Below are 122,656 nucleotides of genomic sequence, written 5' to 3' on the forward strand. Positions count from 1 at the left end.
TTTTAGCTATGGTTCAAACAAACATTTGTAATGGACCTATATACTTTAATAGTTCTCCAAATTTCTCTGTGGACTTAACTGATCCCATGATTCTAGAATCTCTTGTTCTAGACATTCAAATACAAGGTTGAATTTCATAACTGCAAAAATTTTGCTATTATGTTTAGAGTCTACCTTAGGCTTATGTCTTCAAACTTAAATCCAAAATTCAGCAAGAATCCTTTTACTAAAGGAGAAACTATTCTCTTACAAGTTGATGCTGAACAATACACAGCTTACACCCCTAAACGTCTCAAATGGGATGAAATTACTATCCCAAGTCAATTCATCATAAAAGAACCGCAAATTCCTAGGAACATTGAAAAAACAGAACCATCCCAAATTATTGAGGAACTTGATGGTACTGTAATTATCAAATTTGACAAGTCAATTCATCATAATAGGAGTTTTAATTATGAAAGTAGTAGAGCCTCCTGCTCTGACATACCAAGTACCTCACAAAGAAATTGGACTTTCAAAACCCCTATACCACAATCAAACCCTGTTATAGAAGAAAATGTACCTGATTGGGATTATTTAAATGAAGAATTAAACAATCCTGTTTACAAAGAAAAAGAAAAATGGTTTAATAAATTAGATTCAGAAATTAAAACCAAAATCAAAGATGAATGGATGAAAGAAATGGAAAGAATAAAATCAAATTTTCTTTTCTATGACTTTATTTCAATATTTCTCTCTTCAGAAGGATGGTTTGATTGTTTCAAGAAACCAACCATTGAAGTTAATACTAGCCTTATCAAAAAATGGTATTCTTCAAAAAATAATGAAATTTTTTCAGCAGTTCACCCTCTTCTTCAATCTTTAATAATTCAAACCTATAAAGGAGAAATTATTGCTGATCCTTTTAAACGTACTAATAAAACTGATGAAAAAACCCCTGTGGAAAAAGGAGACTTACGTGGTCTTATTCAGCAAAATAATTATTCAAATCAAATCCTTTTTACTATTGCAAATCAGTTAGATACTATTTTTCCAAAAGATACTCCACCTATAAAACCAAGTATTTTGTATGATACTTCTAAACCCTTTTTCAAAAGTAATGAGACTATAGAAAGTAAAAACTTTACCTTTAATACAAAAACTGATAAACTACTTTAAAAAATTGTTAAAAATTTAGGTGAATCAAGTAATTCAAAAACTAATGTTATTCATGAAAATCATACTTCCAGCACTGAACAATCGAGTGATTCTTCCTCTGAAAAAGAAGATAATTTCGTTGAAAAAGTTGAAGAAGTCTTTAAGGAATCAGAGTCTTCCCCTTTAAAGATAAACAAAATTTTCAAAGGGAAAAGATTTAATAGTAATAAACCTTATTATAATAGACCTTCACCAGCAGATATGTTTTTTGAAGAAAGAGGACAATTTCATAAATCCAGTTATGATGGAACCTCAATTACAGAATGGAATATTGATGGAAAACCGGAGTATGAAATTCTTAATACTCTTCTAGAAATGGGAATGGCAAAAATGGCATATAGATATGCTGGAATTTCTGAAAAAGAAGCTTGTGTCCTTCTTGTTAATGGCTTTACGGGCCAACTTAAAAATTGGTGGGATAATGCTTTGAGTCTAGAAAGCAAAGAAGAAATACTTAATCATATCATTAATATTGAGGATCAGGATGGAGAAATACAAGAAGCGAGCGATGCTTGTGATTTTCTTATTGTCACCATTTCAATGTATTTTGTGGGAAACCCTAGAGAAGAATACAATAGTACTTCTATTGTTCTAACAAATCTTAGATGTCCTTCCTTATCTGATTACAGATGGTATAAGGATGTTTTCATAACTCATGTTCTTAAAAGAAATGATTGTAATCAAGCTTTCTGGAAAGAAAGATTCATTGCAGGATTACCCAAACTTTTTGGTGAAAGAATAATTCAAAATCACAAAGATGATATTAATTCTGAAAATATCACCTTTGAAAATATAACTTTCGGGCAGTTATTTGCTTTTGTCAAAAAAGAAGGGCTAGCCCTCTGTATGGAAATAAAAATACAAAATAAATATAGAAAAAAACAAACAAAAAGTGAAAAATGAATTAGGATGTTTTTGTGAAATGTTTGGAATTGAAAAAATTGAAGCCCCTTCTTCAAAAATCAAAAGGAAGTACAGAAAATTCAAAAAAGATTCACAAAGGCAGAATAATCATAAGCCTTACCGAAATAGAGATAATTTTAGAAAAACAAAACCCATAAGAAAATTTAAACCAAATAATGATAGGAATGAAATAAAATGTGGTTATTGCAAGAAAACAGGTCATACTGAAGATCAATGTTGGAAGAAAAAGAAAAGAAACATTAGATCTATTTCTAAGCAAATTAATAACCTCTTAAGAGAAAAAAATAATTCATCTAATTCAGAAAGTGAGTCAGAGATTGAAGAAATTCAAAATACCTCGGAAAGTAGTAATTATCATAGTAGTGTTGAAAATGAAAAAGATATTTGTAAAACTTGTATCAATGTCATTTCTAAAGAAAAGAAAGAGGCTATTCTTGATCTAGTCCAACAAATTCCGGAAAGTGAAGTTAGAGATGAATATCTTAATAAGTTAAAAGATTTAATCCTTGATGAACCTTCTACTTCTAAAAAGGTTAATATCAAAAAACAATTCAGTCTTAATAAACTTTGGGATAAATATCCCTATCAAAGTATATCAAAACAAATAACTACTAGAGATCTACAGAGTGAAATTAATAATCTTAAGAAACAAATTAATAAAGAATTTTTTGAATTAAAAGAAAAGAATTTTGAATTAAAAACAAGGCTTTCTGTCATGGAACATAATACAGAAGTTAATAATTGGGAAAATCCTGACCAAAATTCTGAACCAGGAAATAATTCGGTAGGGGTTATCCAAGAAATTAATTATCAAAAATGGCATATTAACATAACACTTGCTGTTAACAACTTCAAAACCAATATGATGGCTCTAGTTGACTCAGGAGCTGACCATAATATTATTAGAGAAGGTGTTGTGCCTACCAAATATTGTGATAAAACCAAAGAAAAGCTTTTTACAGCCAATAATAACCCTTTAAGAATCAGATTCAAACTCTCCAAGGCACATATTTGTAATAACGGATATTGTTTCAGAAATATCTTCACAATTGTTGAAGATATTACTTATAACATGATATTCGGAACACCTTTCCTAACTCAAATTTATCCCTTATCTGTTAGTGATAATGGCATTATCACTAAGATTCAAGAAAAAGAAATTTTATTCAAATTTATTTCCCCTATTAAGAAGCAAGAAATTCTTAATCTTCAAAGAAATTCGATTTTTAGACAAATTAATAATATTACCCAAAAACAAAAACAAATGGGATTCCTGAAAGAAGAATTACCTTTCCAAAGAAATGAAGATCAACTCAAAACTCCTAAATATATTTCTAAAATTAAAGAGGTAGAAAATAATTTTGTCAAAAAATTCTGCAATGATGTTCCTAATGCCTTTTGGGGAAGAAAACATCATGTTATTGAATTACCCTATGAAGAGGATTTTTGTGAAAATAAAATCCCTACGAAATCAAGACCCATTCAAATGAACCAAGAACTTCTAGAAGTCTGTAAAAAAGAAATTAAAGACTTATTAGAAAAAAAACTAATAAGACCTTCACATTCTCCCTGAAGCTGCTCAGCTTTTTATGTTATGAAACAAGCTGAATTTGAAAGAGGAACTCCTAGACTTGTCATTAATTATAAACCTCTCAATAAGGTTTTACAATGGATTAGGCATCCTATTCCAAATAAGAGAGATCTTATTAATAGACTTTATGGTGCTAAAATATTTTCTAAGTTTGACCTCAAATCAGGCTTTTGGCAGATTCAAATAGCCGAAAAAGATAGGTACAAAACTGCCTTTACTGTCCCCTTTGGACATTACGAATGGAATGTAATGCCCTTTGGACTCAAAAATGCTCCTTCAGAATTTCAAAAGATCATGAATGATATTCTAAATCCTTATAGTCAATTTAGCATTGTCTACATAGATGATGTTTTGATCTTTTCCCAAGATCTTGACCAGCATGAGAAGCATTTGGAAATTTTCTTAAAAACCATTGAGAAAAATGGATTAGTTATCTTTACTCCAAAAATGAAACTCTTCCAAACTAATATTAGGTTCTTAGGTCATGAGATTGACAAGGGAACTTTTAGACCCATCAGTAGGTCTATATCCTTCACAGACAAATTTCCTGATGAAATTAAAGAAAAAAATCAATTACAAAGATTTTTAGGATGCTTGAATTAGATCTCATATTTCTTTCCTAACCTTAGAGAAACCTGTAAGCCTCTCTATCAAAGACTTAGGAAAAATCCTTCAAACTGGACAGAAGATCATACTAATATTGTCAAAACAATAAAACAACATGTCAAAACCCTACCTTGCCTAGGTATTCCAAATCCAAAAGCTTTCATGATTATTGAAACTGATGCCTCTAACATAGGCTATGGAGGTATATTAAAACAAAAATTGGATTCAAAGGAACAATTAATAAGATACCATTCTGGTATTTGGAATAATGCACAAATAAATTATTCCGTTATTAAAAAGAAAATCTTATCCATTGTCTTATGCATTCAAAAGTTCCAAGATGACCTTTATAATAAAAATTTTTTAATTAGGATTGATTGCAAATCTACAAAAGAAGTTCTTACCAAAGATGTGCAAAACATCGTTTCAAAACAGATATTTGCCAGATGGCAAGCTATCTTATCCGTATTTGATTTTGAAATTGAGTTTATTAAAGGTGAAAACAATTCTCTACCAGATTTTCTAACTAGAGAATTTTTACAAGGTCGTAATGACGGACTCTAGGACCTCCAAGAAACAAAGTGTCAAAGACTATGAAGTCTTCCCTTCAAATATGAAATCAAAAGCCCTGGTTTCATCCTCAGCTCCTATCACTCCTCAAAAATCCCAAAAACACAATCAAAGACACCTTTCCAATCAAATTTCCCTTAATAGATTCTCTCCAGTTCAAAATATCCCAGAAATTCCTTATAACACTGTTTTCACTTCAAATATTCCAAAACCCACTAATATTCAAATCCCAAACACCCCTGAAGAATGTACGTATTTTCCCAAGGACTTGCATGAAGATTGCGGGACAACCCCTTTTCGGATTTTCTAGCAAAACCCTCTCAAATCGATTTCATAAGAAACCGTTTTCCTGTTCCTTCCCAACTCTGGGAATCTGATGATAAATCAAAAGATCAAAAGTATTATGAGTTTATTCTTATTGACTCTGACTCAGTGGAAATAACTCATAATTACAATAGATCTAAGGAGATTGAATTTTCATAATGTATCATCAAAAGAGTCCATACTACATCCACTTTTGGAGGACTCAATGAATTCAAAACTTTTAACCACCCAGCTAAGGGGTACAATTATATCGATTATAAGAATGCTTGGTTCAGAGCTTTCTTATTCAGATATTATAACCACTCATGGTTTATTTCCTTCCACCAGAGTTGTGAAAAACAATTCCCAGTCTGGTTTCCAAATTGGTGGAGAAAATTGGGATCAACAATTCAAATCCTTCCTTCGGAAGTTCAAAAAGGTTTCCATGACTTTGCAGAATACTCTACCATCAAAAACTTTCAAAAATTCATTATGTTCCATGCGGAATTCAAAGTCCCTTGGATCCTTGCTTGGGATTTCAATTTTGAAAAACTGTATTCAGATCCTACCCCTTACTCTTTGAATAGGGTCTACAAAGTCAAATGGTGGGCTAAGTTCCAAAATCATATCGGAGCTGAACCTGCAGTCAAACAATTCTTTACCACTGGTGAAAAAGTGGTTTTTCAAAGAGAAAAGAAAGAAAAGAACAAGGCAGAAAATTTAAAGAAAGCCAGCAATTCAGAACCAAGATCTGATAGCTTTTTCGACAATCTTCCAGAACATTTCAAAAAAGATTTCTTTGAGTTCATGGCTCAAAAATCTGTTTCTTCAAAATCAAGGTCTGAGGAATCTGTTTCTTCTGATCCTATTGGGGGTCAAGACCCCTTCGACTTTTGATGTCAGGATTCTTTAGGAAAAAGGTGACGAAAGAATATGTCAAGAACCTTACTGAAGAAATCAAAAGAGTCACAGATGAAGCTGACTATTATCTTAATGAGGCAAAAGAAATTCTTAATATTCCGGGAGAGATAGATTATCATTATCTCAGCTGGGTCATTAATAGACTTCACAGTCGAAATCAAAGCCTCAAAAATTTGAAGAGAACTCTCAATATCATTCTCATAATTACTGCAGCTTGAAGATGAAGCCTCTTTGTATGTTAGAATATGCTAAAAAAGCTAGATGGTTACAAGAAGCAGTCAGAAGGGAAAAAGAAAGCCTCCAGATCATGTATGAACTCAGAGGCCAGAGAAGTCGGTACTCTGATTATTATTATGATGATGAGGAATATAGGCACTGCCAATATATCAAAAGATGTGAGAGAAAACTCAGAATTCTCAGCATCGTTCTTGCAGCATGATGTAGCTTTTCAAAAGAATTTTTCAAAGGTCAAGAATGACGGCCACTTTTCTGCTTCCAATATAGGCACTTCTTGAAGAGTATTAAGAATTTCATACTCCGGTTTTCCATCAATATTTCATTCTATAATTGAGGTTCCATCATAACTGGATTTATGAAATTGTCCTCTTTCTTCAAACAACATATCTGCTGGTGAAGGTCTATTATAATAAGGTTTATTACTATTAAATCTTTTCCCTTTGAAAATTTTGTTTATCTTTAAAGGGGAAGACTCTGATTCCTTAAAGACTTCTTCAACTTTTTCAACGAAATTATCTTCTTTTTCAGAGGAAGAATCACTCGATTGTTCAGTGCTGGAAGTATGATTTTCATGAATAACATTAGTTTTTGAATTACTTAATTCACCTAAATTTTTAACAATTTTTGAAAGTAGTTTATCAGTTTTTGTATTAAAGGTAAAGTTTTTACTTTGTATAGTCTCATTACTTTTGAAAAAGGGTTTAGAAGTATCATACAAAATACTTTGTTTTATAGGTGGAGTATCTTTTGCAAAAATAGTATCTAACTGATTTGCAATAGTAAAAAGGATTTGATTTGAATAATTATTTTGCTGAATAAGACCACGTAAGTCTCCTTTTTCCACAGGGGTTTTTTCATCAGTTTTATTAGTATGTTTAAAAGGATCAGCAATAATTTCTCCTTTATAGGTTTGAATTATTAAAGATTGAAGAGGAGGGTGAACTGCTGAAAAAATTTCATTATTTTTTGAAGAATACCATTTTTTGATAAGGCTAGTATTAACTTCAATGGTTTCTTGAAACAATCAAACCATCCTTCTGAAGAGAGAACTATTGAAATAAAGTCATAGAAAAGAAAATTTGATTTTATTCTTTCCATTTCTTTCATCCATTCATCTTTGATTTTGGTTTTAATTTCTGAATCTAATTTATTAAACCATTTTTCTTTTTCTTTGTAAACAGGATTGTTTAATTCTTCATTTAAATAATCCCAATCAGGTTTAAATTCTTTATCGAGAGTAATAACCATAGTACTTCTAGTTGGTGAGTATGGGTCACCTACATTTTCTTCTACAACAGGGTTTGATTGTGGTATAGGGGTTTTGAAAGTCCAATTCCTTTGTGAGGTACTTGGTATGTCAGAGCAGGAGGCTCTACTACTTTCATAATTAAAACTCCTATTATTTCTGAGATTTGAGAAAGAATTTATCTTGTCAAATTTGATAATTACAGTACCATCAGGTTCCTCAATAATTTGGGATGGTTCTGTTTTTTCAATGTTCCTAGGAATTTGCGGTTCTTTTATGATGAATTGACTTGGGATAGTAATTTCATCCCATTTGAGATGTTTAGGGGTGTAAGCTGTGTATTGTTCAGCATCAACTTGTAAGAGAATAGTTTCTCCTTTAGTAAAAGGATTCTTGCTGAATTTTGGATTTAAGTTTGAAGACATAAGCCTAAGGTAGACTCTAAACATAATAGCAAAATTTTTGCAGTTATGAAATTCATCTCCTTGTATTTGAATGTCTAGAACAAGAGATTCTAGAATCATGGGATCAGTTAAGTCCACAGAGAAATTTGGAGAACTATTAAAGTATATAGGTCCATTACAAATGTTTGTTTGAACCATAGCTAAAATAGAAGGCTGATACCTTTTGAGTCTTTTGTCTCTTAGTGCAATGAAGATAGGAGTATCGACTCCTATATGAACTAAGGGTTTGACAGCAACTTGGGCAAGACCGAAGTGGGCATACTTATGGCCTTGTTTTATATATTTTTTTATTGATTCTCTATTAAGCAGAGAAAAGCTCTCAGATTCATCAAGAATGCTTCTAGTTTCTTCATGGGTTCTAATTGAAAAAGCAGTCTTAAAATCCATAAGACCTATATTGTAATAATTTTCAATCTTTTCTTTAGGAATACTCCAATTTGAATAATCAATCTCCGCATAAGTCTCATTACTTAGCACAATATTCTTGTCCATTTTATTTTTGGTTTTGGATCCTAAAAGATTTCTAAACTTACTGGCCATATTCAAAAGAGGGATAAGGATTGAGTTTAGGAGTTGGTTAAGATCTAAGAAACTGGTTGCAGGGGAACACTATGAGTGGAACACCTAGACATAAGGCTTACCAACCGTCTTACAAGCTTACCAAACCTGAATTCCAACGTTCCTTTGATTAAGTTTAATCCTAAGGATAATCTCATCATCTCAGTTTTGAATATTAAGACAGTCAAATTCATCAATCTTACAACATCCATTACCGCCAACAAAATGGCTCTGATACCATCTTGACCCAGGTTGTATTTTGATATGATTGAAACCTTGTTGTTAGAACACGTATTGGCCAAAGCCGTGTTGTGTAATAACGTACGAGGGAGGAATTCAAGTAGACAAAGCGAAAATGGATGTGATCTCAAAGTTACCTTACCCTACAAATCAGAGGGAAGTAAGAGGGTTCTTGCCACGCTAGTTTTTACCGGAGGTTTATCCGATATTTCGCGAAGATTGCACAACAGTTCACTCGTCTCTTGCAGAATGATGTAGATTTCTTCTTCGATGAAGCATGTCAAGGGGCTTTCCAACTTTTGAAAGAAAAGCTTGTATCGGCCCAGATTATCAGGGCTCCAGAGTGATTTCGCGGTTGGGGTAGTGTTAGGATTGGTATATTGAAAAGCATATTTCGAGCATGTTGCACGGATAGAATTGCTTGTATACAATAAACCCTACAATCCACTTTTAACCCAAGGCGGGAAGAATTAATTTTATCGCATTGGTGTTTGCTTATGCATTTATAAGACGTTTCTCAAACATTTAAATGTATAAGAAGCAAATAAGTCTAATTCTTCTGCATAGTAGAGTGGTCGTGAACGACGTTTACAGAAGGTGATGCAGTCGGTCCTTTGTAGAAGAGAAATATAATTTCACAACCTAGATAGGCTTTGGCTACCTCTCGTGAAAGGTTGCAGTGTCAGTCCGCACGTTTCCATACCTTTGGAAATAAACGACACTGGTGTGGTATAGCACTGAAGGATCTAACAGTTGAGATAAGTCTTTCTTGCTATTTACTGAAAGACGAGGTCTCGATGATTGTTATTTCTTAATCATTGTTGACATAACATTGAGCATATGATATTGATTATGCACTACTTTGATTTATCAAATGGTGTGATTTTTTCGCAATCCGAGAATCCTGGTATCTTGGGTAGTGGTGATTAATGTCTAGAGGTGCTAGTATTGTTATTGCAATGAATCGTGTGCTGGGTGAGTCCAGTTTGATAATATCCTAAAGAGGTATTCGAAAAAGGTTTTATTATTCAGAAACCCGGCCGGTTGGAATTTATTCCAGAATAATAAATAAAGATTTTGAACTAGACAACTCTTGGAAAAAGATATTAATTAATTAAAGTCAAATAGCAGGCTTAAATTAATTAATGGATATTTATATCTTAAACACGAGAAATAATAAATTAAAGAGGTTAAGCCCGGATTACTCATAATTTGGGATTGGACGGGCAATCAATATTATTATACTATAGTGGATGATAATAATATTCTATTGGACTTGTATTAAATTGGGGCACAATTTAATTAGTAAAAGTCCAACAGGTTTGGCCCAAGTCCAACCTCCATGGATCCCTAATCTGGCCCATCATAACTCTTTATAAAAGGAGATTAGAAAGGAGATTAAATAAGATTTTTATCATTAATTTTCGTGCTCCCATGTGGGAGTGGATGAAAAATCAGTTTTTGAGAAAACTGATATTCTGTCTTCTTTCTAATCAAGCCCTTTTCGATTCTGACAAGCTTTGCCCACCCAAAGGTCATTATCTGAGTTCGGGATACAGATTAGAAGATTCTTGGTTGAGTACGAAGAACATCACGTGGAGAAGGCGCAAGCAATCGTCGATTCTTTGGAGAATCAGATCGGTAATTCTAAACCGTAGGAATTCATGTTTTAGGTTTTAATTCCTTTTACATGAATTATGTGCGTTCTTGAGTGCAATTCTGTGTTCACCATGTAGTTAATTAATCCCATAATCGCTCAAATAGATCCGTAGATCTGATTTATTTGTGAATGCATGACTTCCGCTGTGCAAGGGGCTCTGAACCCCAGCAATTGGTATCAGAGCCAATTTTTGGCTCTGATTACGTGGATTAATTTCATATTATATGAATTGCTTGAACACATGTGTTTCTTTGTTGGTTCGTATTTTATTGGTTATATAATTGTTCGAATACGAATAACAAAGAACAGTATAAGCGACGAAGGGCTGACGAATTTTTTTATCAATTTGATCGATGGAATCCAATTCCAATCTATAATGATTACATGGTGTTAATTGAATTGTTCATGTTTTTTGACGTGATTTACATATTGTAATCATTACTTTTCAAATTGTGATTACGTGAATATGTTTGTTTTCAATTAACTATGTTTGTCAAATCGGTGCATTAACTGTACGTGAATTGGAAATTGGAGTTTTCCACGTCGTTGCTGTTACATGAATTGCGGGATATACCCAATGAATTCGATTCGAAATCGTGGCTGTCTACTTGGGATATGCGGGGATAACCGCAGGAGATCAGGCAGGTGTAGGACAAAGTCAGCGTTGAAATAGACTGCCCAGGTGGTCCGATCAGTGGCTCATAGACAGCAATGGGTGGAGACGAGCAGCAGCGGCTGCAGGCTCAGTGGGAGTGCAGCGATGCTGAATTAGGGTAATTTTCCCTATGCGCGACGCTCGCACGGGTGGAACCCGCACGACATCGCATTGGCTCGTCTCGTGACTTCGCGTTCCAAACTTTGATTAGGGTTTCCAAATCCTTGGATTCATTTTTGGAAATAATTCAAGATATAATTTAGAATAAGTTTTGAATATATCAATTTAATTGGATGGTCTAAAATTTAATTTTTTAATTAAATGATGGATTAGTTAGATATTTATCCTTATTTTATGGATTTGGATATATTTAATTATATCTAGATAAAACCTAGATAAATTTGGATAATATTAATTTATTTTCTTTTGTCTTATGGATTTATATAAATTAATTTTATGAAAATGAAGCCTAGATAGACTAGATAAATAATTAATTAAATTTGGATTTTATCCTTATTTTATGGATTTAGATATATTTAATTATATCTAGAGAAATCCTAGATAAATTTGGATGAATAATTAAATTTATTTCTGTCATATGGATTTAGATAGATTTTATTCTATCTTGTTGAATCCTTGATTGACTAAGATAAATATTAATTAACTTTATCCATATCTTGTAGATATTGATAGATCTATATCTATCTAGAATATATCTTAGTAGATTTGGATAATTAAAATCCATGTTTATCTTTATCTTGTGGATATTTATAGAATTAATTCTATTTAGAAAATATCCTAATAGATTTAGATAATTAAATGTATCTCTATCTTATAGATATTGATAGATTATATCTATCTAGAATATATCTTAGAAGATTTAGATAATTGTTAATCCAGAATTGTAATTATCTTTTGGAGTTAAGATAGATTTAGTTCAATCTAGTTAAATCCTAGTCGAATTAATTAATATTAATTCTAGTTTATCCTAATTTTATGGATATAAATAGATTTATTTCTATTTAGAAAATATCCTAGATAAATTTGGATAAAGATAATACAAGATAATCCTAATCTAATTGGATTTTGATAAAGTTAATTTTATCTAGAATAAATCCTAATAGATATGATATATTCTTGTTTCTTATTCTAAATAATTTAAGATTTTCTTAAATCTTAGAGTGATTGGATTTTATCTTATGGATTTGGATAGATTTGTTTCTATCCTGAAATATCCTAGTACGATTTTGATAATGATAATCCAAGATCAGTCTTATCTTGAATTTAAGGATTTGATTTTATTCTTATAAAATCTAGAATAATCCCAAAAAGGATTTAGATAGATTCAACTCTATCTAGATAAATCCTAAATTAATTTGGATAACCATTATCCAAATAAATCATATCAAATCCGAAATTCCTATTTTGGATAAGATAAGGAATTAATTAATTAATTAAATCTCCCTAGATTTATTAAATAATTTCAATAATTATCCAGTAAGATTAATTATCATATTATTAAATGGATTTATCTGTTTATTTGGTGATTATCTGTTTTAAGTGGATTGTCTGTCTCATCTACTTATGTGATAATTATGCAAAAACCATGTTTAAAATGACTAAGCGATAATTACAACAGTGCGTTGTATATGGTCTCCATAAATTGGTCTATATATATGAAGTAGTTTCTAATATTATCGCGACCCACCTTAGTGGGAGCAATAATCCTACGAAATAGCAAGTTCATTAGATTAGACTTCTTTATAGTAGGTTGCTTAAACTAGAAGCTTGTTTCTAATATTATCGCGACCCACCCTAGCGGGAGCCATAATCCTATGAAATTGCAAGTTCGTATGTTTAAGCATATTTATAAGATAGCTATGGAATTTTGTTAGTGGCGTACGACCTTCCCTAGAGGGAGTATCAAAACAGAAATGAAATTCCTAGATGCAAATATTTATGGTAAATGCTTAGGCAATATTTGGCGGCCATGCCACCTTAGTGGTCTCTGGACTATCCGTCGGTATTGTGACCAGGAAATTGTTGGAATCCGAATTTGTATGACCTCCCTAGAGGCGTACTTATTTTGGTTTTCATGGTTGCGAGATACATAAATTGTTTTGTGGTTGTTTGCGATTATGTATTAAGCATAGTATGTGATAAATAGTTTTATTTCTTCTCAGCCAAATTCTTAATAATGTCTGCGAACCTTAAAGAAATCAAACTCGAAGGCCAAAATTATGTAGACTGGAAATGTAAATGGATAAGATTCTCATTGCTGAAAACTTAAAGTTTGTACTCACCAATTCATGTCCTCCATTTCCTCGACAAAATTCCACAAAGAAAGTTTGAGAATGTATTTTATGCATGTAATTGACAAGTTCTTTGAGGAAGAAGATCAAACTACTTTATTTTAAGTAGTGAGACAAGTCTTGGTTTTTATTGATGATAAAGAGATATCCAATAAGGACGTTGTCCGGATTCTTATTCAGTTACTCCAATATTTTCTACACTCAGTTCATCGTCAAATGTAATAGGAAGTAACTATATGAAGGTTGTTACTGAAAAATTGGAACCCTTAAGCATTATATTCACTTTATTACTATTGGAGGAAGATAACATGATACTTGACGAATTCATCTTTCCTATGTCTTAGTTCAATCGAACAGAAGACTAGCAATGGAAAGAGGGAAGAGCTGAATTGTCATCAATGCCTGCTGAAAGCAAGAAAGACAAGAAAAATTTGGTGAAAAGGCAAAGAGAAGATGCATTGTAAGTCGGATTGACCTCTTATATAGAAGGACAATGGCTTAGATAACAATGCAACTTCTAAAGGAGAGATCTACATCCAGTTGGGCAGTTGTTGCACTGGGAGCTATTTATTTATGCTCATTTTATTGTTTTGTTTTGATGTTAGAGATTTTGTTTTATTGGTACAGTCTTGTTTAAAATGAATTTATATTCAGTTTCTAAACTCATTTATGATTCTACAATGTTCAATTTCATTTTATAATGCTTGCATTATTGAGAAATGTGGATTGAATATCAATCATGGTACCATAGAAAAACAAATTATACATCATAGTATCTAAACAATATAATTGCAAAAAGATTGAGTTTAACACGACAGTTCAACTTCTTAAACAATGAATGATAAAGTATTTATGGTACTTAAACATAAGGCCAAGAAAATACTTAGTAATTGTTCAAACTGATTTGGTCAAACTCAAGTGACTATCGAGATTTTAACAGCTTACTTGTTAAATAGCTTGAAAGTCAGGTAAGTCTGGTTGATGCACAAAAAGTTAGAATCTTTTGGTGGTTCAAGGGATTCAGAATACTTATAGAGGTGCGACATAGAGAGACTAGCAAGTCTTAGTGGTTTATACCATAGAAGACGAGCAATGAGTTAAGATCAGTAGTGGGAGTTAAATCCTAGTTGACTACTCCAAGCATTCTTCTAAAGAATGGGATAGTCATATAAGAAGATATCGAAGTCTCTTGAAGACAAGTTCGATAAGTGAACAGTTTTACTCAATAACACCTTATCATTAATGGGATATACGTTAGAAACAACGAGTTATACCTTAAAGAAACTACCATAACATCACTACCTTCTACAACACACGAGTTGTGGACTGGAGGCAAGTCTAGTCCAGCACATCTCAAGGTGTGGAGTTATTCCAACACATGTTTTGGAAAAGGTATCCAAGTAATTGGAGTTGTGTACTGAGGTACGTTTTAAGGTTGTCCCAAATGATAGAAAAGGTACATGTTCTATAATCTTCACGGCAAGATATGTGTTTGTTTACACGAATACTAGATTCTTTGATGAAGATTATGAGGAGAACTACAAGCCTAACAAACATGATAATTCTCAAGATAATGAGAATATCTATTTTCCATCTTAACCAAGAAGTCTTACCATTAGAAACTTATGCACTAAGAAAATCAACGTTTGTACCTAAGATTGTAAGAGTCGTGTCGTAGTGGGAGCGTTCTTTGCGAACATAATAAGTTCATGGATCTAAAAGTGTCTTAAGACTTAGTCTTAGATCAACTTGAACATAATCCCTGTAACTACAAGGACACAATGACTTATTCAAATAATCATTCTTGATAAGATGATAGATTATGAATAACAATCTTAAATAGACCAGAATGTTTGCAAGACTTGCGATACTACCCATAGACTATTTCAGTCAGTGAGAGCTAGTGGACCTGCAAGTGTAAGCATGGATCTCAAAAGGCTAGAATAATGGCAAAGGGTTATACCCAGAGAGAATTATATTCTCGTCTGCCATTTTTGCCTGAGTCGATCTGTATATTGTCTATTGTAGCCTACACAAATTAGGATGTATGTACTATGATTGTCAAGATAGTTTTTTTTAAGTAGATGTCTTGAGGAGATCATATGCATGGAACATCTTAATGGTTATGTAATATAGGGCAAGAAAGTTGAAAGTGCACTATATTTGGTATTTTTGGTACTCTACGATGATGACATCTATAAAAGTTGATAAACAACTAAGAGGGTTATCTAGCGTAGGAAACTGCTCGTCTACCCAGTTTAAGGATGATGGATTTAAGATAATCTAGTTATATTCTAAGCATCTATGCCATCAGATTGCTAGAAAAAGAATGTTATGTTTCTTAAAGGATCTTACATCTACACAATACTTAGACACTTTAGCATTGAAAATTCCAAGAAAAGGTTTTACTTTTCTAGATGAAATTATCTTATCTCTAGTAAGTGTTTTACAACACTGAATGAGATCAAGAGGAATGAGACAAGTTCCGTAATTGGAAGTCCTAATTATGCTATGATGTGTATTAAGTTAGATATTTGCTTTGCCTTTGGCATAGAAGCTTGATATCATATTAACCATGGCCAAGGACATTGGATTGGTAAAGAATATACTATAGTACTTGAAAAAGACTAAACGGTATGCTCTAGTTTATCAGACATCCATGTTATGTCCTTTAGGTTACATCGACTTGATTTTATAATTGATCGGTGATCGAGTCATCCTCTGACTATGTGTTCACTTTAGGAGTTGAATACTGAGACATGAAGGAGTGTTGATCAAATCATAGACTCCATCATGAAAATTACAAGTGTGGTTTCATCGGAAACTACTAAGGTAGTTGTTCATCTCAGTAACTTCCTAATAGCTTTGACCGTGATTCTGAGTATGTGTATGAGTATTATATTTTGTTATAATTACTCTAGTCATATGTCTAACTCGAGGGAAACACGATCTGATAAAGCTAAGCAATCACATAGAGATGAAGTATGAAATTAATTAAGGATTAAGTGCGCAGCAAGACGTTATGGTTTCCAAGATATCATTAGAGAACAACCTGGCAGAAGTTTTCACAAAATGCCTATATGGCAACATGTTTTACATATGAGGTGAAAAGTACGGTAGTTCGATGTATCATGGCCCGAGACCTGCTTAGAGTATAAGTGGGAGAGTTTTGGTAGTGGGTATACTCGAAAGCATGATTTTGAGTATAAGTGGGAGATTGTTAGGATTGGTATACTGAAAAGCATATTACGAGCATGTTGCACGGATAGAATTGCTTGTATACAATAAACTCTACAATCCACTTTTAACCCAAGGCGAGAAGAATTAATTTTATCGCATTGGTGTTTGCTTATGCATTTATAAGACGTTTCTCAAACATTTAAATGTATAAGAAGCAAATAAGTCTAATTCTTCTGCATAGTAGACTGGTCGTGAACGACGTTCACAGAAAGTGACGCATTCGGTCCTTTGTAGAAGAGAAATAGAATTTCACAACCTAGATAGGCTTTGGCTACCTATCGTGAAAGGTTGCAGTGTCAGTCCGCACGTTTCCATACCTTTGGAAATAAACGACACTGGTGTGGTATAGCACTGAAGGATCTAACAGTTGAGATAAGTCTTTCTTGCTATTTACTAAAAGACGAGGTCTCGGTGATTGTTATTTCTTAATCACTGTTGACATAACATTGAGCATACGATATTGATTATGCACTACTTTGATTTATCAAATGCTGCGGATTTTTTGCAATCCAAGAATCCTGGTATCTTGGGTAGTGGTGATCAATGTCTAGAGGTGCTAGTATTGTTATTGCAATGAATCGTGTGCTGGGTGAGTCCAGTTTCATAATATCCTCAAGAGGTGTTCGAAAAAGGTTTTATTATTCAGAAACCCGGCCGGTTGGAATTTATTCCAGAATAATAAATAAAGATTTTGAACTAGACAACTCTTGGAAAAAGATATTAATTAATTAAAGTCAAATAGCAGGCTTAAATTAATTAATGGATATTTATATCTTAAACACGAGAAATAATAAATTAAAGAGGTTAAGCCCGGATTACTCATAATTTGGGATTGGACGGGCAGTCAATATTATTATACTATAGTGGATGATAATAATATTCTATTGGACTTGTATTAAATTGGGGCACAATTTAATTAGTAAAAGTCCAACAGGTTTGGCCCAAGTCCAACCTCCATGGATCCCTAATCTGGCCCATCATAACTCTTTATAAAAGGAGATTAGAAAGGAGATTAAATAAGATTTTTATCATTAATTTTCGTGCTCCCATGTGGGAGTGGATGAAAAATCAGTTTTTGAGAAAACTGATATTCTGTCTTCTTTCTAATCAAGCCATTTTCGATTCTGACAAGCTTTGCCCACCCAAAGGTCATTATCTGGGTTCGGGATACAGATTAGAAGATTCTTGGTTGAGTACGAAGAACATCACGTGGAGAAGGTGCAAGCAATTGGAGAATCAGATCGGTAATTCTAAACCGTAGGAATTCATGTTTTAGGTTTTAATTCATTTTACATGAATTATGTGCGTTCTTGAATGCAATTCTGTGTTTAACATGTAGTTAATTAATCCCATAATTGGTCAAATAGATCCGTAGATCTGATTTATTTGTGAATGCATGACTTCCGCTGTGCAAGGGGCTCCGAACCCCAGCAGGTAGTGCTTGGTCAAAGCATTGACAGGAAGAGCTATGTGATCTTTTATGCCTTGAAGACCCTCAACCATGCCCAGAAGAATTACGACACTACAGAGAAAGAAATGTTGGTTGTTGTGTACTCATTCGAGAAGTTCCGACCATATCTGTTATGGTCGATGGTGATTGTATTCACATAGCTATTAAATATCTGTTAGTCAGAAAGGAGTCTAAGCCGAGACTGATTCCCTGGGTCCTGTTGCTTCAAGAGTTCGATTGGGAGGTCAGAGACAAGAAAGGTACAGAGAAGGTGGTTGATCACCTAAGCAGGATACTTCAAGGAGAAAATGAAGAAGTTATACCGGATGCATTCCCAGAGGAACATTAATATTATGTGATGGAATCACCTAGACCTATTAGTTGGGTGGCAGTGTTAGCGTTAACCGGCCCAAGAGATTTGGATAAAGGGAAGTGTAAGCTGAATGAAGAACCTTGGTTTGCAGACCTGGCAAACTACTTGGTCACGGGAGAGTTGCCGAGTACTCCATAAATTTCCCGGGCCCAGAGGATGAAACTTAAGAGTGAAGCCATGTAATATTTTTAGAACGACCCTTACCTCTGGAGGATGGGGTCCGATAAAGTGATTAGAAGATACATCCCCGAGTGGGAACAAAAGGATGTCTTGAATCATTGCCACGCATTGACATGTGCTTGTCATTTTGGGCCAAGAAAGACAGCGCAGAAGTTTTTAGACAGCGGGTTTTGATGCCAACAGACCAGGGGGATTTCTGCGAGGGATGAAATGCCGCTGTTTCCAATTATTCTTTGTGAGATTTTCGATGTGTGGGGAATGTACTTCATGGGTCCCTTTCTATCGTCATATGGGAACCCCTACATACTGGTTGTGGTGGACTATGTTTCCGAATGGATAGAGGCCAAGGCTACAAGTTCTTGCGAATCGAAGGAAGTAGCGAGGTTTCTGAAGGCCAATATATTCAACCGGTATGGTGTGCCCTGAGAAATCATCTCAGACCAAGGGACTCATTTCTACAACAGGACGATAGAAGCTTTAATGAGGAAATATGGTGTTCACCATCGTTTATCCACTCCTTACCACCCCCAGGCAAATGGTCAGGCAAAAATCTCGAACAGAGAAATCAGAGCAATTTTGGAGAAGACAATGAATCCATCGAAGAAGGATTGGAGTAAAAGACTTGACGATGATTTATGGGCATACCGAACTGTGTTCAAAACTCCCATTGGAATGTTGCCTTACAGGCTCGTATTAAGCAAAATGTGCCACCTCCCTGTCGAGGTTGAGCACAAAGCTTATTGGGCAATCAAAGAGATAAACATGAAGCCTCAGGCCTGTGAGGAGGAGAGAACGCTTCAACTGCAAGAGCTGGAGGAATTAAGGCTTGAGTCGTATGATGCCGCTATGTGGTACAAGGAGAAAACAATATTGTGGCACGACAACAACCTTCGGGTCAAGTAACTGCTAGTTGGTCAGAAAGTGCTCCTATTCCAATCAAGGCTTAAAATGATGCCTCGGAAACTAAAATCCAAGTGGATTGGACCCTACACTGGCCTTCGAGTGAATGGAGCCGTGCAAATTCAGGGAGTCTCTCCTAACTCTATTCCTTTTCTTGTTAATGGTCATAGGGTCATGGAATTTAGGGATAGTTCAGAGATGTGCGTGGTGGAAGAAAATTTCGCTACGTATACTCTCTACTATTGCCTAACTGGTCAGGGTGCTAGGTAATCTTCGGGAATCTGCTGGATCTGGTAGATTGTTAGGAAATTTTTAACTGTAAAACTGACCCAACATAGCCCTGAGATTAGCTCCGCAAAATTTGTAAGTATTGTAAATATGTATTATTTCATATATTTAAAAATCCAAACAAAGAAAAAAAATGAATTTTCCAAAAATATTTTTGAAACATTTTAGTTGACCTTTCTCGGTAAAAAAAATGAATTTTCCAAAAATGAAATTTGAAATATTTTGTTTGGATTCGCATTCCCTTGACGAGGTTGCTCAGATGTCTTACCTTTTAGTTGACCTTTCTAAGTTTGGGTATGAGAGAGTTAAACGAATTTCTGAAGAAGATATGAGGTGGAGAAATTTTCGGTTAAAAAGAAGGGGGGGGGGGGGAGAAGTTTTGAAAAAAAATTCAAAAATTAAATTTCAAATTTTTGGATGAGATAGGAAAGCGTACTGTTTCTGACTCTTGCATCAGCAAGCAACCGCCTCTCTCATTTTCTTTTCCTTTAATTTTATTTCCTTGTTTCGTTTTCTTTTCCTTGTGATTTTATGTACTTGTTTCCTATTCTCTTCTTTCTATTAGTTTCTTAAATAACTTCCCCTATTCTTCATAACCTCCCTCCTCACATAATATCTCTCTCATAATTCACAAATGTTTATACCCTTACCTCACCTTTTCCATTCTTCATTGTGACAGTTCCGACGAAACCGCCATCAACCACCACCAATTTCTGAACCAACACCATGGAAAACCAACCACAACGACACAAAGCCCGACATAAGAACTCTCAATCGGTCAAATCTACGGCCGGCGAGCAATCACAACCGCCAAAGAATCTGCCAACCAAGAAGCCACCGTCCGCTCCTCAGACAGGGACGGTGGCAACTTCGTCGTCTAAAGCCACCACTAAGAAACCAGTTACAGGAGAGACGACAACCACAATCTCCGCTATCCCGCCTACTCCCTCAACCACAGTTCCACCACCGGGCAACGAATCTGATCCGGAAGAAATAATGAGAGAGTTTCTAAAGAAATACGGAAAAAGCGAAAAGGCTAGCGATTTATTCGCTCGTCTAGCAGAAGAACTCAGGAAGGAGGAGGCCGCTCCAAGTGTAGCCCCGATTAACATCCCTCCACGACCTAGAACCCTAATAGAAACTCCAACATCCAAGTCCTTCTTACTCCAAACGGAACCCCCAAAATCTCCATCCGAAACCGTAATTTCAGATATTACACCGGTAATACCATCCACCCAACCCAAATTTCAATTTGTCAATTCTACAGTCGTACCCACTAGTACAAGGGAGAGGGATGAACGTGAGAAAGAAAAGGGTGATGTTGAGGCGGAAGGGGACTAGGGAGTAAAAGGTGCAGGGAATGTGAATACGGGAGACGGAGAATCTAACAAGGGTAGTGGTGATAGGACTGATGAGGGTAGTGGTTATAGGATTGGTGATGGTATTGTTGGAGAACCGAGAGAAGAGGTTGAAGGAGAAATACCCAATGATGAGGATGTAGAGGGAGAAGTCCCTACTGGTAGTATTATTGAAACTACAAAAGGAAAGAGGGGTGTAGAAGAACAAATCCCGGAGGAACTGGAAGCCGAAGAAAGAGAAGAGTAGATCATCGATGAAGACGGTGATGAGAATGATAGGACCGAGAAGGTTGACATGGATGTAGACGGGTATGAACTGTCCGATAGGCTCGACGTTATTCAGGGGACCAAATTCATGGTTGTACCGGACGAGGGGCTAGAGTCGAAGGATACACCGGCCACTGCAAGGACAAATTGACGGAATAACTGTTGTGACAAGAAACTGGAGGAGACACGGGCGTCTACAAGGGCCAGACGTTTGCACCTGATAGATTTGGAAAGCGAAGAGGAGGTAGGGGATGATATCCCCGAGACCCAGGAGATGCGAGAGGAAACAGGGGATGGGATCCCCCAAGCCCAGGAGAACCAGTCAAAACAGAGAAGTTCTCTTCTGAGGCCGAGAAGAAACACTATGCACAGGAGCGGAAATGAAAGGGTAAGCAAGAGGCTACACCCTTATAGAAGAAGCAAAGGCAAGCCTCCTCCACCCTGAAGATTAGTGAAGCCTTCTCGAAACCAATTAGTGTCCCGTTTCCCGAACCAACAGAAAAGAATGAAGATGAAGAAGATGTGGAAATAAACCAGGTGGTGGGGCCGGCGTACGAACCAATGGAAGTATTGCTGACAAAGAGGCTACTTGAGGCCATGGTCCACTTTGATGACTCAAAGCTGGCAGAGACTTGCAGTGGGCGCGCTTCAAAGGGGAAGCACGCAAAGGCCAGGAAGATGTACGACCCCCCATCCCTCCAGGAGATAAAATCGGAGGAATAATTTCTATTGTATATCCGTGCCATCGGTTTCGATTGGCTGCTGGATCACTGCACGGCAGAGGTGCCCATCGCACTGGCCAAGGAATTCTTCACCTCATATAAGTTTAAGTCCACCATGGACCCTGACGCCGATTCTATTAGCTTCCGCCTCTTCGGTTAAGACATGGAAATGAGCATCCGAGAGTGGTCCTTGCGAATGGGGCTGTTTACGCGGGAAGAAGATGATGAAGGCATATGGAATGAGAGGTAGATTGGGCCCCGAAGAAGACTCCAGGCTTTGATATGCAGATGGCATGGGACCTGATTACTACCAACCACGGAGGAAATTTTAAGATGAGTTTTTCGAAGGGATTCCACATTGCCAAGCCGATACTCCGATTCGCGCACGTTTTTTTGGGGTATAATCTGCTAAGTCAGACTGGAGCCACCCTCATAACTCCGGAGCTCTATTTTACATGGTGCATACTAAAGGGAGTAAAGGTCCACCTGGGTTATTGGATGGCCTACGCATGCAACTTTATGACTAGCCACACAGTACGCCATCTCTACACATGCCATCTCCTTGGTTCTTATCTGCAAAGGAAGTTAGCATGAAGTTGGCAAAGTCAGTGCCTGGCCTGCAAGTCTGTGATGCCCTGGAGCCATTCAATGTGGCTTTCTTCTTCAACAAGGGACTCCTACATATGAAAAAGGTGAGATTGTGTTCTTTGATATGGGCAAGCCTGATGTGGTAACCGTGATGAGGGAGTTGGAAGAGTCGAAAGGTCCATCTAATGCTGAGCGTGAGGAATGGAGGCGCGAGATGGGAGAGCTCTGAAATGATGTGAGCGTGCTGAGCAAAAATATCGCAAGGCTCACGGGGAGCATGGAGGTGCAGAATGGACAGATGGCCGAAGCCATCAATGTTATAATGAAGATGATTGCCTCAATGGAGAGGAGATTCCCCCTGGCCCAGCAAATGATGCCTCCCCGACCTAGCAGCTAGTATAAGCAACTAGGCCCAGGGACCTCATCTCTCAAGAAAGCCCCTAGTACTCCAGCAAGTCCCCCGACCCAGAAGAGAAAGGAAGTAGTGACCAATCCCACCACCACGACTGTTAAGAAGACTGTACCAAAGCAAGCAGCGAAGGAGAAGGAGGAACCAGCCCCATCGATTCCTAAGAAAGCAAAGGCTGACCACCATAAGAAGGTAGCCCAGAAGTCTGGCTCCCATGGGGGACCAGACACATAATTAAACCCCCCCAGTAACAAGTAATTTTACTTTTAGTAATTTTCTTTTCAGTTTTTTTAGCATGTTTTTCTACTTTTCTTGCATATTTTAGGTGTCTATTTGTATTTGTGCTATGTGTTTTCTCCCACTTAGCCCAATTCTTGGTCTAAGTAGCCCAATTATTGGTCTAAGTATGAGAAGTTTTTGCTGTTATAGCATGCTTTTGTTCCCGTAATCGTGTTTTGGTTATTTCAGTGATTGTTTCTTCTCCCACTTAGTCCATTGCTTGGCCTAACCGTGAGAAGTTTGTTTTCATGCATTTGTTTGTTGGTTGTTGTTCTATTACTTCTCCCACTTGGCTATTACTTCTCCCACTTGGCCTAAGTGTGAGAAGTTTGTATTTCTTTTCTTACTGAAGGATTTGTTGGTGTGTGAACTCTAACGGCCCTGTTCTCCACTTCACTGAAATGCTTGGGGACAAGCAGGATTGAAGTTGGAGGGGGAGGAGTTAGTGCAGTCACTCGTGCATGCATATAGGTTGTTAGTTTTGAGTCAGTAGAGTTTTAGTTTTTTAGGATTCTGTGTTTAAGTATAAACTAGCAAAATTAAAGCAAGATTCCCTTAGTTAGAGTGATCAAAGAGAGGATGCATGCCAATTTTGAGACCTCTTGCTTTAATAAATCAAAATCTGTTTAGACGAAGTGAGAACGATAGAAAATGCAGATGGCATGGGACCTGATTACCAGCAACCACGGAGGGAAATTTAAGACGAGTTTTTCGAAGGGATTCCACATTGCCAAGCCGATACTCCGATTCACGCACGTTTTTTTGGGGTACAATCTGCTAAGTCAGACTGGCGCCGCCCTCATAACTCCGGAGCTCTATTTTACATGGTGCATGCTAAAGGGAGTAAAGGTCCACCTGGGTTATTGGATGGCCTACGCATGCAACTTTATGACTAGCCACACAGTACGCCATCTCTACACATGCCATCTCCTTGGTTCTTATCTACAAAGGAAGTTAGCATGAAGTTGGCAAAGTCAGTGCCTAGCCTGCTAGTCTGTGATGCCCCAGAGCCATTCAATGTGGCTTTTTTCTTCAACAAGGGACTCTTACATATGAAAAAGGTGAGATTGTGTTCTTTGATATGGGCAAGCCTGATGTGGTAACCGTGAAGAAGGAGTTGGAAGAGTCGAAAGGTCCATCTAATACTGAGCGTGAGGAATGGAGGCGCTAGATGGGAGAGCTCTGAAATGATGTGAGCGTGCTGAGCAAAAATATCGCAAGGCTCACGGGGAGCATGGAGGTGCAGAATGGACAGATGGCCGAAGCCATCAATGTTATAATGAAGATGATTGGTTCAATGGATAGGAGATTCCCCTTGGCCCAGCAAATGATGCCTCCCCGACCTAGCAGCTAGTATAAGCAACTAGGCCCAGGGACCTCATCTCTCAAGAAAGCCCCTAGTACACCAGCAAGTCCTCCGACCCAGAAGAGAAAGGAAGAAGTGACCAATCCCACCACCACGACTGTTAAGAAGACTATACCAAAGCAAGTAGCGAAGGAGAAGGAGGAACCAGCCCCATCGATTCCTAAGAAAGCAAAGGCTGACCACCATAAGAAGGTAGCCCAGAAGTCAGGCTCCCATGGGGGACCAGACACAGTAACAAGTAATTTTACTTTTAGTAATTTTCTTTTCAGTTTTTTTAGCATGTTTTTCTACTTTTCTTGCATATTTTAGGTGTCTATTTGTATTTGTACTATGTGTTTTCTCCTACTTAGCCCAATTCTTGGTCTAAGTATGAGTAGTTTTTGCTGTTATAGCATGCTTTTGTTCCTGTAATCGTGTTTTGGTTATTTCTGTGATTGTTTCTTCTCCCACTTAGTCCATTGTTTGGCCTAACCGTGAGAAGTTTTTTTTCATGCATTTGTTTGTTGGTTGTTGTTCTATTACTTCTCCCACTTGGCTATTACTTCTCCCACTTGGCCTAAGTGTGAGAAGTTTGTATTTCTTTTCTTACTGGAGGATTTGTTGGTGTGTGAACTCTAACTGCCCTGTTTGGACGAAGAAAATGCCTTGTTTTGATCTAGTTGTGAAGCCTTCTTAAAGTGAGTTAAAAGCCTAGAGTAGAACACTTTCTACTATTAGAATAGGAAAGATAGGGTGCCACTTGATGCTTAGGGGAAAATGACATAGGGGAGTGAGGACTAAAGGCAATAGGAGAACCTAATTGAGCTTAAAAAAATTTCGAATCTATTGAACCCGCCTCATTGTAAGGGCACCCATTAGTTAACCAAGTTGTCCCTTTCTATAAAATGGCCAGGAACTTCTGTAAAAATTATCCCTTCCTTTGACACCTCAACCTTCATTTAATGTGAACAAGGGGGCGGAGTGGAGTCAACTCACCATTCGGATAGGAAGTTAGGTTGAGAAACAGGGGAAAGTAAGTAGAAAGTTAGAAAATAAAACGGTCAGGAGCTTCTATAACCTGACCCGGTAGAAATAATAGTTAGAAAATGGGCAGGGAAACAATTGTGCAACCTGACCCAAGAAACATACGAAAAAAGAAGAGAGAAAAGAATATATATGCTTAGAAAATGGGCAGGAAAGTGAATAGCCAGACCCAAGAAAAAAATCAAAAAGAAAGTTAGAAAGTGAATAGCCTGACCCAGTAGAAGGAAGTTAGGCAATAAGGCCGAAATGGCCAGGGAACAACTCCAAAATTTGGGAAGTCAGAATTGTAAATAAGGAGGTTATTTCCATCTTTTGTCCCTAAATTCACATGTCCTTCGCTTATCTGCACTCGTACTTTTTGAACTTAGACCCCTAGGATTCTCACCTACATACATTACAATCCCTTGGCCCCGATATAACCAAATGAAAGACCTTAAGGAACTTTTCCTGTGTCAATAGAACCAAGGCATTAGGGGTATGGCAAAAGCATAAATGAGTGAATGGTCCTAACATTTCTGGTGAGGAATGAGTGACCGAGTGAATCCAACAATTAGAGAAAATAGAGGTTATCTTGACGAACTAACAAACTGACTAGGTAGACGAAGGGAGGGGGATGAATACGAGACTGTAGACGATTGGAGAGACCTTAAGCTTGTGGGGAAATTTGCTAAAACTTGAACCAATTTATACATCTGTGCTTATCTCTATTCTTTTTGTTTCTGATTGATTTCTCTCGTGTGTTTGCGTCTGTTGTCTAAGTCTAGGAGTTTATGTTTGTTCTTTTTCTTTAAGCCATTTAAATAATAAACACGCACGAAATTTGCCTTATTCCTTTATTTTGTCTTTCATACCTGAGGGCAAGTATGGTTTAAGTGTGATCAGTTTGATAAGGCCAATTTTATGCATCAGTTATGGGGTTAAATTCTATGATTTCTGTGAACTAATACACGTTTTAAGTTTAGGTGCGTAGATAATCTGGCAGGTCAAGGAAACGGAAGGAAAAATCTACAGGCAGAGTAAACTGAAGGAAAAGAGGAGTGAAGACGTCAGTTTGCAACCTGACCTAGGAGATCGAGGAAACAGCTGTGAGTGGAAAAGTATCTTTTTGAAGGGCTTTCTAGGAGGGCAAAATCGACAATTCAGCAGAGAAACTACCCTAGAAGTTCGAGCCTCAACTATAAATAGAGACAACATGAAGAGAGATGCATCACCAATCATCATTCACATTTTCGTTCTTAGCTCATCACTTCACACACATTTCTCTGTGCACTTAAGCACTTATGGGGTAAAATTCTGGGAGTTCGTGGTAGCCTAGCTCAGTTTCTATGGTGTAACACCGTCCTTGTGAAGGGAGAAGATACAATTTACTGTTTTCTGTTGTTTTCCGTCATTTTAAGCTAAGACTTCACCGTTTTAGAAGCTCGGCGTTTATCGTTTCAGTGTTGAACCTTAAATAACGTAGCTATGGAAGTCTATGTTCTATGTTTAGCTAATTATGATATTTGATTGTTGGTATTTACTGTTTTGGATACTTTTCGCAATTGATGTTTGATTTTGAGTAGAGATCGGTTTGATCGAAGTTAATTTGTCGTTGAATCAGTTGAATCGAAGTTGAGGAGTATGGATTTGACGTATTGGAGTTGGTTTTTGGTTGATCTGAGTTGAATTGTTAAACGGAGTTTTGGATCTGTGTCGGGATGTTCTGAATTTTGCATGGTTATGGATGTTTACTGTTTTTTGTTTGTTTGCTCGGCCTAGTAGTTTAGATCTAGTCATTTTGTGTTTGATCATAACGTTTGAAGTCGATTTTTATTGCTTTATTTTCATATGTTGATGCTCTGTTTTCGTTTATGTTATCTTAACATTAGAAGTTAATTAGAAGTCGTATCTGTCATCTTCATCTGTGTTGTTTACTTTTTGCAACTTTTCTGTCGTTCTAGTTAATTCGGGAAAATGGTCCCCACCGCATGTTTACGTTCTGCTTAGCACTTTTAGGAAACCCGTTTACTTGGTCAAGTAGTTTGGTATTAAATTCTGTAGTTAAACCTTCATTTTTGTTATCCATGCATGCGTACATTCTCTTTCTATTCCCTAGGTCTAGCAGATAGGATAGTCACCTTTAATTTCTCTCCCAAGTCTAGTAGTTAATCAAGTCTTAACCCATCAGCTGCGTGGCAGAAGCCGACCCCTTCCAAGTCCTCTGAACAGTTGCTTACCCCGTCTGTCTCTGTAGGATCGATCCTTACTCCCGATACTAAGAACTGTGCTAGGGTATTTTTAGTTGGAATTTGTATAACCATAACTGTGAACTCAAATCTCTGGAATTCCCTTATCTATATACTTTTATCTCCGTGATCTATTTGCAATTAGTCGTTTATTGCTTTCAAATTCTTCGTTGTTTTCAAAATTCCCAAATCTTTCAGTTTTTCCAAATAGTAATTGAGTTTTAGTAGAGGATAAACAGTCTGTGTTTGTTTTCCCCGTGATCGATATCCGGTACTAACCTTTAGCTATACTAATCCTACTCTGTATACTTACAGGTATTTATAGTGCTAACAAAAAGTGCATCAAGCTCTTTGGCACCTGCTTGGTCTAAGTGTGAGAAGTTTGTTTCTCTGTTTTGACACTAACAACCATGTATTCCACTTCATCAAGTCACTTGAGGACAAGCTGTAATGAAGTGGGAGAGGGGAACAGTTGGTGTAGTTAGTGTCAAAGTTATGTGTTGATTAGCTAGGAATCTTCTGTTAGTTGTTTGATTTTATTTGTTTTTAGATAAGAACTGGTTAAGAAAATAAAGGCAAGATTCCCTTAGTAAGAGTGATTGAAGAGAGTATGCATGTTGATTTGGTAGTTTGAATTGGAGTTTGATGGGGTGATATACCTGTGATAAATTGTTGAGTGGGATTTGTTGGAATTAATCATTGCTAAGTATCTTTGTTGGGTGTACTTGAATTAGCTTCTTTTTGGGGATGGAATTTGAATACCCCCTTTGACTTGATTGTTGATACGCATAGTTCGTGTTCATAGCATTGTGAGGCTATTTTATCGGGCATGACTTGTGTATGTTTTTGAGCTCATATTGTTTTGCATGATCATGGTCTATTGTTGAAAATTCTTGCAAATTATTAGGGGATAAAGATAATGATGGGGATGATTTTTTAATTAAGGTAGATTAATTGGTCTTGCATGAGATAATTTTCACACCTTGATTTGGTTCAAGTTTGGGGGATTGCCAAATATTATATGTTATATCCTACTGCAATTTTCTTCATTCTATGCTCACATTGTGAATTTGTAGGTACAAAGGCATCCCAAAGGAATTCCCAAGATGGGGGATAACTCATGAGCTTCAAAGAACGTTAAGCTAAAGACGAAAAACAAGCGCTTGTTGGGAGGCAACCCCAACATTTTACACTTTTATGTTTCTTTAAGTAGTTTTGGTGTTTAATTTTCATTTTTGTGTTATTGAAATTTTCGCAGGTTTTGGACTCTCCCCATCGACCGCTGTAGCGCGCGTAGCGGCCCGCTGGACACTCGCTAGAAACGTTCTGACTCGTCACCAGCAACCGCTAGAGGGCCCCCAGCGACCTCTGCCCAAATACAGTTTTCCAGCCGCAATTTTTTGAATTTTTCGAATTTTTGCCCTGTCCAGCCACTACGCGAAAAATTCAAGGTATGTTTTCTTTTTAGTAGTTTACTTATGTCCCTACCGACTCTACAAACTTACTTTACACTTTGTTGTAAATAAATTTGGGGCGATGAAGTGGTGGACCGTGAGTTTAGGTTTTTGCGTTAGTTTTTAGGTTTTTAGTTTAAGTTTTTGTTTTAAAAACCCGAAGGTGAATCCATGTCATAAACATAGCATGGAGAACTTAGAAATACGCATGTTTAGGGACACATTAGATCGAGTTTCCAATGATATAAAGACTTTTCATCTTTGATTAAGTATGGCTTGATGTTTTTATTTGATGGTTTGGTGAAAAGGTGCATAATTAGTGAATTGCTTGTTTGCCTTGAATCATACTTATATCTTGTGAGATTTGAGCCTAAATTATTTCTTGTGTGATTTATCTGCATGCATGTATATGTTTCTAAAACTTGCTCTTAATCTACCTAAGTTTACATAGTATTTAATTTGATGAAGGAGGATGTTAGGCCATCTTTTCTTAGATAGTTTTATTCCCAAATTTTCGACCCTCTCAAAAATTTTCCCTTTGCAGCCAACTTTTGAGCCTTTAAGCGTATTCTTTGAAAGCCAAATAAATGGGGACAATTCCTTGGGTTAGTATAGTTTTTATTAACTTTTGTTAAAGAATTGGAGAGATAAGGAGGAAAAATATAAAAAGTAGTGTGCTTAATTGTAAAAGTGTGCAAGTTGTGAAACAGAAAATTGCAAAAATGTGTGCTTGATCTAGAAATGATGCTTATGAAAAAAAAAGGCTGTGAAGAAAAGATAGAAAAATCAAAGGTTTGGAAAGTAAGTTGAAGCAGAAAAATTAGTATTAAAAGTGTCTAGGAGTTTTAGAAGAGTGGATATTTTTTGTTTTTAAAGTCACTTTTTAGCTAAATATTCATCACCTACCAAAGAGTCTACATTACAATAAAAAATAAAGACCTTTCGGACTTTTGATGCTTATTCACATCTAGTAGAGGAGGAATTAGACTTTGAGCAAGCCTATGGTAAATTTTACATGATGCATGATTTGAGTGCTTATACACATTGCCGTATACACTTTGAGAGTGAGAGATAAATACACTTCCCATCTTTGGAAGTTTACCACATGTGAGTGCATGAATTTAAGGTGTTCCACTAGTTAGTAATGAAAGTGCACTAATAAGCCTTGCTTGATTTGATTGTGTTAATTCATGCTTAATCTATCTTTTCCATAATTTGAGGCAATTATGACGTCTATTTATGTTTCTTTCTTATTTTGTTTGAGGACAAACAAATATTCAAGTTTGGGGGTATGATACGGTCGGATTTTGCACTATTTTAAGGCCACTTTGTGGTCCGTTTTGAGTGTCAAAATTGGATTACATGTCCATTATTTGATAATTTTATCTGTTTTGGTATTTTGACGTGTTTTGTGAGAAATGTGCAAAATAGAACTAAAAAAGAGCATAAAAACGTCAAAGTTCGGAAGCTAGAGCAGAAGGCAACCCAGCAGACCGCTGGAGCTGAAAATCACTCCAGAACGTTCTGACTCTCTCCAGCACCCGCTGGACCCTTGCCAGCGCCAACTGGGCATGTTCGCACACGACAACCTCTGTTCAAACTCAATTTTCTAGCGATTCTGAAGCCCGATCAGACCGTTGTACATACCATTGTCTTCGTCTTTGAAAGAGCTTCGAGTTGGTACCTTGATTATCTCAATAGAAGTTCTGTGGAGAAAGTTATGTCAATTCTACCAAACTCACACAAAGCTGTCACGTGCAGAATTTAAGGCGGAATATCAAGGAAGGAAAGAAGACGTTACCTTGTGAAGCCAAATCGTTTCCTTAACCTATGGGGCAAGAAAATTCCATATTTTCTATTGCTAGGAAACTTTTTACCAAGTTTAATCATTTTCAAGCCTATATATACCTCATAACCTAATTCAAAATATTCACCAATTCATAGCCCCCAAAAGGGTAGCCTTCATGACTGCTCCTCCAACCCTAATTCTTCATCTAGATCTTCTTTTTCCTGAATAATTCCAGAGCTTAAATTTGAGAGTACTTCATAGTGCAAGGGGTTGATGAAGGAATCAAGAGAAGCTCAAGGCTACAAGGATTTAACCTTTGGCTTTTATTTGCTTTATGACTTCCCTACAATCTATGTTTTTAGCTTATTCTATCATGTGTAACTAAACTCGTAGGATTCTAGGAATGTGTTAGTAACGACTTTGGTTATACAATTCTGTTTTGCTATTTAATATCCGTTTTGTTTTTACTTTGTTTCTTCCCTAATTTGTAGGATAATGTTTCACGTTTGAGTGACACATTCTATTATGAATTAATATAACTTGATACATAATCGTGAGAGGAGGTTGGCAAGTTAGGTCCACTTAGTAGACACTACAATTAACTTAACTTAAAACGACACTGTTAATTGAGAGTGTGGACTTTTCAAGGGTCTTAAGAACTTTTATGAGTTACGGATCTAGGATTGAGAACCCTAGTGTTAGTAATCTACGCTTATGTCGTATGGTCAAAACTTAGGTGACTCGTACTACTGAAGTATTGTGCTAGGGTGTTGTAGTTGGAATTTGTATAACCATAACTGTGAATGCACATCCCTGGAATTCCCTTATCTCTCATTTATTTATCTTTGTGATTTATTTGCAATTAGTTGTTTATTTGCCTAATTTTCTTGCTTAATTTATTTGTTTTAATTATTTAAACCCAAAACTCTTGGATCTCTATATAGTATATGATTCTTAGTACATGTTAGCTAGTTGCAATTATATTCCCCGTGTTCTATATTCCGGTACTGACCTTTAGCTATACTAGATCTACCATATATACTTGCAGGTATTTTTAGTGCTAATAAAAAGTGCATTAAGTACCTTGAAACTATAATATGTTTTTACTTACTTGCAATAGGTTTTGAAATAATTCAACACATGCTTCATTCGAATTCATTGAGCTGGATTTTTACTTACTTCTATTAGTTTCAACTAAGTCTTGTGGCATTTATATTTAATAGGTATTTGGGTTGGACTATACTAGTTATGAGTTGGGCTGAAGTTTTGATTAAGTTTGGGCCTGCAAATTGAATAATAAACTTGGTCCGGATTAAATCTTGAAAAATTGATTTTTATCATGTAAATCAAGTTTAAATTAAGTTTAATCGTGTAATATTGGGTTCAGGTCATCGCGTGTCGTGTCAACCCATATTATATCGTATCGTTAACGGGTTTGGGTCGTATTCTGATTTGAAGGTAGCAGGTCGAGTTAGAGAAGATATCAACAGACGTACATAAGGTAAAGAAATTCCGCCCCTCCAGAAAACTTTTCTCGATCTGTGACTAAATTTAAGGATCGAATTGGAGTATTGTAACAACTATTACAACTAGACAGAAATATATACCATCTATTTAATATGCGGTTCAACTCTTCTTTCGCGATCCGGGAAAGAACCAACAAAGAAAACCCGGAAATGAGCTTATCTATCACATTTATTTGAAGCATCAGAAGCTTCTGAAAGTTTTGATTAAATTCAAATTTATGATAGAATATTAAGACGTGTGTATGTATGTATGTATTAAATTAAAATTTCACTTCAATCTTGCTTCTCCTTGGGAATTGCTACCTCAATATCTAGTGCTAGGGCTAGCGCTTCCGCGTAGGGGAGTCTCCCACGGCTCGCCAATGACATCCTTATCTCGTGCCTTAGTCCCTCACGGAACTTGTCAGAAGCTTCTCGTCAGTGTCGACTTGATCAGGTGTGTACCGGGTCATGCTGTTGAGTGCACGGTCATACTCCGTCACGGTCATACGTCCTTGGGTTAGATTGTAGAATTCAGACGCCATCGCCTTCCGGTAGCTCTTCGGCACGTACTTGCTATACATTTCCGCCTTGAAGCCTTCCCAATTCATTCCTTCTGCTTGATCTCGGGGCATTGTCTTCATCCTGGTGTGTCCCACCAGTGTGCGTATCCATGATTCGGCCTTGGCCGGTTCTCCCATTCCATCGAAGACGGGCGGTTTCTGCTCTAGAAAAAGCTTTACTATTTTTCCGATCAACCGGGGGTGGGGGAGGCGGTAGCGGCAGTATTGGTTGTGTCACACTTTCCTCATTTGTTGGCTGAGGTGTCGGTTCTCGGTTATTGCATCTTGGCGGCATTCTGATTTATCATCACACGGGTTATTCTCAAAATCTAGCAATAGTCATGTGGTATAGTAGATAAACAAGGTTCATGGGACAATCGTATCGAAATCAATGGTGGAATGCTCTCGCAACACAGGATATCAAAAGGTCGTCACATAGAAGGATAGCAAGAGAGCAGTGTCGAAGTATTATCATATCAAGAATCGGTTGCGCCATAGGATAGCAAAAGGACCATCGCTCATTAGCAAAAAGGCAATTGTACATTAATGTCACAAGACAGTTGTACCTCAAAGTAGCAAAGTATAAGGCGCAATAAGGTATCGAAAGACAATGGTACCATAAGATGGCATAATATGATGGTGTATTAAGATAGCCAAAGATAATTTGCACGATGGTAAGGAAAACAAAATGAGAGATCACTGCATCATAATGTGGTAAAAAGATGAAAAATTTCCCATGGCATATCAAATCAAAACGTTGCCTCAAGGAGGTCTTAGTATCAAACGCAATAAGGTAAAAGAGTGGCAAAATATGAGAGATAAAAAGTCAAGCAAAACAATCAAAACATGGGGGAAGCAAAACAATGTATTCCACGACGATCATTCCTGGTTATTTTCGTTCTCATCTTCTTCCGGATCCTCGGAATCTCTGACACTTTCCATATCCAAGTCTCGTCCTTCATTGAATGGTCCCACTCGCTCCAAGGGGTCTGTAGGTTGTGGATAAGTCTCGAGATTCCCGCATGATGGGTAGCTCCTCCATACGCGTATGCATCCATCCAATGGTCGTAGAAGTCGGTGACGTAGGTCAGGAGAAAAGACTTTCCATCCCACTCAAATTCTCGGTAGCTCTCGATAGGGAAATCCTTGTTCTTAGCGTAACGATTACGCATCGGGGCATAATACCGTTGGACCATCCACACAAAAAGAGATCTCAGCATCAGCACACGGGTTGAAAGAATCAATAGTGTATGAGGTTTCAAATGATGCTGAGAATATGATGGATATATATATGTATGTCGATCGATGGAGGTGTGAAGGTAGTATCATATCGAGAATAAACAGAATTTTATTTCCGAGGAAAAAGGTTCATGTGTTTTTCGTGTTTCGTTGATTCGACACATGTTCCCATAAACCGCTTGTCTTGTGTTAGGTGTTTCGTGCCTCCACGTTCAATATCATTACAAAATTTTCATTCACAACACGATTTACAACTATGTATAGCAGCATGCTCAAGTTCAATCCCATAGATGTTGTCTCATAATGCAATCGAGTAATCACAATCATATAGAATTTCATTCATCCAACTCATAGACGTCTATCACATATTCGTCGATTTTCCTTGTCGAATAAAATACAAGTTCACTTGCATAACAACATTAATCATTTTTGGCATAGTCGCATTTAACAATTTCATATCCATGTATATTCATTATTTCATTCTCCAAGCAAAATTTCAAAAACGTCACATTAACTTCTATTCCATTGCAATTTCCAACATTTCACACTTCAAATCAATATTCATCAAGATACTTGTTACCTCATTCTTCGTGGTTGGGCGGAGACGAGTCGTGGTGTTGAGCCTTCGACGATTATCAATTAGTCAAATTACACATGAATAGACTTTAACTGAACAAGACTCTTGGGTCCAGAGTGGAAAGAACCTCGCTCTGATACCAAACTGTCATGACTTCTAGGGTATAATAAATGCGACGATCGTGACTTAAACGGACTTAAATGCAACGAAGAAAATAGGCTAGGGTTTCATTTAAAGGGTGTGCCCAACATATTTAATGAATAATTAAGTAAGAGAAGAGTAACGCTTTAGCAATGAAATCAAATGGAGAATGACTATCATAATTTATGTTCAAAATGACAAGGGCTTAATATAATCCAAACGTAATATGTCTCAATATTCTAGACAAGAATCCAATAGTTTCAAAATCAACCCAACGATAAGAGTAATCATGTTTTAGCGGAAGCATCCAAGAGAAGAGTGAAATCATGTGTGAAGACACGACGACACTCGGAGTTAGGTGAGACTCGGAATGACAGATCGGATTAATCAAGGTTATATGGAAGATAACCGAACCCAGTGGATCAGTTAGCAAATTGTCGTTGCCACTTGATCAAGTCAATCCTCAAACCAACTCACGCAAAGAAAATATTTATAACTCCCAAAGACTCGCACTACTTTAACAGTAAAGCAGCAAGAATCGGGGTCGATCCCACATAGAAAAATGTGCTGCGAGTGTGTGTTTAGTGAACAGGGGGTTTGGCTGCGGCCACGCTTTAACTTGGGAGTTCGTTTTAACTACTGGATTTATGCCAAGCAGAATTTAAACTAACTACTTGATTAAACCATGGAACAGTAAATCATTTTAACATTCATTATAACTAGGCACTTGGAACAATATTTAAAAGCGAGAAATTAAACTGCGACAGTGAACTTGAAGATTCGAAAACAAAAGAACTTTGATTCCAGAATAGATCTCGTCCAAAACGAAATACAAAACGAAAACTAGCTACGAAATTGAAAGAACATAAAGCGAGTAAAGGCCGAGCGATTCTCGGTCGGAAACTAGAAATAGCACCGGATAGAACTGAAGCCTCTGTCACACTGAATCACTTACGCTTCACTAACTGAAATTTTAAACTAAGCTAGCTAAGAATTGGAACGAAAGTTAACTAAACAAAGCTAAAACTAAGAACTAACTAGAAAGCGGATAAAGGATTCTCTATTGTGGTGTCGCAGCCTCTATTTATAGGCACGCCGCAGCGATCCTCCAGCAGGGATAACAACCTTGTCGGCGAATATTCGCTTTCTGCCAGGACCGCGCGTCTCTTTGGTGGACACGTATTCCTCCTTCTAGAAGACAATGGTCCCTTCATAGCAGGATGGTGTCCTTTGTATCGGCACGTGTCCTCTTCTCTTTGCCAATGGTCCCCGCCTAACAGCTTGATCACTCCCCTTGATCAATCTCCCTGATTTCTTGGCCTTTTGCATCCTTTGTGCCGACTTGATCCGTTTAGCCTCGATGCCTTGGTCAAGCTACATTCCTGCACTTTTAACACTTGTTTTGCGCAATAAACAGATCAAGTGGCGTACTTTTTACCCTTTAAACCGATACATGAAATGAGCCTTATCAAACTGCTCACACTTAAAACATACTTGTCCTCAAGTTTAAAAGACAAGAAAAGAAAAAGATAAGGCAAGTTTCAGGCACGGATTACTCATCTCAAGAAAGAAAAAGGAAGGGAAAAGAAAGGAAAAAAGAAAGACTTAAAAACACATATTTACAAAGATGTATTAGACCGAATAAACTTACAAAAATCATACTCGAGGTCGAGGTCAATCTATTTGTCAGCAGCTTATGTTTCTTCTCTCCGCATGTACTTGATCAAGTCGTCAGTTTGTCAAGATTGCTCAATTCAAAAACCAACTGTTGGATTCACTCAGTCACTCATTTCTCACCAGAGATGTTAGGACTGTTCACTCAGATAGTTAATACCTCGAATCGGATTGCACAAGATAGTTCCTTAAGGTCTTTGTTTTTGTTGTAATGGGGCTTAGGGGAGTAACGTGTTTTGGTAGTGCCCTAGGGGTTCTATGTTTAAAATAAAAATTTAAACTGAGAAAAGAAAAACACACGGGTCAAGAAACTGAGATCTGAACCATTAAAACTGGATCTAGCTGGCGTTTTAAGATTGCCACTTGATTAATTTGCGACCTTTAGCCTTTAACTTTCAGCTTTTGTTCTCCTAACCTTCAATTGGTGGGGTCAGGTTACAACATTTCCTACCCTTTGTTTACTTCTTCTTTTTCACTTTTTTTTCCGACTTGACTTGTGACTTGATCGATCAACTTGATCAATCTTGGCTACTTTTTGGATTTTTTTCTATTGCTATCCCTTTTTCTTTGGAATTTTTCGTCTCTCGAGCCCTAAGTCCCGTGTGTGTAAAGCAAAAAAAGTGTATAAGAGATTGGGTTTTGGGTTTCAAAGGAACGGGTTAAGTGTATAAGGTTAAATGGGGTTTTTCTAGGGGGTGCCTTTCTTGATGAGGCAGGTGCGTGGTCCGAATGAAATAAGGCTCAAATGGTTAAGTCCTACTGCCTTTAGTCATTACTACTTGTGCAATTTTCATCTCAGTATTAAAGAGCGGCTGCCTCTCGTAATTTTTTTCTTCTTTTGAAAAATAGTAGAAAGTGTTCTACTTTAGCTTTATAATTCACATACAAAGAGGCTTCACAGATGGTTTTAAAAACTGAGCATTTCCGTCATACTTACTTCATTCGAACTGATCAAGCTTTAGCAATCAAGTTTTAACATGTAAGCATACTGGGGCCTTTATAAAGCTTTAACATGTAAGCATATTGGGGCCTTTTTCTTACTCTTCCCCAAAGCAATCAAATCTTTCATTTATTCGGTTTCATGCATCATGTCCGAATTCTAACTATCTGATATTTTGTATTTTTCAAACACTTTTGACACGTAAAATTTGGAACTAACCCTTCCCCCTCCCCGCTGCATATGAACTCGTCCTCGAGGGACTAGATGCAGTGGAAAAAAGGGTTAGGCAACGGCATAAATTTCAAGGAAAACTTCTCACACTTAGACCAAGCATGGGGCTAAGTGTGAGATAATGCCAGATTTCAAAACATGTCGATAAACACAGAAAAAACCGAATACAGACAGGAAAACATTCATAAACTTCTCACACTTAGTTCAAGCAGTGAACTAAGTGTGAAAAACATAATCTAACCATCAATATATACAAACCAAAGATAAAGAAACTAAAATTAAAATTGTTTGGAAAGAACAAGTTCGAGATGAGGGGTGATACTATTTCTTGGGAAGTTGATCTGGAGATGCCGAGGGTGGCCTGGTTGGTGATGGGCGTCGGAGGGTGAGGAGGATGTATTGGGAGTGAGCGATTCTATTTCGATTGTAATGGGAGGGGGCGATTTCTGCAAAGGGAGTGAATTTTCGAGAGGTTTTGAAATTTTGGGGAATTGTGGAGGCGAACAAGGTGTACTGAAGGTAGTTGGCGAAAAGTGGAGTACGAGTCAGAGAGCCTCCTTTTATGCGAAAATCCCGTCGGTTGAGATCTCTGCGACTCTTCACTTACAGGCGTGCCTTTTCAGGGTGCCAGCTGGCCTAGCTTCTCCGATACGCTACTCCTCTCCGGTACATCTTCTCTAATGCAACGGTTCGCATTTTCACAACTTGTCAATGAGTGCACGTCCCTTCATCACCTGTCTTGATCAATTCAATCACCGCACTATTAAATTCAAATTACAACTGATCAAGCGGACCCGTAATTTCAGATGAATACTCAGGTGATTACAGCTTGATCAGTTTCACCTTCTTTTCAAAAACACAATATTTTTAATATTTCAATAATCATTTTAAAACCAAAAATTAAATAACAAGATAAAATATTTACACTAAACTACCAGGGGTATGACTGGTTTCTCTAGGATGTCATTTGATCAGACTATTGATTTATGATTGAGTTGCTTGATCAAGCAGACTGCCCAAGAATACGCAGTCGTCCCCTATACCTACTTACAGGAGAACGTTAGGCATGATTAGTGGAATTTTTTCCACCATGCCCACTTTGGCTTCCTATCACGATATGGCTTCCTCTCATGTCCGTTCATCGTAGAGAATGGCGGGCAAGGATCGTCCCATTCTGATTTTTGCTTCTTGGTCATCAGACTGACTTGACGTTTGAAGAGTAAGTTTTTCTGCCCCACCGTGAGCTCTTCTCTCCTCAGAGTGGGGTCAAGTCTGCCTTGTTGAACAGAGTAGGGTGTCGCTTCTTCTCCTGACTTGGGGGAATGCACGCATGGACTTGGGTCGATCCATATCGATTCTAATATTTTCCTTTTAATTGCTTCTTGACTCGGCCCCAGCTCATCTAGCAGTTGTCTCTTTTGCCCTTGTAGGTCCGGTTCGCATGGTTCTTTAAGCATCTGGGTGGTCAGGGCCCTAAGGATGCCTGGTAATGCTGGTGGTGATAGTATTTGGCTCGCAGGCGTGGTACCTCCCTTAAGCTTACTTTCCATTGGGCCCCCTTGATCAGGTGGCTTCTCGTCCCCTTCTAGTTGAACTATCCTTGTTGACCCGACTGGCTGTGGAGGTTTACAGAAATCCATAATTGCCTTTTCAATGTCTTCCTCATTAGGACCCCCAGTTAGCCTTGCATCGAACCATTCAGCCGCCTCTTTCTTCAGATGTCCATTTGCACTGAAATCAGTGGGTGTTTCTTTGAAGAGATCCCTTTCCAGACACTTCTGCACTCGGGGTTTGGTAATTATTGCCGAATGTAAGCTCTTACTGTCCTGTGGTTGCTTCCCATTCTTATCAACGCCAAATGTCAGTCGCTCCCCTTTAAAATTCAGATGCAACGTTCCATTGCGGACGTCGATGACTGCGCTTGTTGTAGATAGGAATGGTCTTCCTAAAAGGATCCCAACGGACTCCCCTGCTGCTGGCTCTGTCTTTTCCATGACAAAAAAGTTGGCTGGATACACGAACTTGTTCAACTTGACGATTTCGTCTTTCAGGATTCCCTTTGGATGAATGCAAGACCCGTTTGCTAGTTGTAACGTCATCTTAGTCTTGACAAGCTCGGGTTCTCCTAACTTCTCGTACACCGAATATGGCATGATATTGACGGAAGCTCCTAGGTCACATATCGCATGCTTCACCTGAATGTTTCTGATGGAGATTGGGAGTGTGAACGCCCCCGGGTCGGCTTCCTTTGATGTGAGATCACCCTTCTGGATTTCCACAGGTACATTTCTTGCCTTGACCTTCCTCTTTTCCTCGGCAACCTGTTCAAGGATATCAGCCTCTTTTTTTTCAACTTGATCAAGGGCTCTGAATCCAGCACCTTCTCAGGAGTCGCTCCTGTTATAGGTGCCGGAGAACTTGCAGAGGGGCTTTGATCAATCTCTTCTGATTTTAGAGAAAGTGCGTTGACATTCTCTCGCCCAGCAGGCTGCTGTACTGTAGCTGGAATCTTCCCTTCATTACCCCTCAGTTTGCCTAGTGATGTGGCAACTTGAGATAGCTGCTTTGTGAGCATTTCTAGTGCAGCCCTCTGCTCCCTCTGGGCTTCCTGGACTTCCCGCATGAGGGTACTCATTTTTTACGTTGGGAAGAAACGATCCAAAAATATCATTCATAATTCCGCCAAGGTTCTGATTGAGTTTTCTGGAAGTCTTTACAGCCACACTACAACATCTCCCTTCAAGACGAAGGGAATAGCCTTCAGCCTATAATCTTCCGACGTGGATCCAGTCGGAACGGGTTGGATATCACAATATCGACAGAATTCCTACATGAAGGCTACGGACATTCCTTCGGGAGGCCGTAAAAGTGGGACAAGACGGCCAGCACTCCTGATTTGATCGCTATAGAACGCATCGCAGGAGTAAAAGCGATGGCATGGGTGGGCTCCCTCTCGTCATGGGCGTGCAGAGATCTAATTCCAGAATCGTTGTCGATGTGGACCATCTCCTCTTCTGCTTGCTTAAGTGGTGGCTTTGGTGGTGTATTCTGCTCTCCTTCTTCTCCGCCGATTTGTTGCTCAGCGGCTGCTGCTAAGGCGACTCTGTAACGGGTTGTTACAACTCCGTCCTCCTGAACTCTCCACTAAGCGTTCGTGTTTTTGAGCGTGAACGGGTTGGTCCAGTGTTTACCACGATAGTACCTGTTCATAAACGGAAGGAGAAACCAATTAAAAAGAAACAAAACTATTTACACCTATACGCTAAACACATCTGTGAAACAACACCATTTTTCCCCGGCAACGGCGCCATTTTTGTTGAGACTCAGAACGAAGGATCGGATTAATCAAGGTTATATGGAAGATAACCGAACCCAGTGGATCAATTAGCAAATTGTCGTTGCCACTTGATCAAGTCAATCCATAAACCGACTCACGCAAAGAAAATATTTATAACTCCCAAAGACTCGCACTACTTTAACAGTAAAGTGGCAAGAATCGGGGTCGATCCCACATAGAAAAATATGTTACGAGTGTGTGTTTAGTGAACAGGGGGTTTGGCTGCGGCCACGCTTTAACTTGGGAGTTTGTTTTAACTACTGGATTTATGCTAGGCAGAATTTAAACTAACTACTTGATTAAACCACGGAACAGTAAATCATTTTAACATTCATTATAACTAGGCACATGGAACAATATTTAAAAGCGAGAAATTAAACTGCAACAGTGAACTTGAAGATCCGAAAACAAAAGAACTTTGATCCCATAATAGATCTCGTCCAAAACGAAAACTAGCTACGAAATTGAAAGAACATAAAGCGAGTAAAGGCCGAGCGATTCTCGGTTGGAAACTGGAAACAGCGCCGGACAGAACTGAAGCCTCTGTCACACTGAATCACTTACGCTTCACTAACAGAAATTCTAAACTAAGCTAGCTAAGTACTAACTAGAAAGCGGATAAAGGATTCTCTATTGTGGTGTTGCAGCCTCTATTTATAGGCACGCCGCAGCGATCGTCCAGTAGGGATAACAACCTTGTCGGCGAATATTCGCTTTCTGCCAGGACCGCGCGTCTCTTTGGTCGACACGTATTCCTCCTTCTAGAAGACAGTGGTCCCTTGATAGCAGTATGGTGTCCTTTGTATCGGCACGTGTCCTCTTCTCTTTGCCAATGGTCCCCGCCTAACTGCTTGATCACTCCCCTTGATCAATCTCCCTGATTTCTTGGCCTTTTGCGTCCTTTGTGCCGACTTGATCAGTTTAGCCATAATGCCTTGGTCAAGCTGCATTCCTGCACTTACCACTTGTTTTGCGCAATAAACAGATCAAGTGGCGTACTTTTTACCCTTTAAACCGATGCATGAAATGAGCCTTATCAGAGTTTCAAGACAATCACAACATTTTAATTAATTTGCTCAACACCGCCAACCACTGGTCGCCGCTCAACCTGCACATAGGGAAAACACATACAAGGCTGAGTTAGTACTCAGTGGACTTATGCCGAAAACAGTTTATCAAAGTATTATTTATCATTCCATTTTCAAGTGTCAATCGGGGTTTTATCTTTAGAAAGGGCCGAAACACCAAAATATTTCCTTCGTTCAAAAGTCACGGTCGCGCAACCATTTTTCTCATCGACGTTTACCATATCCTCATTCTACATGACAAGGAATGCGGCCGCAAACCAGGTCACTAGACCGGCCAACCCTTACGCTGACACACGGTCTAACATTGGTGTACACTAATCCAAGTAGGGTGCAAGAATATATTACCATAATTAATTAAATAAAGATTTGGGAAGATATGGGAGAGAGAAAGTGGCGTTAATTCTGCTAGAGAAATAAGGGATTTCGAATTCTACGTTGTTTAATCAACATATGAATTAGTTTGGAATTTACTTGGAATATCACAAAGTAGAATAAAATATCACGGAGCAGAATAAAAATAAAAATTTCCACTATTAAAATAGGGAAGTAGGCGATTTTTATTCCTCTCCCACAAGGAATTAAATTCAAATCCTAATTTAAATAGGATATGGCAAGATCTCCTTAGATATGGTAAGATTTGCTAGGATATTTATATTTATTCATGCAAGGGAATAAATAAGGGATCAAATAATATAATAAAATAATTCCTTCTCCCATAAATAGGAGATTTTCAAAATCTCCATAGTATAAGCATAGGGGTCAAAAGTTTCATGGAGGAAATGGAGAATAATCGGACTTTGGATTTAATTTGGATGAATATCCCAAGCAAATAATTAAATCCAAGAAAATAGAATTCCTTTCCCATAAATCATAGTGGTCGAAAATTCCAAGAAAAATATGTATGATGTTTATTGATGAACGAATTTAATCTCACTCGCCCTTAGGAAATAATTCACCACAATATATTTCACCCCGCATCATAATTCACACGGTCACGTCACATATTCAACGATATTGACCATACAACGGCCACGTCATTTCTTCAATAGTATTGACTATTCAACTGCCACGTCATATACTCAACGGATTTGACTATTCAAACCAAATCTCAACTCCAAATCGCAATTAGGTCACAAAGAATTCATGCAATTAATTCACTCATCATTTAATCCACATACTTCACGGCATTAAAAGCATTTAATGCAAAAATTTTATGGTTCGAAAATTAGGGTTCAGAGAGTGGGGCGTTACAAGATCTCACTTGCATATGTTCCGACGACGTTCGGATGATGAAATTTGATGATTTTTGTTTCAGTTTTCGTATATGTTGATAAGCATATTTTTTATCAACAAATACATAAAAAATCTCAATATAATGCAAATAAAATATCAATATATTGCATGTAAAATTTCAATATAATACATGTGAAATCTCAATAAAACTGTGTTGATATTTTGTCTGCTATTTATTGAGAATCGTAAGATTTAATCTCATCCACTCATTTTAAAATCTAAGGGTGGAGATTTGGTCTTGATTTTGGATTATGATGCTATAAGCAATAGAAGAGGACCCCATCCCTATAATAAATATATGTATGTATGTGAATGTAAATACAAAATATGGGGTGTTACAACAATTGATCTATGTCAGTAGGTGAAATAATTCTGCGACACGTTCTACCATCACACTAATAAAAATATGAAACATCTATGTCAAAAAAATTCCGTTGGTGGATAACTTCGACCTGAGCTCGATTAGGATGGTTCTGTCTGGGGCGGTGCCGCTGGGGAAGAAGCTGGAAGTCGCAGACGGTTTTGGACAGGTGAAAAGTGAAAAATAACTTATATTCCTCACTTCATTTTTCATGTCCTTTAAATGATCATTTAATACCGGAAACACTAAATTCAATTTAATTAGTCCCTATATTTGTGTAGAGATTATAAGAATTATACTACTAATTGATTTACTTTATTTTACTCTAAATTCAGTGTTAGGAAAATTAGTTGGGTAGGTGGAGGAATGTGAAGTTAAGTCGGATTAACTTGTCATTACTCCCTATTGATGTATTGCGTATATAACTAATCGATTTGAATCCTTATTATGGTACCACTTGCATCTAATACTTTGTCAATTTTGATTTATAATATAACTAAATGCACAGTTCGTAGAGAGAGATATTGCACCGAATTTTCAACAAATTCAACATTTATTTATTGAACAATAGAATGGCATACTTAATTTGATTTCATTTTATTTAACCCTTTTTTTTATAGTGATGCTCCCATCTTAGTCTGATAATTTCAATAAATTGTTTAATTAATTATAGAATGGCTGCCAATATCTGCAGTTGCTACCACGTAACATGCATGTTAAAAATTTGTACAAGAAGTTATGTACTTAGCCATGTATGATAATAATAATAATATTATCATAATTTATATCTTTTTTTATTCTAGGTGGGTTAGATAGACCACGCAGAATTCAAAGATATTGGACAAAAATAATAAATTCATGGGCCGACTAATAAACATAAATTTCCTAGCCCGTTTGTCCATTATTCTAGGTGGGTTAGGTAGACCACAAGGAATTCATGATATTGGACATAAATAATAAATTCATGGGCTGACTAATAAACATAAATTTCCTAGCCTGTTTGTCCATACAATATTTTTTCGTAAGTTAATTTAGTTATATTATAATTCAAAATTGTCAAAGTATTAGATGCAAGTGGTACCATGATAAAGATTCGAATCGATTAGATATATATACATCACATCAATGAGGAGTAATGACAAATTAATCCGACCTAACTTCGCATTCCTCCACCTACCCGACTAATTTTTCTAACACTGAATTTAGAGTAAAACAAAGTAAATCAATTAGTAGTACAATTCTTATAATCTCAACACAAATATAGGGAGTAATTGAATTGAATTTAGTGTTTCTGGTATTAAATGATCATTTGAAGGACATGAAAAATGTAGTTAGGTATATCAGTTATTTTTCACTTTTCACCTGTACAAAAACCGCATGCGACACGTGGCTCATCATAGCCGCTTCCAGCTCCTTCCCCAGCGGCGCCGCCCCCGGCATAACCATCCTATTCGAGCTCAGGTCGAAGTTATGCACCAGATTATTAGTGACATAGATGTTTCATATTTTTATTAGTGTGATGGTTGAATTTGTCGCATAATTATTTCACCTATGAAAATATATCAATTATGTCTTGAACTAGTCTTTTCAAGTGATGTTTAAAAGCTAATAAAGATGATTTTTATATTTCTACGGCCGAGGGCTATATTTGTAAATTCTATGTAATTTAAGATTGAAATAGTGTTGCACATATTATTATCACTGAATTTTTCATGTTAATAAAACAGTCATTTTCAGCCTTAATTCAACGGGCCCTTGCCCATTATACGAGTCACATAGAAAATTTAACCAACAAATCAAACACTATATCGGGCCGTTAAATGCACTATGAATGCCCCTATTTACCAATTCAACCACGCCCTTATTTTATAAATAATAACCCTCTCAATCTCAACTCCTCTTCGTAGTGCATAGACATCACATCCGCCGCAACCGGAAATTGAAGATGTACGGAACAATGTCCGTTGAGATGACGGTTGATGTACCGGCAACTGAAGCGTGGAAGCTCTACGGCACTCTACAGCTCCCCAAAGTGGCGGAGGAAGCCAACTCCGACTTTATCAGCCGGGTCGACATCGTCCAAGGGGACGGCGGCGGCGGAACCATTCTCGAGGTGGTTTTCCGTCCAGGTACCATCCACATTCAGTTTAATCAACTTCCGCTATATTTATGTAATTATCCTAATTAATTTAATTGATTAATTGAGCGGGGATGGGAGGGGGAATGAAGTCGTTCAAGGAGAAATTCATGGTGGTGGATAACGAGAAGCGTGTGAAGGAGGCAGAGGTTGTGGAAGGTGGATTTCTGGATCTAGGGTTCACGCTGTATCGTATGAGATTCAATGTGATAAAGGTGGAGGGAAACGAGAAGCAGTGTATAACTCGATCTACGATCGAGTACGAGCTCAAAGAAGAAGCTGCAGCTAATGTTGAAATCGCTTCCATTAAACCATTCACTGGCCTCATGCTACTTTGTGCTAAGTATTTGCTCCGCAACAATGACAATTGATCAACTATAGCCGCAACAATGACAATTGATCTACTATTAACTTTGGACTGCGTGTTTTACTTTCATGTTTGCTAAAATAAATTTCTATCCTCCTACTACATATCTCTGTATTTCATTTTCTCTTTTTCCATGCTTTTAATAACAACAATCAATATGAATCTACATATTTTATCAACTCATAACTATGAAATCTTGAAAAAGCTGCCACAAGAAAATCCTGCTCCCTACGTTAGCTATTAAAGTCACACTTTATCCGCCACGAATTTTAATAAATGTTAATAGAAAGTGAATTGAAAATATTAATGAAATGGGAGTCACACTCTTTGATACGCTCGGTTTTTGCACTATTTTAGGGCCTTTATTTGGTCAATTTTGAGTATCAATGTTGCATTACATGTCCAATAATTACATATTTTTATTTATTTTGGTATTTTGACGTGTTTTGTGAGAAATGTGCAAATTTGAGCCTAAAAAGATAGCTAAAACTCGAAGATGAAAATCTGGAGCATTCGACCCGCCCAGCGGACCGCTGGCGGCCAACGATTGTTGAACAAATAGCAGTCCGCTTCGAAAAAGTTGTGCTGAAAAGACTAGTTCAAGACATAATTGTAACACACCAAATCAGGGTTTAGTTGGAAAATTCCTTTCTACACAAATTTGTCAATTTAGGCAAAAATTCTTATAATTTGTGCACAACACTGAATGTTATTTTATATAGAATTGGGGTTACACAAGTATCACGTCAATAAGATTGAGCAAGAAAATAGAATTAAATCAGAAATTATATAGCGTATACAATAAAAGGGAGAAATGGACATTTTGCATAAAAGATGCTATGTATATTTTTATCGCCAAAACTCTTCGAGAGGCACGATTTTTTTAGGTTTGTAAAATTTTTTTTACTACAATCAAGACAATTATACATGGAATCATCTAGAAAGAATATGCATGATCAAAATAGTGCCATTTGTCATTTACTATTCATAATTAATTAAATAATGTGGCTCTTGCTATAAAATCAAATATAGCTACTAGCCTACTATTCACCCCACTTTGGAGAATCAACCGATTAGTAATCAAAGGAGGAAGAAGAAGTTGCAATCTATGAAAGTTTCACTTAATTTGTGTTGACGCTTTGAACCAGTCGAACCAACGTATGGTTATCAAGGTATGGCTCTCTTATATCCTATTTTTCTTTTATTTGAAACTTATGATAGGTTATGAGGTAAAACTTTTCCGACCTCGTTGGATGTCAAATAAGGTGTGTGTTACGTTTTGAGTTTATCTATCAATCCTTGTCCGTAGACGTCGGAAACATAAGTTTTTCCATTGAACTAAATTGAGTTGAACCTATGTATGATTTTGGGTATGAACTGACTATCTTAGTGCATTAATCCATGAATCTTAATTTGTCAAATTGTTGTTGAAAATGAATAATATATCTTATTTAGTGACTAAAATAAATTTATTAGAATTTATAATGGTCATTTGATATATTTTGGAAAATTGATTGGAATATTGAATTGAAAGATCATTTTTTGAGTAAGAAATTGAATATGGTAATGACTAATAACTAAGTGTGATTATGTGAGTGGATTAACCATAGAAATGAGACTAGAATTGATGATTGAAGCATATTCTAACGATTGTAAATAATTGAGATTAAAGAAATTTAGTTGATAAGGTTAATGAGTTTTATTTATAAGATTTGGTAAAAGAAATATGATTTAGAATGACTATGGATGTTAAACTAAATTTGAGGATTTACTAAGTAAGATTAGTAATTACGGAGTATAAAGTACCTAGTGGAAATAGTAACTTAGAATTTGATTAAGGGAATAAAAGACATGAAACAAACATGGAATGGATAGATAAAATGAGTAGTATATGGAATGCATTTAATTGATCTTGAAATTTATCTGTGATTATTAATATTTTTAAATTAGTATTAAGTTGACGAACATAAAACTGTGAATAGTAATAGAATATTTGGTTAATTTTTTTTATTGGAGGATTTAATTAGGAGTAATTACTGCAATATATATATATATATATATATATATATATATATATATATATATATATATATTGTTAGGGTTTGTATGCTAGAAATCACCTTTCGAGTGATTGAATACTGTAAAACTCTAATTATTCTTTTTCAAGTATTGCAACAGATTATTTTTGTCATAATGTTGTTATGTTTTACATTTAATGTATGTTTATTGCATATTTAAATGTATAAGTTAACATAATAAAGTCTAAGTCTTTGTTTTAGTAGACCGGTTGTGGGCTGCGCTCAATTTAAGGTACGCGGTCAGTTCTGAACAAAGAAAAATAATAATTTCACAACCTAGATAGGGCTAGACTACCTATCGTGAAAGGTTGCAATGTCGGTCCGATTATTTCTAAGCCTTATTGAAATAAGATGACGTTGGTGTGGTATATCACTGAATGGATCTAACAGCAAGACGAGTCTTTATGCTATCTACTGAAAGACGAGGTCTTGATAAATAATTTCTTAATCAATGTACATTGGCATTGAGCATACGATATTGAGTATCTACTACTTTGACTTACCAAAGGTGCGGGTTTTTCGTCACCCAACGATCCAGGTATATTGGGTAGTGGTGATCATTATCTAACGGTGCTAGGATTGCTATTATGTTGAATCATGCGTGAGGAGAGTCTCGTTTGATAACATCCACAGAGGAGCTCGAAACGAGGTTTTATTATTCGGAACCTAGCTAGTTGGAGTTTAATTACTCTATGAATAATAAATAAGAGTTTCTTGCTAAGTCCACTCTTGGAGATTAAAAATATGTTAATTAATTAATCCCAAAGCAGACATTAATTAATTAATGGATGTTTCTCTTTTTAAGCGCGGGAAATGAATTAAACAAATTAAAGGAAACCCGAAATACTTGTAATTTCGAATTTGGAAAGGCAGTGCAATATTACTTCTGTAGTGGCTGCTCGTAATATTCCAATATAAGCTTGTTTTAAATTGTGGGTTCAATTTAATTAGTAAAAAGCTAATTGGATGAGGCCATGTCCAAATTCTTCCTTAGATCCCTGACTGGGCCCAATATGCGACTTAATATAAATAGGAGAATAAAGGAGACAGAAGACAACTTTTTCATTATTGTTTTTAGTCAAATTTTCGTCCCCCCTTATCCTATAGGGAGTCAAAATTTTGCTCTACTTCCATGAGCAGAATTCTGTCTGTCTTCTTTATTTAAGTCCTAGTATTCTGGTGAGGTTTGCCCACACAAATATCAGTTTACAGTCCGGGACACCAGTCAGAAGATCCGAGGTCGAGTACTCAAGATCTTTACGTGGAGAAGACGCAAGCCATCTTCAACTCTCAAGAGAATCAACGAGGTAATTTGGCTAACTCCGTAGTAAGCATGTTTTAGGAATTATTTGTGCTAAAGCATGTTTAAATTCAAGTTATGAGCATGATACATGTGATAATTACGCGAATAGAATTTATCTAAATAATCTGCTAAATAGGTCACTTTATGTGATCCGTTACAAGCGCAACGCTTCCGCTGCCAACCCCTTCAATTGGTATCAGAGCCAGTCTTTGGCTCTAATTATTTGGATTTAAATTTCGCGAAATTCATGTATGCATGTATTAATTGATTGCGAAGCATGCTCTTGGTGACCGAGACCGCAAACCCTAGGCGGCTCTCGCCCGAAGCTTCGACGAGGCGCTGGTGCGGTGCGGCGGTTCGACCGAGAACTTGCCGAGACGCCGAGCCCCAACCCTAGGCGGAAGGTCCGGCGCCACCCGACGGAAAGCCTGGCCGAGAGCGTCGCGCTTGTGCGCAAGACGCTGGATCGGGCAGAGGGAGGAGCTGGAGTGAGATGGACCGAGACGAGCGGTCAGAGCTGGCCGAGAGCAGGTGCGCCACCGCGCGCGCTGCTGGCCGAGAGCTCGCGCCGCCCGACGGATCATCAGACCGAGACGGGCGCTCGCTGCAGGCCGAGAGGAGCCGCGCCACCACGCAAGCTCCTGGCCGAGATGCCTGCGACACCCGACGAGCCGTTGGCCGAGACGCTGGCGGGCCACCTGCGCGCCGGTGGCTGTGACGCCGCGTGTGTCGTGGTCCGATGAAGAACTCGTCGGATCTTCGTCGTTCATCGTTCATGCACATCTTGATCGATGAGATAACGATGAAAGATTATTTTAATGATTATTTAATTCATTAATTAAAAGATATCATTAAAATATTATTATTTAATGGAAATAAAATCTTTTTGGAAGATTTACCTAGATTTTAGGAATATTTTTATTATTATCTATATCTATGGAAATAAATAATATTATTTTATTCCTAGATGATATGGATGAGAATAATTTAATAGTTTCCTAATATTTTCCTAATATTTATATATCTAGAATCCTAATTAGGATAGATATGTATGAATACATTAAATAATATAATTTCTCTTCCTAATCTTGAACATGGAAATAATTTGTATTTAATATTTCATGTCTAATTAAGAATTAAATACTTTGTTTATTTTAGATATATGTTATAGAAGACATGAACAAGAATTAAATTCTAGAATAACTAGAATGTGGTTTCCAATATTATCGCCACCTGCTTTGTGAGGACAATAATCCTAAGAAACTACGAGATTCAGAAGTTCACACAGAATTTATGAGATAGCTTGATCTTGTTAGCAGCACATAAGCATTGTTATGTGAGTGTGTTGTAGGAATGAGATTCTGTAATGCTAAATTCGGTGGTCTTGTTTAGGCAACATTAGGCGGCCATGCCACTCTATGTCTCTGGACTATTCGTCGATGATTGTGATCAGTAAAATTGTAAGATTTTAATGCGTATTGACCTCCTCTGGAGGGTACAAAATTTTAATTTTGCAGTTGTAAGATTTTGAAAAGTTTTATGGTTAATCTAATCAAACTTCTTACATAAGTTTATGACAAATAAGTTAAAACTCTGTTTTGCAATGCAAATCAAATCGTCAAAATGTCATTCTATCCTCTTTCTGCAATTCTTAAAGAAAGTAAACTCGAGGGCCAAAATTACATAGAATGGAAACAAAATTTGGACATCGTTCTTATAGCTGAAGAGTACAACTTTGTGCTCACAACCCCGCGACCTCCAGTGCCGGCGGCTAACGCTGCGGCAGGAGTCAGAGATGCACACAAACGGTGGCATAAGGCGAATGAGATGGCTAAGTGCTACATGTTCGCTTCTATGTCTTCAGTACTCAAGCATCCGCATTCTGCCATAGAAACTGCCGCCGAGATCATGCAGAATCTCAAGAATCTTTTTGGTACTCAGAATCGAACGGCCAAGTCTCAAGCCTTTCGGAGTATCATGTCGAAAACAATGAAGGAAGGCTCCTCTGTGAGGGACCATGTCCTCGAGATGATGGGAAACCTCAACCAAATTGAGGTTTTGGGAGGGGCGATCGATCCCTAGTCCCAGGTAACAATTATCCTTCAAAGTCTTCCCCCTAGCTTCCAGCAGTTCAAATTTTTGTGACTTTATTTTCATATGGATGGCGAATAAAATTTCCTTTTATGAAATTAATTGTTTCTATGTGATTAAGTTGATTATATGAAATAATTGTCATGAGTGATGTGGAATGAAGTATTGTCTAATTGTTATATGTTCCAATGTGAGGAAATTAATTTAGTGAGATCATGCATTTTACTCTAGCCAATTTAATGGGATATTTTCGGCCTCTTCAAAATTATTGGAATTAATATTCTCTTCTTGGATTTAATTAATTGTTTTGGCATATTTATCCAAATTAAATCCAAACCAAATTATCCCTAAATTATGCTACATGAAATTTGAACTCTAGCTATTTTTTTTGGGAGTTTCGAAAAATCCCCTATTTAATAGGAGGATGAATTATTTTCTTTGATTTAATTGGTGCCTTATTGATTCCCTTCTTTTATTTCAAATCCAATTAAATCATGCCACATTTTATTTCCTCACTCTAATTGAATTGATATTTGAAATATTTCCTTGTGGCAATTAAAACCAAATTTTCGCCCCTTCCCTATTTGTGGAGAAATTGTTTTTGTTTCCTATTGTTGTGGAATCACTTTTTATTCAAATAAATACCTATGTCTAATTAATTGGGGATGTGAATATTTTTCTTCTACTTTTCTTCCATATCACACGCCCCCTATGCAATATTTTCCTTGTGGGAATTTAATTAATTGTTGCCTATTTTATGGGAGCCTTTTTCCTATAAATAAATTACCTAATTTAAATCCTATTCTTTTAATTGGGGATTTAAATAATTTCCTTGTGCAATTACCCAAGAATTTTTGCCCCCCCCCTCCTTTATTTCCTACTTGGAGATTCAATTTAATTGTTCCCTTGTATTCATTATTTTTATTTCCTAAGTTATGAATATAATCTCCAAGTAAATACCAAATAAATTCTTTGTTGTGCACTACATGGAATTTTCGAAAATTCCACTCTCCCACATGCCTATTTTATTCTTTTAATTGTGGGATTTTTATTCATTAGCCTATATTTTAAATCCCCCACAATTTATTTATTTAATTTACCCATGGATTCAACCTAGCAAATAAATAGCAAAAAATCAAACCCTAGCCCCCGTTCACCTCAAAAATTTCGCCCCCCCTCTTCTCTCCCTCTCCCACACGTTTTTCATCTTCCACTCTCCCATCTCCAAAAATCCTCCATCCAACTCTTGTTCTTGCAATCTGTTGTAGTTATTTTCGAGAGTCTCCGACGAATCGCTTTGTTCATCGTTTCTACCGATTCGTTTTGTGTAAAGAAGGTATGTTGCTCACTTTCTATCATCCTACCCGTTTTGACCATGTTCTTGAGTCCTACATGCATGTAGAGGGTGTAGGTTTGATAGATCGCAAGTTTTAACGGGAGGGAAAGTGTGTTTCGTAAGAACTTGTTTGATTTTGCGCTGTTGATTGAAATCATGTGTGTTGGATTGAAATATTTGGTGAATAATATGAGTTTATGTGCAAATATGTGTATGAGGAACGTGTAAGCATGATTATGTGTTTTCGAGCATGAAAAAAATCGGTGTTTGTGTTGTGGAAGTTTTAAAAACCCTATTTTCGAACTTGAACCAGAAATCTGTGATGCACGACCAGTGACTTATGATCTGTATTTGACCCATTAAACGAACGAATTTTGCTATAACATTTTTACTGAGTAAACTTCAAGGTGTCTTCTGTGTCTCGTGTGAATTTCAGCCCGTTTTATCGAAAAATGAAGTTTTAATAAATTTTTGAAGTTTACTGCGCAAATCTGCCAGAAACGTGAGTTCTCGCCATGAATGTTTCGTTTTCTGTTTGACTGACCAAATGACCTCCGATCGATGTGATTCTTGAACTATATAAATATTTGAAGTGTATTCTGTGATGTGTTAAATCTTCAGCCTTTTTGGGCATCGTATAAATTTATGGTGAATTTTTCAAATGAACTGCGCGATACTGTCAGAAATTGTATGTTCCGACCAGAGAGTTCAATATGTTATATGACTGACTAAATGGAGTGATTTTGATATGAAAATTTTCATGGATGAACTTGAATGTGTCCTCTGTATTCTGACCAAAATTTAGCATCTTTTGAGGTCGGGTGAATTTATAGTGATTTTTACAAAACGGTCGCGCAATTCTGCCAGTTTTCTGCCTTATTAAAATGACACCTAGTTTCAAGATTAAAAGTGTTATATGATGCATGTATGTCCAAGAAACGTGTTAAATGTTGAAATCACTTGTGATCAGTTGAAATGTGTTACGTGTGTCTTACACCTTTGTGACGTATGTTGGGTTGGGAAATTGAGGAAAACGATGAGAGAGAAACGATAAGACATGCATAGTAATATGATGTTGTGTGAGACTGACTTGTGTCGTCATTTACAAGGGTGTTGTGTACTCGTGAACTCGAGGATCGAGAGTTGCTAAGTTGGGTTGTGAATTGCTAAGAGAACGAGGTGGGCTTTCTTTTCAAACCTCTTTACTTTTCCGAAAAATATTATGTGGAGATACAAGGGTGGTTTAACTGTTATGCCATGCCATGTTGTTTTTATTATGAGATTGTGTGCCTGATGCCTAGTTCGTATGAGTTTACTCCGTTAGGCTATATGGCTGTATTGTGAAACGAATTCGGGTCCGAGTAGGGCCTTAAACACTATCGGGCTGTGTACACTGGTGGGATCGTGAGCCGTCCTTGCAAGTCGGCCGGTCTCGTGGGCGAATAGTGTGGCCACACTTTCGTCGCACTGTGATTGTGATTGTTGGATTGATGTGAAAAGTGGGGAGTTTATTTGTCTGGCCAGTCTATGAAACATTTTTGTGTTCTCGTGATATTTTCTTACTACATAAAACTCGAGATCACTGGTATGGATGATATAACTTATTAAAATGTTTTCGGCATGAGCCCATTGAGTACAACAAGTACTCAGCCCTGCATATTTATTTTCTTATGTGCAGGTTGAACGGGATGTTGCGGGGGATGTTGAGCTGGCTAAAGACCTTAGGATACGTTGTGTCGTCATACATAGGCGTGATACTTGACTCTCCTTGAACCTTATTTATCCGCTGCTATGTTTTAAATTATGTCTTAAGACCTTAAGCTTTTCGTGTTGTGTTTGAACATGTATGGTGGTGTTAGGTTTAAACGAGTGTTTACGTTGTCTTTCTGAAAATGGTGTTTTCCGAGATTTAAGTTAAATGTTCGTTTTACTTTAGTTTTTTTTATATAGTTGTATCTCTTATGTCAAATTTTCCGGCACCCTTTCTAAAAGTATTTTACTTTATGTCTTTTCAAAAAAAATATATATGACCTTAAACTTCTTTAAACTAAGTTGTTTTCTTTCTTTAAGTCTTAAGTTGTTCTTTTAAACTGTTGTCCATGCATGTCGGTCACTATCGCCGCGTTTGTGGTACCCCTAGTATGGGCGGTCATGACAGAGTGGTATCAGAGCTTTGTTCTTTCGCTCTGGTCCGAGAGTCTTCTTTCACTTTAAGTCTAGGTTAGTGAATCCTTGTTGACTAGAAGTGTCACGATGGCTCAACATCCACAGCATCACGCTCAACCAATGAAAGTGAGATATGTTTTATTTGTTGGAGGCATGTGAGATAGATGCATGAAATGGATGATGATATGATATGATGATTGACAAGTTTATACGTGTGAATGAACGATATGCATGAGGATGAGTTATAATGGGATGACTATGTGAGCATGATTGCTATGATAGCTTGAGCATGTGTTATGTGCGTAAATGTGATGTTGAGATGACATGATTTCGTGGAATACGAGTATGACTGGCATGATAATTTAAGACATGTGTTGTATATACGAAAGTGATATTGGTATAGTATGATTGCGTGTGAGCATGAACTTTGTGATGTTTTGAATGTGTAACAAATGCGAAAATACTACAATGATAGCATGTAAAGATATGAAACGTTAAGACAACAACAAACTTTCAAACTACGCGACAAACTAAGGAACCATCACAAACAAGCAATGTTATAAAATGTGTTTTGAAAAGAAACTTTCGTCTTCACGTAGATGGTACGAACGAAACAAACCGCGCTTAAGAGCAGTCAGTACAGTGCCAAACAACGACAAGCAATATACGATTACGATCACTTTGAGAGGGAAGAAGGAAGAGCTTTGAGAGAGGTTGTCGCCCGTTTTGAGACCTTATGTCGAGACGCCAGCAGGTACCATGTGTCGGCCTATGGTGGCATAAGAAGACTAATCGAGTTGATGCCCGACAATTGGAAGTCTTGGCTAGAAGCAACAGCCAATCGGTTCACGTCGTACGAACCAAAGCACCAGATGATGGTCGGCGACATAAATGGTTTTCTAAAGTTCCTAACATGTGCCTTGAGGTTAAACAATTTGGGAAGACAAGGATGTGATCGAGGTTAAACCAACGGCAGTAAGAGAAGTCGTACCACAAGAAGGCATGGTCCCGGGTTTCGAGGGTGACTATGTGGATGATGGTATGGATGTTGAAGAAGCTCTCCGTAGGGTTGACGATTATCACGTAGAAGAGGACCCGGAAGAGGAAGAAGACCCGGAAGAGGATTTTACCACTAGATAGATGAGTGATGTTGTTTCTTTTTCCTTAAGTTGTTAAGACGATGGAAGTAGTACCTTTTTGTTTTCCGAACGAATGCTTTTGTTTTTCCACGTTATCTATGGAAGTTTCCTTTTTCACGTACCTTTAATACTTGTGTTTTTATCGTATCGTACGCGAGCATGAAAGCAATGGTGTTTTTAATAACGATGTACTCACAACGGTGCTAACCTGTGTTTAGATCAACATGCCCCCAAGACGTAGACGTGGTCCGCGTGTGGAGAACAATGTGGGGGAACAGACAGAAGGAAGTGTCGGGAATCCACCCCCGCCTCCACCACCACCTCTACCCCAACCAAACGAAAGGGAGTACATCATGGCCTTTCGGAAAGAGAACCCACCCAAGTTCGATGGATTGGGAGAGCCCCCGAAGGCGGAGGCTTGGGTACGTGACATTGAGCGTGTCTTTGAGTTTATGGGATGCGCGGATAGGGAACGCCTGGCCTGCGTGACGTATCAGCTGACAGGACCCGCTGACTTTTGGTGGGAGACGAAGAAGAGAACCACGGACCCCGCTCGCCGTGAGGCGCTTACTTGGGAAGAGTTTAAGGAAGAAGTTTACAATAAGTATGTTCCCATGAGTTATCGGCGGGTGAAGGTAGTGGAGTTCCACACTTTAAAACAAGGAAGTATGACGGTCACGGAGTACGACCGCGCCCTATGTGAGATGACTCGTTATGCGCCAGAATTGGTGGATACAGACGAGAAGATGGCTGCGAAGTTCCGCTCCGGCCTTAGGCCCGAGATAAGGGTAGCCGTGGCTAGTCGCAGGGGAATCCCTTATTCCGAGGTATTGGGTTGTGCCTTAGATGCGGAGGAAGCACTGCCCAAGAATGAGAGGACAACAAACCCTACCCCATCTGCACCCCCGGCGAACTTTAGAGACAAAAGGAAGTGGGAAGGAAACCGAGCTCCTTTTGACAATAAGAGGCGTTCTCCACTTTTCGGCAACCGCAGAATCATGGGCGCCAAATGGTGCCACAGCAGAGGGGAAACCGGCAGAGGACACCCTACTGTAATCGGTGCTCCAAGCATCATGTTGGGGAGTGCCGAGTTGGAGGCATTCGGTGTTACGCCTGCGGTGGAAACGGGCACATGTCTCGAGAGTGCCCAAACGACAACAAAGGTGGAGTGAAGAATGGGCAAGGACAGAGACCACCACAAAAGCCTCAACCAATCCGACAAGTGGCCCCACAGCAAGCAAGGGCATACGCACTCAAAGGGAATCAAGGGCAGGAACCCCAAGCCAGCAAGGGCAAGGAGAATTTGGCAGGTATGGGGAAGCTCCAACAACTGCCTATTATTGTGCTGTTTGATATGGGTGCTTCGCATTCTTTTATTTCCGTGTCATGTGTGAATGCCTTAGAACTTCCTACTGCTAAGATTGAATCGAATTTGAATGTGTCTTCACCGGTTGGAGGATTGATTGACATTGTGAGAACTTGCTCGAACCTAGAGTTTGTGTTAGGAGAACTAGGAGTAGTGGCCCAACTTTTGCACGTTATGCCTTTGGAGAATGTAGATATAATCTTGGGAATGGATTGGTTTACCGAGAACCACGTAACGATTCACTGTAAAGAGAGACAGATTTCTTTTCAAGCCCCGGGCGAAGAACCGACTATCTTGTACGGGATCTCCATGAATCGACGAACCTCCATAATTTCCGCTTTGCAAGTGATGCGAAGCATATTTCCTATTCATTACCTCGGTTTTTATGTTAATTGTAACTCACCAAGTCGTGCTTTGAGTGTAGTTTCGGGTGTTAGAAGCTGGAAGTTCATCGGAAATGCATAGCTGAGATTCCAGAGAGTTCGCCAGGTCGGGCGTTTTGAAGTTGCTAAACGCCCGGTCGGGCGTTTCCATTTGTGCATGCGGAGTCCAGAAAGTTCGCCCGGTCGGGCGTTCTGATTTCAACTAAACGCCCGGTCGAGCGTTTCCCGCGAAGCCATGCAGCAGCCTTTCGCCTGGTCGGGCGATTCCCTCGTATAATTTCGCCCGGTCGGGCGTTTTGGAGCAGAACTGCTAATCGGCAGTTGGATGATTAAAAAGGGGATTGGAGAGAGAGAGAAGGACACACGAGATTAGAGAGAAAAACAGAGAGAAAGGAGGAGAGGAAGAAGAGAAAGAAGGCATTCCGGCCATTAGTCCAACCATCTATTCCCGAATCCCGACTCCACTCGACGAGAGCAACACACCTATGGTTTTGTTTCTACATTCTACCATGTGTATAGGCTAGACTCTCTTTGTTGCTCCAAGTTGTAATCTAGGCTTGTATATTTGTTTTAACACCTAGAATCGTACGTTTGATACCAAAAATGTGTTTGATAATTAAAATGCTACGTTTTTGGCTAATGATGTAGTGTTGTTAAATCTTAACTATCGTCTCTTTAACATAGCTTAGGATTGATCGTTTGTTGGTATACTATCGAATTAGAACTGTTCAGGGGATAAATTGATAGTGGATTAGGTAAGTAATTATAGTAGACGACGTTTGTTCCCGCGCATCCGCAAGAATTAAATGTCGTTGAAAGTTGGTTCATGGAACAAGTGTTCAGCTGACTGTGAACTATACGTCGTAGACATGTTCAGTGCACGCGATTAGGTTGATAATTATAATCCCTTCGTATGTTTCGTTGTAAATGGTGTAAAACAACGCAAGCTTAGAGAGCAACTTGGAGTGACTTGTCGTTCTCGTGTTAAAAATCTCATTTCAGTAGCTTAAGTTAGTTAACCATCTCAAAATCAAAACAAAATCTTTATTTGCTTTGTGTAGTCATATTAAGTGTAAGCAATCTCGCCTCCCTGTGGATCGACACTTGAAATACTACTACGATACTGTATTCTTGCAGTAGTGTAGTATTATTAGAGTTAAAATAATTGAACTTGATAATCTTTATACTTTGATTAAGAACTCTAAAATAGCGCATCAAGTTTTGGCGCTGTTGCCGGGGAGGCAATAGATTGTTTATATTTAATTGTTTAGTTTTTGTTTTATTTTTTTTTATCTTTCTTTTATTTTTGTAGGTACTCATTTCGTGTTCCTGGAGGTGTTAGCCATCTACCACGTCTGGACTTGAAGACGAAGGAGTATATTTTCTAGGTTACATCTTTCTATCTTTTAGTTTAGGTAGTCTAGTTTCTCACTAAAGCACACACGTTTTATAGTACTTACCCCGAAGTTGTCGAGAGGTCTCGCTTTCGGTAATAGGAATTATTTTGTGTCTGTGCTTGGTGTATTTTCTGTTGTGTAGGTTGAATTAATAAAAAAAAATTTTAAAAAAAGAGGAAGTCGTGAATGCACACGAGGTCTCAGGGTACACCACCTTTCGGATTACTCTGTTATCAAAGAAGGAAAGGGTCAGGAAGTTCAGCCGGGTTTGAAATTCAACAGGATTCGCCGAGTCCAATCAGAGATAACCCATTATTTGAGAGTAGTGACAGTGATCTAGAAGCTGAATCAATGGCTGAGAACAATGAGATTCCACCACCCGCGGTGAGGTTTGGCGACACTCTGAGATCGGGAATTGAGTACCCAGGGGAGTGTGCCTACGCAAATGACAACGTCAACATTCCACCTCACTACATCAGTTTGGTGAATGTAGGAAATCTTTTTCATGGACGGGATGATGAAGATCCGGTGAGCCATTTGAATGCCTTCTACGAGCTGACCAATTCTCATAGACCTCCAAACGTGGAGCACCATCGGATTAAGAGGGCATTATTTCCATTCTCATTGAGGGAGAATGCAAGAGCGTGGTATGACTCGTTACCTGGCTACAACGTTGCAACATTCCAAGAGTTGAAGTCATTGTTCCTCTTGGAATACAACTCTCCGATGAAGATTGAGAAATTGAGAGAGGAGATCACCTCATTCCGACAAAAATATGATGAATCTTTTGCGGAGGCGTGGAAGAGATTCACGGAGATGATAAGAAAATGCCCAAGTCATGGACTAGCTCCGGGGCATGAGCTCCTCAAGTTCTACAAAGGTCTGAATAATGAAGGAACGGGGTTGGTGACTGCAGGGTCGAACGGGAACCTAGATGATCTAACTCACGATGAGGTGAGGGCTTTGTTTCAAAGGCTGGCCAACAATCAAAGGAATTGGCACAATCCGAGGCGAGGAGCTGATAGAGCAGGAGATACATTTGGTGCTACAAAGGATGCGGAAAGAGTGACCGCAATTGAGGCTCAACTGGCGGATATTAGCACCCAGATGTCTTCAATGACGAAAGCAGTGAAATCTCTTCAACTGGATCCTCAACCTCAAGCAATGACTGTGATGAAGTGTGGATTGTGCCAAGGTGGACATCATACGGATCAATGTCCAAGTCTTCAGGGTCAGCCAATGGAGGACGTGAACTACGTTGGCAACAATCGTCAAGGGTTCAACCAAACCAATCAGTACGGTAATCAACAGAACTGGAGGCCTCAACAAGCGAACTGGAATCAATCGGGTACTAGTAATCCTTCGGGTTTTCAATGGCGTAATAATACCCAACCTCCGGGTTTTGAGAAGAAACTTTCTATGGATGAACAAATTGGACATATTTTCTCTTTTATGACTAAGAGTCAAAAGGAGAATGACTACTTCAAAGAAAAGACCGTGGAAAAGTTTGGGCAGTTAGAAGCTACATGAGGAATCTTGAGACTCAAATTGGGCAGATTGCTACAGCATCTCACACAAGAATTCCTAATGCTATCCCGAGTGATACGGTGCCCAATCCTAAAGGTTTTGAACAGTGCAAGGCAGTTAAGTTAAGAAGTGGAAAGGATCTTGAGTCTCCAATCATGATAGATGCACAAAATGGCTCGAACATCTCGCACGCAGGGGCGGACGAGGGGATTGAGTGGGCTACTACCGAAGCTAGGGAAGGTCAACAAGAAAAAGAAGAGTCAACCATGAGTGATATCCACAAGAAGAATTCACTAAGTCCGGCAATGGACCCGAAGTGTCCATTTAATTTTCCAGATTTTATCCCGCCACCACCTTTCCCAGTCGAGAATAAGAAGAAGGGTAGGAAAATAATTCAAGAGAAAGGACTCGATTGGTTGATGAACATTATCAGGAAAGTTAATGTAGATGTGTCCCTGGTGGATTTGTTCCTACACTTTCCTAAATTCTCCAAGTTTTTTAAGGATCTTATTGCGAAAAAGGAGAAGATACAAGACGATGGTGTGGTGGTATTGAGCGCATTTTGCTCACAATTTGTGAAGGGAAAGATGCCGGCAAAGAGAAGAGACCCTGGAAGCTGTGTGATCCCATGTGAGATGGGAGATAAGAAGTTCCCAAAGTGCCTACTTGATCAAGGCTCGGGAATATCATTGATGGCTCTGAAAACCGCACGGTCAATCGGTCTAGAAGCGAGGATTGAACCAATCGACATTGACCTACAATTGGCGGATCATTCAATTGTGAAACCAAAAGGTATCATCGAGGATGTCTTGGTGAAGGTTGATAGATTTGTACTCCCGGTTGACTTCATTGTCCTAGAGATGGAAGAGGACAAGGATATGCCTATCCTCTTTGGTAGGCCATTTTTAGCAACCGGTGATGTTGTGATAGAGACCAAGACAAATACGGTCATGTTTCGAGTAGATGGAGAGAATGTGGTGATCAAGCAAGAGAAGGCGGGGAAGCGTCTATTGGAGCCGGGATAGAAGGGAAAAGGATGAAGGAGGTCGAGCCTACGACTATAAACAAAGGCGCTGATTGGGAGGCAACCCAAGTTTTTATTTTTCTTTTATTTTTTGATTTCATATGTTGGAGGTTTTGTTTGCTCAATTCTTTCCTCTAACATTTATTTTGAATTGAGTGTTTCTTTTTGTAGTTTTTGTTCTTTTTGTAGGAGCATGATGGAGTTTGGATTGGAGCTTAGGAGGAAGCACACCCGCAGAGGATTTTTACACTCACCCGCCCACCTGAATGCACTATGGACGTCAATTCAAGTTTGGGGGAGTTGTCTTTCCCTTTACTTTATTTGTCTTCTTTGCATGCATTGAGGACAATGATGCATTCAAGTTTGGGGGGTTGTGAATGATTTGTGATGTATATTTGTGGGTGTATTGCATGATAAAGATGTTTTGAATCTATGTAGTTGACGGGTGCATGCTTTATCTTCGGCTTTCTGGTTGAGAAATCTTGCTTAATTTTACTTGAACTTTGAAGCTTAGGATGAGTGGAATGGGTGCATGAATTTATTTGAAAGAGCATGTTGTGATTACAACCGATTTCTTGAGTTGAGGAGAGTATGAAAATTGCATGTCTTGTGGAAATTATTTTGGGTTGATTTGCTTTATCGAGTGAACTGCTTGCGTTCGTTTGTGTTAGCGAATTGGGAGGATAAGGCACTAGGATGAACTCCATGGCCAAATGATCACATGCCTAGTCCATCTAATGATCCCCTAGAAGCCACTTTGAGCTTAATTCCCTATTATTTGTGTAAACACTTAGCCGATCACTGAGCTACTTAAATAAGCCTAATTTTAGCCTCATCGAGAGGCCTTGCTACTATTTGGGTGCTAAATACAAGTTGAGCTTTGTGGTTTGAGTTGGAGTATGGGTGGTGAATTGTAAAGAGTAGACATATCTAGACTTGATGTAATGTGAAAAGAATGAAGTTCTTAGAAAGGAAAGAAAAAAAGAAAAAAAGACGACCTCCAAATTTGCAAAAGTCGAGGTCTTTATAAAAAAAAAGAGAAAGAAAGAAAAAGAATAAGTTTGATGGAATGAAGATAGAGCTTCTATATTTGTTTGATGTAATCTTGTCTAGAATAGATATCAAGTTTGGGGGGGTTCGAGTTTGGTTGTAATATTTTGTTGTTTGTTCTTTGGAAGGAGGTTGTAGGAGGGAAGAATTTGGCACTCAATTGTGTAGCCTTCGAGCTCATTATCCATATGTATCCTACCTCGTCCCTAGCCCCATTACAACCTTGAAATAAGACCTTGGACTTTATCGTTGATGATTGTGGATGTTGTGTAAAGAACTTGGTAGAGTTAAAGAAATTCGATTTGAAATCTGTGAGTCTTTGTGGTTAGTAATGCTTGATGAGTCAATGATGACGGTTTGAGCTGTTTGATCGTATGCTTGGACTTACTTTGAAGTGCGTCTTGACTTGAAGTTCTAAGGGGATTGGTGATTGTTCTTGAGAGTGGGAACTCTCGATTGGAAATGTTGGGGGTTTAGATTTTGTCACCCACGTCCCTACATGATTCTTTTTGATGAAAATCTCTTTGTGGGTCAGATTTGGTTGAGTTTATGTGCTTAAAATAAACCTTGCTCGGGGCGAGCAAGAGTTCAAGTTTGGGGGTATGCAACTACTATGATAAGAAAGGGACGTCCGGCGTATCTTGTGTACTTAATTGGAGAGGAAAAGAAGGAGTTGAAAGTGGAAGACGTGGCAGTAGTGCGAGATTTTCCTGATGTGTTCCCCGAAGCTTTGCCAGGACCGCCACCCGACAGACAGGTAGAGTTCACCATTGATTTGGAACCAGGGTCAGCGCCAGTATCAAAGGCGCCATACCGCATGGCCCCTAAGGAGTTGGCCGAGTTGAAGGTTCAGTTGCAAGAACTGTTAGATTTGGGTTTTATTCGACCCAGCGTGTCACCATGGGGAGCGCCAGTTCTGTTCGTTAAGAAGAAGGACGGAACGATGAGGATGTGCATCGACTATCGTGAGCTCAACAAGATGACCTTGAAGAATAAGTACCCACTGCCAAGGATTGATGATTTGTTTGACCAACTTTGAGGAGCGGGCTTGTTCTCGAAAATGGATTTGAGATTAGGGTATCATCAATTAAAGGTCCGACGAGAGGATGTGCCTAAGATTGCTTTTCGCACTCGTTATGGCCATTATGAGTTCGTCATAATGCCGTTTGGTCTGACCAACGCCCCAGCCGTTTTCATGGACTTGATGAACCGAGTTTTCCACGAGTATCTCGACAAGTTTGTGCTAGTCTTCATCGACGACGTGTTGGTATACTCGAAGAACGAAGAAGAACATAGAGGGCATCTACAGACAGTGTTGGAAACATTGCGAAAGGAGAAACTTTATGCCAAGTTCAGTAAGTGTGAGTTTTGGTTGACTCGAGTGAACTTTCTTGGTCATATTGTGACGGCAAATGGAATTCAAGTGGACCCAGCAAAGGTCGAGGCCGTGCAGAATTGGAAATCGCCGAAGACACCAAGTGAAATCCGCAGTTTCTTGGGATTGGCAGGATATTATCGACGGTTCATTGAAGGATTCTCTAAGATTGCGAGACCGATGACGCAACTACTAAAGAAAGGGATTAAGGTGGTTTGGACGCCAGAGTGCGAGGCGAGTTTCCAACTATTGAAGGAGAAGTTGACTACCGCACCAGTCCTAGCAGTACCCGAACCCGACAAGGACTTCACCGTCTATACGGACGCGTCGAAGGTAGGACTAGGATGCGTGTTGATGCAAGATGGAAAGGTGATAGCATATGCTTCCCGACAGTTGAGACCGAATGAGTTGAATTTTCCGACGCATGATTTGGAGTTAGCAGCAGTGGTGCAGGCGCTGAAAATTTGGAGACACCATCTCTATGGAGTGAGATGCGAAATCTATACGGATCACAAGAGTCTCAAGTACTTTTTCGAGCAGAAAGAGCTAAACATGCACCAGCGACGTTGGTTAGAGATCGTGAAGGATTATGATTGTGGTATTAATTATCATCCGGGCAAGGCGAATGTGGTCGCCGACGCTTTGAGTAGGAAAAACCAACCGCAATTGGCTTACTTCCTAACGCAAGAGGAAGCGTTGATTCAAGAGTTTGACAAGATGAGATTGGAAATAGTGAAAGCGCCCGAGACAGTAGGTGCAAGATTGGCGACGCTAGTGATTGAGCCAGATATGAGAACCAAACTCATAGCAGCTCAGCGACCACATTCGCCTTGGAGGAGTTACGTGCAAAGGTGAGTGCCGAGAAGCTTGATCATTACCGTGAGGAGGCGGATAATGCTTTGACATAAGACGGACGTTTGTGTGTGCCGAGCGATGAGGCGCTAAAAGAGGAGATTTTGAGTGAAGCGCACGACACGCCTTACACCGCACACCCCGGAAGCACGAAGATGTATCGGGATTTGAAGCAACGATTTTGGTAGAATGGAATGAAAGGGGACGTAGCGTCACATGTGGAACGATGTCTAGCATGCCAACAAGTGAAGGCCTTACACCAACGGCCATATGGGAAGTTACAACCGCTTGAGATTCCCGAATGGAAGTGGGAGGATCTAGCTATGGATTTCGTGACGGGTTTGCCAAAGTCACAAAGGGGCAACACCGCGATTTGGGTGATCATTGATCGACTTACTAAAAGCGCGCACTTCTTACCGATTAAGATTACTTATGGCGCGGACAAGTTAGCTAGCCTCTACGTGAACGAGATTGTGCGATTGCATGGAGTGCCAAAGACCATTGTATCCGACCGCGATACGAAGTTCACATCAAAGTTTTGGACAAGTTTGCAACGAGAATTGGGCATACAGTTGAACTTTAGTACTGCCTATCACCCGCAATCGGATGGGCAATCAGAGAGAACGATTCAGACACTTGAAGATATGTTGCGAGCCGTTGTCTTAGATCGAGGGGAAAGTTGGGAAACGGTTCTACCATTGGTCGAATTCGCCTACAACAATAGCTATCAAGCGACGATCGATATGGCTCCGTACGAAGCTTTGTTGGGACGAAGTCGGCGAGAGAAAGATGTTAGGACCCGACGCTATAAAGGAGATGACCGAAATTGTGCATCAAATCCGCGCAAGGATCAAGGAAGCTTAGGATAGACAGAAATCGTATGCTGACGTGCGTCAAACGGAAATCAAATTCGACGTTGGTGACAAAGTGTTCTTGAAGGTGTCCCTGACGAGAGGAGTTGTGAGATTTGGAGTGAAGGGCAAGCTGAAACCGCGTTTTGTGGGACCGTACGAGATTATCGACGAAGTAGGTCCTGTGGCGTATCGATTGGCGTTACCTCCCAGCTTTGGGAACGTGCACAACGTGTTTCATGTGTCGCAGCTGCGCAAGTACATGTTCGACCCCAAACATGTGATTCACCAAGAGGAACTAATTTTAACCCCCGACATGAGCTACGAGGAAAGACCCGAAGCAATCCTAGATCGGAAGGTACAAGAGCTACGAAACAAGTCGATAGCGTCCGTGAAGGTGTTGTGGAAGCACCATGGTCCAGAGGAACCCACGTGGGAGTTAGAAGATAAAATGAAACAAAAGTTTCCCGAGTTGTTTATGTGAGACGATCAAATTTCGGGACGAAATTTCTGTTTAGAGGGGAAGGATGTAACATCCCAAATTTTTGTGACTTTATTTTCATATGGATGGCGAATAAAATTTCCTTTTATGAAATTAATTGTTTCTATGTGATTAAGTTGATTATATGAAATAATTGTCTTGAGTGATGTGGAATGAAGTATTGTCTAATTGTTATATGTTCCAATGTGAGGAAATTAATTTAGTGAGGTCATGCATTTTACTCTAGCCAATTTAATGGGATATTTTCGGCCTCTTCAAAATTATTGGAATTAATATTCTCTTCTTGGATTTAATTAATTGTTTTGGGATATTTATCCAAATTAAATCCAAACCAAATTATCCCTAAATTATGCTACATGAAATTCGAACTCTAGCTATTTTTTTTGGGAGTTTCGAAAAATCCCCTATTTAATAGGAGGATGAATTATTTTCTTTGATTTAATTGGTGCCTTATTAATTCCCTTCTTTTATTTCAAATCCAATTAAATCATGCCGCATTTTATTTCCTCACTCTAATTGAATTGATATTTGAAATATTTCCTTGTGGCAATTAAAGCCAAATTTTCGCCCCTTCCCTATTTGGGGAGAAATTGTTTTTGTTTCCTATTGTTGTGGAATCCCTTTTTATTCAAATAAATACCTATGTCCAATTAATTGGGGATGTGAATATTTTTCTTCTACTTTTCTTCCATATCACACGGCCCCTATACAATATTTTCCTTATGGGAATTTAATTAATTGTTGCCTATTTTATGGGAGCCTTTTTCCTATAAATAAATTACCTAATTTATATCCTATTCTTTTAATTGGGGATTTAAATAATTTCCTTGTGCAATTACCCAAGAATTTTCGCCCCCCCCCCCCCTCCTTTATTTCCTACTTGGAGATTCAATTTAATTGTTCCCTTGTATTCATTATTTTTATTTCCTAAGTTATGAATATAATCTCCAAGTAAATACCAAATAAATTCTTTGTTGTGCACTACATGGAATTTTCGAAAATTCCACTCTCCCACATGCCTATTTTATTCTTTTAATTGTGGGATTTCTATTCATTAGCCTATATTTTAAATCCCCCACAATTTATTTATTTAATTTACCCATGGATTAAACCTAGCAAATAAATAGCAAATAATCAAACCCTAGCCCCCATTCACCTCAAAAATTTCGCCCCCACTCTTCTCTCCCTCTCCCACACGTTTTTCATCTTCCACTCTCCCATCTCCAAAAATCCTCCATCCAACTCTTGTTCTTGCAATCCGTTGAAGTTATTTTCAAGAGTCTCCGACGAATCGCTTTGTTCATCGTTTCTACCGATTCGTTTTGTGTCAAAGAAGGTATATTGCTCACTTTCTATCATCCTACCCGTTTTGACCATGTTCTTGAGTCCTACATGCATGTAGAGGGTGTAGGTTTGATAGATCGCAAGTTTTAACGGGAGGGAAAGTGTGTTTCGTAAGAACTTGTTTGATTTTGCGCTGTTGATTGAAATCATGTGTGTTGGATTGAAATATTTGGTGAATAATATGAGTTTATGTGAAAATATGTGTATGAGGAACTTTTAAGCATGATTATGTGTTTTCGAGCATGAAAAAAATCGGTGTTTGTGTTGTGGAAGTTTTAAAAACCCTATTTTCGAACTTGAACCAGAAATCTGTGATGCACGACCAGTGACTTATGATCTGTATTTGACCCATTAAACGAACGAATTTTGCTATAACATTTTTACTGAGTAAACTTCAAGGTGTCTTCTGTGTCTCGTGTGAATTTCAGCCCGTTTTATCCAAAAATGAATTTTTAATAAATTTTTGAAATTTACTGCGCAAATCTGCCAGAAACGTGAGTTCTCGCCATGAATGTTTCGTTTTCTGTTTGACTGACCAAATGACCTCCGATCGATGTGATTCTTGAACTATATAAAAATATGAAGTGTATTCTGTGATTTGTTAAATCTTCAGCCTTTTTGGGCATCGTATAAATTTATGGTGAATTTTTCAAATGAACTGCGCGATACTGTCAGAAATTGTATGTTCCGACCAGAGAGTTCAATATGTGATATGACTGACTAAATGGCGTGATTTCGATATGAAAATTTTCATGGATGAACTTGAATGTGTCCTCTGTGTTGTGACCAAAATTTAGCATCTTTTGAGGTCGGGTGAATTTATAGTGATTTTTACAAAACGGTCGCGCAATTCTGCCAGTTTTCTGCCTTATTAAAATGACACCTAGTTTCAAGATTAAAAGTGTTATATGATGCATGTATGTCCAAGAAACGTGTTAAATGTTGAAATCACTTGTGATCAGTTGAAATGTGTTACGTGTGTCTTACACCTTTGTGACGTATGTTGGGTTGGGAAATTGAGGAAAACGATGAGAGAGAAACGATAGGACATGCATAGTAATATGATGTTGGTGAGGCTGACTTGTGTCGTCATTGACAAGGGTGTTGTGTACTCGTGAACTCGAGGATCGAGAGTTGCTAAGTTGGGTTGTGAATTGCTAAGAGAACGAGGTGGGCTTTCTTTTCAAACCTCTTTACTTTTCCGAAAAATATTATGTGGAGATACAAGGGTGGTTTAACAGTTATGTCATGCCATGTTGTTTTTATTATGAGATTGTGTGTCTGATGCTTAGTTCGTATGAGTTTACTCCGTTAGGCTATATGGCTGTATTGTGAAACAAATTTTGGTCCGAGTAGGGCCGTAAACCCTATCGGGTTGTGTACACTGGTGGGATCGTGAGCCGTCCTTGCAAGTCGGCCGGTCTCGTGGGCGAATAGTGTGGCCACACTTTCGTCGCACTGTGATTGTGATTGTTGGATTGATGTGAAAAGTGGGGAGTTTATTTGACTGACCAGTCTATGAAACATTTTTGTGTTCTCGTGATATTTTCTTACTACATAAAACTCGAGATCTCTGGTATGGATGACATAACTTATTAAAATGTTTTCGGCATGAGCCCATTGAGTACAACAAGTACTCAGCCCTGCATATTTATTTTCTTATGTGCAGGTTGAGCGGGATGTTGCGGGGGATGTTGAGCTGGCTAAAGACCTTAGGATACGTTGTGTCGTCATACATAGGCGTGATCCTTGACTCTCCTTGAACCTTATTTATCCGCTGCTATGTTTTAAATTATGTCTTAAGACCTTAAGCTTTTCGTGTTGTGTTTGAACATGTATGGTGGTGTTAGGTTTAAACGAGTGTTTACGTTGTCTTTCTGAAAATGGTGTTTTCCGAGATTTAAGTTAAATGTTCGTTTTCTTTAGTTTTTTTTTATATAGTTGTATCTCTTAAGTCAAATTTTCCGGTACCCTTTCTAAAAGTATTTTACTTTATGTCTTTTCAAAAAAAATATATATGACCTTAAACTTCTTTAAACTAAGTTGTTTTCTTTCTTTAAGTCTTAAGTTGTTCTTTTAAACTGTTGTCCATGCATGTCGGTCACGATCGCCGCGTTTGTGGTACCCCTTGTATGGGCGGTCGTGACAACTATTGACTGAACTTCAGTCGGCAGAGGACCTTATGGTTCAGGCTAAGGCTGCCATGATGACTTCGGCGCCTCGTTCCTCTGGCTTCAAGCCTAGCAAAGGAAAAAGGCAGGCACCGAACTCAGAATCGGGCAAAGTGGCTAAGGGAAAGAAGAAGAAGAGGGCTAACAAGAAGCCCACGGGGAAGTGTTTCAAGTGTGGAGAGAAGGGGCATTGGAAGCCAGACTGTCCTAAAAAGGGCAAGGCTACAGGTATGAACCAAGCTCTAGTAGTCGAGTCATGTTTGGCTTCGACATTTACATGCACTTGGGTTATTGACACAGGAGCAACTGATCATATTTATTTTGATCCTGACTTAATGCAGGTGACAAGACGGCTACATGATCGTGAGATCGAAGTCCAGCTGGGCGACGCTACAAAAGTGGCGGCCGTTGCAGTGGGAGACATTTATTTGCATTTTAGTAGTGATAGATTTTTTATTTTGAAGAATGTTTTGTTGATACCTACTTTTAGAAGAAATTTAATTTCAGTTTCTAAATTAGTTTTTGATGGATATTCGATTTCTTTTAATGACAATTGCGTTATTAAGAAAGATGGTTCTTATATCTGTCGTGGTATCATGTAAAACGATCTGTACACAATCACATCTACACAATATAATAATTGCAAATTATAACTCAATACAACATCGAAAATTTCAAAGAAACGAAAAGAACCTTCAAGTTCAATGAACGAAACGTACTTATGGCACTTTAGACTTGGTCATGCCAATGAAAGGAGGATCCATTCTCTTGTTCAACAAGATCTTATTAAAGGTCTAGAGGAGGAACCTTTCATAAGTGTGAGTCATGCTTAGAAGGCAAGATGACCAAAAGGCCTTTTCAGGCTAAGAGCAATAGGGCCAAGGAAGTACTTGAGCTCGTTCATTCCGATGTATGTGGACCAATGTCTACTGAAGCAAGAGGTGGTTTCGATACTTCGTCACATTCATTGATGACTTCTCGAAAATTGGATACGTCTAATTGATGACCCACAAGTAAGAGTCTTTTGACAAGTTCAAGGACTTTAAGGCTCAAGTGGAGAAGTATCATGGTAAGAGTATCAAATGCCTGCGATCTGATCGTAGAGGCGAATACCTCAGTGCTGAGTTTTTGGACTACTTATCGGAGTCGGGAATTCAATCCCAATTGACTGTGCCGGGCACGTCCCAGCAGAACGGTGTGGCTGAAAGAAGGAACATGACCTTGTTAAACATGGTCCGATCGATGATGAGTTATGCACGGCTACCTACTTCATTTTGGGGACATGCCTTGCTTTCTGCAAGCCATATATTAGACAACTTACCGTCAAAATCCGTACCTACTACTCCTTATGAGTTGTGGACTGGGCGCAAGCCCAATCTAGCACATCTCAAGATTTGGGGTTGCCCGGCTCATGTATTGGAAAAAGATCCAACTAAGCTAGGATCAAGGACAGAGGTATGTTTGTTTATAGGATACCCCAAAGGAACGAAAGGTTATGAATTCTTTAGTCTCCGAGATAAGAAAGTTATTGTGAGTACTCACGCAACATTCTTAGAGGAAGACTATGTAATGAATCATAAACCCAGCAGTGAAGTGGCTCTTGAAGAGCTAACTTCTGTCACAAATTTCATTAACCAAGAACAAGTACCAAGTGTACAAACAATTCCCGAAACTTCAACTTCTACTCCAAGTATTGTAGTGCCGTGTCGAAGTGGGGGGGTCTCTAATGAGCCCGATAGATACATTGGTTTGGGGGAATCTATGGATCACTCCTCGGACAACAATGTATTAGATCCCTGGAACTTTGCAGAGGCGCTGGCGGATATCGATCATTGCGAATGGGTGAAAGCAATGGATTCGGAACTACAATCTATGATAGACAAAGTCGTCTATGATTTATCCGTCCTACCCGAAGGTTGTACTGCCATTGGGATGTATGGCAGATGGACGTTAAGACTGCGTTCTTGAACGGTAGTCTTGAGGAGACCATCTACATGGAACAACCCGAAGGATATGCCATAAAGGGCAAGGAACACATGGTTTGGAAGCTTAAGAAAGCTATTTATGGCCTTAAGCAAGCATCTAGATCGTGGAACCAGTGTTTCGATCAAACTGTTCGAAAGTTTGGATTCGAAAAGTGCCCAAATTAAAGCTTCGTTTATAAGAAGATTGAAAAGGAGAATGTGGTGTTGTTAGTTTAATATGTAGATGACATTCTTCTTATTAGAAACAATAAAAAGATGTTGTCATCAGTACGAACTTGGTTATCAAACTAGTTCGAGATGAAGGATATGGGAGACGCGGGACACATCCTCGGGATCAAGGTTCTTCGGAATCGAGAAAAGAAGATGTTGTGCTTATCTCAAGAACCTTACATCAACACAGTACTTAGTCGTTTTAGCATACAGGACGCCAAGAAAGGTTTCTTACCTTTGAGACATGGCATCCATTTATCTCAAGAGATGTGCCCTAAAACGCCGTCTGAGATAGAAGCAATGAGAAGGATTCCATATGCTTCGGCGGTTGGAAGTCTCATGTATGCTATGCTTTGTACAAGACCCGATATTTGCTTTGTCGTTGGCATGGTAGCAAGATATCACTCCAATCCGGGCCAAGGACATTAGACTACCGTAAAGAACATACTCAAGTACCTTAAACGGACTAAAGACTATGCTCTAGTTTACAATGCAGTCGAGCTCTGTCCTTTGGGATATACTGACTCAGATTTTCAAGCTGATCAGGACTCGAGAAAATCTACTTCAGGATTTGTGTTCACCTTAGGAGATGGAGCAGTAATTTGGAAGAGTGTGAAGCAGAAATACATCGCGGACTCAACCATGGAAGCCGAGTATGTGGCCGCTTCGGAGGCTGCAAAAGAGGCAGTATGGTTCAAGAACTTCCTTATGGATTTAGGTGTGGTTTCGAATCTGCCCAAGAGCATAACTATTTATTGTGACAACTCTGGTGCTGTGGCAAACTCGAAAGAACCAAGAGCTCACAAAGCGAGCAAACACATGTTCTTGCATCCATTGGAGTTGGAATTTTCAAGAGTTCCCGACGAATCGCATCAATCCTTGCTTCTACCGTTTGATTTTTTATTCAAGAAGGTATAACTAAAATCTTTTCCTCATCTTCTCCATTGAAACCTTGTTCTTGATTCTCTCATGCATATAGTGAGTGTAGGAATCTTAGATCGCATAATTAATCGGTGAGAATTTGTGTTTGTATGAGAACAATTGTGAATATGCGATTTTGAATGAATATGTGTGAAGTTTGAATGAATCATTGATTAATGATGTGGGATTATATGAGAACATGATTGTGAGAACCTTTTTAAGAATGATTGTGTGTGGGAAACATAAAAAAAAATTGTGCTGGGATGAATGAGGAAGAAACCCTAATTTCGAAATTGTGAAGCCAGTTTTAAACCCTAATTTCGAAATTGTGAAGCCTGAAAACTGTGGTGTTCGGACAGTGGATTCCGACATGTGTTTGACCAACCAAACGATCGATTTTTGATACAAAATTTTAACTTAGTAAACTTCAAGGTGTTTTATGTGTTGTGTGTGAATTTCAGCCCCTTTTGACGAAAGATGAACTTTTAATAAATTTTTGAAGTTGACTGCGCAATTCTGCCAGAAACTTGTATTCTCGCCCAGAAAGTTTCGTTTTCTATTTGACCGACCAAATGGCCTCCTTTTGATGTGAATTTTGAACTAGATGAAATTTGAAGTGTCTTCTGAGTTGTGTGAAAATTTCAGCCTCATTGGACATCGGATAAATTTTTTTTGGTGAATTTTTCAATCGAACTGCACAGTGCTGCCAGAATTTTTGTGTTCCGACCAGAGAGTTGCATTATTTTTCTGACTGACCAAATGACGTGATTTTGGTTTGAAATTTTAACTGGATGAACTTGAATGTGTCTACTGTGTTGTGACCAAATTTTAGCTTCATATGAGGTCGGATGGATATTTGGTGATTTTTACAAACAAACCGCGCAGTTCTGCCAGATTTGTTGTTATGTGGAAATATCACTTGTTGCCAAGTTTGAGTGAATTATATGATGCATGTATGATTTAGGAATGTATCCTATGACGTGATTATGTGACACGTTGAGAAATATTATGGCATGTTTTCCTTATGTTGATGAATGTTGGGATGGGTAATTTAAGAGAATGATAAAAGGAACGATAGGACATGCATGATAATGTGAATTGATGGAAGGCTGATTTGTATTGTGGTTTGGCAAGGGTTTTTGTGTGTACGTGAGCACAAGGAACGAGGGTTGCCTTAAGTGGATATTGAATTGTTTAAGCAAACAAGGTGGGCTTTCTTTTTCAAATCTCTTAATTTTCCGAAAATATGTTGTGGTGTTATAAGGGTGGTTTAACTGTTATGTCATGCCATGATGTTTTGTTTATGAGATTGTTGCCTGATGCCTAGTTCATCTGAGCTTGCTCCGTTAGGCTATATGACTGTGTTGTGAAACGAATTCGGGTCTGAGTAGGGCTACAAACCCTATCAGGCTGTGTACACTGGTGGGATCGTGAGCCGTCCTTGCTAGTCGGCCGGTCTCATGGGCGAATAGTGTGGCCACACTTTCGTCGCACTGTGATATGATGATTGTGATTGATGGATCGATGAGAAAGTGGGGAGAATAATTGTCTAGCCAGACTTTGAAATATTTTTGTGTTCTCGTGATATTTCTTAACTGCACATAAAACTCGAGATCTGGTATGGATGACATAACTTATAAAATGTTTTCGGCATGAGCCCATTGAGTACAACAAGTACTCGGCCCTGCATATGTTTCCCTATGTGCAGGTTGAGCGGGATGTTGCGGTGGATGTTGAGTCGGCCTAGGAAATGTTGGATGCGTTGTGTCTTCATACATATGCGTCATCCTTGACTATCTTTGAAACCTTATTTCCGCTGCTATATTTTTGAACTATGCCTCAAGACCTTACTTTATTTCGCACTGTTTTGAGTATGTCAATTTCTATTAGACTTTAATCCGTTGTTTACTTCATTACTCTAAAATGGTTTTTCGTAAACTAAAACAAATGTTTTCTTTTAGAAGTTAATTGGATTTTTGATGTTTATTTTCCCCGCTGCTTCTTTGGAAAAATCATTTGCTAAGTCTTTGCTAATTAATAATGAATTTTCGACATTAAGTTTCTTTAAACTAAAAACTTGCTGTTTAACAGTTGATGAGCTAAATTTTTTTTTTCTTTTAAGCTAATTGAGTCTTTCTTATGAACTGTTATCCTTAAATGATGCCCTTAATGTTTGACCCTTGGTCACGATCCCCTCGTTTGTAGTACCCCTAGTATGGGCGGTCGTGACATATATATATATATATATATATATATATATAGGGTTGGACTAGGGTGCTAACTATTTACAGTAATAACTAATACCTATCAATCCTATGTATTAAAATTATCAACACAAAGACATAATTATATCAATACAACATGTAAATTTAAATATCAATACAAAGACATAATTTATCAACACAAGAAAGATTGACAAAATTATATCTTTGTGTTGATATTTTTAACATACAATATTGATATTTAGGTATTAGTTATTACTATAAGAAGTTAGTATTTGATCACAAACCTATATATATATATATATATATATATATATGTGTGTGTGTGTGTGTGTGTGTGTATGTATGAGAATGTAAATACAAAATATGGGGTGTCACAACAATTGATCTATGTTAGTAGGTGAAATAATTCTGCGACACGTTCTACCATCACACTAATAAAAATGTGAAACATCTATGTCAATAATAATTCTGTTCGTGGATAACTTCGACCTGAGCTCAATTAGGATGGTTCTGTCAGGGGCGGTGCTGCTGGGGAACGAGCAGGAAGTCGCTGACGGTTTTGGACAGGTGAAAAGTGAAAAATAACTTATATTCCTTACTTCATTTTTCATGTCCTTTAAATGATCATTTAATAGCGGAAACACTAAATTCAATTTAATTAGTCCCTATATTTGTGTAGAGATTATAAGAATTATACTACTAATTGATTTACTTTATTTTGCTCTAAGTTCAGTGTTAGGAAAATTAGTTGGGTAGGTGGAGGAATGTGAAGTTAAGTCGGGTTAACTTGTCATTACTCCCTATTGATGTATTGCATATATAACTAATCGATTTAAATCCTTATTATGGTACCACTTGCATCTAATACTTTGTCAATTTTGATTTATAATATAACTAAATGCACGGTTCCTAGAGAGAGATATTGCACCAAATTTTCAACAAATTCAACATTTATTTATTGAACAATAGAATGGCATACTTAATTTGATTTCATTTTTTTAACCCTTTTTTTTATAGTGATGCTCCCGTCTTTGTCGGGTAATTTCAATAAATTGTCTAATTAATTATAGAATGACTGCCAATCTCTGCACTTGCTACCACGTAACATGCATGTTAAAAATTTGTACATGAAGTTATGTACTTAGCCATGTATGATAATAATAATATTATCATAATTTATATCCTTTTTTATTCTAGGTGGGATAGATAGACCACGAGGAATTCATGTTATTGGAAAAAAATAATAAATTCATTGGCTGACTAATAAACATAAATTTCCTAGAATGTTTGTCCATACTATATTTTTTTAGTAAGTAATATTTAGTTATATTATAATCCAAAATTGTCAAAGTATTAGATGCAAGTGGTACCATGATAAAGATTCAAATCGATTAGATATATATGCATCACATCAATGAGGAGTAATGACAAATTAATCCGACCTAACTTCACATTCCTCCACCTACCCAACTAATTTTCCTAATACTGAATTTAGAGTAAAACAAAGTAAATCAATTAGTAGTACAATTCTTATAATCTCAATACAAATATAGGGAGTAATTAAATTGAATTTAGTGTTTCTAGTATTAAATGATCATTTGAAGGACATGAAAAATGAAGTTAGGTATATCAGTTATTTTTCACTTTTCACCTGTCCAAAAACCGGATGCGGGTGAGCATAGCCGCTTCCAGCTCCTTCCCCAGTGGCGCCGCCCCCGGCATAACCATCCTAATCGAGCTCAGGTCGAAGTTATCCACCAGATTATTAGTGACATAGATGTTTCATATTTTTATTAGTGTGATGGTTGAATTTGTCGCATAATTATTTCAGCTATGAAACACATATCAATTATGTCTTGAACTAGTCTATTCAAGTGATGTTTCAAAGCTAATAAATATGATTTTTATATTTCTACGGCCGAGGGCTATATTTGTAAATTCTATGTAATTTAAGATTGAAATAGTGTTGCACATATTATTATCACTGAATTTTTCATGATAATAAAACAGTCATTTTCAGCCTTAATTCAACGGGCCCTTGCCCATTAAACGAGTCACACAGAAAATTTAACCAACAAATCAAACACTATATTGGGCCATTAAATGCACTATGAATGCCCCTATTTACCAATTCAACCACGCCCTTATTTTATAAATAATAACCCTCTCAATCTCAACTCCTCTTTGTAGTGCATAGACATCACATCCGCCGCAACCGGAAATTGAAGATGTACGGAACAATGTCCGTTGAGATGACGGTTGATGTACCGGCAACCGAAGCGTGGAAGCTCTACGGCACTCTACAGCTCCCCAAAGTGGCGGAGGAAGCCAACTCCGACTTTATCAGCCGGGTCGAAGTCGTCCAAGGGGACGGCGGCGCCGGAACCATTCTTGAGGTCGTTTTCCATCCAGGTACCATCCACATTCAGTTCAATCAACTTCCGCTAGATTTATGTAATTATCCTAATTAATTTAATTGATTAATTGAGCAGGGATGGGAGGGGGAATGAAGTCGTTCAAGGAGAAATTCATGGTGGTGGATAACGAGAAGCGTGTGAAGGAGGCAGAGGTTGTGGAAGGTGGATTTCTGGATCTAGGGTTCACGCTGTATCGTATGAAATTCAATGTGATAGAGGTGGAGGGAAACGAGAAGCAGTGTATAACTCGATCTACGATCGAGTACGAGCTCAAAGAAGAAGCTGCAACTAATGTTGAAATCGCTTCCATTAAACCATTCACTGGCCTCATGGTACTCTGTGCTAAGTATTTGCTCCGCAACAATGACAATTGATCAACTATAGCCGCAACAATGACAATTGATCTACTATTAACTTGGGACTGCGTGTTTTACTTTCATGTTTACTAAAATAAATTTCTATCCTCCTGCTATATATCTCTGTATTTCATTTTCTCTTTTTCCATGCTTTTAATAACAACAATCAATATGAATCTACATATTTTATCAACTCATAACTATGAAATCTTGAAAAAGCTGCCACAAGAAAATCCTACTCCCTACGTTAGCTATTAAAAGTCACACTTTATCTGCCACGAATTTTAAAAAAGTTAATAGAAAGTGAATTGAAAATATTAACGAAATGGGAGTCATACTCTTTGATACGCTCGGTTTTTGCACTATTTTAGGGCCTTTATTTGGTCCATTTTGAGTATCAATGTTGCATTACATGTCCAATAATTACATATTTTATCAATTTTGGTATTTTGACGTGTTTTGTGAGAAATGTGCAAATTTGAGCCTAAAAAGATAGCTAAAACTCGAAGATGAAAATCTGGAGCATTCGACCCGCCCAGCGGACCGCTGGCGGCCAATGATTGTTGAACAAATAGCAGTTCGCTTCGAAAAAGTTGTGCTGAAAAGACTAGTTCAAGACATAATTGTAACACCCCAAATCAGGGTTTAGTTGGAAAATTCCTTTCTACACAAATTTGTCAATTTAGGCTGATATATTTATAATTTGTGCACAACACTGAGTGTTATTTATATAGAATTGGGGTTACACAAGTATCACGTCTGTAAGATTGAGCAAGAAAATAGAATTAAATCGGAAATTATATAGCGTATACAATAGAAGGGAGAAATGGTCATTTTGCATAAAAGATGCTATGTATATTTTTATCTCCAAAACTCTTCGAGAGGCACGATTTTTTACTACAATCAAGACAATTATACATGGAATCATCTAGAAAGAATATGAATGATCAAAATAGTGTCATTTGTCATTTACTATTCATAATTAATTAAATAATGTGGCTCTTGCTATAAAATCAAATATAGCTACTAGCCTACTATTCACCCCACTTTGGAGAATCAACCGATTAGTAATCAAAGGAGGTAGAAGAAGTTGCAATCTATGAAAGTTTCACTTAATTTGTGTTGACGTTTTGAACCAGTCGAACCAACGTATGGTTATCAAGGTAGGGCTCTCTTTTATCCTATTTTTCTTTTATTTGAAACTTATGATAGGTTATGAGGTAAAAATTTTCTGACCTCGTTGGTTGTCAAATAAGGTGTGTGTTACATTTTGAGTTTATCTATCAATCCTTGTCCGTAGACGTCGGAAACATAAGTTTTTCCATTGAACTAAATTGAGTTGAACCGATGTATGATTTTGGGTATGAACTGACTATCTTAGTGCATTAATCCATGAATCTTAATTGGTCAAATTATTGTTGAAAATGAATAATATATCTTATTTAGTGACTAAAATAAATTTATTAGAAATTATAATGGTCATTTGATATATTTTGGAAAATTGATTGGAATATTGAAGTGAAAGATGTTTTTTTGAGTAAGGAATTGAATATGGTAATGACTAATAACTAAGTGTGATTATGTGAGTGGATTAACCATAGAAATGAGACTAGAATTGATGATTGAAGCATATTCTAACGATTGCAAATAATTGAGATTAAAGAAATTTAGTTGATAAGGCTAATGAGTTTTATTTATAAGATTTGGTAAAAGAAATATGATTTAGAATGACTATGGATGTTAAACTAAATTTGAGGATTTACTAAGTAAGATTAGTAATTACGGAGTATAAAGTAACTAGTGGAAATAGTAACTTAGAATTTGATTAAGGGAATAAAAGACATGAAACACACATGGAATGGATAGATAAAATGAGTAGTATATGGAATGCATTTAATTGATCTTGAAATTTATCTGTGATTATTAATATTTTTAAATTAGTATTAAGTTGACGAACATAAAACTGTGAATAGTAATAGAATATTTGGTGATTTTTTTTATTGGAGGATTTAAATAGGAGTAATTACTGCAATCTATATATATATATATACCTATATATAATGGGGTGTGCTAGGGTCCTTACAGCATCTTAGTGTAAAACACAACACAAATCACAACCCTTGGATCATTAGATTGGATGATTGTGATTAGCTACATTATCATACTAAAAATCTACATTATTAGCCGAGGTACATTAGACTAGAAATTTACATTATTAGACTAAAACTGTACATTTTTAAACAAAATGCTACATTATTAGCCGAGGTACATTATTAGGCTAAAAATCTACATTATTAGATGACACGTGGCATTAATCTAACCGTTAGATCACAAAACCAATGGATTGCATGTGTTTTGTGTTTCACTTATACTTAGCTTTTGGATATGAATACATCCCTATAATATATATATATATATATATATGGTTTTGATCTATGCAAAACCATATTTAAATATAGAAACGCAGAATAATATCATGCGTAGGGCATTTTTAGGTCATACTAACCAAGTATGACCTAAAATGATCCTAACATGACATTAAACTCAAATCTTATAATATGACCTAAAAATGCTTAATTATGGCCTTCCGTGTTTTTGGTTAATTATTGACCATTAGATCATCTAATCCTAGGGCTAAGATTTGGAGATAAATGGCCACGATCTGGAATGACTCCTCATTTTTGTTGGGTCATAATAAGACCGATTTATGTCATGTGATGGGTAAATTATGAATCAAAAAAATTAGGAACCGTCATTATCATTTTTAGTGTGCAGATTTAATGGTAGTGTTTACTGCACATGCTAAAATCACTCATTTATTGAAATCACCCAAATCAAACGGCTTAAATCCAAAATCAGAAACCCAAAACCTAATCAACTCTATCTCTCGCTTCTCCAATCAACCAAAACTCTCCTCGCCGACGATTCTTCAGCAATGGTGGATACATGCTCGGCCGGAGCAGCGAAGGATAACGGAAAAGGTTAGCAAGGGTTTCTAAATCCCTAGTTTTCGAGAATGTGCAATCTGAACTGACGCGGTGTTCTTTTGTGTTGGTACCGCCAAAAATAACAACGAAAAATTGTATGTTGTCTAAAATATTTGGGTCATTTCTGTTCGGATCATATTTGAATTTTCATTTGACAAATCTTTCCTGTTGGTGTTTGTCTTCCTAAACAGCGACTGCAACTATTCCACACGCGTCAGATGAAAAGGCGGCTGGAAACGATGACCCAAAACAAGGATAATGTGTTATTTTTTAGGTTATTATTATGTAGTACTAGGTTATTATGGTTTTCTACACTGAAACAATGAATTTTGTCTACAAATTGAGTTCAACTTAGGATCACATACTCGGACTGTCGTAGTGGATGTTTCATAGGCTGTTAAAGGTTAATGTGCTAAGCTACACAAATAATGAATGAGGTCATAGCTTTGACTATTTTGTGTCATAGTTCAGAAACATTGATTGTTGCAATTTTATTTTTTAAAAATTGGAATGAACAGAGCTTAGTGTTATGGATTGTTTGAGGTTATTCCACAACATTTTTACTTTTTTTAAGTCATTGTTAGTTTCTGTTTACATAATTTTAGGGCATGCTTAATGTCATAACATAAAAAAACATATTAAGAATGACCTTTGTGTTGTCTAAACAGGCCGTATGTAATTTAAAAGTCTGGATTTGGAAAATACGGATGTCATTTTTAGATCATTTTAGGTCATGCTTTCTATTATGCCCTAAAAAGAATAAGAATGACTTCATTTATCTGTACAGGTACTGTGGTAGAGAATGTTGATGCAGCTGAATTACAAGAACGCGAAGGTCGACATTGAAAAAAAGATAGCAAACTACATATCTTAAGCAATTGTTATGTCATAAATCAAAAGACTGAAACTTTGTTTCATTTTTTATAGTTTACCACTGTTTTAAATTAAGGATGCTTGAACAGTTCAGCTTTACATATTTGGATGGTGTTTTAGAAATGGCATTTAATGTTATTGTTTCTTCAATTTATATATGAATACGAGTCATTTTTATTAGTGTCAAAGAAGCTCTTTTTTATGTCATACTCTATGCGTGTTATGGTCATGTTAGCAAAAAAAGAGAGAAACGTAAAAATAGTCAAACATGCCATATTTGTGTGAATTACTCCATAATGTCATACTGTTGCCAGTTTGTGTCATACTAATTAAATTTTCGAGTCATTACAGAATACATAGGTATACCAGGAAAACGGTATTCGAATCCGTCAATGTGAGTACCCCCAGAATCAATTTAAGTCATAGAAAACACAACTTAGGGTCATCGTGAGAACAAGAAGACATTAAATGTTAAAACAAATACCAAATCCGTACATGAAAATAATAGCACAGAAAATGAACTGAGGTTAGTTAAACTTGAAAATACATAATATTTACACTTTGTGTCATACTAAGTGTATATTTGGGTCATTTCAAAATATGCATGTTCATGTCATAATATATGCATGTAAGAGTCATTATGAGCATAATCAGGCAAAAAAAATAATAGTATCAGAGAATTCATACATTGGGTCATAGTAAATGAATATTTGGGTCATAGCATCGTATGGTTAATTTGTGTCATAATAAACCAACATTTGGGTCATTATATAACACTAAGGAGTACCAGAATGCGTCATACAAATCTGATCGAAATGTTCGTATCAAACAAACTGAAGTAAAATACACGATTATTCTCATGTTTTTGACATATTAAAAAAACCCAATATTAATACGGCCGAAGAATACACAAACAATAACCCAAGCATAAACTGACGTTGCTTTAAAAAAGAGAATACATAGTATCAAACTTCAGTATTTATTCTAGACCGCCACTTTTCTTTCTCTTTGAATTTGTCGCAATTCCTTGAATCGCGGTGACCCCACTCCTGACATTTCTTGCATTGACGCAAAGGCTTGCTCTTAAGCTTTAAAGCCTTCTCCACTCTTGTGGGAACTGTACTTCCGGATCCCTTCGTGCTGACGACTTCTGGTGGGTGAACATCTACATCTTGGGGTGCCTCTACCCAATAAAAGTCCTCTATTAGTTTCTTCTTTTGTGCTGTAGACATTACTACGCCATCGGCAAAAATCTGTTGCTTGCTTCACGAACTAACCACATAGATCATACATAGGCAAAATCAGAGCATATAATAGAACGTATCATACAAATGCCAAAAATGTGTCATACAAGTTAAATTACAAAAATTCAAAAAATAACAATGATAATGAGTCATACTAAACAAGTCATATCATAACAAATGAATTAATATTGCCAACATTTCCCAAAAAAATGAAATGCAAACATAACGTCAAGCGACATAGAACATTGTTGCGATTAAATACACAACCAAGCCATTGAGATATGTTGAAAACTGTAATACAAAAATTTCACAACAAAACTTGTGTTTTCTACAACATCATCGGAGAATGATTGATTGTTTCCCAATGAAGAAGGATCTACTACGGTTTCCATTTACGGAGAATCGGTACAATAAATCTATGCCACAAAAAAACAACTAAAATGAAAATTGATATCGTCAAACAGAATCAGAAAAAATTACGAAAATGAATTTACATATTAAACGATGAAAACCGACTAAAGAAATTAATTACGATATAAAAAACTGATATGAACCGAAATTACCGATGAAACAAACGACGACGGAGTGTAGAATAATATTAAGAACACATACGAATCAGACAAGAAAATGATCACATATAAAACAATAATAAAGGCAGATCTGTTGAAGAAGATGTAAAAACTACAGGAGATGAAGAAGATGTTAACTCCCCAATCACGGAAGGTATTGTTAATGGAAATAGAGACGTGCATCATTATAAGAATTAGAATAACAATCTAATGAACTAGAATGACACTATTAAACTTTTGGGATTATAAGTGAATAAAAAAAATAAACTTGCGAAAATGTTTTAGCCATTAGATCTTATCATCTCAAGATTAAAACACCTAATCCTATGGTCTAAATTCGGCCTTCATTTCTGGATTTAAAGTGATACTTGTTTGGATCATTTCCATATATATATATATATATATATATATATATATATATATATATATATATCGGGTTTTGATCTATGCAAAACTAGATTTAAATACAGAAACGCAGAACAATATCATAATTAGGTCACTTTTAGGTCATAATTAGGTAATTTTTAGGTCATGCTAACAAAGCATGACCTAAAACGATCTTAGCATGACATTAAACCCAAATATTATAATATGACCTAAAATTGCTTAATTATGACCTTCCGTGTTTTTGGTTAATTATTGACCATTAGATCATCTAATCCTAGGGCCAAGATTTGGTCTGCATTTCTGGATTTAAACACATACTTATTTTGATCATCTCCCTATATATATATATATATATGAATGTAAATACAAAATATGGGGTGTTACAATAATTGATCTATGTCAGTAGGTGAAATAATTTTGCGACACGTTCTACCATCACACTAATAAAAATGTGAAACATCTATGTCAATAATAATTCCGTTGGTGGATAACTTCGACCTGAGCTCGATTAGGATGGTTCTGTCAGGGGCGGTGCTGTTGGGGAACGAGCTGGAAGTCGCAGACGGTTTTGTACAGGTGAAAAGTGAAAAATAACTTATATTCCTTACTTCATTTTTCATGTCCTTTAAATGATCATTTAATACCGGAAACACTAAATTCAATTTAATTAGTCCCTATATTTGTGTAGAGATTATAAGAATTATACAACTAATTGATTAACTTTATTTTACTCTAAATTCAGTGTTAGGAAAATTAGTTGGGTAGGTGGAGGAATGTGAAGTTAAGTCGGATTAACTTGTCATTACTCCCTATTGATGTATTGCATATATAACTAATCGATTTGAATCCTTATTATGGTACCACTTGCATCTAATACTTTGTCAATTTTGATTTATGATATAACTAAATGTACGGTTCCTAGAGAGAGATATTGCACCGAATTTTCAACAAATTCAACATTTATTTATTGAACAGTAGAATGGCATACTTAATTTTATTTCATTTTATTTAACCCTTTTTTTTATAGTGATGCTCCCGTCTTTGTCGGATAATTTCAATAAATTGTTTAATTAATTATAGAATGACTGCCAATCTCTGCAGTTGCTACCACGTAACATGCTTGTTAAAAATTTGTACACGAAGTTATGTACTTAACCATGTATGATAATAATAATATTATCATAATTTATATCCTTTTTTATTCTAGGTGGGTTAGATAGACCACGAGGAATTCAAAGATATTAGACAAAAATAATAAATTCATGGGCCGACTAATAAACATAAACTTCCTAGCCCGTTTGTCCATTATTCTAGGTGGGTTAGATAGACCACAGGGAATTCATGTTATTGGAAAAAAATAATAAATTCATGGGCTGAATAATAAACATAAATTTCCTAGCTTGTTTGTCCATACTATATTTTTTCGTAAGTAATATTTAGTTATATTATAATCCAAAATTGTCAAAGTATTAGATGCAAGTGGTACCATGATAAAGATTCGAATCGATTAGATATATATGCATCACATCAATGAGGAGTAATGACAAATTAATCCGACCTAACTTCACATTCCTCCACCTACCCAACTAATTTTCCTAACACTAATTTTGTTAATAATTTATGTTAATAATCCCTCGACCCCAATCGCCGTTCATTCCTAGATCTGGTTATATGTCTTGGCCATATTAAAATACTAATTTTGTTAATAATTAATGGTTTATTAATCTCATTTTGACTTTATGAATGAGTTAAATATGGATTGACTTGATTAACATGTTAAATATGAATTGAACTATATAGGTAAGGACCAGAAGCGAGGACACTTAATTGATTATTATTGTATAGGACAAAATATGTTTTTTTAAAATACGAGCCTAATTTTGGACTTTAAAATACAAGTACTCTACTAATTATTAATGTATAGGATAAAATATGTTTTTTAATATACGAGCCTAATTTTAGACTTTAAAATAAAAGTACTCTACTTAATTGACAAAATCTATTAATATATAGGACAAAATATGTTTTTTTAATATACGAGCCTAATTTTGGACTTTAAAATACAAGTACTCTACTAATTATTAATGTATAGGATAAAAATGTTTTTTTAATATAGGAGCCTAATTTTAGACTTTAAAATAAAAGTACTCTACCTAATTGACAAAATCTATTAATGTATAGGACAAAATATGTTTTTCTAATATACGAGCCTAATTTTGGACTTTAAAATACAAGTACCCTACTAATTATTAATGTATAGGATAAAAATGTTTTTTTTAATATGGAGCCTAATTTTAGACTTTAAAATACAAGTACTCTATCTAATTGACAAAATTTATTAATGTATAGGACAAAATATATTTTTTTAATATACAAGCCTAATTTTAGACTTTAAAATACAAGTACTCTACCTAATTGACAAAATCTTTAAACAGTGGATCAAAATATCTTTTTAAATAAATATGCGAGACAAAATTTAAACTTTAGTCATACTAAATAAATAATAAGTCTAATATTGTGTCGCATTTTTACGAAAAATTGAAAGTATTGAAAACAACTTTACAAATGTTGTGCGTGAATTAGTCAAATGTAGTGAACTTAATACCTAATGACCTATAAATACAATAAATTTTGCCAGTCATAACCTGGTGGGCCCACGTAATTGGATCTTTTTTCCAATTACAAACTGAGACTCGTTCAATTTCCCTTATATGGCCTGGTGGGCCCACGTAATTGGATCTTTTTTCAAGTGTTCAGTGTTGGAGAATTGCGGCTGGTTAGGGGCTTTAGGTGTTAATATTTGTTTTTTAATTAAATGGTTGCTGAAGAAAATACCCCCGCCTATTATAGAGTAGAAGGAATTTTTTTTAGTCCACGAACTTTGTCAATGTATCATTTTAGATCCGTGAACTTTAAAAATATCATTTGAAGTCTGTCAACTATGAGTTAATATCAATCGAAATATTTTTTTACTATTTTCAAGTTTTTTTGATGAAAATACCCTCAATACCGGGTACATATTTTTAATAAACTTATCACATACCCATATTTTTTATACATATTTTTACTACTCCCTCTGTCCCTGAAATTTTGTCACATTTCATTTTCTGCACTCGTTTTGAACAAATGATACTTCCTCCTTCCGCAAAATATTGTCCATGTTTGACTCAGCACGTGTTTTGAGAAATGTAAAGAAAAGTGAGTGAAAGAAGTTAGTGGAATGTAGGTCCCATATTTATATATTGAATTTATAATAGAATGTGAGTGTAATGAGTTAGTGGAATATGAGAACCATTTACCAAAAAAGTAAAATAATAGCAAAGTGGACAACATTTCACGGACGGACTAAAATGGAAAAACTGGAAAACGTTTCATGGACTGAGGGAGTAATAAATAATTAATGAATAAAGGGTAAAGTAAGATAGAGAATAATGTAGATAAGACTCTCTTCTACGTTATTCTCTCTCTTACTTTATCATATGTCCACTTTAGCTATTTATTATCATTTAAAAAACCATATGAGTATGTGATAAGTTAATTAAAAATATGATTGAGGGTATTTTCATCCAAAAAACTTGAAAATAGTAAAAAAGTACATCGATTGATATTAACTCACGGTTGACGGACCTCAAGTTATATTTTTAAAGTTCACGGATCTAAAATAATATAAAAAAAAAGATGTCCCTCCATAGAAAATTAGAGCTCCCTATGATTCTCACCTAGCAGAGGCGCCGCTACTACACACAACCCAAAACTTCTACTCCATTAGCCAAGAGCTTTTCTAGGGATTTTTAGATATAAAACAATGAAGCTGAACACTAGAATTCCACCAGAATCAACGGCAAAATGGGTGAGGAAATTAGCAACAAGCAAGTGATACTCAGCAACTATGTCAAAACATCTGTGAAAGAATCCGATATGTCGCTGAGAACTTCCAAAATTCAGCTCAAAATTCCCAGCGGTTGCGACGGCGCCGTTTTGCTGAAGAATCTCTACTTATCCATCGATCCTTTTATTCTTGCCCTCATGAAGAATCAGGAGCTCGATTTACCTTCTTTCACGCTGGATTCTGTAAGTTTAGTTTTTTTAAGTGAAATTTTTCTTGTTGAAATTAATTTTTCTTCTGGTTGGAATAGAATTTGTTATACATGTCTTGATTTAAATTGGGGCCTTAATTTTTTATTTTATTAAAAAAATAGACTTATAATACAATATTGTGTAGATGATCTCATTGGAATATAACAGTAATATTTTTTTCGTTTGATGAATAGTTTGAGATTTCGGGGAGAAAAATATAAATTGTATCTTTCTATTGATAAAATGTTTGTTATGTCTTTTTGATGTTTCTGCAGAGGTCTTGTTTGATGAATAGTTTGAGATTTTGGGGAAAGAAATAAAAAATGTTATCTTTCCATTGATGCAATGTTGGTTGCATCTTTTTTGTGTTTGTTAACCTTTTTCTGGTGACTGCCTATTTATGGATTTGGAGTGTCGAAAGTACTGGATTCGTCTCATCCAAATTTCAAGACTGACGAGCTAGTTTGGGGGTTTACTGGCTGGGAGGAGTATAGCCTTATTAAAGATCCAGACCAATTGTTTAAGGTTCAAGATAAAGATTTGCCCCTCTCTTATTATATAGGGATTCTTGGTGAGTTTCTCGAACCCCTTGTGATTATTGACTTCAAATTTCACAGTTGATTCCTGCTTCCTAGTGCTATTTGTCTGATCTAGAACTAGTTGTTTGTGATTCTGCAGAAGTTATGTATGCAGTTAAACTGTTAACAAAAACGAGCTGTTGATGAACTATATATGCTTGAATTAATAGATTGGGAAATGCTGGATTTGTAGAGTTTATCTTGATAGTTTCTGAAAAACAACAGTAGGAGATGTACTAACTTGAGACTGAAAATCAACGTGTTTCGTGTTATCATTTTAGGCATGCCTGGCATGACAGCTTATGTTGGTTTTTTCAAGTTTTGCTCTCCCAAAAAGGGGGAAACTGTGTATGTCTCTGCTGCATCCGGAGCTGTTGGTCAGCTCGTTGGTCAGTTTGCAAAGATCGCAGGGTGTTACGTTGTTGGGAGTGCGGGGAGCAAAGAAAAGGTCAGAATCTAATGGCTTATCGAAAACTTATTAGATTGTTGGCTAGATTGGTTGTCGATTTATGTGATATTTTTCTTCTGTGGCAAGTTTATGTTTCACATTTGATGAACAAGTCGGCTTTTGCATTGATGAAGGTCGATCTCTTGAAGAACAAATTCGGGTTTGACGAAGCATTCAACTACAAAGAAGAGCAAGACTATAATGCAGCGTTGAAGAGGTTCTATCATTGCTATAAAAATGTGTATACTTATTTAACATTGAAGAATAGTTAGTAATTTAACACACAATACACATATTTATGTTCTTATATAACAAAAGAATCATTTTGTATTCAACACAAATTTCATAAAAACTAGCAAAAACCGCAAAGTTTTGTAAATCAGCTGAGAAACCACCAAGTATGGATCAGTTCACAATCATCCCACGACTGTGGATAACAAATCCAAATATATAATTTTTTTGGTTAGTTTTTTGAAAGAATTTGACCAAATTTTATAGTTTTTCCGGCAATTTATCGTTATGTAGATAATACTCACAAATTTGTGTTGTTGTTAATTAGGTACTTCCCCGATGGCATCGACATCTACTTTGACAACGTGGGAGGGAAGATGCTCGAAGCGGTGCTAAACAACATGAGACTCAACGGCCGTGTTGCGCTTTGTGGGATGATCTCCCAATACAACAGCCTTGAGCAGCCCGAAGGCATCCACAACTTGATTAACGCATTAGTAAAACGGGTCCGTATGGAAGGATTTTTCACTAGCGAACACTACCATCTCTACCCCAACTTCCTGGAGATGGTTGTTCCTCTAATCAAGGAAGAGAAGATCACATACGTCAAAGACATAGCCGAAGGCATTGAAAGCGCGCCTGGGGCTCTCTTTGGCTTATACTCCGGTCGCAACGTATGGAAGCTGTTGGTGGTGGTTGCTCGTGAGTAATTCTGTTTTTACCATCGGAAACAAGGAAGGACTTAAATAAGGTTATAATCATGAATTATAAATATATGATCATGAATTTGATGTATTGTTATTAATTTAAACAGGTAGCACCTCCAATCCTCCATTTCTTATTTATCTCTTCCCTTCACTATTCATGGCTCTCATTATTTCATTTTCTATTTAATATATTTATTATAAAACTTAGTCAAAATACGAGATTTCTGAATGTTAACTTCCATAGACGTCTCTGGTAGGGATGTCAATCGGGTCGGCCCAGCTCGTTTCAGGCCAACTTTGCCCTAGTTATGGGTCACTCAGGTGCGGGCTAATCAAGTAGTGGTTTCTTTCAGGTTATAGAAGTTAAACCCTAACCCTAAAAACTTGGGTTTCGGGCTAGCCCAACGGGTTAATCGGTTTGCTACTGATAAATTTAACATGTGATCAATCAAATAATGTTGAAAATTAGTTATATTTATAAAATGTAAAACATTTAATAATATTGAATTTGAGATATATGCTTAAATTCAAACATAAACACGATTAAATACTACTGAGATTTATGCAAAATTAAACATAAACATCAAGAAATTTCAAAGCATATTTAAGAATTTTAAATGTTTTTCTTAGTGAATTTGAAGTTTCCAATTTATTTTATCTATTATTATATTAATAAAATTTAGTATATAATTTATATATTTAATATAAAATTGAAAGTTATTTTTTTTAGTTATCTATATTATAAAATAATCAATGAAGTGTTGAATTAGGAGTCAAACAAATCGGGCCAACCATAATTTTACCCCCGGTGAAGCGTAGTTATATTGACTCTTTTGCCCCCCGGTGAGGTCCGTGTTTTCCCTTTTCCTTCACCAAAAAGGCACCGTTGGGAATATTCCATTTGATTTATGAGGTTTTCAGAATCAAATCTGATTCCTTTATCAAACCCTTCACGTAGTCTTTCGATACAATCTGCGTGTTTCCCTCCATTTTTCATTATGTGTTTTGTTTTGTTTATATTCCAAATTGATGTGATCTTGATATATAATATCATGAAACTTTCCAAGTATTAGTTTTTCCCAAGAACATTAAAAATAGTCTAAAGTATCACAAACTTTACATTTTATTGTTATTTCACAACTCAGCACAAATATGATATTTTCAGAAAAAATCTTATTATACGTGGGCAACCGTGAAGTGTTTATAATATTTTAGATATACGTTGAAAAGCTATGTTGAAAATCACAATGATTTAGTAAGTGCCAAGTAAGATAAAAAATGCTCGGAAGTTGGTTGGATATGGTGATTGACCTGCATGGGAAATAGTAGTACTAACAAACAAATTAAGTGTAAAGTTTGTTATATTTTAGACCATTTTTAAGTTATTGGGAAATACTAAATCTTGGCCTAATTTCGATGATTTTAGAGACCGATATCCCTTTATAAAACCATATGTGTTGGAAAAAAATTGCTCCATGTTATGTGTTGAAAATTTGGAAGTGCAATAAATTGAAAGGAATAATTTTCTTTAACCAAGAGTGAAATACGTTTATTTTTAGATGTGTGGGGATGGTCCGAGGAGTACTATAAAATTGACCATGCTTGTGAAAAATAAATGTTGGATTTATAGCAGCAGACCTTGAATAACAAAATGACTGCGTAGGAGTAATACTAATATAATACTAGTACAATAAATATCAATAATTGATCAACCATTGGCGGCGGATTCAAAATATAATTTGGATAGGAAATTTGTGTTCTCAACTTATCTTAGAGTACTTTAATGAGAGATAAAATTTTGATTCATTATCATAATGTTAGTTTAAAAATACATAATACATCATTAAGGGACGTCGTTGAAGTCTTTTTGACACATGTTCCTCGATAAGAATGCAGCATATAACGTTTAGAATACTGCGATATTTTAGATTAATTTAAGCCCATATAATGGTGGTTGAAAGATGATAAAACTATACTATTATACAAAATTTCAACATGGAAATATTAATATTAAAATATTATAATTCAAGAATAATAAATTATTGTGTATCTAACAACATCTCCTGCTGTGACTGAATGCAAAGTATGAGAGCGAAATGTGAACTATTCAGTGGCGTTACTTTCACTCAATTTCAAAAGTTCTATCCCTTTGACTAGTGTATTCAAGCGTCGATTTCTCTTGACTAGGTCATCGAGAATTTTTTTTAATGAATTAAACAATTTTAAGCAAAGAAAATTTCATTGTTGCCTTCGATTTTGTAACATCCCAAACTTTTGTGACCCTTTTTATTATGTTATTGGAATTTTGGAATTTTTTTTAAACGTTTGATTTTATGTGATTAAGTGCTTTGCGTGAAATAAATTGCCGTGGTAATTGTGGAATGATGAGCTTGAGATTTTATCATTTTTCCAATGTGGGGAAAAGATTAATAGGATCATGCATTTATCCTTTCTCGAGTCGATTCATTGAAATATTCGGCCCTTCCTAATTATTGAAATAGTACTTCTTTTTGTGGATTTAATTAATTATTTTGGGATACTTATCCAAATTAAATCCAAACCAAATGACCCCTAAGTAGTACTACATGAAATTCGAACTCCATTTTATTTTCCTTGGGAGTGTTCGAAAATCTCCTATAGGAGAAAGAATTATTTTCATTTGATTTAATTGGTGCTTTATTGACTCCCTTCCTTTGAATTTAATCCAATTAAATCATGTTAAAATTTATTCCTTCACCCAAAATAGATAGAGAGTTGGGATATTTCCTTGGCTATTTGAGCTTAGCAATTTTCGGCTCCTCCAAGAAATTTTGGAGGGATATTTTAATTGTTTCCTAATTTGTGGAATCCCTTTTTATTCAAATAAATTCCTATGTCTAATTAATTGGGGGTGTGAATATTTTCCTTTTGTTTTCCTCCATATCACACGCCCCTATGCTTATTTTTCCTTGTGGGAATTTAATTAATTGTTGCCTATTTTATGAGAGCCTTTTTCCTATAAAGAAATTACTTAATTTAAATCCTATTTTGTTTAATTGGGGATTTAAATAATTTCCTTGTACAATTTCTCCTTAAATTTTCGGCCCCCTCCTATTATTTCCTACTTGGAGATTTAATTTAATTGTTCCCTTGTATTCATTATTTTTATTTCCTAAATTATGAATATATTCTCTCCAAGTAAATATTGCTATATTTCCTTGTAATTAAATCACAAAATTTGGACTTCCCCACCTTCAAATCACACGCCTACTTTTTATTTTATGTGTGGGAATTTCATTTTTTTATATATCTCCTCCAATTTAATTAATTCCTTATGTGTGGGATTTTAAACCTAACAAATAAATAGCAATTAAACAAACCCTAGCCCCCATTCTCCCTACAAAAAAAAAACGTCCCCTCTCTTCTCTCCCTCTCCCACACGTTTTTTTTCATTCTCCTCCACTCTCCCATCTCCAAAAACCTTCCATTCAAGTTTGTTCTTGCAGCCATTGAAAGTACCTTCGAGAGTTTCCAACGGATCGCTTCGTTCTTCTCTTCTACCAATTGGTTTTTATAATGGAAGGTATATTTGCACACTTTTTTCTTCTCTTTCTCTTTTGAACCATGTTTTGAGTCCTACATGCATGTAGAGAGTGTAGGTTTGATAGATCGCAAGTTTTAACGGAAGGGAAATTGTGTGTTCGTAAGAACTTGTTTGATTTTTTTTCATTTGTTGGTTGAAATCATGGGTGTTGGATCGAAATATTTGTGAATGATATGTGTTTGTATGCAAATATGTGAATGAGGAACGTGTGAGCATGAATGTGTGTTCTCGAGCATGAAGAATCGGTGTTTTGTTGTGGATGTTTTAAAAACCCTATTTTCGAACTTGAACCAGAAATCTGTGATACACGACCAGTGATTTTTGATCTATATTCGACCCATCAAACGAACGAATTTGGCTATGAAATTTTTACTGAGTAAACTTCAAGGTGTTTTCTGTCTCTCGTGTGATTTTCAGCCTGTTTTACCGAAAAATGAATTTTTAATAAATCTTTGAAGTTGACTGCGCAAATCTGCCAGAAACGTGAGTTCTCGCCATGAATGTTTCGTTTTCTGTTTGACTGACCAAATGACCTCCGATCGATGTGATTCTTAAACTATATGCAATTTTGAAGTGTCTTATGTGTTGTGTTAAATTTTCAGCCTTTTTGGGCATTGTATGAATTTATGGTGAATTTTTCAAATGAACTGCGCAATACTGTCAGAAATTGTATGTTCCGACCAGAAAGTTCAATATGTTATATGACTGACTAAATGACGTGATTTCGATATGAAAATTTTCATGGATGAACTTGAATGTGTCCTCTGTATCGTGACCAAAATTTAGCATGTTTTGAGGTCGGGTGAATTTAAAGTGATTTTTACAAAACGGTCGCGCAATTCTGCCAGTTTTCTGCCTTGATTAAATGACACTTATTTCTCAAGTTTAAAAGTATTGTATGATGCATGTATGTCCAAGGAATGTGCTTAAATGTTGAAATCACTTGTGATAAGTTGAAATGTGTTACGTGTGTTTTACACCTTTGAGATGTATATTGGGTTTGGGAAATTGAGGAAAACGTTGAGAGAGAGACGATAGGACATGCATAGTAAAATAATGTTGTGTGAGGCTGACTTGTGTTGTCGTTGACAAGGGTGTTGGGTACTCGTGAACTCGAGGATCGAGAGTTGCTAAGTTGGGTTGTGAATTACTAAGAGAACGAGGTGGGCTTTCTTTTCAAACCTCTTTATTTTTCCGAAAAATATTATGTGGAGATACAAGGGTGGTTTAACTGTTATGTCATGCCATGGACTGTTTTTGTTATGAGATTGTGTGCCTGATGCCTAGTTCGTATGAGTTTACTCCGTTAGGCTATATGGCTGTTTTGTGAAACGAATTCGGGTCCGAGTAGGGCCGTAAACCCTATCGGGCTGTGTACACTGGTGGGATCGTGAGCCGTCCTTGCAAGTCGGCCGGTCTCGTGGGCGAATAGTGTGGCCACACTTTCGTCGCACTGTGGTTGTGACTGTTGGATTGATGTGAAAAGTGGGGAGATTATTTGACTGGCCAGTCTATGAAACATTTTTGTGTTCTCGTGATATTTTTCTTTACTACGTATAAAACTCGAGATCACTGGTATGGATGACATAACTATATAAATGTTTTGGGCATGAGCCCATTGAGTACAACAAGTACTCAGCCCTGCAATTTCTTTTAAAAATTTTGCAGGTTGAGCGGGATGTTGCGGTGGATGTTGAGCTGGCTAAAGACCCTAGGATACGTTGTGTCGTCATACATAGGCGTGATCCTTAACTCTCTTGAACCTTATTTATCCGCTGCTATGTTTTAAATTGTGTCTTAAGACCTTAATCTTTATGTTTTTGTGTTTGAACATGTATGGTGGTGTTAGGATTTAAACGTGTGTTTACGTCGTCTTTTGAAAATGGTATTCTTCGGGATTTGAGTTAATGTTTGCTTTACTTTAGTTATTTAATTGTTGTGTTTTCTTAAGTCTAATTTTTCCATTATCCTTCTATTTTAAAGTATTTTATCTTAGGTCTTTTCAAAAAAAAAATTTTACCTTAAAATATTTTAAGTAAGGTGTTCTTTTAAATTGTTGTCCATGCATGTCGGTCACGATCGCCGCGTTGTGGTACCCCTTGTTTGGGCGGTCGTGACAGAGTGGTATCAGAGCTTTGTTCTTTCGCTCTGGTCCGAGAGTCTTCTTTCACTTTAAGTCTAAGTTAGTGAACCCTTATTTGACTAGAAGTGTCACGAAGGCTCAACATCCAAGCATCACGCTCAACCGATGAAAGTGAGGTATGTTTAAATTGTTGAAAGTATGCAAGATAGATGCATGGAATGGTTGATGATATGGTATGACGTTGACAAGTTTATACATGTGAATGAATGATATGCATGAGGTTGAGTTGTAATAGAGTATTTATATGAGCATACTGGGTATGATAACTTAAACACGTATTATGTGCGTAAATATGATGTTGTAATAGCATGATTGCATGGAATACGAGAATGATTGACATGGTAAATAAAACATGCCTTGTGTGTACAAACGTGATATTGATATGATATGAATATGTGTGAGCATGAAGTTAGTGGTGTTCCTAGATGTGTGTTATGCGCGAAAATACTAACACAAATTATTTTAGATATAAATTAATACACAAATCAATTCTCACCGTCCATTAAATCAAGATCGATAGGACCAAATTGATCAATCACGAGCCACAAGAACACCTTGCTTTCCCACTTTGCGACCAGAAAAGTGTCCAACCAAAGCAGCTGGCGCAGCCTCAATTCCTTCAACAATGAAGTAGTCGAAGACGACGAATCCTTGCATTCGGATTTTCTTTACGATCACATACATCAAGTTGTGTGTCGCGTCTGGCTCCTCCTCGTCATACTGCGAGATCATCCCGCAGGCGGTGATGCGACCGTGGGGTCTAATGTTCGGGAGCATTGAATCGAGCATTTTGCCTCCTACGTTTTTGAAATATATGTCGATCCATTCGGGGAAGTACCTAAATAGTTGTGATTAATTTCATACACTTATTAGAGATAACAAAGTACGGGTCGGGGTTGTGCTCATTAGACCGAATGGGAAATTTTGATCATAAATATATGTTTTTTGTTTATTTATGTGACTAGCCAGGGCCATATGGGCTACATGTATATATATCTTTGGATTGGACCGGCCTGACCCGACCCAATATCTTGTTGGCCCATAATCTATATGGTCAGATCAGTTAATTATATATGTAAAAGAAATTAATTAATTTTGTCACTTTATATATATACCTCTTTATGGCTTCATTCAGGTACGATTCTTCATTGTAGTTGAATGCATCATCAAACCCCAATATGTTCTTCAAAAGGTCAACCTTGAACAAAGTAATATATATAAATAAATTAACTCTAAAAAATATAAAGTAATTACAGCCCCAAAAAGAAAATTGCTGCTTCAGTATTAAGATAATTGCTGAGGTTAGTTTTATTAATATTATTTATTAAAGATAACGCTATTGAATATTTTAAACCTTGAATTAGTTGACTTTTGACTGTATGGTTATTTATGTTAATTATTACTATTATATTCCATATTCATTTAATCACCAACAAATTATGCAAATTCAAATTGAAAAAGAAGTTGGTGAATGTATTTTTATAAATTAATTTAAAAGAATAATTAAAAGACATTATGTTGTGATCCTGCGCTTCCAACGACATAACACCTAAATAGCTTAGCAAATTGGCCAACAAGCTAACCTACAACTTCTGATGCAGCCGATATAAAGACGAGTTCACCCTTTTTTGGAGAGCAAATCTCGTAAAATCCAACATATGCAGTGATACCGGCCATACCTTCACAAAATGATCGTCAAAATATGCAGTGATAGACGCAGAAAATTTCATTTAAAGATTATTACTTAAGTCTAATACTTTTGTTAGCGATGCGTGTATGATGTAGTTATGTGTTATTATTGTTAACATTTTAAAACACGTATTTCACAATTTATTTATTCTGATTTTGCTTCCGATTAAGTTTAGAGTTTAAAATGGTTCAATATAATTCTATAACCATAATTCAACCAATGAATTATTTAACTATAAAATTTAACATTATTTTGGTTGATGTCACATTTAATAGTTAAAATGCAAAATCAAATCGAATCAGTAGTTTGGTTACAAAATCAGAACAAATTAATAGTTTGATCGTTTACATGTGAATTTAATAGTTTGGTTGCAAAATAGAACAAATTAATAGTTTGATAATTTACATATGAATTGTAAAGTCTGTATGCAAAAACTATATTTTGATGAAAATTTATAAATTTATAGGCAAATTATCCTACAATAATATGCACTGATACGATACATACCATGGGCTAATTTGACAAACAAATTTACCAAGAATTCTAGTGTAATAGGAGAGAGGCACATCCATTGTCACGACCGCATTTTCTAAGGATAGAAAATACGGTTGATCGCGACTAGGGGGGGATGAAAGAAGCGGGGAAGAAAGGGGAAACTGTGGCACAACTGAAGCTTGAACCGAAATAACTCACATAGTATATATCAGAGCGCACGATACAAAGAGTGCAAACTCGACTTTTGCACTGCAGTGGAAGAGTCAAGAGCAGATAACGTCGTGTATGGAGACACGTCGCATCCGAGTACTATTCTATCGAAGGATCTTCATCGCCTATGCTCAACATCGCCCGCCGTCATCACTGCTCAACCTGCACATTTTTAAAACATATGCAAGGCTGAGTACTTGGTGTACTCAGTGGACACGTGCCGAAATATATTTTCATAACAACTGATTTTGTCAAGCCACTCTTTGAGTGAACTCGGGGTTTTAGGAAAAGTCCGAGAACACTAAACATTTTTCTTTTCCTTTTTCAAAAGCGATTTTTCGATCTATTTTCCTGGAACATATGCCGTATCTGACAAACCCGATTTCACTATCTCTTGTTCATTCATCAATCCATTCATCATTCATCGTTCCTTTCATCATTCATCATATCTTAACATTCAAGTGCCGGGGAAGTGGTTACCTCCCACGGTCACCCATCAATCCATTCCATTCAAGTGCCGGGGAAGTGGTTACCTCCCACGGTCACCCATCAATCCATTCCATTCAAGTTCCGGGGAAGTGGTTACCTCCCACGGTCACCCATCAATCCATTCCATTTAAGTGCCGGGGAAGTGGTTACCTCTCACGGTCACCCATCAATCCATTCCATTCATCGTTGCAGTCAGATAGGCATAGTTCCAAAACAAAATATGGCTTGACATAACCTTTTCAACTTTATTTTTTTTTCATAACACATTTTTGATATGTAAATCATTTTTCTGTCATCAAAAGCCGAACACATAACTTTCAAACTCAACAAAAGCTACACTTCATAAGCACTCGTAAAGCAACACCTAACGATATATAATAACACCAAGCAAATAACACTTATCATAATACTTCACATTAAATAGCAAGCTCGCAATTAACATCATATCTTAATTAGAAAGCACATATAAATACTTTTCATAAAAACTGTAAACATACTTTAAAGAGAAAGTCTTAAAAATACTCAGTTCGAAAGCCCACCTCGTTTGCTTAAACAATTCAATATCCACTTAAGGCAAACCCTCGTTCCTTGTGCTCACGTACCCACAATAACCCTTGCCAAACCACAATACAAATCAGCCTTCCATCAATTCACATTATCATGCATGTCCTATCGTTCCTTTTATCATTCTCTTAAATTACCCATCCCAACATTCATCAACATAAGGAAAACATGCCATAATATTTCTCAACGTGCCACACATAATCACGTCATAGGATACATTCCTAAAAAATACATGCATCATATAATTCACTCAACTTGGCAACAAGTGATATTTCCACATAACCACGAATCTGGCAGAACTGCGCAGTTGGTTTGTAAAATCACCAAACATCCATCCGACCTCATATGAAGCTAAAATTTGGTCACAACACAGTAGACACATTCAAGTTCATCCAGTTAAAATTTCACACCGAAATCATATCATTTGGTCAGTCAAAACAACAATGCAACCCTCTGGTCGGAACATAAAAATTCTGGCAGTACTGCGCGGTTCGATTGAAAAATTTACCTAAACTTCATCCGATGTTCAATGAGGCTGAAATTTTCACAAAACATAGAAGACACTTCAAATTACATACAGTCAAAAATTCACGTCAAGATAAGGCCATTTGGTCGGTCAAATAGAAAACGAAACTTTCTGGGCGAGAATACAAGTTTCAGGCAGAATTGCCCAGTCAACTTAAAAAATTTGTTAAAATTTCATCTTTCGTCAAAAAGGTCTGAAATTCACACAAAACACAGATAACACCTTAAAGTTTACTCAGTTAAAATGTCTTTTCAAAATTCGATCTTTTGATTGGTCAAACATACGTCGGAATCCACTGTCCGAACACCACAGTTTTCAGGCCTCAAAATTTCGAGATCAGGGTTTCTTCCTCATTCATCCAAACACAATATTTCATGCTTCCAACACACAATCATGCTTCAAAAGGTTCTCACAATCATGTTCTCATATATTCACACATCATTCACCAATGATTCATTCAAACTTCACACATATTCATTCAAAATCGCATATTCACAATTATTCTCATACAAACACAAATTTCCACCGATTAATTATGCGATCTAAGATTCCTACACTCACTATATGCATGAAGGAATCAAGAACAAGGTTTCAATGGAGAAGATGAGGAAAAGATTCAATTATACCTTCTTGAATCGAAAACCAAGCGGTAGAAGCAAAGATTGATGCGATTCGTCGGGAACTCTTGAAAATCAAACTCCAATGGATGCAAGAACAAGGATTGGAAGAAATTTTGGAGAGGATGAAGAGGGGGCGAAAATCTTGATGGTAGCTCTTTGTTGGTGAAATAAAAGAATTTGGAGTGGATGGAAGTTATATATAGAGAGACAAAAGAGAAACTAAAGAATAGAATGAAAATTAAATTTTTCACAAAAGACAAAAAACTCCCATCTTGTCATTTCGAAACGACGACTAATAAATGCAGCCGGCGTTTGGAAAACGTGAAATTTTGTTTGGAGTTGAACCGTCGTTCGTAGAACGCGAACCGTCGTTTGGAAAACGTGAAATTTCGTTTGTAGTTGAACCGTCGTTCGTAGAACGCGAACCGTCGTTTGGAAAACGTGCTTGGTGTGATGCGGTTCTTGTCAAACTTTTCGTCTTGATTTGATGTCGAAAGTGGATTTGACACGTGGTCTATCCTTTCGTGTAGGTATCGGGAGTAAAAAAAAAATGTGGTGATCGAGCAAGACCCGGAGGACGGAAGACGGCTGTCCCGGGGCTGCCCGGCACTCGGTCGTGCCGCCCGGCGCGAGTCCATTCCGGCACGACTCTTGTGATGTCCGAAATCGTGTTCTTATTTTATTCTAGCATCGAACTCGTTGTAAAAACACTTTTGGACTTTTATTTGTAGAAAGAACCTCTCAACTAGCTATTAGTTCTTCAATGCTAAAAGAACTTCATTCAGCTGACGACATGTGAACCGCCGGTTCCGGTTTATGAACCGGCGGTTCAACCGATATTTTTAAAAAAAATATTTATAAAAATTGTTTTTTATATTAAAAAACAATTTTTACAAATTAATGAATACAAGAAATTCATAATAGCCCATATATATTTGATGGGCTTGCGAATTTATGAAACCATTCTTGGTTGTTTCTCTTTTATAGAGACATCCTTGAATGTTTTATATTTCACTTTCAATGTGGGACACAAATATTCTTGGTAGTTTCTCTTTTATAGAGATATCCTTGAATGTTTTATGTTTCACTTTCGATGTGGGACAGAAACATTCTTGGTTGTTTCTCTTTTATAGAGACATCCTTGAATGTTTTATGTTTCACTTTCGATGTGGGACAAAAACATTCTTGGTTGTTTCTCTTTTATAGAGACATCCTTGAATGTTTTATGTTTCACTTTCGATGTGGGACAAAAACATTCTTGGTTGTTTCTCTTTTATAAAGATATCCTTTAATGGTTTATGTTTCACTTTCGATGTGGGACAAAAACATAATTGGTTGTTTCTCTTTTATAGAGGCATCCTTGAATGTTTTATGTTTTACTTTCGACGTGGAACAAAATATGTTGAAGTATTTTCTGTTATAACTACATGTTTAGAGCATTGATTAATCTTTTTCCAATGTGGGATACAAAACTTTCTTTTGTCTTCTACTTTTCTTCATGTTTTATATGATATATATAAACAAAATCATTATTCAAATATATTCATGATTGATAAAAATAAAGAATTATTGAGAAATGTAATTTGTATATAGAAAATATTTATTTGTATATAATTATTGTTAGGTTTATGCAATTTGTATAAGAATTATTCTTTTAATGTGTATAATATTATTTATTTGTTAACATATACATAAATTTATAAACATAAGCAGATCATTAATGATAAATAACTAATGAATAATAGTTTATGTAATAATATTTGTTGTTAATTTATAATAATAGAAGATAGACGAAAAAGGATGGACGATCTATCATATATTCATAAATAATTACTTTTATCCCACATTGAAAGAAAGAGTAACACATCCAAGAATGTGTAACTATAAAAAAGAATAATCCAATACACTCTCTTCCAATTTAAATGCTCAAGTCCAATATTAAGTATTGATATTTTAAAAATCAAAAGGTTTAACTTTAAGTAGTGTTTATTAATTTTTTTTAAATAAAATATATTAAGTATTGATATTTCAAAAATCAAAAGGTTTAACTTTAAGTAGTGTTTATTAATTTTTGTAAATAAAATGTATTCATCATTCTTCGTCCTATATTAATACTCTATCTTCTATTATTATAATTTAACAACAAATATTATTACATAAACTATTATTCATTAGTTCTTTATCATTAATGATTTACTTATTTTTATAAATTTATGTATATGTTAACTAATAAATAATATTATACACATTAAAAGAATTATTCTTATACAAATTGTATAAACCTAACAATAATTATTATACAAATAAATATTTTCTATATACAAATTATATTTCTCAATAATTCATTATTTTTATCAATCAAGAGTATATTTGAAAAATAATTTTGTTTATATATATCATACAAAATATGAAAAAAAAGTAGAAGACATAAAGAAAGTTTTGTATCCCACATTGGAAAAAGATGAATGAATGCTCTAAACATGTAGTTATAAAAGAAAATATTTCAACATATTTTGTCCGACATCGAAAGTGAAACATAAAACATTCAAGGATATCTCTATAAAAGAGAAACAACCGGGTATGTTTTTGTCCCACATCAAAAGTGAAACATAAAACATTCAAGGATGTCTCTATAAAAGAGAAACTACCAAGAATGTTTTTGTCCCACATCGAAAGTGAAACATAAAACATTCAAGGATGTCTCTATAAAAGAGAAACAACCAAGAATGATTTTGTCCCACATCGAAAGTGAAACATAAAACATTCAAGGATGTCTCTATAATAGAGAAACAACCAAGAATGGTATCATAAATTCGCAAGCCCAACAAATATATGTGGGCTATTACGAATTTCTTGTATTCATTTATTTGTAAAAATTATTTTTAAATATAAAAAATCAATTTTTATAAATAATTTATTTTTTTAAATACCGGTTGAACAGCCGGTTCACGGTTCAAGGTATCCCCGACCCTGAACCGGCCCGCCTGAACCGTGAAACCGCCGGTTCGGGTTCATGAATCGGCGGGCCCGAACCGGCGGTTAACCGCCGGGCCGGTTCGGTTTGTGCATGTCTACCATCAGGTCTGAAAAGATGCTCATCATGCATCGTTGAAAAGTGTCTGGCGCATTGCACAGTACAAACGGCATCCTCCTATGTGCGTACGTCCCAAAGGGGCCTGTAAATGTAGTCTTCTCTTGATCTTCCGGGTCCACGTAAATTTGGAAGTATCCGCTGTAACCGTCCAAAAAACAGAAGAACTGCTTGTCTGCTAGCCTCTCAAGCATCTGGTCAATGAAGGGTAACGGGAAGTGATCTTTTTGGGTAGCCTCATTCAACTTCCTGTAGTCAATACACATCCTCCAACCTGTTACAAGCCTTGTAGGCACAAGCTCATTCTTTTCATTCTTCACCACTTGTATCCCTGATTTCTTCGGCTCCATGTGGACTGGGTTCACCCACTCGCTATCTGGGATCGAATAGATGATTCCCAGGGACAGTAATTTCAACACCTCTTTCAAGACCTCTTCTCTTATATTCGGATTTAACTTCCTCTGTAAATCCATGTGGGCTTTTGCACCTTCCTCCAGCCTAATGTGATGCATGCAAAGATCAGGACTGATTCCTACTAGGTCTGAGAGAGTCCATCCAATGGCCTTCTTGTTCCTTCGGATCACTTCCAATAATCTTCCTTCCTGCTCTTAGGTCAAGTTGCTGTTCAAAATTACTAGGAACGTCTCGTTCTCCTCCAGATATGCATACTTGAGGCCCGGTGGAAGGGTCTTCAATTCTTTCTTGGGTGTACTTGTTTCCTGGGGCAAGGGATTCTTTTCTATCGCTTCTATCATCAATCCTTCGGACCTCGAAGCATTTTCCACACTAGCTACTTGGGCTGATTCCCTTGACCTGGGATAATCCAGACTCTTACAAAACTTTACAATCGCTTCGGCCAGTTCCTCATCTGTTAACTCAAGAGTGTGCATGGCTTCACACCAACCTGCTACCTCTTTGTCAATAGAGTGACTTAACTCTGAATTGTCCATCTGTTCCGGCATTAATTCAGTCTCAAGATATTCCTGGACCAGGGGGTTAATGTTACTTTTTCCTCTCTTATACTTTACTCTCTCCACTTTAACTCAATACATATCAATTTTTTTAATTCCCGTGTCCAAAAGAAATCCATCACTTGTAGTGGGACGGAGAGAGTAGAAAATAAACAAAGATAAATAAAATAATAGATAAATACTCCTCATATGACTAAAAGGCCATCCTCTAAAAAGGCCACAACATAAGTAGTTGAACTAAACTTCATTTCTGAACACCGCAAAAGTACAGAGCAAAGCCTTATCTATAACACCTAGATAAAAGACTCCAACTTCAATAAAACTAAAAGCTAAATACTACTATTTAACTCTAGGATATAAGCTTATCTCTAACAAACTAATAGTAACAATTACATAAGTAATGCTATCTCCGCTAGCTCGGGTTTTAAGAAATGTAAAGAAAAGTGATTGGATAAAATTACTGGAATGTGGGTCATACTTTTATATATTAGTTTTACAATTAAATATGAGTTGAATGTGGAGTCCATTTACCAAAATTAGTTAAAGATAAATGAGATGTGTATTTGTGGACTGACCGAAAAGGAAATATGAGACAAGTAATTGTGGACATAAGGAGTACTTGATTTCCTTCTTTTGCATGAATTAGATTCTTTGTTAGGGGTTTTGAAGGCTGGATGTAGAAGGTCTTAATCTTATTATTGTCATTGTCTTAAATTAAGAATCTTATTATTGTCTCAATCTTATTATTATCACTGAATCTTGTACTCCCTCCGTCCCATTAAAATAGAGACATTTGAAATGGCACGAATTTTAATGTATAATTGGTAAAGTATGAGAGAGATAGAAAGGAAAAGTTATTGGAGTATGTTAGTGAAGAATGGGATCCACCTCATAAGAGAGAGAGAAGTTACCAAAAATAGAAGTGGATAGGACGGACCAAAATGGAAAGAGTGTCTATTTTTATGGGATGGAGGGAGTATTTGAGTTATTCAGCAAATTTTTCATAATCATAATATGATATCAGTCTAGAATATCCAGTTTATGACCTGTGTCATTGCTCTCTGTATTAGTGGTAGGTATTGAAAGTTTAGCATTTTCAAACAATGTGCCTACTGATTACTTTGTTTGGCAGAATGCTACCAAGTGTCTTATCAGAGTTTGCCAGCAGATTGGCCCAGATTCAACTGCATTGCATGTTCTGCCAAAACTAAAGGAGTTATTCGACGAGTTTGCTTTTTCTCAGAAGAACACATATTCTGTTAATTTGACTGGGAATATGTCAGGGTCTAAAGTGAAAGTGGGTGAGGAAGATTACATTGAAAACCGAATGGACTTGGTGTGAGTCTCTGTCTCCTTCTAATAAATTGTTGATTAAAGATACCGATGCGTAAGCTTAGATACAAGTATAAGAAAGTGACTCTCGGCAGGTTACTTTTATATCCTCAATTTGCTTCTCTACTTGGAATAGAGAGACTCCGCCAGTGCTGTGCTACATGGTTGCTCATTGAGCAGTTCCTTTTACGACATCATAATTGGAGGGTATGATATTTTTTTCTTACTACTTTTGTTCGTATACTATAATATAATCTAAATTTTTTAGCCATTGCCCGAAAATACTGTGTGCCCAAGCTGAAGAGGGAATTTTAACTTATAGTAATCTATTTGTTCAAAGTAGAGCAACTAACCACTAAACCAGTATGGTAATTCTTCAACAAACAGTGCCAGATTTTGAATAACTAATGCTACTAAATCAACTTCTGTTATTTGCACTTAGACCTTTGTATTTCAGTGGGAATGTGCAGGGGATTCCTATCGAAGTGTTCCAGATATCCCAAGTGGTAGAAGACTCTCTCAGAAGGGCTCAGCATCTGAAAATACATCTGCTAAACTCTTACTCAATGGGGTTGGATGGTCAAGACCACAATCACATGGTAAAAAGAGTACCAAAACCATCACACCGAGTAAAAGTATGTATGAGTTGTACCAGAATCCGGCTGAGAGGATTGGAACAACTTCAAGTTTAGGAGTGCAGGAACCTTGGTATTGGTTTCCTAGTCCTGCATCTAATTGGAATGGGCTTGATTTTGCAACTCGTGCTGGAGGCTGAAGGTTGAACTTCCATGGAAAATCAGAGCATCTATCGTACAATCTGTTCGTGCACATCATGGAGCTCTGAGATCTTTTGTTGTTTTTCAGAATAAGTATATTGTTTTCACAGCAGGAGTTGGGCCAGGATTCAAGGGAAATATTCAGAAGTGGGATTTGTCAAGGGTGGACTGCATGTCAAGCTATAATGGTCATGATGAGGTTTGTGTCAGTGATACCGATATGCATCTTAATAGTTTATTAGTGTTTCAGTTGTCATTAGTTTGTTAAAGATAAGTTTATCTCTTAGAGCTTTATTTGGATTAGGAGTCTTTGTTTGATTAGGAGTCTAGTATATATCTTTAGAGTTTTATTGAAGTTGAACTCTTTTATAGAGTCTCTACAATAGGGCTTTGCTCAGAATTAAAGTTTGGTTCAACTATTTTTGCTGTGGCTTTTTCGGAGGATGGTCCCTTAGTCACAGGAGGAGTATTTAACCTTTACTATATTGATCTTATTTTTTTCGTTCCATGTCTTCTTCCTTGTTATCGTGTCACTTGTACAACATGCTTCGTATGATGAGATATTAGTGAATGCTTATGGTAAGCCCACCTATCACTCTGTGTCAAATGGTGTGGTGAACATACCTTGCGGGAGGGAGTATGTAGTATGTACCTTGCATGAGGTAGAACATTGACGGATCAGAGAAGGCGATTGAGGATCTGTACGCAGACGTGCGGGGAGACTTCCAGATGGTGCTCACTATATGCAAGCGCATGCAGTGGCACCTTGCCACATGGTCTAACCATCCGCCCCACCATTGCTTGCGAAAGTAGCCCCTGCCCATGTCTTTTCCCATAGAGATTTCAACTTACAATGCAAAAAGTGAACTAGCCACTCTGTTGTAGTCATGCCCTCCGCCACCGCCACCACTACCACCTCAGTGCAGGAAATTCCATTACTTGTGGTTCCACCTCCTGACATTGCGCTAGCACCCCTGCAGTCCAACCCTCCTCAACCACCACCACCACAATTTGGGACAACACCTTAGATCTTGTCGCCACAGCCTGCCGCAATCGTGGTTAGTTTTGGTGCAATTGTGCCTTACTGTGCCACAACCACTACCCCAACCATAGACATTGTCGCTACCTCCATTCTATCCATTGTCTTCCATCCAACTGCCCACGCCCAAGGGGCTTTGGCTCATTGTGCAGTTTTTGTTCCTTGCACTTTTGAAGTTTCAGTGGATATAAACATTGATTCATGCTACCAAGCATGGGCCACTCACCCCTTAAAAGGCCTTATAAGGGAGAGGGTTATCCATACTTATATAGAGGAGCTAGGATCGTTACCAAGTCGATAAGGGACAAGATATTAGGAATTTTAACAGTTACTTTTTTGTGTTATAACTTGATATCTAGACAACAACTAAGAGGTCAACCATTATACAACATGAATGCAGTATTAACTTCTTCAGTCTGTGTATTCAAAGGTTTCCCTTTCTACTTTCTTTTCCTTATTCAAGCCTTTAAAATAAATAACCTGAAATCTGTAGTGTAAATTATTTTGAAGTAAACACAACCAATCCCAAAACCCTGAACTATTGAAAATTCGCATCCTTTCCACAGTAACCGGTTTATAAAAGACAATTGAACTACATGCTCCCAGATTCCATCTAGTTCCAATTTTCTCTGCCTGGATGAGATATGGTGTGTGCATTTTCTGTTTATCCTGCTTCCTTTTTCCAGATGGTTCTATTGTCAAATTATGTGTAAAATTGCCATATGTCTATTTTGGATTGCATTGTCGTTTACCTGTAGAGTTAATATTAACTATTGTTGGTAGGGTATGTTCTTTGTTGTGAATTTTGCTTAAGATTCTAAACATTATTTAATCATAATGGTTGGAATGATGGTTGACATTTGCATGGTCTGTTACAGAGTTGCTTCATCTAATAAACTCCTTTAGCTTTGGTGACCCATGTGAATCCTAAAAAGACACTTGCTAGCTGGAAATTCTTATGCCTCTGTCACTGCCTGATTCCTTTGACAGGTTGTAAATGACATTTTCGATTTGGCATCCTCTGGACGTGTAGCTTCTTGTGATGGAATAGTACATATATGGAATGGACAGACTGGAAGACTGATTTCCATGTTCTCTGAACGGTCTTTGGCATCCTCGACACAATTGGCAGAAAGAGATGAAGATAACATGCTTCATTTTAATCCATTACCAAGTGGAATGCTAAGTAGTGCTTTTCACGGGAATTCTTACACTACTATGGACTTTCTGGGGTTTAGTGATAGACTTATTGTGGGTACTGGAAATGGATCTCTAAGGTACTTGAATAATTTGACCACAAATTCACGTTGTATCCACCACATTCTTATCTAATTGACTATTTTGGGCACAGATTCATTGATGTCAATCAAGGTCAGAAACTTCATCTATGGAGGAGTGAATCTGTTGATTCTGGTTTCCCTCCCCTTATATCATCCATTTGCTCGTCTAGCTCTAGTAGAATGTCTCCCGAGGAAAGTATGGCATTTCCGTCGTGGATTGCAGCTGCGTCCAGCACTGGGCAATGTAGGTTGTTTGAATTGTTGCAGTTGGCTACAACTGCAGATTATCAGCTTGTTTCTAGTTCTCGAATATGGGATTTGAGAAGGTAATCCTTGAGCTTAAGTAATTGTGTTGCTTACAGTAAGAAGTTGTTTGCTTAGGGGTATAGCTAATGTATGTTGATAGGAATTGGAGCGCGGAACAGAGAGTATTCAGAGGATACAGCGACGGGGTTTCTGGTTTCTCTGTGTGGGGGCAAAACATAATCTCAATATGTAGAAATAAAATCGGCCTTTCTTCTTTACAAAGCCCGGCCGATGAAGTAAATCTCTCTCTCCCTCTCTCTCTCTCTCTCTCTCTCTCTGTGTCTCTGGTGATGGATTTGATTTGATTAGTATGTAATGCAACAGGATGGGCAGTATCGTGCGAGCCTTCAGCATGTGTACATGGCAGATGAGGAAGCAAAGAATGCATCGGTGTTGTCCGCAATTACTATTCTACCCTTTTCGCTCATTTTTCTTCTAGGAACAGAAGACGGCTATTTGAAAATTTGTTGTTAGTACCATTTTCATATACGAAACACCCTGGCCTCGTATTTATTAGGAATTTCTGAGCCCACGGCCTACTTTTATCGTGTACAAAATTGTAAAACAACAACTAAGAAAACTACATTTATTGTTATTCACTACTTGAGTTAAACATAATTATTTTGAATGTTTTTGGGAATTTTGTTACAACTTTACCACGTGATTTCCCTATCTTAGCTCGTAACACACAAATCCACCAATACTTCAGCGAATTCACATGCAATAAGCAACACAATAATGATCGAATAAGAGAAATGTATTGATCGAAGTTCAATCGGAACGATTACAACAATAATGCGTAAGAAAGTAAGATAAACGCTCTAGATCCACGATCTAAGCACAACAACACTCATCATTCAACAACACATGAAATGGCTGTGACTTCTCTCTTTTATACTTTGCTCGTCATGCATCTCGCGCGTCTTTTCCACGTCTTCTCCACGTCACCTCTACTTATCACGTGTTCACGCCCTTTCCACGTCACTCCCACCACGTCACACCGCCACCTCAGCATTTTACTTAAGATGTCGCATGCACCAATTATTGATCTAGCATGGCTTATTAACTCTTCACTACTTAAGTTGTTGTCTGCATGTATGGTAGCGTATAGTATAGTCATGCATGCAACAAATTTCACTTAATTATATTGCGCTTTTATGTTTATGATTCTTACCTTCGACCAAAAATGAAGGAGAAACAAGAGAATTATTGCGCTTTTATGTTTATGATTCTTACCTTCGACCATCGTCGTTGGGGTTTTGCAAAAACTGAATTAGTTTATATTTCCTCCGTTTCAAGAAATATGACCTCTTTATTGAGCAGTACAGGTTTATGCAGCTTTATTTGTTTATTAATTGGGGAGAGAGTAAAATACTCCCTCCGTTCCTCTGTAGTAGAGACATTTATTTTCAGCACGGGATTTAAGAAAAGTTGTGTTAGGTGAGGTAAGTAAATGAATAATAAAGTAGAAAAGGAAAGGGGTAGAGAGATGAAGAGAGAATAGAGTAAGAAAGAGTAAAGTAAGAGAGAAGAAAAGTTGTCGCTTTTTTGCCAAAAAAAGAAACGACTCTGCTACAATTTGACAACCCAAAAAGGAATACGACTCAGCTATAGAGGGACGGAGGGAGTACAATAGTAAATAAAGTAAAGATAAAAATGTTTCTATTTTTAGTAAGAGTAATCTTAATTGGGACAAAAAAAGTAAGTCATCTTCGAAATAGATTAGTAACTAGATTAATTTGTAGCTTCTCAAAAAAGAAGTGACTTGGACAAAAAGAAACGAAGTGGTTGGGTAGTTAAATGTTGTGATTTTTGCGATTATTTTTTAACTGGGGTTGCTAAACATGAAAAGCTTATTACACGAAATTCGAAAACTTCTGGATAGGTATCCTACATCTGTACCGAATTCTTTCCGGTTAACGAATCTCTTTTCTAGTTGCCCTGGAACAATTAGGAACAAACTTCTTCATCATTAATATGTTTGCTCGCGGCGTCCGCGTTCGAAGGCTCCCCTCTCTTTCAAGAGGATTCGCGGCGTGTTCGCTTTGGTAAGGTTGTTCGCTTTGCATCGAATTAAACAATATTATGCCTTGAAGAGGACTCGGAGCTCCACGGTCTTTAGCACGAGATTTTGAGTCTCCTCCAATAAAATAAGAACAACCCCCATATTCAAACCCCTTTTCTTACCATTAATTAGCAAGGACTTGTGAAAATTGTAACAGGTGTCCCTGAGGCTATTCATGTAATAGGATCGCCACTAATATAACTATTGCACGGAAGTACTTGTGTGGGACAATCCAACTTAACTCATTTTTATGGGCTGAGGAAATAATACTCTATAATGAAAGTAAGAACATGAGTTGTGTATTTTCTCATGGGCTTTGGCCACAACAGGCGACACGCATGACAGCGAACACGACGACATGGCCCTTTCAATCTCACTCTCTCTAATTAATTAATGTGTCACACAGGGGCTATAAACTTATTTATAAGACGACATGGCCCTTTCAATCTCTCTCTATATCATTAATTAATGTCTCAAACGATGGGGCTATAAGTTTAGAAATGTAATCAAACAAAAACTTTAAATATTGTACAAACCCTAAATTGTGATCTGGACCGTTAGAAAATGTCAATAGATGAAAAAATAGAAGCAACAGAAAATGTCAACATAGTCTCAACGGTTTATGCTGTGTTGATATTGTGTTGACATTTTCTATTACTACTATTTTGTCATCTGTTGATATTTTTTAACGATCCAGAGACTGAGTAACCAACCCGTAACCCTTAACCCTCTCAGCCAAACAATTCGCTGAATTCATGAGACTGAGTATGTCTCAGAAAAACCCAAACCAGCAGCCTTCATCTGTTGAATCACAAGGCGAGGTGCGCCTGGCAGAAAAACTCAACGGGGATAACTATCCCTTATGGGCGAAACTGATGAGAAGAGGGATCCGTGGGAAAGGTCTGGCATCTGACATAACTGGAGTTACAGATCCTCTCCCACCAACAGAACCAAACTACAACCGATGGCAACAGCGTGATGATTGTTGCTTCAGCTGGATCATAAACAACATCGACGCCAGCCTCGTCAATGAGGTCTCCCAATACGAAACGGCCTACGACTTGTGGGATAGTATGGCCACAACATATGGAAGCGGCGCCGACCAATTCCAGTTTCAGTCCTGCACAGACAAGCATACAACATCAAACAAGAAGACTTATCATTGGAGAGTCTATGCCAAAAACTTCAAGATCTCTGGATTTCAATCGACACCAGGGATCCAAACCCGATGGACACTCCGTCCAGCAAAAATACAACCAGAACACATAGAGGCACAGATTGTACCAGTTCGTATGGGCATTAGATGACCACAAATACGACAAAATCAAGAGAGAGATCCTAAATATGGATCCAATTCCGACAGCAAGGAAGGCATACGGACTAGTCAGACGAGAGTCTGTCAACGAGAAGTTACTCAACCCAGAAACCAAGGAATCTGGAATCGGAGTAGGCCTCGCCGTATTCGACAGAAATCGAGCACCTACATCACAACACCACCAACCACCAAGAAATCCTAGCTACCGAAAGGAAGAAGACAAGAGCAAATTAGTATGCAGCCACTGTGGAGGAAAGAAACACACCAGGGATATGTGTTTCCACATCCACGGGTTCCCAGAGTGGTGGGAAGGGATGAAGAAGGCGAGGCAGGCCCGGAATGCAGGCCGAAACGGCAGAGGCGGAAGAGCCTCAGCAGCCGTTGCTCTCGACCGCGCCACCTAAATCGAAAATCCAGCGGGCGGCAGCGGCAGCAACAGTAGCGGCAGTGAGATCAGAACCAAGGAGAAGCACACAATTGCATCTGTCTCCGTAGCGAGGACATGGTCAGAAGGTAAAATATCGCCAATCGGAGACCTCGCCGGCGGTGGTAGCGGCGAAGGAGGGGAGGAAGGAGAAGCTAGGGTCCCATGGTGAAATTGGAGAGGCAGCTAGGGTTTTCGAAAAAATCCCCAAATGCTCCCATCTTTCCGAAACCACAAACCCACCCCCCAAAAACCCAAAATTCCAGAATTGACCCCGAGATGAAATAGCCTCCCATATTCCACCCCTAAATTCTCCTAAATACCAAATTGACCCCCACCAGATACAAAACTCCCAAACCTCACCCCAAACTTCCTTAAAATTCCAGATTGAACCCGAACCTGCAAAGACCTTGCAAATTACACCTCAGCCTTCAGTAATTGTCGAATATCAGCCCTCCATACCCTGTCGGAACTCCTTTGACACCTTAGCATGTTCCTCTACATCCATTTCAGGCCCGAAAGACCCTCACTGGATTTTTTACTGTGGGGCGATAGATACAATTTTGTCCGAAGCCTCCATCACCACTTCCAAAAAATCATATGTCCAAACCACCAGTGGGGACCTAGAACAAGTTATGGGGACAAGCACAATAAACATTTGGCCCACTCTATGCCTCTCTAATTGTCTTTTATGTCCCATCATTATCACATAAGCGTTTATCCATTAGTCATGTGACTAGAGAGCTGAACAGTAAATTAGTAATGCAACCTCAATTTTGCATGTTGCAGGATATCAAGACGGGGACGATAGTTGGGTGTGGCACTGAGCGATGCGGACTGTACTATGTGGACGAGATAGCCCAACAGAGTGCTGCGATGATGCTGACTCCCGGACCGACAGACAGACAGGCTTGGCATCGTCGGTTAGGGCACCCATCTTTAGGATATTTTCGCCTACTTTTTCCTGAATTAGCTACTTCTTTGAGCTCTTTTCAATGTGATACTTGTGTGTTGGACAAAAACCATAGACATTCTTTCAAGTTGAACAATACGAGAATACCAATTTGAGAGTACTACCGGGGCGTATCTCGTCTTGCGAAAAGAGGACTCCTCGACTCGGCTAAACTATTGTTTACAGTTTACTGTTTCGTTTTCTACTTTGTAATTTCGTTTCAGTTTGGTCTTTTGTATTCCTTCTTTTGGGTTGTATTACGTCTGGTTTATCCCTTGTAATCTAGAAACCAACAAAAGCTGCTGGAATTATAATTCAAAATAAAAGGCTTAGTAAATGAAGATCATAGATTAACATTAAACCACGGAATCCATAAATTATTCAAATATTTCACAAACCAGGAGCACATAAGACTTTTAGTTACAAATCCTCCTTTTGCTTTAGTTCATTCTGATGTTTGGGGTCCTGCTCCTATCACTAGGGGACAAGGTTTTCGTTACTTTGTACTTTTTATTGATGGTTACTTCCGCATGACCTGGATCTATTTTTTGAAAAATAAACATGAAGTGTTTGATAAGTTCGTAGATTTCTATAACCTTATTCAAACTCAGTAAAACCACACAATCCAGATCCTTAGATCAGACAATGGGGGGGAATTTGTCAATATTAAAATGCAAGACTTCTTTAGGATAAAGGGACTAGTCCACCAAACCTCGTGTGCATATACTCCGGAACAAAATGGGGTAGCCGAAAGAAAAACACTGTTACATCCTTAATATTACCCGAGCCCTCTTAATTGAATCCAAAACACCAAAATCCTTTTGGCACGAAGCTATAGCTACCGCAGTCTATCTCATAAATCGTCTACCTACCGGGATACTTAACTTTAAAACACCATTAGATACCTTTTCCCAGCACTTCGAAATCCCATCATCTTTATCCCTTGAGCCCAGAGTTTTCAGATGCTCGGTCTTTGTCCATATTCCTAAACACGAACGTTTCAAATTTGATCCCTGCCCCCTCAAATGTGTCTTCCTTGGCTATGGAAAAAATCAAAAAGGTTACCGATGCTATGACCCAAAAACTCGTCGGATGCACACCACCATGAATTGTGGTTTTGTGGAGGGAGAATCCTTATACGGCCAATCTAGTAGTCAGGGGGAGACACAACCTTCAGACAATAGTCCAAACAATGACCTCCTAGATTGGCTACCAGATATTGAAAACCACCACTTAGGTGGGGAACACCCGACAAGGGGAGAGTCACAGCCAAGCCCTGTTACAGACGTTTGTCCACCTAAGGAAGTTAGCGGCATCGCCGGACAGTCAAGTCCTGTAATACAGAACGAAGAACAAAGTGACACTTACCAACTATCAACCCCGCCTTCGATTCTTGAGGTAAACAGTTCAGATTTTGATAATATACCTTCGGAACGCACTAATCTTGATAGGGGAAATAATGAGGAGTATGGAGCTAGTGGAAGAAGTGGAGATACAAGAGATCCATACGAGTTTCCCCCGAGGAGGAAGTGGAAATACGCAGTATCCAATATTGCTCAAAGTCACCTATCCGAAATGGCCCTGGCCTTCGAAGCTACTATATGAGGAAGAAGACATTCCACAGTCATTTGAGAAGGCCAACAAACATAAACATTGGAGAGAAGCCATGAAGAAGGAGATAGATGCCCTAGTAAAGAATGGCACATGGGAGAAATGTAAGTTGTCAAAAGGAAAGAAGCCAGTTGGATGTCCGTGGATATTCACCATAAAAAGAAGAGCAGATGGTTCAATCAAGAGATACAAAGCGAGACTCGTGGAAAAAGGATACACTCAAGTGTATGGAGTGGATTATGAAGAGACAATCTCCCCATTTGCGAAGATAGATAATGTGCGAGCACTACTATCTATAGCAGTGTACAAAGACTGGTCACTACACCAGTTCGATGTGACCAACGCCTTCCTCCAAGGAGAGCTAGAAAAAAACAAGGAAGTGTACATGGAGGTTCCACCAGGATTCTCCGAAGAATTTGGAGGAGGAGAAGTTTGCCGACTACGAAAAACCTTGTACGGTTTGAAGCAGTCTCCACGGATCTGGTTCGGAAGATTCTGCCAGGCAATGTTCAAGCATGGATTCCAACAAAGCCATTCCGACCACACGCTATTCACAAAAAGGAGAGACAACAAGGTAACATGTCTGATTATCTACGTTGATGACATGATTATTACTGGAGATAATGTAGAGGAAATCCAGAGGTTGAAGGAAAATCTGTTCAGAGAATTCGAGATGAAAGATCTAGGAGCACTGAAATATTTCTTGGGGATAGAAGTGTTGAGATTCAGACACGGAATATTCCTAAGGCAAAAGAAGTATGTCCTAGACCTGTTTCTGCCAACAGGTCTCCTCGAATGCAAGCCCGCAGACACTCCAATGATTCTCAACCATGGCTTGAAAATAGAGGAAGGAGCAGAGCTCGCAGACAGGGAAAGGTACCAACGGCTTGTCGGAAAACTCATCTATCTCTCACATACTAGACCCGACACCACGTATGCCGTGGAAATTGTGTGTCAGTTCATGCACCAACCTCAAGCTAATCACATGGAGGCCGCATTGAGGATCGTGCGTTATTTGTAAGGTACTGTAGTATTCCTAGCAAAGAGAGAAGACTTGGAGATTGATGGATACACCGATGGTGACTGGGCAAGCAATCCGGTGGATAGAAAATCTACGGGAGGTTACTTTACTTTCATCGGGGGAAACTTGGTTACTTGGAGGAGTAACAAACAAAAGGTTGTAGCTCTATCTAGCGCCGAGGCTGAGTTCCGAGGAATGAAAAGTGGACTCATGGATATCCTATGGCTAAGAAGATTGCTCACAGAAATTGGCTTCCCACCTACTCGGAAGAGCCAGTTGTTCTGTGACAACAAGACGGCCATTAGTATCTCAGAAAATCCGGTGCAACACGACAGAACAAAGCATGTGGAAAATGATCGGCACTTCATCAAAGAAAAACTGGAAGGAGGTATTATTGAATTCCCTTTTGTCCGTTCTGAAGAACAACTTGCAGACATATTGACCAAAGCTGTTCACCCAAAGGTCTTCAAAGAGATATTGGGCAAGTTAAGCATCGGAGATACTATTGCTCAACTTGAGGGGGAGTGTCAAAGCATATCAAATGGAGAGAAGATTGGAGAATAATTGATTGTATCTTTTTCCTAGAATAGATTGATTACAATTGATTGTATTTTCCATAGATAGCCAATATTCACACCTATATAATTAGGTGTTGAATTACATTGTAAAACACAACACAGAAATACAAAATCATCTTCTACTCCCAAAGCTTTCTCAATATGAGTTGCCCTATGAATCTCGCCTCTCTCGATTACCATCTTTAAAAACGGAGAGATTATATTTGAGCTTGGATACGGGCTCTTTTATTTATTAATTTTTAAATACAGTCAATTCTTTCTTTTTAAATAATTTTACTTTTATTATAAGAGTTAATTAAAACTGCCTTTATTAATAAGAATTCTCTATTTCTACCTTGCATAATCTATAAATATATAAAGCCAAAGTCAACTTTAATAAATAAAAATTGTAATGTTATGTTAAAATATTAGAAACAATCTAGAAATGTAGTAAATAACTTTATCCTTAAGTTTATATGACAAAAAAAAATTAAAAGATGTTGATACTCTGATTGAGTTTAGGGTTAAAAACATGCGATTATATTTTATTTTTAACCTATATACATTTAAACAAAAACAATAAAGAGTGAGACAGAATATAAAATAGACATAAGGAAGAGAACAAAACAAGAAATAATATGATAATTTTATTACTCCTATTAAAGTTGTTTTCAAAGTTTATACTGAAAAAATTTAATCAAAAAAGGCAAAAATGTGTGCTTACTAAAAATAGAAGAGAGATGCATGAAAGAAAAGAGCAACAGAGAGTGGTAAATGGATGTAAAATAGAATGGGACACGAAAATGAAATGAAACGTTTGGTCCATTGATTATGCGGTGAATTGCCACCTTCAATCATTAACTGAATAAAAAAACAAAAAGAATAATTTACAACATTTGGGAGGATAATGGTAAAAAAAACAGGGATGAAAGCAATGGAGTTAGCTGAGAGGCGAGAAATAGGGAAAGAAGCAGAAAGATTCGAAGAAGAAATGGAAAAAGAAGCAGGAGGTGTGGTGGGAGTAGCATAATACCGAGATGGCTATGAAGATTTGAGAAAAAAAGAAGAAAAATGTAACGAAAATAGAAATGAAATTGAATTTGAAGATGGCGCGGGTGATGATGTACGGCCCCATATGTTTGGATACCTTCACTAACCCATGTAGATCAAATTGCGGTCACTTGTTTTTTGGCAAGTTTTTCACTTCATTCATTTTTTTTATATATGCCAGTATATTCTTATGGTTTGTGTGTCTATTAAGGGGTTGCATCCTACAATTTTGGATGTATAGATACTCAATTCAACCCTGCAAATGCCCGTTGTGTTGTTGCCGAATCGTAAATCTGGAGCTCCAAACATCTGTAGAAGCCGGTTATAGCAGTGATGTTTGAAAGGAAGTGCAACACTACAATGGCCTCTACATCTCTGGCCTCTTTGGTGCCCTCCATGTATGAAATCTCAACAATCTTTCTGATTCCTTGTTTTCATGCTACTGTATTTTTGCCCCATAATTTGTAAATTGCTGATGTTGGATAAAATTGATACTAACAAGTCAAGTTGATAACATTTATTAACAATGAGAGTTAAGGGGGTCTACCAATTGAGTCTCATTATTCACTAATCCAGTCTTAAAGATCGAACCGCAGAACCATATAAAATTAGGGTTTTAAGATCTATTTTTCATGAAGGAGATGCACAAATTTATAAATTATTTTCGTCTTCATCACGTGTCTATTTTAATTCATCCGAAGGCAAATAAGTCATACTAACATGTTAAGAAGATTTATCTTTATGAGGGAACATTTTTTTTGGTCCACGAACTTTGTAAAAGTATCATTTTAGGTCCGTGAACTTTGAAAATATCATTTAAGGTCTGTCAACTATGAGTTAATATCATTTGAAGTACTTTTTATTATTTCCAAGTTTTTGTGGACGAAAATACCCTCAATACCTTGAAGGATATGTATTTTTAATAAACTTATCACATTCTCATATATTTTATAAATATCTTTACTATATATTTTTGATGAATTTTTTAAATATAATTTAACCTTCAATATTATCACTAATTTTGTGACATGCAAAAAAAATTCCTTCTTCAACTTTTTATAATTAAAGAATTTTAAAATATTTTTAAGATATAGATATTCGTAAAAATTAACATCAATATTCAAGTACAGTATTTATTTTGATTTCAATAAAAGGTTGAGTAGACCTTGAGATCTTTTTAGTTCTCTCGATATAAAATGTAAGGCTCCGCTACCAACTACAACCCACCGTCATTAGATAGACAATATCATCAAGCTCTCAATATTCTCTCTTAGTCTCTTATATAATTTCACTTGTGTTAACTTTTGATTTCATTATTTAATAAAGTTTCTTTTGCTAAAATAAAAGTTAATACTACTACTCGTAAAATATTTTTAAAATATAGATAGACGATACTTGAATATTGACATTAATTTTTACGAGTATCTATATCTTTAAAATATTTTAAAATTCTTTAATTATAAAAAGTTGAAAAAGGAACTTTTCTTGCATGTAACAAAATTAATTGATAATATTGAAGGTTAAATTATATTTAGAAAATTCATCAAAAATATAAATATATAGTAAAGATATTATAAAATATATGAGAATATGATAATTTTATTCAAAATATATACCCTTCAAGGTATTGAGGGTATTTTCGTCCACAAAAATTTGAAAATAGTAAAAAGTACTTCAAATGATATTAACTCATAGTTGACGGACCTTAAATGATATTTTCAAAGTTCACGGACCTAAAATGATACTTTAACAAAGTTCGTGGACCAAAAAAGATGTTCCCTCTATCTTTATTCCGTAATATATTACTCCATTCCAGTAAGTTTTTACTTCATTCCAATAGGATTATTACTTCATTCCAGTACCTAAATGCGGTTTCACCGTCGCTTACCGTTCTTTCTCTCCACAATGTCTATCACCACGGCCATGGCACTGATATGGTGTAATAAACACATGGAATAATGTAATAAATTATTTGCATGAAGTATATGTAGAAGCATTTGGAATGAAGTAATAACGTTTCTAAATGAAGTAATAAACCCACTTGAATAAATTGCATTTTTAAAGTGAATAAAGTAAAAATCTAGGTCAATGAATTCAAATGAAGCATATGTTGAATCATTTCAAAACCTACTGGAAGCAAGTAAAAATATATTGTAGTTTCAAGGTATTACGTACGGAGTGAAGTAATAAACTTAATACAATGAAGTAAAAAGGGCTTGTAATGAAGACCGAAAAAAAATTACACAGCAGCACATCTCATCAAAAAACTAGATCTAATGACCATAATTTGGTCTGTAGTTCGGTCTTTAAAATTGGTTCGACATTGATCACAACTCTCTTCTTATATCTCATCTTTTTTATCAAACGAGTTTAGAGTTTGCATTTGATTACCTCTTAGGATATAGTGTATCTGAGGGCTTGATTTTGGGTATATTTTGCATATATATTAATTTATCTCTATAGATTTATATTTAGTGCAAGATACGAAATATTATAATTACTACATTGAAAGACAGTCAAGTAGTATGTGTGTGCTGAGTGTTATATCAAGCTTATTGGGTCCAGATGATTCACTAGATCATTGGGTCTAGGAACTCAAAGAACCTTCAAGTCTAAGTCGTCGGACGCACAATTCCCCGTTTCAAAATCCTCAACCCGCTATACTATTGGCTAGTACAGGGAAGTAGGGATCGATCCCACGAAGACAGATGCGCTTGAAGACATTTAGAGAGTTTTGGAAAAGGTTTTGGCTACTGCCACGCAACTTTGGGTTGAGAAAATTATGACTAGACTGGGAAATAAAATTTACCTAACAGCTAGACCTAGGAAAAGGAAAACATCATGCAAGCATGCATGCGGAACATAGCTTCTCAAACATATTATTTAAACTAGCTAAACAGAGATCAAACTTGCAGTGGGGACCATTTCCCGAAACAGAAAGGTACGAATAAAAAGCTGCAACAACGAATTCTTGACTCTAACTAACAACGATCTTCATATCTTCCACCATTCCAAACATAAACATGTAGAAAACAGAGCACAAACCCAGATCAAAACAGAGCATGATGATTCGAACGTCAGAAATTCCGATTAACCAGAAAATGAACAGATCTACATCTACTAGACCGAGCAACTGATAAACAGAAACCAAACATCAAAAACCATGCAGAATTCAACAACTCTGCTCCAGATCCATACGTCGAACGCTTAATCCACTCCGGATCCAAGCAATCCGAACCCAACAACGATCAAACCCAACTCCATCAACTCCGATTTAACAAATCTACTCCGATCAACAATAATTCAACCACAATTCAACTCCATATCAACAGATCAAGTGCGAAAAGCATCCATAACAAGTAAATCAGCTCCAAACTCAGAATCAGACATCAAAACTCATAATCAAACGCAGCAATAACAGAAACGAAAACTTTCATAACCACGAGATTCAAACTTCACAAAAACAAAAGAACGCCGAGCTTCGAACCGCGAAGTCTCGGACGAAATTCCAATAGAAATTAACTAAAA

At 37.1% G+C, this 122,656-nt stretch overlaps 8 protein-coding genes, 2 long non-coding RNA genes and 1 other non-coding gene across 11 annotated transcripts; 8 read left to right on the top strand and 3 right to left on the bottom strand.

The window, feature by feature from the left end:
* Window positions 1-20,641: 20,641 nt before the first annotated feature.
* Window positions 20,642-21,256, top strand: LOC121766980 (mucin-7-like). The gene has a single exon (XM_042163201.1). It carries the CDS (start codon window positions 20,642-20,644, stop codon window positions 21,254-21,256), a length of 615 nt encoding a protein of 204 aa, XP_042019135.1.
* Window positions 21,257-38,585: 17,329 nt separating this feature from the next.
* On the bottom strand, window positions 38,586-41,727 carry LOC121767604. Its single transcript, XM_042163914.1, has 2 exons — window positions 41,552-41,727; window positions 38,586-41,467 (listed from the first exon to the last, which is right to left on the bottom strand). Exon 2 carries the CDS (start codon window positions 40,416-40,418, stop codon window positions 39,336-39,338), a length of 1,083 nt encoding a protein of 360 aa, XP_042019848.1. The 5' UTR covers window positions 40,419-41,467; window positions 41,552-41,727; the 3' UTR covers window positions 38,586-39,335.
* Window positions 41,728-46,261: 4,534 nt separating this feature from the next.
* Window positions 46,262-47,027, top strand: LOC121767969 (norbelladine synthase-like). The gene is made up of 2 exons (XM_042164309.1): window positions 46,262-46,473; window positions 46,554-47,027. The coding sequence occupies exons 1-2, from the start codon at window positions 46,290-46,292 to the stop codon at window positions 46,850-46,852; spliced, it is 483 nt and encodes a 160-aa protein (XP_042020243.1). The 5' UTR covers window positions 46,262-46,289; the 3' UTR covers window positions 46,853-47,027.
* A 10,158-nt stretch (window positions 47,028-57,185) lies between these two features.
* On the top strand, window positions 57,186-58,133 carry LOC121766981. The gene has a single exon (XM_042163202.1). The coding sequence runs from the start codon at window positions 57,186-57,188 to the stop codon at window positions 58,131-58,133; it is 948 nt and encodes a 315-aa protein (XP_042019136.1).
* A 2,160-nt stretch (window positions 58,134-60,293) lies between these two features.
* Window positions 60,294-61,637, top strand: LOC121766982. Its single transcript, XM_042163203.1, has one exon. The coding sequence runs from the start codon at window positions 60,294-60,296 to the stop codon at window positions 61,635-61,637; it is 1,344 nt and encodes a 447-aa protein (XP_042019137.1).
* LOC121769632 lies at window positions 60,846-60,952 on the bottom strand. The gene has a single exon (XR_006043652.1). It is a non-coding gene; the product is annotated as a small nucleolar RNA R71 (small nucleolar RNA).
* Window positions 61,634-62,659, top strand: LOC121766983. Its single transcript, XM_042163204.1, has one exon. The coding sequence runs from the start codon at window positions 61,634-61,636 to the stop codon at window positions 62,657-62,659; it is 1,026 nt and encodes a 341-aa protein (XP_042019138.1).
* A 15,658-nt stretch (window positions 62,660-78,317) lies between these two features.
* LOC121767906 (norbelladine synthase-like) lies at window positions 78,318-79,035 on the top strand. The gene is made up of 2 exons (XM_042164239.1): window positions 78,318-78,556; window positions 78,637-79,035. Exons 1-2 carry the CDS (start codon window positions 78,373-78,375, stop codon window positions 78,933-78,935), a joined length of 483 nt encoding a protein of 160 aa, XP_042020173.1. The 5' UTR covers window positions 78,318-78,372; the 3' UTR covers window positions 78,936-79,035.
* A 4,604-nt stretch (window positions 79,036-83,639) lies between these two features.
* On the bottom strand, window positions 83,640-84,866 carry LOC121767887. The gene is made up of 2 exons (XR_006043230.1): window positions 84,585-84,866; window positions 83,640-84,049 (listed from the first exon to the last, which is right to left on the bottom strand). It is a non-coding gene; the product is annotated as an uncharacterized LOC121767887 (long non-coding RNA).
* A 3,929-nt stretch (window positions 84,867-88,795) lies between these two features.
* Window positions 88,796-91,172, top strand: LOC121767250 ((+)-pulegone reductase-like). The gene is made up of 5 exons (XM_042163478.1): window positions 88,796-89,048; window positions 89,448-89,625; window positions 89,914-90,080; window positions 90,215-90,297; window positions 90,640-91,172. Exons 1-5 carry the CDS (start codon window positions 88,824-88,826, stop codon window positions 91,019-91,021), a joined length of 1,035 nt encoding a protein of 344 aa, XP_042019412.1. The 5' UTR covers window positions 88,796-88,823; the 3' UTR covers window positions 91,022-91,172.
* A 3,234-nt stretch (window positions 91,173-94,406) lies between these two features.
* LOC121767851 lies at window positions 94,407-97,846 on the top strand. Its single transcript, XR_006043218.1, has 3 exons — window positions 94,407-94,580; window positions 95,695-95,764; window positions 97,211-97,846. It is a non-coding gene; the product is annotated as an uncharacterized LOC121767851 (long non-coding RNA).
* Window positions 97,847-122,656: the final 24,810 nt, after the last annotated feature.

Source organism: Salvia splendens, chromosome 15 (assembly GCF_004379255.2).
Source record: "Salvia splendens isolate huo1 chromosome 15, SspV2, whole genome shotgun sequence".
Taxonomy (NCBI): Eukaryota; Viridiplantae; Streptophyta; class Magnoliopsida; order Lamiales; family Lamiaceae; genus Salvia; species Salvia splendens.

What these genes read in the sequence shown, in the direction of transcription:
- LOC121766980 (XM_042163201.1), top strand. Translation starts at nt 20,642, where the DNA reads ATGGAAAACCAACCACAACGACACAAAGCCCGACATAAGAACTCTCAA.
- LOC121766982 (XM_042163203.1), top strand. Translation starts at nt 60,294, where the DNA reads ATGCACACGAGGTCTCAGGGTACACCACCTTTCGGATTACTCTGTTAT.
- LOC121766983 (XM_042163204.1), top strand. Translation starts at nt 61,634, where the DNA reads ATGAGGAATCTTGAGACTCAAATTGGGCAGATTGCTACAGCATCTCAC.
- LOC121767250 (XM_042163478.1), top strand. Translation starts at nt 88,824, where the DNA reads ATGGGTGAGGAAATTAGCAACAAGCAAGTGATACTCAGCAACTATGTC. An exon ending in TTATTATATAGGGATTCTTG is followed by an intron (nt 89,626 to 89,913) that starts GTGAGTTTCTCG and finishes TTATCATTTTAG; the next exon opens with GCATGCCTGGCATGACAGCT. An exon ending in GTGCGGGGAGCAAAGAAAAG is followed by an intron (nt 90,081 to 90,214) that starts GTCAGAATCTAA and finishes GCATTGATGAAG; the next exon opens with GTCGATCTCTTGAAGAACAA.
- LOC121766981 (XM_042163202.1), top strand. Translation starts at nt 57,186, where the DNA reads ATGCCCCCAAGACGTAGACGTGGTCCGCGTGTGGAGAACAATGTGGGG.
- LOC121767969 (XM_042164309.1), top strand. Translation starts at nt 46,290, where the DNA reads ATGTACGGAACAATGTCCGTTGAGATGACGGTTGATGTACCGGCAACT. An exon ending in CGAGGTGGTTTTCCGTCCAG is followed by an intron (nt 46,474 to 46,553) that starts GTACCATCCACA and finishes TTAATTGAGCGG; the next exon opens with GGATGGGAGGGGGAATGAAG.
- LOC121767604 (XM_042163914.1), bottom strand. Translation starts at nt 40,418, where the DNA reads ATGCCATATTCGGTGTACGAGAAGTTAGGAGAACCCGAGCTTGTCAAG.
- LOC121767906 (XM_042164239.1), top strand. Translation starts at nt 78,373, where the DNA reads ATGTACGGAACAATGTCCGTTGAGATGACGGTTGATGTACCGGCAACC. An exon ending in TGAGGTCGTTTTCCATCCAG is followed by an intron (nt 78,557 to 78,636) that starts GTACCATCCACA and finishes TTAATTGAGCAG; the next exon opens with GGATGGGAGGGGGAATGAAG.